This window comes from Pleurodeles waltl, chromosome 1_1, assembly GCF_031143425.1.
Source record: "Pleurodeles waltl isolate 20211129_DDA chromosome 1_1, aPleWal1.hap1.20221129, whole genome shotgun sequence".
NCBI classification, from domain to species: Eukaryota; Metazoa; Chordata; class Amphibia; order Caudata; family Salamandridae; genus Pleurodeles; species Pleurodeles waltl.
The window spans coordinates 373,628,722-373,772,900 of record NC_090436.1 but is presented as its reverse complement, the minus strand read 5'-3'; positions in this window follow the sequence as shown (position 1 = coordinate 373,772,900).

Below are 144,179 nucleotides of genomic sequence, written 5' to 3'. Positions count from 1 at the left end.
ATTAAATGTAATCAAAATATACATACTTTTATTCATCGGTCTTGTGCATGTAACAGCCGCACACCCTCAGAAGAGTACCATTTCTGCTCCTACATTCAGGCATGGGTCCTATAAAAGCCACACTGACTACGTTCTGTTAGACATTAGAACCCTTAGGACTTTCTATTGGCAAATTGCTGACACTTGTCACCCTCATGTACTCTGGGGATTATGATCAGCAACTTAAAGTGACCAATAACTGTAGGAACGTTAAATGGGAGGCTTTTAAATGTTCCACTGCTATCACAGATGCACTGTATCAGCCTTTATTGCACATATGGAGGCTATGCTTATAAACTGGAATGATAACGAGAAGATCATTATAGAACATACCAAATTTTTAATACACTGAGGAATTTTTTTGCATCAAGGTCCATCAATGCTTGGCAGAAAGATCTGCAACAGGTGGTGGTTTAACGATAGTTGCAGGAAGGTCAAACGCAATCTACTATAGCCATCAAAACAGGGAACCGCAGAGAGATCAGGGCAACTAGAGCTGCATACAGGTGGGAACTAAAAGAGGAAAAAAGAGCCCTAAATGGCAAGCTGTGGGCAGATCTATTTGCAGGTGCTCAGACTAATCACCACTAAAGTTTCTGGTGACCTGTTAGTAGCTGCAGTGGGAACCCACAATCTCTGACTGGGTCCTCACTACTCCAGTGTGAAAAGACAGTCTACTTTAGCGATCTCTATTCTTGCCCCGCTGACACTGACCACTCTTTAGAAAGGGCTGTTCTTGCTAATTTTGAGGATGAGGTCCATGTTTTCACTTGCAGTGACCACATTAGCAGTTAACACACACAAACAAGGGAAGGCCCCAGGTTTGGAAAAAATCCCAGGTGACTTATATAAATCCAACACTGGGTCCAGTATATTAACACTATTATGAGTACAATTGCTGCCGGTGCACCAATACCTGAAATGTGGAAGGGGGCAGAGATTGTGCCTATATTCAAAAAGGGACTCCCTAGCAATCCCTCCAACTACTCTCCGATCAGCCTTGTTGATAATATCCAGAAGGTTTTTTGTAAGCAAATTCTGGATCAGTTAATAGAGTGGATTGATGAGAACTATGTCATTTCAAATCTCCAAGCAGAATTTAGACCCTTAACAAGCTTGATTGATGAAGTATTCAGATTTATGCAGATTAGATGGAAAACTGTGGATCTCAGGGGCGGAGATGTATTTGTGGCTTTGAGATCGGGGTTGGTGGTGAGCTCCGCTCCGATGGTGGAACTAACAGAGTTTTTGCGGAGCGTGGAGTTTAACCAAATACTCTGCTATCCCCGGCAGCCAAGTGGAGCTCATCACATGAACACTGCAGCTCAGTTATGGGCCACACAGCGCAAACGTAGACAGTCTGCGCTTGTGCTGTGTGGCCCATGTCTGGGCTATAGTGTGCACTTGGCCCAATGACGGTGGCATGGAGCTGCTGCCGGTGCTAACTCTGGATCTAAGCCTCCCTCTGCCAGCAGTCTGGGAGCAGGGGACAGAGGTAGGCAGAGAGACAGGCCACTGGCAACAAGGACCCTGGGAGGACCTAAGTAAGTCCTCATTTTTTTTTCTCTTGTGCACACTGGTGCATAAGAGGCCTGAAACTGCAGCTTTTGCTGACTGCAGCACTGGCATGAATATGTCCGATGTCGGAAGCGCTAAGCAGGGTCAGGCCTGGCTCACTAGGCCCAACTCTGCTCAGTGCTTCCAAGATTGGGCGCATTCAGGCGAGTGTGCCATTAGGGCAAGTGGCACTCTGCCGCTCATGGAACTCAGTGGAATTCCACAGAGTTCTGAACCAACTCTGCAGAATTCCACAGAGTAGAACTCCATGAGCTCTACCCACTCCTGCTTGGGATCTGGTCTTTACAGGTAAGCTGTGGGGTTCTCTCCAGAGTTTAGGGGTCCAGAGTGAAATGTCTAGTATCATATTATGCCTACATGAAGGGAACTATGCCAGGGTCCTCTATGGCACCAAGGCCAAACTAACGGACCTAGTAAATGTTAGCAAGGGGGTCCAAAAGGGTTGCTTCCTGGAACCCACACGTTTTGTCCTGTACATTAATAAATGCATAGATTATTTAACTATTTGTGAAAATGACTTCCCTTCATCAGCTGGAAAAATAATCCCTGGTCTGTTTTATGCAGATGAGACCCTCTTATTAGCCAAAACTAGGGTTGGTCTCCAAAATTGTGTGAATAGCTTTTGTGTATTTTGCAAAGATTTTGGCTTGGAAGTAAATGTTGCTAAAACCAAGCTGATGGTAAACACCAAAAAGAGGAGGCTGAATGGAGTGGTTACACTGAACAATGAGACACTGGAAAGGGTTTCTGATATTGAATATCTAGGTGTCAGATTAGGGGCCACTGGATCATGGCTCCCTCATATTACCATAAATTCTCACGCCACAAGCCATAGATCATGGACCATAATTAGAATGACAAAAAAGGCACAGTGGTGCCAAGATAATTCTGAGGTAGAAATATATAAAATGCAGGTGCGGAGAGTGGCCCTTTCTGGGGCAGAACTTTGGGGTCAGTGTAATCTGTAGACTTTGGTTATAAAGGAGAACAATTTCTTCAGAGCCATTTTTGGGGTGGGGATGGGGACTCCCCTGTTGCCCCTAACATTAGATCTTGGGATCCATCCTGTTGCAGAACTTGTAGCTTTAAAACCTCTGCTTTATTGGGTCTGTATTTGGACCACTAGCGAACTTCAAAGTTATAGGTCTGGCCTTAGCAATGCATGCAGCTTGAGCTAGCAGCTCAGAGGACTGATTGGCTAAAGAACTTAAGAAAATCATAGATCGGGTTATAATTGGGTTTATAATTGGAAGAGTTCTGGGAAGATCCTGTCTCCATCCTGATCAAAGTAGCTTTAATGGTCAGAGATAATGGGAGAAGGCATGCTCCGAAATCGAGCAGGCGAGCTGTAGAAGAACCCTGACTAGATGCTTTCTAATGCACAAATCAGAACACAAAGCTGAGGAGCTCCTTGATTACATTCACCCAGTATGAGCTCACACTCTGTTCCTCCAGTTTAGGTATGGGACCCTCCCTATTGCTGCTTTCATCAAACACTGGGCTTCCTCTGTAGATGGTTCTAAAAGCTCTAAATTCTGTATTACTGCCTCAAATATGCCATATACAGGCTTAGGTGAATTGCCCCTCTATGCAGGAGCTTCACAATCATAGTCTAAGTTAATACTTTAAGGATCAGAAAGAGCAAATCCGCCTCAGTGGTGGTGCTGGCAGTCTATAAATTTATTTTTGAGGCTGGACCGTTAGTCTAAAAGAGATACTGAAATTACAATGAACCAGGCATACAGGCTCATAGCAATAGTGTTGAATTCCCTCATTTTAGCATTTGTGAATGTTAACAAATGTATCTATTTTGTTAATTTCATTTTTAACTATTTATGTGATATTCTTTGAGTTTTTTTCTAAATTATTTTATTGATGAACTGATGAGGCATTATTTTTATCTGTTGTGTGACAATGAAATAATTTGTTTATATTTGTCAATAAACTTGAAACTTGAAATCAAAATATATTTGTACTTTGTACCTATTCCCCATTGTTCCATTCTTCATTCCTTCTTCAACATTCAGGTTTCGTCGGAAAATTATTCTGCAATTTTTACACAGGTTTAGAGTCTTTTCTAAACCAGCAATATGTGAAACTGTTTTCTCTAGTGATTCAAGTTTCTTTACCACTGACTGACATAGTGCTAAGTTTAAACCTTCATGTTTCATTTTCTCTTTCCTGCTAAGACTCACAATCTCTTGTTTTGCCAAATTAAGCATTTCTAAGTTAAGTTGAACACAGTCATCCAATGTTAGCATGAGGCACACCATCTGTTTCTGAGTATTCATAACATCTTGCATAATAGATGATGGTGAGTCATTGTGTGGGAACAAAGACATAACCATGAAAGAAGCAAGAGCTTTCTTTGCTTCTTCACTAATAATTTCTATTCTCATGTCTTTTAACATATTGCCGTACTCCACATCTGCAGCCTGTCTCATATTTTGTCAACTCAGTGTATTAAAAATGTAACCACATGTTAACATTTCTAATACTTCCTAATTACCTTTTAGTTCCCTCATGAAGCATTTTCTTAAAAACTGGTTTACATTTGATGGGAGTCAACTGTAGAAGGTCACCAAAAACATGTTAACCACCAAACAGAACATTATGGCCAGTTTTATGGATCTCTTCTATCCTCAAATGAATGAAAGCTAGCATTAGGTTTGATACCTTGCTAAACTCATAAATAAGTGTTCATTTTTTTGAGAACTCTGGCCACTTCATGATACGAATCTCAAGATAACTTCAAATACTCCAGTTTGTTGTCATTTTCTGCAACAAAAGTGGTCTGTGCAATATAATTCCTTTAATATTGTGGGAAGCTAGTCCAGTAGGAACAATCACAACACATGAAAGATCAAAAGTAGTGTTCCTGTGAACAAATACAGCCAACACTTTAATTATAAAACTTTTATTGTACCTGCCTGACCACTAACATAGAGTAGTGTAGGCTTGAATGTTGTACATGAACATTCAGGCTTGTCCTGAGGGAGACCATGCTCTACAGTTTTTCTCATTTATTCAAAGAAATCTAGCTGTTCCTCATTGAGTTGAGAGATCAAACCTTCTAGATCAATGGTTTCACTCTTCACGTGGCCCATAACATTTTTCACCTAATTCATAGCAATGGATGCCTCATTTTCAATGATAGGCTGACCAAGGGTATCCTGATTATTAGGCCCTGAGCTCTGACTATCTTGTGAATTCTCCCTTGCAATATCTATAGCAATTGCTTCCGCTTGCTAAATTTCATCACTTAACATTTTAGAATATATGGGAAAAACGTAATTTTGAATACTATCCTTGCATTGAAAGCATATTCATAAAAGTAATACTCACCTAGTGTTGGAAAATGGGTTATTGGTAAGGGCAGGTAGGTACCTACACCTAGCAACAAGCCACCAACCTCTACTTAGGTACAGTTAGGTCTCAGTAAATTAATCCCAGCTCAACCATTGGTAGCTTGGCAACGAGCGTCAAGGCTTAACTTAGGAGACAGTGTGTAAAGCATTCAAATATCACAAAACAGTAATTAAATAAAACACAGGAAACAGTTTACAAATCCAAAACCAATTTATAAAAATAGTTTATATTTTTATCTTTAAAATGACACAAAAACGAATAAAATCGGATAAAGGGAACAGGAGATATGAATTTTTAAAGAATTATTGTTTTTCTAGCGCTTAGAAACAAAAAGCGCCAATCGGGTCATCTGGTTGCACCACGACCAGGGCAAAGTCAAAGTTTCAGGCCGACCGCGATGGAGCCCTGCTCGGCTACAAGTCGCGGGAGGCCTCGGTTAAAAAGTTACCTTCTGACTTAGTCTTTATTTTGAAGATTTTCTTCAGCGGGACGAACCTGCCAGTCTAATCCGACCTCCTGGAGCCCTTGTCCGGATACGCGATGCTGGATTCCTCGGTGGAGATTTTTACCTTCGGACTTAGTTGTTTTTTCGAGGTGAAAATCCTTCGACCGGGGTAAACCTGGATCTTGATCCGAAGTCCGTGGAGCCCTTCTCGGATACGATGGCTGGGAGGTCCTGGTCAACTTTTTACCTTCGGACTTAGTGTTTTTTTTCTGAGATTTTTCTTTACCGGGACGAACCACCAAGTCAGGCCTGGTCGCGGTTGAGGCAAGCCGGCTAGAATTTCCACGGCGGGTCGGTCCCTCTCTGGAGCTTTTTTACAAAAATTCTCAAATCTTCTCCAAACTTCTGGGGCTTCACCCAGATGTTCTTTTAAGGTTCTTTTGGGGTCCACAGCTCACCCCAAGGGTCCAGAAGTTCTGAGATGGTCCTTGGGGGGTGCGGACTTCAACTCCCAGAATGCACCTGGCACAAACTCCTTTTTGGCCACTGGACAGTGGTCAGCTGGTCACTTTTCAGGAGTTGGTGCAGGGGGACTCTGGATAGCAATTTTTCACCTGTAGCAAACAGGGAGTCCCTCCTTGAACCAGTTGAAGCCAGGCAAAGTCCTTCTTGTGGTGAAGCCCAAGTGTGCAGCTGGAGCAGTCCTTCTGAGTGCAGGTTCCAGGTGCAGGCCAGGGGTCTAGCAGGGCAGTCCTTCTTCTCCTTTAGTTCTTTTCTTCTTGAAATCTGGCGGGGATCTGAGGTGTGGGGGCAGGTCTGCCAGTTTTATCCTTGCTCCTGGGTGAAAAGCAGGGGGGTCCTGGTTCTCCAATCAGGTACAGGGTCGTCCCCCTGTAATGACTACTTCCTGGGAAGTGTGGCAAAAATCCATCCCAAAAGGCAACATTCTCTAAAAATCCAACATGGCTGAATCTGATTTTTGGAGGTTACATCTGGCTGAGCCCACCCACTGGTGTGGCTAAAAATCATAAACACACCCCTCTCCTGCCCTCTCCTAATCTAATCAAGGGGGCACCTAGTTGTCTGGGGTTGCAGGATGTGGGGGTGTTGCTGGTTGCTCCAAATGTCCTTCTCTGCCTTTGAAGACCAGTTTGGCAGCCCTCCCCCTTCCTGCCTCACCATCTGCTGAGGGGAGATTCTCTCCCACAAGCACATTCCTTTGTGTGAAGCCAGGCCACTTCACACCTCATCAAGGCAGCTTGACTAAGCTGCTGCAGGCTGGCCAATCAGAGCACAGCAGCAAAAACAATGCAGGGCTGAAATTGGCAACTTTTTAGGTAAAGTCTAAAACTCTTCACCTGAACAAGTTATATTAAATCCAACAACTGGAAGTTGTGGGATTTATTACAACAATTAATTTGATACCAAATTCTTGGTATGCAACATTTAAGGAGACTTTAAAATTTAAAATAAAGTCTCCCCATTCTAGCCTATGAAGGCCATTTACTTCAATGAGGGAAAAACGAATTTGGCTGTTTTGACCTCACCAGGGTTTATAAATCTATTTTTTTAAAGTCCCTGCTTATAGTTACATGGCACCCAGCCCTAGGGGCACATAGGGCACACCTTAGGGGTGACTTATATGCAAAAATAAGGTAGTTTAAGACTTTGGAACTACTTTTAATTTGCATATAACTTTAATTTAAAAGCAGCAAGCAAGGGAGGCCTGCCTTTAAAATGACACTGGGCACCTCAGCAGTGCACCTATGGGTGCACTACCTATGCTGTGGTCCCTAAACCTACATGCCCTACCATATACTAGGGACTTATAGGTAGGTTAACTTAGCCAATTATAATTAGCCTAATTTGCATATTGATTTTACACAGAGCACAGGCCCTGGGACTGGTTAGCAGTACCCAGGGCACCATCAGAGTCAGGAAAACACCAGCATAAAGTGGAAAATGGGGCAAAAAGTTAGGGGGCCTCTGCAATCAGCCCTGTTTTCTCACACCTAGCAGTTCAGTTTCTGAATGCCAAGGTTTAAACAGTTGAAATAGAGCCAGGTAAAATAATTCTCTTTTCTTACCTGTTTTACAACTCAGTTTACAATGATTAATGAGACATGGTTTTGATTGTCCCACTAACCATCCATTTCAGCCAGTCACCTCAAATTGTCCTTGTTCAAAATTTTCATCTGTGTTACTTCTGTATGTATAGTACTGCAGTACTTCATACAAAGGACCTCTAGATGGACACCCTGATTAGGGTAATGAGTGTCCGTCATATTTGTTTAAAATTGCTTAGTACTTGCTGGATCAAACTGAACCAAATACTCAATTTCAGCAATTGATTTCAACACACGTTTTGCCTGATCTAGACCTACCCAAATTATTGATTTGGACTTTCTGTATAAGCTACAAGAATTGAGCTTCATGAGAGCCAGTTTCTCTGTGTGAGAACATCTTTAAGCTGAGACTGTAAATCTTTTTATTTAAAGACTTCTGTTCTGCTAACCCTTCCCAAACAGGCTTCATTTTTGTCTTGTTTAGCTTTATTTTATATATATATATATATATATATATATATATATATAGTGACGCTAAGCTACAGCAATAGAATTGTCTACTAAAAAATGAATATCCATGTTGGCATTCCACATGGGCAGGATTAGTGAATTTCAATGATTATTTTTGAAGCCTTGCTTCTTTTTAGGTTACATGTATTCTTGGGTGATTTCCCAGTAACAGTGTATCTGATTGCAGACATAAAACTGTTCACTCTTCCTTTGACGATTGTGGGCCTAGGGAATCCAAAACAACACTTAGGTCCTGATTTAGAGTTTGATGGATGGGTTACTTCATCACAACAATGACAGATATCCTGTCCACCGAAATATAAATCTCATTAAATCCTATGGACAATATTTGCCACATTTACGTGACTGAATTCAGAAGATGGTTGGCTGAGAGTTCTGTTTTGAGACTCTCCTGGAATGTCACAAGTTACACATTGCTCTATGAATGAGAACACTGACTCATCAGTATCTTGACCAAACTTAGATGCATCTTTCAACCACAATAACACATGTATATGTGGTGCAACTCTTTCTTGGTATTCTTTTCTCTAGAAAAATTCCACAACTTCTCCCAGTGGTGGGGTCTTTTTGTTACAGATAAAATAAAGTATGCTTCAAATCTTTCCCTAAAGTATCTACAAACATTTACGGTATCAATGGAGCACAATTCACTAGGAGTTTTGAAAATATCCCTGAAATGTTTGCATTAGCTTACCTGAGAAAGTAATGCAGGTCATCCCAGGCATACTCTGCACAGCTTAGTGTGACAAACCAGGTAGGTGCACCTAGAATACATAACATACACTTCAGCTCAATGTGGTGACTAAACCAATATTCATTTGTACTATGTTAGCAAAAACATATTTAGGAAGTTACTCTCTATGACCTCATCTTCTTTACCATGTACCTTTTCTACAAAATTCCTAGAGGTGATGTTATTAAACTGTGTCCCTGTTCATATAACATGCCCCACAGCATACAATAAGGACTACCAATCACTTTCAAACAACAGGTGTAAATATGTGTAATGTTTTGTCGAAAGTGAAGCTCTTCAGAATATAATCTACTTGATTTATAGCAATACTCCCAGTACTCTCCTTTCGTGTTGTATGAGTTAGCGCAGCGGCCAGCTGTGAGAGTTTATGCTATATACTCGTTTACCCAAACCCTGTGACAGACTTACAGGATTATTAAGAGCCGTTCTTACCCCACCTCATCATGGCTGAAGGGCTAGCCTTTAGCGAGGAAGAGCTCCAGGCCATCCTTGCAGCACCCTCACTTTTAGGAGATTCTTCTCTCTCCAAGACAATAGCCCTTTTAGGGGACTGGGACGCACTGATTGAACTTAAAAGGACACAAGTAAAAACAATATTACATGGTGATGTCCTAACAGAGTATCTGAGAAAAAACGCAGCACCCAACGGACTGATCGTTACCACTGAGCCACGTATCTTCCTGGAAGACAAAGAATTTAGGAAAGATTGGTCACTGATAGCCTGGAAGTGCACACGAGATTGGTTGATCTTAATCATCAAAACTGCCTCCAGGCTGTCAGATACCCTGATGATTCAAATTAAAGCGGCTGAAAGCAACTTAAAAAATGGACTCACAACCGCTGCATTTAAAAAGAAGCTAGAGGAAACAAACAAAACAATCAGTGAATTTAAAGATTACTTAACGCAACGCAAAATTGCTAAATTCCAGAAAGACCTGGATAGGTTTTCTCTAGAAAGAGTACATCCGTACTCAAAGGAAGACTTTGCAGCCCAACCGTCTTTACCCTCTGACACATCTTCCGGGGGCTACTCCAGCTCCGATTCTGACAATAGCCGTACACAACCCTCACGTCCAAGGCGCAGCAGGAGGGGGAACTCGCGGAACAATTGGCCTACCCCATATACAGGCCCTCCGCCCCCAATGCTCAACATGCCACCCTGGACCTGGCCCTCCCCCTATGGGCCACCTAATAAATTCCAAGCTCCACTGTACCCCCAACCACTGACGACTTGGACCTACCCAAATGTTCCTTTTTTTGGGAGAGGGCCCGGACGTGGAAGGGGAAGGAAAAAGGGAGTAAGTTGGAACCTAAAGGAGGGACCAACAGACGACGAGACCCCCAGCACAAGCAGAACATAAGTAGGGGGTCAACCACTGTCGTAAACTTGAGCACAAAAATATTGAATGAAAGTGAGCTTCAAGCTTTAGAGAAAGGCTTGGGCTTCGTCCCCACTCCCAAACTTGACATTTTCAAATTAAGGATTGAACTGGCCAAGTTCTTTCGCAAGATCAGGCTAAGAACTTTCTTTCTCCAGAACCCCGAACCCAACGCTGAACAAGAAAAGAATACAGGGCTGCGTCCAAAATCTAAGTTCACTCCAACCTCCCACCTAATGCCACCCGAAGTCCTGGCCTTCGAAAAATCAGTAAGCAGGAAAATCGATGATCTACAGAAGAAACAAAGGGAGATCTACCATAATATCTGCACCCATGAACTTACAGCCCTCAACAATTTAAGTAATGACCCCTCCATCACTATTAAACCTGCTGACAAAGGCGGGGCAATAGTGATAATGCCTACGGCTATGTACAATGCAGAATGCCTACGTCTATTAGACAACAACCATCACTATAGTAGACTGTCGAAGGATCCCACACAAGACGTCAAGGAAGAAATCACCTTTCTGGTTGACAAGGGTATCAACAATGGCTGGATTACCAAGCATGAGGCTGCCTTCCTCATCCAATCTGACCCAAAAACATCATACTTCTATATTCTACCTAAAATCCACAAGAATAAACACCCGCCCCCAGGAAGACCAATTGTCTCCGGGATTGGCTCCATTCTAGAACCATTGTCTCAATTCTGCGACTGGTTCCTTCAACCATTTGTTAAACAGATTCCCACATATCTTAAAGACACCACAGATGTGCTTGCGTTATTAAGCACTCTTGAATTTGACAATGAAAAGGAACAACTAATGACCCTGGATGTGGAGTCACTGTATACCAACATCCCACAGGAGGCAACTCTAGCAGTAATCAGTGATTTACTGAATAAAAGTGCCTGGAACTACATTACCCCACCAGAATTTATCCTGGATCTAGCCCATCTGGCCCTCACCAGAAATTTCTTTGAGTTCGACAAGAATTTCTTCCTACAGATCCAGGGTACTTCTATGGGGAGCACTTTCGCACCCAGTCTGGCATGCCTTTATGTGGACCATTTCGAAAAAGAAATGGTACTCACAGAAGATAACCCTTATGTCAATAACATCAAACTATGGAGAAGATATATTGATGATATCTTGATTATCTGGAAAGGCACAAAGGAAGAAGCAACTCCCTTTGTTACATGGTTAAATACCCTAAACCCTTTCCTCAGATTTACAGCTACCCTGGGAGACCCGGCAGTCTCCTTTCTTGACCTTTTAATAACCGAAAGGAATGATTCCCTCGTAACAGAGGTTTACTATAAACCTACCGATCGAAACACCCTCCTCCAGTTCCAGAGCTTCCACCCACGTTCTCTCAGGGAGAACCTCCCAGTGGGCCAGTTTCTCCGCCTCCGGCGGAACTGTACCGAAATAATGGACTACAAAAAACATGCACAGCAGCTCACGAACAAACTTCGAGCAAGAGGGTACCCAGATCACCTGCTTAGAAGAGCCGAGAAACGTGCCCACGTTAGTCCTAGGGATACGCTACTCCAACCCACCACCAGAACCAACAAGGGAGACACACTGATCTGTGTGACCACTTTTAACCCAGCATCCAATATGATCAAAAAAATAATAAACGAGGACTGGAAAATCCTTACCTCGGGGGTGCTCCCCTTTCAGGTACCTATGAACGCCTACAGAAAGGCTAAAAGTATCCGGGATATCATCATACATACCCGCCCGCGGGCGTTCCCCGCCGGGAACATCCAAAAGACCCTGTGGGGTCTCCCTCCCCCCAAAGGACACTTCCCATGTGGTAACTGTAGTGTATGTCCCTTCACCAAAAAAACCCTTACAGTAGACTTGGGCCTACAAACACCATGGGAATTAAGACAACTAACAAACTGTAATAGCAAAAATGTCATCTATATGATCACATGCCCCTGTGGTCTAAAATACATTGGGATGACAACAAGAACAGTGGGTACACACATCTGCGAACACAGGAGCACCATTCGCTGCAAAAGAGAAAGAGAAAAGAGAAAAAGAGATGCCACGAGACTCACAGAACACTATGTCACCAGCAATCACCATCCCGACCACATACAATGGGTGGTACTGGACCAACTAAAATCTACAGCGACCAATCCCAAACAGAAACTCTTATTATACGAACAGAGATGGATATGGAGGCTGCGGACTGACACCATGGGTCTCAATGACAATATCCAGTGGTCAGCCTTAGTTTAATGACTATCATAAGTATATCCTTACTGAGATATACCATGCATAATTTCTGATCTTTATCCAGTGGATTACCATCCCGCCCAATGACAGTATCCAAACGACCTTCTTAAGTCTTTAATTCCGGGACTCCTTGCTATGACAACCACCTTTTTCCACTGAGCATTTCATTGTCCCTGGTTCAATCGAACTACCCCTCTCAACAACAACCTATTGTCATCTCATCCCCCCTTTTTTCCTCCTTTCCTCCCTTTCACCTTCCTTTCCTTCTTCCTTTTCTCTACCTATCTGTTTTCTTTCTCCTCTTTTCAGTCGTCATCGTGTGTCTACCTTTGCACATGTTCTCTGTCTCCTCCTTCCCCTCCCATTTGTGTCTCCCCCTGGTTTGTTTTTCCCCCCGTTCTTCTTTAGCCCCTTCCCTCACTCCCCAGCCAGCCTCCCACCCCTTCTTCCCTCCCCTCCTTCCACCACAAACACCCCCCCCTCCCTTTCTCTCCCCCCCTTTGCACAACCCTTCTTTCCTTTCTCTCCGGTTATTCTCCAGTTTTTCTTTTTTTATCGCATAACACGCGGAGCGCTCAACATTGGGACTCTATCTCCCAGAGTCCCCCGGTCATGCTTGGCGTGCCGCACTGCGCGATGCGTCAACACTAGACGCCCGACCACGCCCTCTTCCCAAGATGCGGTCGGAGCCTCTACCCTGCACCTCCTCGCACGCGTCCCTCTGTTTGGACACGGCCCCCTCGATCCGCGGGACTCTCCTTCCCAGGAGTCCCGCGGCCCAACATTGCGTGACGCGCCTACCATGACGCGTCTCCTCCAGGCGCACGGCCGCACCCTCCTCTGAGGATGCGGTCGGAGCGCCAGATTGTTTCACCATTCAGACGGACGGCGTCCCCCGATCCCAGCCACACCGGTACCTGGTTTTGCTCAATCAATATCTTGATTGCACTCCGACGCCTGCCTTACACTGATTGGCCCTGACCTCCATCATCACCATAAATACCGGGCCAGCCCTCCTCTCGATACCAGAGCGGTCTGGCACCGGCATATAGGTACTCTCCACGGTAATCCCTTTGGAGTGGTAAGTTGTTTTTGTTTTTTCATGGCGCTTTGGATTTTTCCTTGATCCTGCCCTAGAGACAATCTCTCTGGCCAACAGCTCTCATCTCCACCTCCCCTTCTTTTACTTGACTTATATCTTCTCATCCACCACCATTCTCTCTACCCAGACCTGTTTCCTCTCTTGTCCTTTCTCTTTTCTTTTTTCTTTTTTTCTTTTTCTTCTTTTCTTTTCCTTTTTTCTTTCTCATCTGCCTATTTTTTTGCAGTTCTCTGGTTCTTCCCCCCCCCCCACCCCCCTGTTTTCCTCTCTCCCCCCCTCCCTTCTTCCTTGGTCTTCTTCCTTTTTCTTCCCCCCTTTAATTCTTCATCTCCTCAGAGTGTGACTACAAGGGAATACCCCTCCCCCGGCGCTACCCAGACCAGAGGCTAGTCACCCCCTACCCCGGGGTAAGTCATTAGTGCATGTGTGTGTGAGTGTCTTGTCACCTTTTCCCATATATTCTCACCTTTTGTTTGCTGTGTTGTGTGTAGTGGTGTGCCACTTCTCACCCTTATTAATTTGTGGTTTTATGTATCAGCCATTACAGTCCTACCACACCATGAACCATCTGTTCAGGTAGGCTCTTTTTGATTCAATTTGAGCACCTCACTTATTGTTAGTGCTCCGGGATCCTAGACCCCGACGAATGCCCCTGACCTACCAGCACTTTGAGAGGGCAGAAACATGTTGGTCATACGTATTCCTTTTTAGACTCTAAGAGACATTATTCTCCAGTGAGCCTCCTCCCCTGTTCTTAATCTTACCAACATGCACCCCCTTTAAAACTTTACTAGCAGCGATCGGTGACATGTATGGTAATTTTATCTCCACCTCATCTGGATCCCTGTAATTTATCCAGCCAGTTTAATTTCAGCACTCCCTCTGGTTCTTTTAACCAAGAGGTTGAGTCCGCCCAAGTAGTACCTTCTTACTTGGGTGGGGCTATGTGGTCAAATGATGAAGCAAGACACTATTATGTGTGTGAGACCACCTAGTCCATAAGGGAACTTCCCCCCTCTTTTTTCCCCCCCAGGACAATACAGTTCTTCCTCTTTGAAACACTCTTCATTCATGCCTTCTCCGTCTCATATTTTCAAAGCGGCCGAACTGATACCGCTTACTGAGGGAACACTGATCCAGCTCAACCCTCAACCCCCACTACCCCACACCCTTAGTGGTTATGCTGGCACCTCCTCTCCAGTGACGTTGTGTGGGGGTCCTGTGGGAATGTAAATGCAGTATTATTGTTTTTTTTTATTTTTATTTTTTAAATTTTTATTTATGCTTTTATACAAACAAAGAAAAACAGTACAGTAAAGCTATGTATTTGTTGATTAGTACAATTCAAACATCATATTGCATCATTTCAGTAGGCTTTTTCTCTTTATAAAGTACCTCAGGACAGAGTTTTGCTGCTCGGTATACTGGTCCCTGGTAGGCATGAACTACACCTGTAACTGTTAACGAGTTTTGGTTATGCATCAGTAGTTTCACCCTCAGTTTCTCCTTTTTCTTTCCCTATCAGGTACTGTTTGTATATTTCCCAGAATTTCGCTGGTTTGTTCGAGGGAGGGAGTAACTCACTGTAAGTGTGTGTTTGCGTATTGCAATAAGTCATGTCCCTATGCCATTCATCCATCTTAGGGATCGGTCCCCGATCCCACCGCATCGCAATTCTGCGTTTGGCCAGTAACAGACCTATCGCCACCAATTTGCTAATAGATTTTGGTAAATGAGTGTCCCAACCCACTAGCGCCAAGAGTGGCTCAGCGTCTATTTGTGTATTAGTTATGGCTGACAGTTCGTCAAATATTGCTCTCCAAAAAATTTGTATATGTCCACACCCCCATGCCATATGTAAGAAATCGGCTCGTTCCACCCCACATCTGGGGCGGTTCGAGTTTTCACGTAAGCCATATCTGTGTAAACGGTCCGGGGTGTAGTAGATTCTGTTGAGGAATTTGAAGTGGATTAGACGATGCCTGCCATTTAGAGAAATAGAACGTGTCCTTGCACAACAGTAATGCCATTGCGTGTCTGTAATCTGTACACCCAGATCTCTTTGCCATTCCACGCGGGCCCCTGAGAGCTCCTGGGCTCTTGCTTTCTGTATTGATGCATACAGACGGGATACCAGGCGTTTTGCACAACTTCCCTGTAGAATCATAGTGAGCGATGTGACCTCGGGGGTTCTTGCAGATCATTACCCAGTAGCTGTGTTAGTGCGTGTTTTATCCTGTGGTATTGAAACTGGTGCAGGAGAGTTGTCTCCTCAGCTCCATCTCTTATTTTGTCCCAACTTTTCAGATTGTTGTTTTCAAAAAGGTCTCCTAATGTGTTGATTCTTAGTTCACCAAGGGAGCATATCAGTTTACTGTCACGCCATAATGGGAACCAGGCACAGCAAGATACCGGAATAAGTGGGGAGTACAGCATAGCCAGCTTCTGTTTGTCCATAATCTCATGCCATGCTCGTGCCACCGAGTCCAGGGACCCCAGTTTTTTATATTGTCTACAAGGGGCCTGGTACAGCCTTCCCTGCAGTGGAGCTGGTGACGCCAACTCTCCCTCTATCCTAAGAAATGGGACTTCCTCCGGGCCATGGAGCCAAGCGTGTGCCGCTGCAGCTCGAGCCGCCATGCTATAGACCTCCAAATCTGGCGCACCCAGGCCACCGAGCTCATATGGCAAAGTCAGCACACGCCACTTCACTCGGGGTTGCCTGCCTGCCCAGGCCAGCTTTATGAGTAGTGATCTCAATGTGGCAAAATATTTCTTGGGCAGCACCATAGGGGTATTCTGAAATTGGAAAAGGAAGCGTGGTAAAACCACCATTTTCATCAAAGCAATTCTACCTAGTAGGGACAGTGGGAGTCGCATCCATCTCTCCACATCCGTTGCTAATTTAGTTATCACTGCATCGTAGTTATCCATCACAATAATGTTAGGATCAGTGTGCACTTTAATGCCTAGAAATCTAACTGACCCAGTCTCCCATTTAAGCGGGAAGCCCACTTCAGTCTGCATTGTGGATGACATCAGTGGGAACATCAAGGATTTACCCCAATTAAATTTAAGACCAGATAGTGTCCCGTATCGTACTATTTCTTGAAGCATTGGACCTGCATTATGTTTTGGATCTCTAATATACAGTAAAGTGTCATCTGCGTATGCTGAGATCACTACATTGTAGTGTTTGAAGTCTAGGCCCGATGTCTATGGCCCTCCCTCAGTGCGCAAGCCAGTGGCTCTGCCACCAGAGCATACAGTAGGGGGGAAAGCAGGCATCCCTGTCTAGTGCCTCTGGTGATGTTTAGTGTGTCCGTCACCGTGTCGTTGATCCGAACCCTGGCCCAGGGATCTCTATATAATGTGGCTATCAGATGCAGAAAAGTGTCTCTAACACCAAAATGTCTTAGAGCTGCCCACAGGAAATCCCACTCCACTGAATCAAACGCTTTTTCCACATCTAAAAAGACTGCCACTGCCTGCATATCGGGGTTTATGTTTTGTATCGTGCCAAATAATGTGCGTAGGTTCATGGTTAGATTGCGGCCAGGGACGAATCCTGCCTGTTTGGTTTTTACCAGTAGGGGCAAAACTTTAGCTAGTCGTTCCGCTAAGATTTTGGCGTATATTTTGACGTCTACATTCAGTAACGATAGTGGCCTATAGGAGGAGCATTGATCTGTAGGCTTCCCTGGTTTAAGTAGTGTAACTATCATGGCTTCCCTCATTGAGGAAGGCATGTAACCCTCCGCTATCATCTCCTCAAATACCTCCCTCAGATGTGGAACTATTAGTGATTTATATGCTTTGTAGAAATATACGGTCAGGCCTTCAGGACCCGGGACCTTACCCTCCGCCATGCTACCCAGTGCACTCGCTATCTCAGCCAGAGTGATCGGTGCCCCCAGAGCCTCTCTGTCGCTCTCAGATAGTTTCGGTATCGCTAAGCGGGCAAGATATTCTTGTATGGTGTCCGGATCAGAGTCTCCCCTAGAGGTGTAAAGTGTTTGGTAGTATTCACGAAATCTCACAGCAATGTCCTCAGGATTGTTGAGCATTCTACCGTCTGTTGCTATCATATTATTGATTAGGTTAGTGCTGCGACAGGGACGGATCAAGTTTGCCAGGACTTTGCCAGGTCCATCCCCTTCGCTGTATGTCCGGGCAACGGCATACTTCCCCATATGACGAATTTCCGATAGAGCAGTCTCCTGATACTCCTGTACTTTGGCTCGAATATGACCTAGTGTGCTTGCATCAGCAGCTTTACAATGTTTCTGTTCTAATTGGGCTAGTTCCCCTTCGAGAAATTTTAGTCGTCCGCATATTGATCGGAGTACGCCCGCATGTTTGGACATGGTGATTCCTCTAATGTATAGGTTAAATGCCTCCCATATTGTACCCACTCTGGCAACTGTCCCTTTATTTAGATGGAAGTACTCTTTGATTGCATTGGCTAATTCCTCCCTAAACGCAGCGTCTGTTAGCAAATATGGTGGAAATCACCAGGTGAATGGCATAACTCTGTGTGATATGGTACTGGAAACTAGCTAGAAATCTATGCGAGTGTGCAAGTCGTGCGCTGATGAGTAATGAGTATAACCTCCTTTTTCTGGGTGCCTCTCTCTCCATACGTCTACCAGCCCCGAGACCATCATTATGTCAAGTATTGCACGAGCCGCAGCAGCTGGGCCCCTGGCTCTACCCCCGACCTGTCCAGTGCTGGAGACAATATGAAATTAAAATCTCCACACCAAAGCTGTGGGACGTCTCTCCATTTCTTTACCTGTGCCGCTAGATCTCTGTAAAACAGTGGGTCGTCGTAGTTCGGCCCATATATTCCTATTAATATAAAAGTGAGAGCCCTACCCTTGCACTTTGCCACCACATATCGTCCTCCGGGGTCAACCTCTACGCCCTCGAACTCGACCGCTGATGCCGGGGATGCCCACAATAAAACAACCCTAGAGTGAGTTGTGTAACCTGCAGCCAAAACCTGCCCTTTCATTCTGCGAGGGTTGAGCATGGGACAATTTGGGGCCAAATGTGTCTCCTGTAGTACTGCAATATCGACCTTATGTCTGAGCAAGTATGCCACCACACCTCAGGTTTTGCGTGCGTCATTGAGACCTCTTACATTCCAGGTGACCAACCTAAGTTTGTGGTGATCGTTTTGTGTGTCAGTGGTCGTACACACCAGGGCCATCTATTTTTATGGGTTGATTTTCTAAGGTTGATTGTGTATTGTACTCATCTGCGTATTGTCTGCTTTGTCTTCTCCTACATTTCCACCACACTGTTACTGCAACTTCCTCCCTCCCCCCACCCCTTCCCACAATAGGCTAAACCCCAACCTGCCCACCTGTTAATAACTCTTGAAATTCTCCCACAATCTACCCCACTTAAAACTAACCCCAACATTTCCGTAAGTGGAACACACATGAAGGTGGATGTAACTTCGCCTTTACAGTAGTTATGTTATGTTGTCTTGGCTACCAATGTACCTTTTTTGAAAGACCATCCTTATATCTCTGTGCACGTCGTACCCAGTGTGAAATACATGTATAGTTACTTCTAGGTCCACAAAGCCTAAATAATATTCGCATATCATTGATTTATGACTACGACATGCATGACCCTCTCATTCTGGTGCATCGAGCAGTTTTCCACAGAGAGAGCTGTCACAACCGTCAACTGGACCCTGATTAATCATTTGTCGGCTAGGCACTAGGAGCGTTTCTTTTGTCTGCCAGCTTACGATTCACAAATTGTTCCAGTTTTTTGTGGTCAGTAAAGAATATTGGCGGTCATTCTGACTCTGGCGGGCGGCGGTTGTCGCCCGCCAGGCGGGAACCGCCATTTGGCCGCTACGCGGTCAAAAGACCGCTGCCGGCATTTCAACCTTCCCGCCGGCCCAGCGGGAAGGAGGCCTGCAACACAGGAGCCGGCTCCGAATGGAGCCGGCGGTGTTGCGGGCGTGCGACGGGTGCAGTTGCACCCGTCGCGCTTTTCACTGTCTGCTAAGCAGACAGTGAAAAGCTTCATGGGGCCCTGTTAGGGGGCCCCTGAACTGCCCATGCCAGTGGCATGGGCAGTGCAGGGGCCCCCAAGGGCCCCAGGACACCCGTTCCCGCCAGCCTCTTCCTGGCGGTGAAAACCGCCAGAAACAGGCTGGGGGAAAGGGGGTCAGAATCCCCAGGGCAGTGCTGCTTGCAGCGCTGCCCTGGCGGATTCGCCCAGCCGGGCGTAAAACGGCGGGAAACCGCCGGCCCCGGTTTTCTGACCGCGGCTATACCGCCGCGGTCAGAATGGGCTTGGAAGCACCGCCAGCCTGTTGGCGGTGCTTCCGTCATTCGCGGCCCTGGCGGTCAAAAACCGCCAGGGTCAGAATGACCCCCATTGTGTTACCATCTACATCTACTCTTAATTTGGCAGGGTATAACATTCTATAGTCTAGTTGCAGAGGTCTTAACTTTTTCTTTCCTGGCAGAAATTGTTTCCTCGCTTCCTGTACCTGCAGTGTAAAATCGGGATACAATTAGAGAGCCATTCCTTCGTACTGCAATGTTTTTAACTCACATGCCCGTTTCAAAGAAGCATCACGGTCCCTGTAATTCAACAGTCTCGCTATAACCGGGCGAGAAGGAGCCCCCGGAGGAGGCCGGGCCGACAGCAACCTGTGTGCACGCTCCACAATGAAGAACGATGAGAAGGTGTCCTGACCCAGCAGCTGTATCAGCAGGTTCTCAACAAATTTCTCCATATTCGTGATAGACGTAGACTCTGCCAGTCCCATGATGCGCAGGATGTTTCTCCGAGAACGAGACTCCAAGTCGTCCATTTTATGGTTAAGGATATCCAGTTCCGTGTTCACTTTTAGTTGCCCAGATGCCAGCGCAGTTTGTCCGTCCTCCGCTGCCGATACGCGCATTTCCATCTGATCCAAATGTTCTGTATGCTTATCTAGTCTTTCTGACATTCTGTCGACGCGATATTACAGAGAGTCAATTTTGCCGTCTATTTGGGTTAGACTTTGCTGCATAGCAGATAAGATATGGCGCAGTTCATGTTCATCTTGAGTTGGGTTCTCAGGAGGTCCCTCCAATCTAGCTTCCGCTGCTTCCCCAGCCTAGTGCATGATTTTACGTTTCTCGAAGTGCAATTTTGGCTGGGCTTTGTCATGTTTCCCCATATTGACAGGAGCAAATGACCTTACTGCGTGGTCTGCCCTTCGTCGCTGCGATTTTGTTTCGTGCCAACGGTACCCTGCTCCCCTACCACTGAGGGCCCCACAGGGTGTTAGCGCCTCCGATCTGTTGTTTGGTTCCAACTACGCTCAACTGGGGCACCGCAGTTCTCTCTAGGCCCGACAGTGGCAGCACCTATAGTAGTAGTTTTTCTTTCATCAAGTGTGCGCGCTCAATGCGACCCATCAGTTTCCTCCATGGTATCACTCCCTGTCCAACCGCTGCCCCACAAGTCTAGTGTAGACCCGTCCGATCTCATCAAACACGGCAGTGGTAGGCCTCCACCTCCCGGGCCATTTCATTTAGGCTCACCTCCAATCTCCGGCCGGATTCACTGCGCTCTCGATCCCAAAGGGGAGCACAGCCGTGCGCCATTCGAGCCGCCCGAGGGCTCCCGCAACCACACAGAGCGCTCTCGCCTCCACTTCGAGTGCATCCGCTTGCACCACGGCGCGTCCCGGGCTTTCTCCTGTTTTGCGCCACGAGCCGGCGTCAGCGTCGCCTTACCTCACCCAGGCCTCGGCTGTATGGCCCCGTCCCACGCTATCCGACCCTTCTCACACGGCACCCACACCGGGCACAGTCGGAGCCCCCGGACATCCAAATTCTTCTTCCCCGACGGTTAGACATCCGGACACAAATGCAAGGGTATGGTCTGTAGGATTTTGAAGGATTTAGTGGTAGCCGACGGAGCTCTGCTAGAGCGTGGCCATCTTTCGGCTTGGCAAGCTCCGTCCCCTGCAGTATTATTGTTTCTGCGCGTGACATCTTGTGCATGGGTATGTTGTCATCTATGGTTGTTATTGCCTTATGAGTTTGGCCTTAGTTTGGGTTGATATTTGGTTGGCTAGGTGATTGTCTCTAGTGTGCATGCAGTGGTGATGGTTCTCCATGCAGGTCTGTGAGTGGTGTCCATGCATTGGTGTTGCAGGCAGGGCTTGGTTGAGGGAGGGGTTGGTTGTGATGGTGGGGTATGTGGGAGGTGGTAGAGTGATAGGGGTGGGGGTAGGGGTGGGAGTTTGTGATGGCATGCAGGTAGGGGGGTGAAAGTAGTAAAGATTTGACTTACCAGAGTCCAGTCCTCCTGCTACTCCTGCTAGGCCCTCAGGATGCATGATTGCCAAGACTTGCTCCTCCCATGTTGTTAGTTGTGGGGGAGGAGGTGGGGGTCCACCGATAGTCCTCTGTACAGCTATCTGGTGTCTTGCAACCACAGAATGCACCTTCCCCCGTAGGTTGTTCCACCTCTTCCTGATGTCACCCCTTGTTCTTGGGTGCTGGTCCACGATTATCCGCCATAGCTCCATCTTCCTTGCAATGGATGTCTGCTGCACCTGTGATCCGAATATCTGTGGCTGTACCAGGATGATTTCCTCCACCATGACCCTTAGCTCCTCCTCAAAGAATCTGGGGTGTCTTTGTGGTGCCATGGGTGTAGTGTGGGTGAGGGTGTGTGGGGTGCTGTGTTGGGGTGTGTGCTGTAAGGTGCGTGGATGGTGTATGGGTGATGGTGTTCTGTGGCTCTGGTTCTGAGGGTGCTCTTGGTGTGGTCTCTCTCTGTTCTGAATTTCTTGGAGTTGTAAAGGGTTGTGTGTAATGTGGGTGTGTTTTTTATAGTGGTGTATGGGTGTGGGTGTCGTGTGTGTATGTGTAGTTTGAATTGTCCAATGTGGTGTTGTTTTGTTAGGTTGTGTGTATTTTGAGGGCAGCGGTATGTACCGCCAACGGTTTACCGCATTTGAATGTCTGCCGCGGTGATTCGTGGGTCATAATGCTGTGGGCGTAGTTCTGTTGACGTATCGGTGTGGGTTTTGGTACAGCCAGTTTATCACTGACCTTTGGGCTGGCGGACTTGTGTGTGTGTCTGTATAGTGTCAGATTTCTATTTGTGGGTCATAATACGGGTAGCGGTATGATGGCAGCAGTCAGCATGGCGGTAAGCGGCACTTACGGCCAATGTGATAATGAGGGCCACAGTGCTTTAAGTCTTTTCTCACACACTTACTGGTTCTCCTCATGCTTGCTCATTTGGCCCAATTCTAAAACCATCATGCCTCTTGTATGTAGAGGATGAACACTGTAATGTTCATATATTTCTTCCGCTTTACCTAAGTCAACATTTTCAAATCAAAGCAGAAGCACCTGAGTTGGAACCTCCTGTTTTATCACAGGTGACATGTCCATCTTTGTAAAATACATTTTGTAGTGTAAGATAACGCAAAGCTTTCTTAAACCTATTGATGCTGACAATTTCCTGCCAATTTTTTTGTCTTTAGTAGGCACTCAATTTAGTACGACCACTAGTGGTTCTACTTCTTCTTGACTTGCACCTATAGTGTCAATGCTCACCTTCATATTCAAAAGCAAATACACAACTTTATCTTTTAGACCTTTCAGTAATTCAGAAGGAGGTAGTTCCTTATTTTTGGTCTCTATTTTAACAATTGCTTGGAAGGGATGCACTGTCTGCATGAGCATTCTCTCAAATATGCTGAGGTTTTCAAGCTGAGGAGGAACTGGAAGAAACTAACAATTCATTGTGAGCACCCTCAGGAGACATTTTAATATCATCAAGTTTGTTAATACAATATTTATAGACAACCTGCCTTATGCACAAGTCAAACCGATCTTCAGCTATCAAGTAAAGAGCCACTTTGGACTACTGTACTAAACGACTCTGCTCTGTTTTTTCAGTTTTTTTCACAAATATCATTGTTTTGGTTTGTGAATCGGAGTGAGTTTGCCTACAACAAACATAGATTTTATGTTGGTCTCCACAACCATCTCATTCTCTTCAGTTGGCCTTTCAGGCCCAAAGTATGTCATCCAAAGATAATTTATAAAAGAACTGACTTCAGAATGATTTGTTAATAACATATCATTTAGTTTTTAAAGCTGAAGAGCTGGAAATTTTACAAAATACAATCTTCTTGCTAGATTATGAATTTTAATGTGGTGCACAAACAACATATGTATGTGGTGGAAAGCACTGTGCCAAATCTGTTGTTATAAGCCAAATAATGTCCTTGAAGGTTTGTCAGTTTCCTAATTCAACAAGGATCAAGGTATTGCAGTAGATTCATTTTTTTTCCACTGCTCCTCTGCTATATTGGTTGAAAAAGAGCCTAGGTTTGTCAGTAGACTCTTGAATTATGTTACACACTTTTCTATACTTCACTCAAAAACTGGTTGTCGAGGGCATTGACATAATACTTCATTGGTTCATTGATTGAAAATCTTTATTGAATTATTAAAACAATACTCATAAAAAAGTTACATCATGAAAAGCAACATAAAAGCTACTGAATTAAAAACGATGAGGCTCAAAAAGTTTGTTATACACCATAGGCAATCACAATGTCCCTGGAGTTAAAAACAGAATTGGATTAAAAAATCATAATTTTGTTCCATTACAGGGCACTTTATAAAAAGGACCCAACAGCAAAAGACACAACAACCTCGGATAACAATTGGAGATAAAGAAAAGCTGGATTTAAGATAGTCCACAGGTACCTGCTCCGTGGGGAGGGGGGGTAAAACCTGCAAAATAAAACCAGATGCTCCAGAGTCTGGAGCGAACTTCTGTCACAGGGACAAATCATTATAAAGCCTGGGTGTGATTGTCCAGGGGGAAATCAGAGTTTGGATCGAATTACACCCAAATGACACTTTGTAAGAAGAGATCTGTCCCACAGGTTTCTGACAAGGGAAAGGTAAGGTTCAGGAACAGCATTCGTTTTCAGAGTCAGGTAGGCTTTTGGAGTTGGTTTTTCCAGAGCCATTTTCTCCCCAGCCTCAGTAACATGCTTTAAAAACAGCTCTTTGGCTTTCACTCTGTCACCTTTAGTTAACAATTAGGGGATATAATATAATTCTGGACGTACCAAAGACAATGTGGTACTTCCAATATAATCAAGTCATGGAATTGTATGACTGTGGACACAATCAAGACAGTCTTGGATCACAACCCTGTTAAAAGCAGTGTGTTTGCTCCTCCAGGCTGCTATCTACAGGAGCAATGGGGCAAGTTTATTAAAATCTTCATCGCAATCAAGGTTCAGCTCTTCAAGCATACAAAAACTGGAGCTGGCAGGACCCAAACCTAACAATCTCCTATAGAAACAGTTATCCTCATGTTGGATACTCAAGCAGTTATGATCCTCCCTAATGGCTGCACCATATGTTAAAACAGGGAAGCACTCCATTCTGTACTCTTGGAGTAGAGTTATGATAGTGCTGTAGACTCCAAGTGTAGTAATGAGATCGCTGGGAGACTGATTTTGATCCCACACCGTGTGGCAACTGTCGGCCTAACCCTCCCAGCTAGCTGCAACACCTCACCAATACCAAAGGTAAGAGTGATTTGTGGCAGCCTATCGCATGACACTCAGACTCTTCAGGGAACTCGGTTGCAGTTGCAGTCTCATACATGCAAAGACAAACAGAAGCATAATCTTCGTTCAATAGGTTTTATTGAAGCAACTGCATTTTATGTAAAAAGGCATGAATTGTGATTATGAGGATAATGAAACACAAGACAATTACAGCAGTGACCAAGAAAGCGAAATACAGGAAGACTCCCACCATATTGTCACAATAGTGTATCTATTATCCCTACCAAGACTACTAAGTTTCTACATCAGATCAAATAGCAGTGGTAGCCCTAATCTGCCCATATAGTCCAGGGAAAGCAGTGGTACCCCTAATCTGCCTATATAGTCCAGGGAAAGAAGCCCAATTCTCATACCTGTGTTAGAGGTAACAAAGAGGTCTGTTATTCTGCTAGCAGTTCTCCAATACAGACAAAGAGGAAGCATGAGGTTTCAGCAGAAACTACAATGACGTTAGCATGAGATGGCAAGCTGGCTAGAATGTCCCTCTGTCTTATTTTCCGGCAGCCTGTTGTTTTATAATAAAGCATGTTGGTGTTCTGAGAATAGCCCAGGCATGATAATGTGTCTTGTCAGTGTAAAGTAGACATTGCACTCTCTGGATCGGCAATACCCGGTAAACTTTTTTGTGTATATCCTCGGAGTGAGCACAAAATGAAATGTCATGTAGAGAAATGAATAACAATTCTGTGTATAAGGGCAACTGATATAAAATAATAAACAATGCCTCTAAAATGAAGCCTTACTAAAATAAGAAGAACAATAAAATGACAAATGACTAGCTGAGAGGGCACAGGCCTCAGACCCACGCTAAAATAAATATGCCTACATAAAAACACCAAATAACCTCACAACTGTGCAGTAGAGGTAGGATAGGTTTGCTACCTACCTTTAAGGAAAATCTAACAAAGGGCTCCGTTCACTTGGTTAAATTGCAGGCAGCAGTTTGCAAGTCAGGGTATCCAACTATTCTGTTGGTGAAAAGTGACACCCAGGTAAGGGAACACACTCTACTTTGCAATAACCTTGTCCTTAACAGTTATAGGTCTGATTTTTGATGACTGCCTCCCTCATGCCATGTAGTGCATTTTGGCTATGTTGGTATCCAGATCTAATCATCCATAAACTTGACAAAGGTACAAGGCCCCTGAGGCTGTTCGGAGTGCAGGCAAGTACAATTGCAATGTCTGTGTATAAAAGGTAAGGGACCAATACAGATTTCACTTTAAGCATATCCTTCCCTTTGGCTATCAATTAACGGTTCAGACCATTAATGTATAAAAAAAAAAATAGAGGCCAAAACATAACCTTGCCTAACCCCCCGGTGGAGACTAAAAGAACTAGTGCATTCCCCTCCCATACCATATCTACCAGAGGCATTAACATCCAGATGTAGGGCCCATAGAAAGTCTATCAATGGCTGGGGCATTCCGCGATCAAAAACAATACTCATTAACTTGAATCTGTTAACCCAAACAAAAAAGTTCTGCTCAGGTCCATGAATGCTAAATGGATGGATGGCACCTTTGTTTGCTGTGACATACTTCCTGGTTATCAGATTGAGGTTCAGACACTGTTCCAAAATTCCCCTACCTTCTCTGAAACCATAGGGAACTGGGCAGAGAATGCTGTTATGCTTGGCCCATTCCCCTATTCTTTATAGGATGATATGACCCACAACTTTACCTACAGAGTCTATTCAAGAAATGTGTCTATAGCAGAAGGAGTCCTGTTTATTATCCTTCTTAAATACCGGTACCATGACCACAGCATTACATGAGTTAGGGATTTTTATTGAAGAGCAGTATTTAAAACATTGGTTAACAGAGAGGCATAAAAAGGGATGATCACTTTGTAGAGATCCATGGTTACCCTGTCAGGCCCAGGGGTCTTGTTGGAGGGACTGGCCAAAATAGCAGAACATACTTCCTCAAGCTCAAACGAGATGGCCAATGGAAACAACCAAGCCTCCTCTGCAGGAATCAACGACCCACCTTACCCTAATGAATAAAACTGTTTGAAATGCGCCACCCATTGTTCAGGTGTAATGTGTGAGTCTAAGCCATCAGACAAGGTTGACGATGGCTGCTTCACATTAACTATCTCCCACAAGCTCTTGGTGTCTCCGAAATTACAGGTAAAAATGAAAAGCTCCCAGATTGCGTCTTTTATTGCTTGCTTCCTGCTCCTAACAGTTTACTTATAGGCTGCTCTTGCTGAGGTAATGCTTTTCTGGTTTCTCAGCCGTGCATTAAAGGCTTCACAGAGCCACCTATTGGCAATCCTGCACCTTTTATTGAACCAGTCAACTGAGTCCCACCGGGTCCTGATAAATTGAGCATAATTGCTCTTGTAGAGTGGTTTAAGGACTGAAAAGCATCTAAGGTAACAGCAGAAGGGGTATTTGAAATGAATAATGAGTACATGATCAAACTCAAATTTGAGCCAACTTAAGAATTGAACAGGGTAGGGATTGGTATACTTTGTCATTTGATCCTTAGGCCCTTGTCTTAAGGAGTCAAGCCGGTTAGACCCAGAGTGGCGGCAGGACGTCTGCTAGATGGTAACGGCATAACAAACTTGCCGGGCTTATGGTCGCTATATGAGAATTCATGGCCCCCCGAAACACATTAATTGTTCCAAGGCCCTGGATAAAAACACGTAGTCAATGGTAGACTCTTTACCCCAGCCAACAAAAGCAGGTCGATGATTAGGGATTCCATCGATGTCCAGGGACAATAGAAATCCAACCCAGTTTAGTGTTAAAGTCACCTTCCAGTATCACAATAAAACATTTGAGCTTAGAGAGGTACCTTGACTCAAGAACAGACACCACCTGAAATAGAGCCTCAATCTGCCCCTGGGTCATAAACTGACTTGTAAAAAGTGACAAGGAAAAAAAAGAACTCACTAGATAAAACAATCCACAGGATCAGAATCCCTCTGTTTTTCGAGGGGACGGGGATAACCTGAAGATGCTTAGAGATGAGGCTTATGGTGGCTAACCCACCTCATGCTCTATGGTCCAGTAAGTCAGTAGCTGGGACAGTAAAACACTTGAAACCATCCCAGGTGATTGACTTCCAGGCTCAAGTTTCTAGGAGCATGACCACATCAAACAGGGTAATACTATTGAGCCACTCAGGATGATCATTAGTACTGGCATATAACGTGGTCAAAGCTGAGACAGCAGTTTCTAAATTATACAGTTTATCCACCATTGGAGCGAAACACTGACAGATTCAAATTTTTCCAAACTGAGGTCCCAGTCAAGAGTTGGAGTGTCACAAATTGCCTGTTGATCTCCAGGAAAGTCGCACTTCCTTAAGTTACATGGCAGAGATCTACCACTAAGGATGTCTGTTAGACTTTTCATCCTTGGCGTGGTCTCCCTTAATTTTGTGCCTCTGTTCCCCAGGTTGTTGATGTGTGCTGGACTCTGATTTTGCTATTTTTGTTACTCTGGGCACTTTACCACTGCTAACCAGTGCTAAAGTGCAAGTGCTCCTTTACAAAATGTGTATGTGATTGGTTTATCCATGATTGGAATATTTGATTTACTAGTAAGTCCCTAGTACAGTGCATTAGAGGTGCCCAGGGCCTGTAAATCAAATGCTACTAGTGGGCCTGCAGCACTGGTTGTGTCACCCACAGAAGTAGCTCTATAATCATGTCTCAGACCTGTCACTACAGTGTCTGTGTGTGTGCAGTTTTAACTGTAAATTCGACTTGGCAAGTGTACCCACTTGCCAGGCCTAAGCCTTCCCTTTTCTTACATGTCAGACACCCCTAAGGTAGGCCCTAGGTAGCCCCAAGGGCAGAATGCAGTGTATGGTTAAGGTAGGACATATAGTAATGTGGTTTATATGTCCTGACAGTGAAATATTGCTAAATTCGTTTTTCACTGTTTCAAGGCCTGTCTCTCTCAGAGGTTAACATGAGGGCTACCTTTAAATCTGATTAAAGTGTAGATTCCCTTTGGGAGCGGATGGACATGTGGAGTTTTGGGGTCTCTGAGCTCACAATTTAAAAATACATCTTTTAGTAAAGTTGATTTTAAGACTGTGCATTTGAAAATGCTACTTTTAGAAAGTGAGCATTTTCTTGCTTATACCATTTCTGTGACTCTGCCTGTTTGTGGATTCCCTGTCTGGGTCAGTTTGACAGTTGGGCTGGTTGCACCTCACACTAGACAGTGACACAAAAGGAGCTGAGGTGTAGTCTGCATTTCCTGATGAGCCATCTGTGCTAGGAGGGAGGGGTCACTTACACCTGAAAGGGCTGTGCCTGTCCTCACTCAATGCCGTCTCCGACCCCCTGGTGAGTGTCTGGGGCCTGGCCTGTGAAAGGCAGGATTTCACATTCAAAAGAGACTTTACTTTGAAGTAGGCCTACTTCAAAGGAGAAATTGGGTATAAGAAGGGCACCCAAAACCACAGACTTTAGAACACTTCTGGAAACAAGAGGAATCTCTGCCTGGAGTAGAGCTGAAGAGCTGAGGAGAAGTGCTGACCTGCCTGTGACTGTGCTTTGTAGAGCTATCCTGCAGTTGCTGCTTCTGCCGGAGTAAGAGGGCAAACACTGGACTTTGTGTGCCTTCCATCTTGTGAAGAAATCTCCAAGTGCTTGATTTAGAGCTTGCCTCCTGTTGTTTGAAGTCTCAGAGACAGCAAAGACTTCTCTCTGCCAGCACCTGGAGTCTCTGGAGAGACTCCTGCTTTGACAAGTGGTGCCCTATCCAGTCCCTGGGCCCTTGAAAGGAAAGCTGGTAGAAATCCAAGGAAATCGACTTCGGACGACTTCGGACCGATGCCGCTGCTGAATCCGGTGACGCCGCCTGCACCCGACGCCGTGATCTTCGCTGTAACACGATGATCTTCGCAGGCCCAACGCCTCTGCAGCCTCGCTGAAGTCCGCCACTTGGTGGAAGTCGCCACACCACGTCGTGACCGTCGCCGCTCGAAGTGCGCGGATTCAACGTTTCGCACAGATGCCGCGATCGCCAACTTCGCAAATCGACTTGTTTTCACTCTTCACCAAAGGTACTGTAATTGGGGGTCTACGCGACTCCGTGTCCGGCGCCGCTGGTGTCGACTTGTTGGGAACGACTCTGTCACGACGCCGTGTTAACAACTCATCGAAGCATTTTGTGTTTCTAAGCGCTAGTTTTGAGTTTAATCTTTAAAAATTCATAACTTGACTTGTGTATGTTGGATTTTTGTCGTTTTGGTCTTGTTTTGTTTGGATAAATATTTCCTATTTTTCTACACTGGTGTTGTGTCATTTTGTAGTGTTTTCATTAAGTTACTGTGTGTGTTGGTACAAATACTTTACACCTAGTACTCTGAAGTTAAGCCTACTGCTCTGCCAAGCTACCAAGGGGGTAAGCAGGGGTTAGCTGAGGGTGATTCTCTTTTACCCTGACTAGAGTGAGGGTCCTTGCTTGAACAGGGGGTAACTTGACTGTCAACCAAAGACCCCATTTCTAACAATGTTTTTTTCTTTTCTCCAAGGGGGCACAATCACTGCCATTTGAGACATCAGATCCACTGTTCGCTACCGGCAGCACATAGTCAGTAAGCAACGTGCTGGGGGAGTGGTTGAGTCCAAAGAACCACAACAGGGTTGAAGGCCTAACTGATTTGATGCAAGAAACTGGGGCCCTTCCCTACATCCATGGATAACTGTCTGTCTGCGAAATTGATTTCCTTGGAGATCACCACCGCCGAACGGGCTAAGAAATAATCCAATGTGGTGCTGTGACATGGATTGTTTGTAGCGTCCTGGTCCCAAGGCAATTTACGTTTTCTCATGCTGTTCACATGTTAAATCCCAGACAGCCACACTAGTTTATTAGAGGTGACACACTAATAGAAAAAGAAAAACAAATCCAAACACAGTCAAGTCAAGGCCCCCTGGAGGAATAGTGCTCACCAGTCATTGTTAAAAGCCAGGGCCAAGAGAGATGGCCTGGCCCGAGCTCCTCCGGTTGATGATGGATGAAAACAGGCCCGATCTTCACCTGAGCACATGCCCGGGCATGCTCCATGAGTATCCTGCGCTGCAGTTTTGAAACAGGCTTCTTGAAGTGTCTGACTGGAGCACAGTGCTCTCCCTGCCTCCTCACTCCACTGAGAGCACTCTGGGGCTTGTCGTTTGCTCTGACTCCTGCTGGCGTCCCGTGCTGCAGGAGAGAAACAGGCTTTTTAAAGCGCTTGATCAGTGCACAGTGCTATTCCCACCCACCTCACTCCACTAAGGGCACTCTGGGGCTTGTAGTCCTCAACTCTTGTTGGCATACCACGCTGTGGGAGGAAAAACGGTTTCTTGAACCGCCTGACTAGCTCACAGTGCTCTTTCCACCTCCTCACTCCACTGAGTGGAAACTGCGACTTATAGTCTGCCCCACTAACTCCTGTTGGCATCCCGCGCCGAGGGAGGAAAACGGGCTTCTTGTAACGCCTGACCATTGCTCTGTGCTCTCCCCACCTCCTCACTCCACTGAGGACACTCGGGGTTTGCAGTCTGCTCCAGACTCCTGTTGTTGTCCCACACTGCGGGGGAAAAATGGGCTTCTTGAAGCGCCAGACTAGCACACAGTGCTCTCCTGCCTGCTCACTTCACAGAGAGCACTCTGGGGCTTGTAGTCTGCCCCTCACTCGACTCCTGTTGGCATCCCGCAATGTGGTAGAGAAATGGGTATCTTGAAGCACCAGACAGGTGCACAGTGCTCTCCGCCCTACCCCACCATTCATCTGCAACCTGCAAGGTTGAACACGACTTGCAAAGTGTGGATTGAGCTTGTTTGTATCCAAGGAGATTCTGGCTTGAATAACAGCTCCCTGCCCCATACCAACCAATTGGTTATTTCTTCCTCTACATTTCTATGCACTAGTTTTGTTTTTCAATTCGAGTACTTTAATTCATTTTATATGCACAAGAATATATGTCAATTGCAAACACTAAATAACTTTCTTGAAAATAACATGCAAAAGTTTGTTTTACTAACTTGAACCTTTTGACACTTTCTTAAGTGAATGAAGTAGTTTATATAAACATATCATTCTCTTCAAATTGAGAACATTTTTTTTCTTGAATACAAATGCCTTGTCTGCTAGACACTCAACAAACGCTTCCTGATTTTGCAATGCAAATCTGCCTTTCACTGTATTCATGCTTTTCATAATATTACGTAAGTACTTCTGAAAAGGATATTTTAATTTATTCTTCTTAAATATGTCTGGTAATTCCATTACTTTTCTGGCATTATGTTCTTTTTTTTTTAATCGGGATTTCTTCTTACATTTCAACAGGTCTTTATTACTAGTTATACTTGCAGAAGAAAGTTTACATGATGTTAACTTGATGTTAATATTTTTTTAAATAAAAGACTAAGGGGCATATTTATACTCTCTTTGTGCCAAATTTCCGTAATTTTTTTTTTACACAAATTTGCCGCAAACCTAACTCCATATTTATATTTTGACGTTAGACATGTCTAATGTAAAAATATAGGAGTTTGCACCATTTTTTTGAATGAATGGACCTACCTTGCATCAATGAGACTCAAGGTAGGCGTCCCCATCTAAAATATGATGCTATCGCCACAGCCCCATATTTATCCGCCACACTAAAATGATGGACGGGTGGGAGGAGGGGCTAAATAATGGCGCAAAGCTTGTTTTGCACCATTATTTAATGCCTAGGTCAGACCAGGCCTTAGGGGACCTGTGGACTCATTTCCATGGTTAAACACCATGGAATAGGTCCGCAGGTGCCCTCATCAAGCCCCAGCAACACCCCAACCAACACCAGAGAAAAACTAGAGGATGGGGGACCCCATCCCAGGTAAGTAGGTAACTGGTAAGTATTTTTTATTTATTTTTTAAAGTTCCATCGGGGGCCCTAACTTGGGACCCCGTGCATGGCACAGGGTGCAATGGCCATGCCCAGGGGACACTTGTCCCCTGTGCTGGCCATTGGGGTGGTGGGCATGACCCCTGTCTTTCCTAAGATAGGAGTCATGTTTTTAGTGGTTTGCATGCCAGGAAATGGCACTAGTCTGGTTTGAGGCATTGTTTTTGCCTCTAACCAGGCTAGCATCATTTGCTGATGCACAACTCCCTCCTTCCCTACCACAACCCCCACCCGGCTAGCATCTTTTTTATGACTCTAGCCCAAGTTTAGCGCTGGCTTCTTGTACCATTCCTTTAATATGGTGCCCAGCTGGTGCTGTGGAATGGCACTGTAATTTTGCCGCAAAACTGCATTTGCACAGTTTTTTGGCAAAAAGTATAAATCTGGGCCTGAGTGCTCTTACTTCGCTAAAAAAAAAATTTGCAAATTTTGTCTTCCTTTGACTGTGTTCTATGTTTGGAAAATTAATTGTAGTAGCTTTGTTTTTTCTTCTTTTTTCTCTGCCTTTTTTTGGCATCTTGAATTGAGTGCAAGCTCAACAGAGAAAATAAAAGACACATTGGTGGTCATTATGACATCAGCGACAAAAACCACCTACTGCCACGGTGACGACTGCCAAAATACCACCACTGCGGCTATCATCCGTCCGCCATATTATGAACACTGCCAGACTTCTGCCACAAGAAGGGCGGAAATCCGGCAGTGTTCATAGTGGTGGAGAGTGGTAAGGTGGTGCTGCTACCATCAGAACTGCCACACCAGTAGAACGCCACCAGCCGTATTATGACAATTCATACGGGTTGGCGGAGTTCTGTTGGCGGGGCGCTGCTACCACCTGGTGGTAGCAGCGCCCCTTCCCTGCCGGAAGACCTCCTTGCTAAAGGTAAGTCAGGCTTCCAAAAGAGGAAGGGGTAGGAGGGTGGGGGGTGTTGTGTGTGTGTCTGAGCGTGTGCATGAATGTGTGAGTGAGTGTGTGAATGCATCTGTGTGTGTTGTGCTGTTTGCTTTGTTGTATGCATTTGAGTGAATGAGTGTAAGAATGGTGAAGTGAGTGAGTGTCTGCATGTCAATGTGATCGTTGTAAGAATGTGTGTGAGCATGTCTGGGTGTATGCATGTATGATTGCGAGTGTGTGTATGAATGCGTGTATGCCAGTGTGAGTTATTGGGTGTATGCGTGGTGTGTGTCTGCGGGTGTGTGTGTGTATGGGGGTCGGGTGTGTGTGTGTGTGAGGATCGGAGGGGGTGGGGGGGTGTGTGTGAGGATCGGAGGGGATGGGCAGTGTGAGAATCAGAGGGGGTTGGGGTGTGTCTCTGAGGATCGGAGGGGGTGGGGGGTATCTGTGAGGATCGAAGGAGGTGGGGTGTGTGTGTGTGTGAGGATCGGAGGGGGTAGGGGTGTTTGAATGGAGGGGGCTGGTGGGGTGTCAGGTGATTGTTGGGGGTTGGAGGAGCCGCCTACCAGTCACAGGGAAAGAAGTCCCTGTCACCGGTAGGGCCTACCGCCATGGTTTTAATGGCGTTGCTAACGCCACGGAAACCATGGTGGTAGGCAGGCTCATAATGCGGCCGGCGGTACTATGCCGGCCGCCGGGCTGGAGATACACATCTCCGGCCCAGCGGCTCATACCACCATGGTGGTATGAGTGGAGAAGTGGCGGGTTGGCTGCAACCAACTCACCAATCTCATAATGTACCGTCAACCTGTTGGAGGTCATACCGCCACATTAACATTCACCGCCGGGATCATAATGACCCCCAAAATACTTTTTCCTGCTTCTAGGAGGCAGGCTCTCTATGTAGTGTACAAAAAGGAAGTGCACTGTGCAGAGAGTTCAAGCAACCCCGCCTTGGTATACAGAGGGAAAAACTTGTCCACCTAATGCTATTACTTTTATGGCAGCTTGGTCGAGCAGTTAGGCCAATCTTGGAGAAGTGCTACACATTTGTTGTACTCACAGTATCATTAAATGTGGATACACACTCAAAAAAATAACTCAAGACCAATTTACAAAAATACTTCAGGTTTTTACACAATTTTTAAGATCTTGATCATTAAATTTGGGTAAGTCGTTTTTAAGTCGTGATTTTTATTAATTTAGCAAAAATAGTCTTGTGCATAGTTAAGCCCCATAGGAATCAATGGGAGAAAATTTTAAAAATGCATATAAAATCAGTCAATGCGGTTTCCAATATCTCTTTTCACTTTTAGGTCGAGGCCGTTGAGCTATCCTGTGTACCAGCCAGGGAAGTCCGGGCAGCTCCTGGTTTTGGTGGGAGCAGCTGCTGTAAAATCCTTGGAGCTGGTGCAGGACCACTGTGGGCAAGCACTTGGAAAATCACTGCACAGGTGGACTTCAAGGTGAGTTTGGTTGGTCCCCTTGGGGTGTATAGGTCGCAAGTAGTGAGGGACCCTTAAAGCACAGCTGGTTCTCTGGTGCAGGGCCCAGAGAGGCCAGGTGCAGAGCAGATAGGTGAGCCAAGAGCTGAGTGCAAAGGTGCCCTTTGAACCAGGAGGCAGGTCAATTTGAGGGTGGATTGCAGGTCAGCAGGGCCACTCTGGGGGGTGGTTCTGATGTGTCCTAAGGTCCCTTGACTGGAGCCTACTTCTGGTTCTCAGAGAGTCTGCAGTGAACTTTTTTTTGGGTATCCAAAATTGAGGGTCCAGTACCCTAAGCTCTTGCACGGTTCAGCCACTGGAGGTCACAGTGCAACCAAACTTGCATGCTTTCAGGACCTGCCCTCTGGGTCTGTCAGGTGAAATTTTGTCCAGCTGCTGTTTCATGTTCCTTGGTCAGTGGCTGGTCAGTGAACTGGACATCACTGGTCTTTTGCTTCTTTGTTGCAGGGAGTGATGCCTTTACTGTGGAGGGAGATGTTTGGTAATTTTCAGAAGAGTGGAGGTCCTCTGGGATTTTGTAGAGTCTGTCTGATGTCTATGCAGCCCCTCAGTGGTGGTTGCGAGTCCTGGGTGCAACCGGCAGGGTTTGATGCCGTTATCTTTGTGCAACAGGATTGCAGTTCTCGAGCCTTGGGTCTTCTGTGTTGCTGGCCTTCCTGTGTCATTGGAATCTGATCTGTAGGTCTTGAGGTCCCCACTAAATACTGCATTTAGTGGGCGTTAAGGGGAACCCCTAGTAATGACCAATGTGTCATCTACCTTAAGGTAGCTTCACCCACTATGTGACCACGTCCTGTGGGAAGATGTCACTTCCCTATCCCTGATAGACTATTTTCCTACCATGCAATCTTGAGGACAATGAAATGGAGGTCACCTCGCATGCAACAACTTAGGGGTGGTGCAGGCTGTGGGTGGTCACTCCTCCTGTCCTTTGTGCATTTTCCCACCGTTGCTCTCGACAAAAGTTGGGGTTTGCAAGTGGCGGCCATCTGCTTCTAGCAGTATGGCTGGGGGTTGAGTTTCAAGTCAGCAAGCTCTTGGAAGCTCGCTGGCAGGGCAGTGCACATTCCTGGGGGCGGAGGTGTAACACTTCTGCCCAGGAAGGTCTTTGTTTGCAGAACCCAGAGAGCAAACGCTCTCAACCCAGGGTTCTAAAATCCTGTCTGGTGGTAGCAGGCCAGTTGTGACCACCTAGCAGCCATGAAAGTGTTAACTAGCTAATTACATTTAGCAATAAAGCCAATAGTGGTACCAGTTTGGATTGATTGTTCTGAGTTGTTTGATACCAAACAACCCAGGGTTCAGAGTGGCCATCATGTAGCTGTGAAACTTGTACTGGCCAGTGTCCAGCACATGCATTTGAAATGGCTGCCCTCTTCACTTACTATGTCCCAGGTTTGGCAAGGCTCATGCACATATGCCCACACATGCAGTATGGTGCACCCTGCCTTAGGGCTGGAAGGCCTGCCAGAGGGGTGGCTTACCTATATTGCAAGCAGTGTGTTTGAACGGGTCACACAGGATGTGTGCCTTGTCAGTTTTGCATTTTAGGAATACACCAGGACACTCGGCGTGCAATGGCAGTGCTGGGTGCACTTGGACGCATGGACCTTGAAGAGGGCACAATCAGTGCTGCTGCCCTCAGGGGCATACCTAAGTACCATTTACTGGGGACATATAGAGGTAGCTAAAGGTGTTGCCAATTGTGCCAATGCATCACAACAGTTTTGGGAAAGAGATCTGGCCCAGGGAAGCTTGTTAGCAATTGCTGTAGGCACTAACAACTTTGAAACCACATCAAATACCAGGGTGGGGAGGGTCTAACCATGTCAAAAGAGGCACTTTCTCACACTACCCTCCTCCCTTAATGAAAGAGAATGAGAATAAACTTTCCCTAGCGAGTCTTCATCATCTAAGTGGAAGAATGTGGAAAGGCCATCTGCATTGGCATAGGCAGTCCAAGTCCACTTGAAAGTCCATTCCCTGGAGGGATATAGACCACCTAAGCAGTTATGAATTTTCACCTTTCATTTGTTGCAACCATCTGAGTAGCTTGTGGTCTGTTTGAACTATGAAGTGAGAGTCAAACAGGTATGGCCTCAGCTTCTTCAAGGTCCAGACCAAATCAAAGGATTCAGTCTCTATGGCACTCCATTTTTGTTCCTTAGGGAGTCTTCCTCTGCTTACAAAAAACCCCACCTACCTCGAGTTCTGAGGCATCTGTTTGGATGATAAACTGCCTGGAGTAGGCTGGAGCTTATAGGACTAGAGCAGAGCACATAGCTTTTTTCAGAGTGTCAAAGGCCCTTCGACAACTCACTGTCCATTTCACCTTTTTTGCCATTTTCCTTGTGGTCAACTCTGTGACAGGGGGGCAATATGGTGCCATAATACTTCAAAAATCTCCTATAATACCCAGTAAAGCCAAGGAATACCCTGACCTGAGTCTGGGAATTTCCCAAGCTAGAATGGTCTGGATCTTGGGTTGGACTTGGCCTCCACCTACTAGGTGGCCCAAGTGCACACCTTTACTGTGCCATATCTGGCACTTACTAGACTTGATAGTGAGGCTTGCCTTTTGCAGGGCCTCAAGGAGCTTTCCTAGATGGATCAGGTGATCCTGCCAGGTAGAGCTGTAGACAGCTATGTTCTCCAAACAAGCAGCACTTAACGATTCCAGCCCAGCAAAGACTTGGTTCACCAAACTTTGAAAGGTGACAGGGGCGTTATCCAAAAGGCATAACAGTGAACTGATAATGCTCACTTCGAGTGGAGAATACAGGCCTCTCTTTTGCTTCTGGGGTCAGGCCAGTCTGCCAGTACCCAGATGTCAAATGAAAAGTACTCACATATTTGGCTGCCCTTAATTTGTCTATGAGCTCACTAGCTCTTGGAATTGGGCGTGCATCTGTCTTAGTTACTGAGTTGAGGCCCTTGTAACCCACACAGAGCCTCATTTACTTTTTCTCTCCTTTGGAGTGAGGTCTGGGGACTAAAACTATCCGGCTAGCTGAGGGGCTCTCTGAGGGTTCAATGACATCCAAATCCAACATTTTTTGCTTCTGTCTGGATGCTCTCCCTGACATGGTCTGACTGTCTATAAATTTTCTTTTTAATAGGCAAGCAGTTACCAGTGTCCACATCATGGGTACACCAATCAGTCTTATCAGGGGTCAGTGAGAATAACTTAGCATACTGGTTGAGGACTTGCCTGCAATCAGCCTGCTGTTGCTGTGTGAGGGTGTCTGATAAGACCGCTCCATCCACAGAGTCTTCTTGTGGGTTGCTGGACAGTAGATCAGGGAGAGGTTCACCCTCTTCTTCCTATCCCTCACCTGTAATCATGAGCATGATCACATGAGCTCTGTCATAGTAGGGCTTTAGGCGGTTGACATGAATTATTATCTTGGGGATTTTATAAGTGCCTAGGTCAAATAGATAAGGGACCTCCCCTTTCTTTTCAATTATTTAATAAGGCCCAGACCACTTATCTTGGAGAGCCCGGGGAACCACAGGCTTCAGTACCCAAACATTTTACCCCAGTTGGGATTCAACCATGGCAGCTTTTAGGTCATACCAGTGCTTTTGCAGCTCCTAGCTGGCCTGAAGGGTTTGGGTTGCTTTTTCCATGAACTCTGCCTTCCTTGAACATAGGTTAAGTACTTAGTCCACTATGTCTTGCTTGCGTTTTTTGAGAGGCTTCTCCCAGCTTTCCCTTACAAGACACAGTGGACCCCTAGCAGGATCCCCAAACAAAAGCTCAAATGGAGAGAATCCTACTCCTTTTTGAGGCACTTTCCTGTAGGCAAAAAGCAAACATGGAAATAAGACTTCCTATCTTCTACTGAGTTTTCTAGAGAGTCCTTCAATCATGCCTTTTAGGATCTGGTTAAATCTTTCAATCAACCTATTTGTCTGTGGATGTTATGGGTTAGTGAACTTATAAGTTACACCACATTCCTTCCACATGTGTTTTAGGTATGCAGACATGAAGTTAGAACCTCTGTCTGATACTACCTCCTTAGGGAATCCAACTCTGGTAAATATACAAAGGAGGGATTTTGCTACTGCTAGAGTAGTGATAGCCCTAAGGGGTATGACTTCAGTAGATCTAATGGCATGATCCACTACCACTAGGGTATATTTAATTCCTGATGCTGCCTGAGGGTCACGGGGGCCAACATTATCAACCCCTACCCTTTTAAAGGGCATCCCAACTACATGTAGTGGGATTAAGGGGCCTTTATGTGACCAACTGCTTTGCGACTGGCTTGGCAAGTGACACAGAACTGGCAAAAGTCCCTCACCTTCTGGGAAAATCTGGGCCAGTAAAAATGATTTGCTAGCCTGCTCCAAGTTTTATTTTGGCCCAGATGCCCAGTGTTAGACTTGGCAGCCTTAGGGTGGTCAGCCACAACTTTTTGCCTGCCTCCCTCCACTTTTTGACCCTTTTTTTTGCTTCTTTTAGGACTGTGCACACTTTACCACTGCAAAGCAGCGCTAAAGTGCATATGCTCTCTCCCTTAAAACATGGTGACATTGCCTCATACCCAATTGGCATATTGAATTTACTTGTACGTTCCTAGTAAAATGCACTACATGTGCCCAGGGCCTGTAAATTAAATGCTACTAGTGGGCCTGCAGCACTGGTTGTGCACCCACATGAGTAGGCCCCAAACAATGTCTCAGGCCTGCCATTGCAAGGCCTGTGGATGCAGTTTCACTGCTACTTAGACTTGGCATTTAAAAGTACTTGCCAAGCTCTGAACTCCCTTTTTCTACATACAAATCACTTCTAAGGTATGTCCTAGGTGACCCATAGGGCAGGGTGCTGTGTAGGTAAAAGGCAGGGCATATATCTGTGTGTTTTATATGTCCTGGTAGTGGAAAACTCTTAAATGTGTTTTCCACTGCTGTGAAGCCTGCTCCTTTCAGAGGCTAACATTAAGGCTACCCTCGTATTCTGTTTGAGTGGTAAATTCTGATTAGAAAGGGGTAAACAGGTCATATTTCGTATGGCCAGAATGGTAATACTAAAGCCTGCTGATTGGTGAGGTTGGATTTGATATTACTATTTTAGAAATGCTACTTTTAGAAAGTGAGCATTTTTCTGCACTTAAATCTTTCTGTGTCTTACAGCCTGTCTCCAATCCATGTTTGGGCTGGGCTGGTTGACAGCTCCCTTGTGCATTTCACCCAGACAACCACAATCACAAGATGCTCAGTCACATCTGCACACATCTGCATACTGAATGGGTCTTCCTGGGTTGGAAAAGTAGAGGGCCTGACACTTACATTTCAAAGGATAGTGACCTGCCCTCACATAATGGACTGCCAAACCGCCTACTGGGACCCTGGCAGACAGGGTTGCACTGAAAGGGGACCTTGTGGACTTCAAAACCACTCTTTGAAGTTGCCCCCACTTAAAAGGCACTTTTGGGTTTGTAAACTGGGTCCCTGACCCTAGCAACTTGTACACTTCTTGGGACAGACACCCTGCACCAGAACCTGAAACCTGCCAAGAGAAGCTGCCTGGCTGCCCAAAGGACTCACCTGGACTGCTTTGCTGTAGAGAACTGCTGCCTTGCTGTTGCCCTGCTGCCTTGCTGGCCTCTGGCTCTGCTGAAAAGTGCTCTCCAAGGGCTTCGATTGACCTTGCCTTCTGTTTCCTGAAGTCTAAGGGCCAAAAAGACTAAGGGGGTCATTCTGACCTTGGCGGTCCATGACCGCCATGGCGGAGTACAGCGGAAGCACCGCCAATAGGCTGGCGGTGCTTCCTGGGCGATTCTGACCACGGCGGTAAAGCCGCGGTCGGAAAAGGGGAGCCGGCGGTTTCCCGACGGTTTCCCGCTGGCCCAGGGAACTGCCATGGCGGCCCTGCTTGCAGCACCGCCATGGGGATTCCGACCCCCTTCCCGCCAGCCTGTTTCTGGCGGTGTCCACCGCCAGAACCAGGATGGCGGGAACGGGTGCTGTGGGGCCCCTGGGGGCCCTTGCACTGCCCACGCCACTGGCATGGGCAGTGCAGGGGCCCCCTAACAGGGCCCCACAAAGATTTTCACTGTCTGCTGTGCAGACAGTGAAAATCGCGATGGGTGCCACTGCACCCGTCGCACCACTTCAACTCCGCCGGCTCCATTCCGAGCCGGCTTCATTGTTGAAGGGGCTGTCCCGCTGGGCCGGCCGGCGGTCTTCTGGCGGTCGCCCGCCGGCCCAGCGGGAAAGCCGGAATGGCCGCCGCGGTCTTTTGACCGCGGAGCGGTCTTTCGGCGGGAACCGCTTGGCGGGCGCCGACCGCCGCCGTCAGAATGACCGCCTTAATCTCTGCAAAGAAAATCATTGTGCAGTGAAAATCGACGCACAGCCTGCCGGAATCGAAGCACAGTCTGTCCAGACAATTGTTGCTTTTAAGAACTAAAGACTCTTCTTATAATTACAAAAGTTATATTTCAACTTGTGATTATCAAATCTTGATCCTTTTGACCTTAATTTAATCAGATAAATATCTTATATTTTCTAAACCTGTGTGTTGTCTTTTTGTGGTATTCTCACTGTTTTATTGCATGATTTATTGGACAAATACTTTACACATTGCCTTCTAGGTTAAGCCTGACTGCTCAGTGCCAAGCTACCAGAGGGTGGGCACAGGATAATTTGGATTGTGTGTGACTTACTCTGACTCAGATTGTGATCCCTATTTGGACAAAGGTGTATACCTCTGCCAACTAGAGACCCCATTTTTAATACCCAGTTAGGGGAATGTCATGGGCTAGAGAGAGGAGAAACTCTCTGTACTGCTGAGGTACTACCACCCTTCTGGTGCACCAAGCTTGAGGTCTCTGGCCTCAGTGAACAGGGGTCCATCCTCCCAATAAACCCTGTGGGCACCACAGACACTACTCTTTTCTTCCTGTGCAGCTTGCTGCCTCAAGCCCTCAAGAGTGGAACAGGTTCTTTGTCCCTGGCACAGATCCTCCCTGGAGGGTTCCTTGGACCTAAGAGCTCTGGGTGGTAAGGCCCAAGCTCAGTTCCCTCTGGGAATAACAAGTCCTCTTCTTGAGAAGAGGGGTTCTGACTTGAGATCGGTATAGAATATGTCTCCCCTGTCTTCTTAACTTTTGTCTTGGAATGTTGGTTCACTATTTCAGGATCCAACACTTCTTTTCCTCTCTAAAGTTTGATCTGTGCCCTAGTCTTAACACAGGCCCATTCTGGGATTCCAAGCATGGCTGCATGAGTTGTCAGTTCTACTTCTGCACAGGAGGGATGCTGCAGGTCACTTCCAGACAATCTACTGGGATGGATGAGGACACATCCACTTCTTTCTGTCAAACTACTCTCCCCAGTCAAATGCTATCATAGGCATGGAATGGAACGCTGTCTGTCTCATTGTTAGCACTGGCAACAGGATAAGACTTCCCTAGCAGGAACTGAATTGAGTCGACCAAGTGCTGGGTCACCATGGTGACACTAGCTCCTGTGTCCCTCAGGGCTTCAGCTTTTTCCCTATTCATCAAAGGGTGCTGCACACATTTTTGCACACTGCTAGGCCAGGCAGCACAGGATAATTCTACCCCACACTCTGTGCCTAGTGTTGCCTCTATGGGTTCACTGACATAGTCAAGCCACAAATGTGATCCCATCTGGAGATTAGCAAATGCATTTGCTACAGGTTGGCTAGAGGCATTTTTTCTTGTTTTTACAGCTAGGGTCTCCAGTTTGGTGCCCTCTATTCATGCAATCATAGCACCAAACCTTGTTGGGATTAAAGTTATTTCCTTTGTACAGACTCCTAGGCTGTGAGGAGTCTCTGGGGCCACCCTCCTGTGTAGGTTTTTGGGGGCCTTGAGATGACTCTTTATTTTTCGTTTCCTGGGGCTTTTTGGCCTCTTTCTTTTGGTTTTCCCGACCAGTAGTTGTTTTGGTCACCCTTATCTTGACCCAATGGTCTGCCTTCTTCCCCAAGGCTAGAGGAGAAAGTGAACCTAGGTCTACCAGGTATTGATGTAGCGTCTCATTGTTACAATTACTTAGCAGATGCTCTTGCATGAACAGGTTATACAGCCCATCATAATCTTGTACCTTGTTACTAGCTACCCAGCCACCCATCATTTTTACTGATTAGTCCACAAACTCTATCCAAGTTTGGTGCTGGGTTTTCTACACCTCCCTGAACTTTCTGTGCTGCTCTTCAGTTGTAAATCCAAAGCCCTTAATCAGGGTACCCTTCATAACGTCATAGGATTTAGAATCTGCCTCATTCACTGTCAGGAGCCTAGATCTGCATTTTCCTTAGAATAACTCCCACGGTATGCCCGAATGTTTCTTTTTAAATTTCCCACCCAATACACACTCGTTCAGCTCTTTCAAAGCAGAAAAACATTTTACTATATCACCCCCTTCTGAGAAGGTAGGGACAACTCCTCTTAGGTGTTGGAGATTGAAAGATTTATTTCTCAATACTTGTATGCTGCCACTAGAGATGGGTCCTAGACCCAACTCTTTTGTCTTTGTTTCAGTTTCCAAAAGGTGAGCCTTCAGGTACAGTATTTTGGTCAACCTGGCCAAAGCCATGTCTTCTTCTGTGAGTGCATTAGTGCTAGGAGAAGAGAAGCTACCCTCATACTCATTGTCCACAGCATTTTTCTCATCACCAGATGTTTCACCATTTATATCTTCTGTGGACTGGGCTTCCTCACACCGGGCCACCAGAAAGCTAAGACGGTCTAATTTGGCATGTTTTCCAGTAGAGATTTAGTGCAGCGTGCAGAGTTTCCTTAATTGAGCATAGATATACACCATGTAAGGGGCCAGGTCGAGCTCATGTCTCTGGTTCTCTGAGTCTGTTTTATGTTTTACACGTTTCATGCTACTAAGGTTGGGAACTTTTTAGAAATGTTAAACCCCTTTTGGATAAGGCCAAGTAAAGTAAGGACTTTTAACTCTAACTCTTGTTATAGGGACCTAACCAGGGCACTTAGTTTAACATTTTGCAAACTTTGTAGCCAATTGAATGAAATACAAATAGGCTAAAGACAATTTGGAGAGTTATTCATACCTCCACTTTTTAACCTATCTGAGCTCAGAAACTCATCAAAATCATCCAAAACTTACTATACACAGCTCAAAGTAGCAAAGCAAGTGAATGCACCTACATTGCATAACACACACTTTAATTATTAACACCTTTATACTCGGTAAACGTTGGTTCCATAAAGGTTTACTGAGTAACATATTCCTCTTGACACACCTTTCCTAACAATGAGCAGGGCATTTCACTGCAGCAACAGCAATCTCTTCACTGAAACCCCAGATAAGCATAAAGGATGTATATATTAGGGTTTAGGAAAACACTTGTTCTCGTGTTAACACACTCCAGATCGTTTGTTTTATAGTTTGTGAAACGCTGCCTCTTTTACATACAACTGTATATGGGGTGAATACTTCATTGTTTTACACTACATGCATTCCCTGCTGATATCTCTCTACATTCTAATATTTACTTTTAAGAAGAAATACTGAGAAACCTACACCTGATACACACCTTTTCACTCAGTAAACATAGTACAGAATAGGTTTATACAAAGTAGGGTACCTACTGACACTTCTCAACAATGTAAAGAAAGTAAAGGGCCAGTGTTCAATATTTCACAGAAAAAGTAGATGTGCTACATTTTTAAAACTTTTTCATCACTAATATTCTTACTATTTGTAGGAAGATGGCCTGTGGGTGGTGAGCACCTGTGGTGTTATCACCCTATACCAGGTCCAGGTATCCCATATTAGTGAGGTGAAGTCAGTGTCTAGGAAGCTAGGCTTTCTAGAGGTAGCTGTGGATGAGCAGTCAATGCTTATACAGGAGACGTGCAAAGCTCATGCAATACCACTTATGTCACACAGCATTTGCACACATGAAAGAACCACAGTGTTACAAAAATAAAGGTACTTTATTTTAGTGACACAAACACTAAAATACTATATAAGCAATACCCTAGTAGCAGGTGAGTAAACACACTATTATATGGTATGGGAAGGGTCTGAGCTCTCCAGAGATACCTGGCTGTGTCTGTGTATGGAAGGACTAACCTCTCCACTAACACATCTTCACAGAGTGATAACCATGCCTAGTAGAATGTGCAGATGGACTAGCCTCACCGCTGACACCCCTCTACTGGATGATGGATATGCATAGTACAGAGTGGAGGACCTGGCGTTTCCACTCAGACTGCTCTCTCAGATGACAGATGTGCATAGTAGGGTGTTGGGGGGGGGGGGGCTGGCCTTCTGTGGAGACCTCTCTCTTGGACACCAGAAGTGTATAGTATGCTTTGAGGAGGGAATGGCCTCTCAGATGAGACCCCTCTCTTGGATGATGGATGTGCATAGTAGGGTGTGGAGAGTGACTAGCCTCTCCACTGACACCTTTCTCTTGACTGATGCATATGCTTAGTAGGTTGTACGGAGGGACCAATATCTCCACCAATACCCATCTACAGTGTGATAAGCATGCATATTAGTGTGTAAGGACAGACTTGCCTCCACGCCATGACAGCTCTCTGGGATGACGGATGTGTGTAGTAGGGCGTATGGAGGGACTGACCTCCCTGCTGACATCTTTCCCCAGGGTGTTGGGTATACATCGTAAAGTGCGCGGAGGGCCTAACCTCTCAACCAGTACCCCTCCACAGGGTGATAACCATGCATAGTAGGGTTTGGAGAGAGACTAGCTTTTCCACTGAGACCTCTCTCTTGGATATTGGCTGTGCGTAGTAGGGTGTAGGAAGGGTCTGGCCTCTCCACTGAGACCTCTGTCTCTGATGACAGGTGTTCCTAGTAGAGTGTCTAGAGAGTCCCCTCTCTTGAATGACTGGTGTTCATAGTGGAGTGTAGCGAGTGACTCGCCTGAACGCTGAGAGGTGACAAAGTGCATAGTGTGGTTTGTGGAGGGACAGGCCTCTCTGCTGACAGCTTTCCCTAGGGCACTAAGAATATGTAGTAGGAAGTGGGGCAGGGCTATCCTCTCTACTAATACCCCTGATAAGCATACATAGTAATGTGTAGGAAGGAACTAGCCTCTCTTCTGCGACCTCTCTCTTCAATGATGAGCGTGCATTGTAGGGTTGTGAGAGGCATTGGCCTCTCCCCTGACATATTTGTCTGAGATGATGGTGCACGTAGGATAGTGTGTAGAGAGACTAGACTGTGTGCTGAGACCTCTCTCTGGGATGATGGATGTGCATAGTAGGCTGTGGGTAGAGAATGTCCTGTCTACTGACAACTACCCCCTATGCATTGGGTGTATATAGAAGGCTATGGCTCAGACCTCCTCCCAAGGTGATGGCCATGGAAACTAAGCTCTGATAAACAACTACCATGTCCAGTAAGACTGCTTTCCACAGTTATACATCTCGATACCAGTGTATTCAGACATCGACTACTCCTTTCTGCTTTTCACAATCCCACACGAGTTCCACAAGGTTGAAACATTTTTTTTAAAGTTTCAACATTTTATTCAACACAGTACTTATGCCCTACAGGTCTTTTCAATAACTAGGGTAAACAATAAAACCAATATACATTTACTTTTATTATAGTAGTTATGCTTTAGAGACCTCCTGTCCAAATGTAGGGGGACAGGATGCCTTTCTTCTGCCCTGTTATATACCTTTTTACTTCATTTCCACAACACTTTCAATTTCTCACAGTAAATAGTAATGGTGGACATTTCATTTCCAAACTTCCACCAGCCAGCCAATCAGAGCGCTCGCTCCCATTGGACTCACGGGAGCTTATTGTTCCCATGGGAGTACAGAAGGCTAAGGGGAAAAACAACATTCTTGACCAATCACAGAGCCACATTTTTGAATAAGTGCTCCCTCAAGAGTTTTGCAAGCCTCCCGCGGACCCAAACGTCTAGATATACAATTAGTTTGGACCCTTATTTTCTCAAAAACTGTAAAAAAGATTTACACCAAATCATAAAACTCACACTCCGTGGACTAAGATGCTAGCTTCCTGCCAAATTTGTTAGTAATTCTGCTCAGCAGTTTTTACTGTAGTCCTCCCTAAAGAAGTCTACAGAAAATGCATGGGTTGTTTGTGTTTTGGGACCCCCCCCCCTCTTTTTTATTGGCCCCTGCTTGACAAATAACCTTGAAATTTTCCATGCACAAACTTTCATTTTCAGTCAATTAATTTGCTTTATCTTCAAAATTTCATATTTTACTTCAGTTGTAGTAGTTGTATCCATTTTATTTCGCTTGTATTGTACGTCATGTCACATCAGTATGATTAGATGACAGCACATTCGTTCTGCCCTAAACAGGATTAAGGCATGGGTGGGAACGAATGTGCAGAAGAAACACATTTGTCCACCCGAAAATGTCTCCATCTTTCACCTGGAAATGAAATACTACCGCATTGATTGTACTGCCGTTCCTCCAATCTCGGTATATGGTCGCATGTTCAAATCATGAAAAATATAATACTACATCTATTGCGTGTAGAAATGAATATGCTTTGTTTCAGTACATTCTTTCAAGAAACCAAGATAAAAGATTAAGGAAATGTCAGGGATTATTCTCGTGAATGATGTGTTTATTTGGTATCATCCGCAACACACGAAACAAGTAGAAAAATAAAAAAAGTAAACTCCCCATTTTACGTAGCCTTGTATTTATAGCTGTGACATCGCATAAGAGCACATAATTGAAGTTACAGAACCGACAGCAGATGTTACATTAAAAGTGAAAAGCAAATAATTAAAAGATTAAATGCTGGCTATGTGTGATCGTCGCTGATAAAATCAATCAGAGGCAGCTGCTGATGAGACAGCTTCTTGGAAGACAGACGTCTAAAAATACCTAGACACAGTCGTTAATGTCGGCGGCACCAGCCTGGTATTTACTGTCTAAAAAGGACATGTTGACATATAGTAAGTTCAAGCAGGGACAGCAACATACATATCGTGCCTGGTCAGTCTTTACACGTCAGCATGGCGGATTAACTGGCTGTCCTTGTTAGTTAGTGATTGTTTCATGATACTAAGAGCAGGGACAGAACGTGCCGCTTGAATGCAAGGCAACGCAGGCACCCAAAACTAAGCAACACTGCTCGGTGGGACAGCATTACATTGTACGGTATGTAAGGTGTTACCTTCCAGAATACAAATATGCAAATAGCAGTGGGGAGAAAGGACTAGATTGATGGAACAATTTAAAGCATAATATGCTTTGCTTTTTGCAGTTTATTTTTTCCCTAAAATCGAGTCTGTGCTTTTCAGCATGCATACAAGTGTCATCTTTTTTACTGACCTGGGTCTGTTCTTTAATCATCACTTTGCTAGGAGCAACACTAATTTACGAAAACTGCATTATATATGTGGGCCCTGAACAAACATGGAGACGGTGTTCAGACGACTAGTGGTAGAGACCTCTGTTGTAAATAGTCTGTTGTACTAGTTGGCCTGAAAACACAGATTCTTCCAGTACTAATCAATCCAGTACTCTCTGGTGCAGTGGACTCTTGGAGTGTAACACTCACGTGGATCTGCATGCATTCCATACTGAACTGAAGTTTAGTCTGTACCTGCACTGCAAAATGCAGAGAACAACGATTCATTCTCAGGAGGAATTATTGACAAAATATTCTGGAGACTTAAGCTGGCCTATTAGTTAGTGAGACAGTGTCTAGGAAGCCAGGGCTCTCTAGTGGTAGCTGTGGTGAGCAGCAAAGACTCATCTAGGAATCTAGGAAGAGTGTAAAGCACTTGCGATACCACAGTAGTCGCACAGTAACTCATTACACGTGAAAAGAATCAGACAGTGTTGCAAAAATAAAGGCACTTTATTACAGAAACACTAAAATAGATTACTTATAGGCTGGAGGTGAGACCACACTATATATACATAGTAAGTATTCAGCATGGAAAAACAACAAGCATTGGCAGGAAATAGCAAAAAACACTTACACCCTATGGGGGGCTAAACAATATACTAAAATAGTGGAATGCAAAGTTAGGTCCCCCACCCAAGGATGTGAAATAGAAGGGAGCTGGGAGAACTCAGTACTCCAAGAGATGAGTAATTAGGTGACTCCCAGCAACCAGGAGAGCAGAGGTAAGTTACCTGGTCTTCCCAAAGACTAAAAAGGGGACTTGGAAAAGGAAGATTGCATGACCAGTACAGTGGAACTCAACTGTGGATTCTGGATGAAGAGGACCTGCAACAGAAGGGGACAGAGTCCAGTCCATGCAGGAGTGTCCAGGTGGGGCAGGAGCCACTACCCACCCTTCTGTGGATGAAGATTAGGGTCAATGAGGGAAGATGTGGAGCCCAGGAGCTGCAGAGAGGTACTTGGAGTCATGTAGATGATGTCCCACGTCACTCTCCGGGTCGCAGATGATCAGTGGTCAGGAGGACCACCAATGACCCTTGGCAAATACAAATCTGGGAAGAAGAGGGCCAGCAAGGTCCAGGGGACTCAACCCTTGGAGGGAAGTCTGGCTGATCCTCAGCAGTCAGAAGAGCCAAAAGAAGCAGTTGCAGCCCCCACAGGCAACCCACTGGCAGCAGGCACAGTAAGGTGCAGTGAGGCACAGTCAGCACACCTGGAGAGGAGTCCCACGTCACTGGATCAGCAGAGAAGATACTGTCCTTGCAAGGATGAACTGCTGGAGGCCGGGGCTACTTGAACCCTGAAGATCCTTTGGAGCAGGAGTCAAGGAGAGGCAAAGGAGTCCATCTCCCAAGTTGGACAGAGGGCACCAAGAGGACCAATCAGAACCACCACCTGTGTTGGGGGATCCACACAGTTCCTGTGGAGAGCAGATCCCAGCAGCAGTGTGTCGTTGTCTCAGGTACCTGCGGATGCAGGGGAGTGACTCCTTCCCTCCAAGGGAGATTCCTTTTTGCTTCTTTGGTGCAGCTGAAGTCTTGCTGATCCCAGAGGATGCACAGCCGTGGAAATGTTGCAATTAATGGAAGGAGCCAAAGAATCAACGTTGCAAGATGAGATCATCCCAGGAGTTGCAGGCTGGTTTGGTTCCTGTGAAGTCCAGCAGTGGTTACAGTGGCCAGGACCAGAAGAGGTCCATGCAGAGGAGTCCTGGTGGAGTCTTGCATGACCAATCTGCGGACCCACCCACAATAGAGTCCCTAAATAGCCCTAACAGGGGGCTTGGTCACTCTGCAAAGTGATCACCTATCAGAGGGGGTCACTGACGTTAGACACCTGTCCTGACTAACAAAATACTCCCAGGGGCCACTGCACATCTTGTTTCCAAGATGGCAGAATCAAATGGCAACTAGAGGAGCTCTGGGCACCACCCCTGGAGTGGCATCGGACAAGGGAGTGGTCACCACCCTCAGAGGGACCCTCATTTACAGACACCCTGACCCCTGACAGCAGTTTAGCAACTCTATCACCGACGTCATCAGCATGCACGTTCTCACATCCACAGACTACATACTCCTTGGGTACTTAAACTTCCACCTCGAGAACACCAATGATAACAACTCCACCACCCTGCTCGACAACCTCTCCAACCTCGGCCTCAAACAGCTCATCACAACACCCACCCACTCTGCAGGACACACACTCGACCCAATTTTCTCCTCCAGCAAACACGTCTCCTTCAGCCACACCACCGAACTCCACTGGACAGACCACTGCTGCACCCACTTCTTCTTCGAGAATCCCACAAAACACCATCACCCGCAATGGATCTCACACCACAGATAGAACAAGGTCAACGAAGAAAAACTAATCACTAACCTTTCCCAGAACCCACCCAGCGACACTACCGACACTGACACAGCTGCCCGCAACTTCAGGGAATCGATCGACGACTGTGCCAACACTCTCGCTCCAATCAAAAATTCTTCCAACAGACGCACTGACAGAAAGGCCTTCTGGTTCACCGCCGACTTCCAAGAATTTAAGCAAACATGCCGAAGACTCGAAAAGAAGTGGCACCAAGATCATACTCTGGACAACCACACAGCCTTCAAAAACACCATCCGCAGACCCCACCAACTCATCCGAACCGCCAAGAGAACCACCTTTAAAGAACCCATCAACAACAACGGATACATCCACTAGGAGCTCTTCAACATCGTGAAGGAACTCTCCAACCCCAGCTCCAATGCCAGCGACATCCCACCTTCACAAGACCTCTGCAATTCCCTAGCCATCTACTTCCACCGCAAGATTGCAGACATCCATGACAGCTTCAGCACTCAGACCCCCCGTCAACCACAACACCACAGACTCACCACCAACCAGCCTCCTGCTCTCCTGGACCCACATCAATGACAATGACACCATCGAAATCATGAACACCATCCACTCCGGCTCACCATCCGACCCCTGCCCTAACCACATCCTCAACAAAGCCAGCTCTGTCATTGCACCCCAACTCCGGAAGATCATCAACAGTTCCTTTGAATCTGCCACCTTCTTAGAGAGCTGCAAACATGCTGGGATCAACGCCCTCCTCAAGAAACCTAAGGCGGACCCAAAGGACCCCAAGACCTTCTGGCCCATCTTCCTGCTCCCCTTCCTGGCAAAAGTCATAGAGAACATTGTCAACAAACAACTGACCTGTTTCCTCGAGGAGAACAGTACTCTGGACCCTTCCCAATCCAGATTCCGCAGCAACCACAGCACCGAAACTGCCCTCATCGCTGCCACCGACGACATCAGAACCATACTGGACTATGGTGAAACTGCGGCCCACATCCTCCTGGACCTCTCAGCGGCGTTCAACACAGTCTGCCACCACCCCCTATGCACACGCCTCAGCAATGCAGGAGTCGGTGACAGAGCCCTGGACTGGATCACCTCCTTTCTCACCGCAGAACTCAGAGAGTCCGCCTCCCTCCATTCTGCTCTGAAGCCACCAAAATCATCTGCGGCGTACCCCAGGGTTCGTCCCTTAGCCCGACCCTAACATCGCCCGATCTCACAACCTCAACATCGTCTCATACACCGATGACACCCAGTTGATCCTCTCCCTCACCAAGGACACCACAAAGACCAACCTCCATGAAGAAATGAAGGCCATCGCCGAATCGATGAAGAACAGCTGCCTTAAACTGAATTCTGACAAGACTGAGGTCCTCATCTTCAGCTCCACCCCCTCGGCATGGTACGACTCCTGGTGGACTGCCACACTGGGAACCGCTCCGACAGCCACCAACCACGCACACAACCTGGGATTCATCCTGAACTCCGCACTATCTATGACCCAGTAAGTCAACGTCATCTCCTCCTCTTGCTTCAACACCCTCCGCATGCTCCGAAAGATCTACAAATGGATCCCCACAGAAACCAGAAGAACAGTTACCCAAGCCCTCGTAAGCAGCAAACTTGACTACGGCAATGCCCTCTAGGCAGGAACCACGGACAAACTCTGGAAAAGGCTGCAACGCATCCCAAACGCCTCCGCACGCCACATCATGGACATCCCCTACCACTGCCATATCACAGGCCACCTGAGATGCCTGCATTGGCTCCCCATCAACAAGAGAATCACCTTCAAACTCCTCCCCCATACTCACAAGGCACTGCACAACACCAGACCAGAATACCTCAACAGATGGCTCTCCTTCCACACCCGACCTGACAGCTCTGCTCTGCCGACCTCGCCCTCGCCACCGTCCCACGCATCTGTAGAACAAACACTAGCGGCAGATCATTCTCGTACCTCGCTGCCAAGACATGGAACACTCTTCCCACCCACCTGCGTCACATCAAGGACCTCCTTACCTTCAGGAGACTTCTCAAGACTTGGCTTTTCAAGCAGTAGCAGCCCCCCCTCTCCCTCCTCGGTGCCTTGAGATCCTCATGGGTGAGTAGTGCACTTTACAAATTCCCTGATTAATTGATTGATTTCCTTTGTGTGATTTCACACCAGAGCAGGGACCGGGGTTCCCTGGACTGGTGCAAACCAGATTAAACAAGAAGGGCACCAAATGTGCCCTTTAAAGCAAGCCGGTGGTGTGGGGAGGTTACCCCTCCCCAGCCTTGTAACACCTTTTTCCAAAGGAGAGGGTGTTACCCCCCCTTTCCCACAGGAAATCCTTTGTTCTGCCTTCCCCTGCTTGAGCTGGTCAAGCAGCAGGAGGGCAGAAACCTGTCTGAGGTGTTGTAGCAACGTGGGATGCCCACAAACCCTGGAAGATTGGTAGGAACAATATTGTGGGGTCCTGTAAGGAGCCCCCAGAGCACATGGAATCATGCCACCAATAATGACATGAGTATTGGGGTATGATCCCTACATGTTTGATACTGAACATGTATAGGTTCAGAGTTACCATTATGTAGCTGGACCACATAGTGACCTGTAGCCAGTAATGGGTAAAATGGCTTCCCCGTACGAGGTCCAGTGCATTGGAGTTTTTGCATGAGCATAGGTGCTCTCACACACAGGAACCTGCACCCTGCCTTCTGGGCTAGGAGGGGCCTACCACAGTAGTGACTTACAGGGACCTGGTACAGTGACCAGCAGTGAAAGGGTGCATGGACCTTTTCACACAGGTTGCAATGGCAGGCCTGCAGACACAGTTTTCATAGGCTCCCATAGGTGGCATAATACATGCTGCAGCCCATGGGGGAACCCTGGTGTACCAGTGCCCTGGATACCTAAGTATCACATACTAGAAACTTACAGGGGTACACCAATATTCCAATTGTGGGGTGTAAAGGATACCAAAGAACCAAATTTAGAGGAGAGAGCACAATCACTTGGATCCTGGTTATCAGGAACCCAGTAAAAATCAGTCTAAACACACTGATAGGCAAAACATGGGGGTAACCATGCCCAAAAGAGTGACTTTCCTACATTTACCACTATTCACTGGGCCTTTTTACCTGATTAAATTGTGACAGACCTGACCTGCTGAAATAAACAGATAAACATGAAAAAAAAATGAAATATCAGTCTACCCAAGCAACCTCAGAAGCATTATGTCACCTCAACAAAATGCCTCACCTAGACATCACATCAAATTGGCCCTTCTAAACTGTAAGTCTGGGGATTGTAATGAACGCCCATCTGCCTTCGTCCAAGACTATGACTTTGGGACCTTGTTCTGCTCATCCTTATACCACAAACTAAACATTGGATAAAAACAAATCCACAATAGAGGACAAAGCAACTGGTAAGGGGATTGTCTTTATCAAAAAAGAGGCCCTCAATATAAATATTTAATTCAATACGTTCATTCTCATTCATCTGCCTCCCTATGGAGATTAAAAACACAGCATCTAAACCACTGAGCATCAGGTTCGGACTTGCCTTTTATTCCATGTGTTTTTTTCCCAGTGGGCTGGAGCCATCTGGGGCTGATTTGAAAGCCCAGAGCAGCTGCTAGTGCCTTTGTCACGTTCCCCAACTCGTTAGGGTTAATTAAGGCAAGCACAGGTTGGCTTCAGAAGAGAGAGATAAAGGCAGAGTGAGGTGGAGAGAAAGATCAAAGAGAAGGAGAGAGAGAATGGAGCGAAGGAAAGAGAGAGAGAGAAAGAGAGCAAGGAAAGGAAGATAGCATGGCTAGTTTGAACATTTTGTCAGGGCCTCTGTTGGTTCCCCAGTAGGCCCTTCTGGGGCTGAACATCCAACGCACCCACTTGGCAGCACAAAACTGTTTTATTGATTGAATGTGTCCTTGAGTATATCACAGATAAACTCTCCTATTTTGCAGTACCTCCGTTAAAGGCACTAAACTTTGCTGAGTAGGTGCAATATTTGATGCAACCGCTTGACACAGTTGTTTGTTTTCTAAAAACTAACTCTTCAAGTACGGAGTTTTTTTCAGAAAACAACATAGCAATAATCTGGATTGGCCCCTGATATGCAGGGAGTATTACAACTGTGTGTAGAGGGCATTGTGCTTTTTTCGTTCCCAGGACCACTGTTTAAGAGTGAGGAAAATGGTTCATGCTTCCATTACCAAGTGATGGGTGAACCACCAGGTCAAAGGTTCACAGTGGTGGAGCCAGCTGAGATGCCACAGATATAAACCCACCACTTCCCCTAACTCTAGAAATAGCAAGGGAACCACTACGTTGGATGGGCCCCAGTATCACCAATCTATGGTGGAGCTCCAATTTTGGAAATCCCTAATTGACCCCATATGTCTCATATTTGACATGTTTGTGACTTGAGGGGTTATACTTTAGTTGCTTGTGATGGGACAGCGTGTCCCATCACAAGCAACTTAAAATATTTTCTCTACAGGCTCCCCTTGAAGGATATCAGCTGCATCATCCATCACTGAGCTGTGTGGATGCTTTGTTAGTTTCCTGCATCATACATTTTGATTAAAGATAGCCACATTGGAGGTGCAACCGCATTCCCATAATCTAGAGTAAACCCATACTCATGTACCAAATCACTGTGTTACACCTAAATAGTATCCTGCAGACCTCTGAACTTGCACCTCAAAAGGATACCAACCTTGTGCATTGCTGCATATATTGTGCCCCCCCTCCAGAGTGACAACAGTCTGTAAGGAGGAGGAGGAGCTAGAATAGGTTTTGATCTCGAAGGTCACAAGTATGCGGCCATTGCAGAATGGAGAAATGGTCATCAAAGGTCATCCAAACATGCAGTACGTCTCCTGTAGTGTTTGTACAAGAGCCTTCACATATACATCCCAAGCAGAGCTAAAGGGGAAAATGTGAAACCAGAAGAGCTGTCTACAAGTGTTGAGCTACCATGGTTGTCATCTTTGATGCACTACGAACCTGGCCCATTGAGGCATCCATGGTATGATGCTCCACCCCAGTAAAATGCTAACCCTGCATAATTGTGGTAATTCTTGACAACGTGTGGGCATCCAAGCATGTGCCTACCCCTGGCAAAGTGCTGACCGTGGCATAATGGTAGTACATCCTGATATATTGTGGGCAACTATGGAATTATGGTGTCTAATTTGCAGTAATGCTAGTGTTGGAGTGTGTCTTTTAAAATTAATAATAACATGAAAGGCTTGCAATATATTGTGTAATGAAGCTGCATAGAAGATGTTCTAACGTAGAAAAAAATGCACACGTTTGAAATGTGCTCACGGGGAGAGATCACCAATGTATACGAAGACTAATGAACTTATTAATGATGAGTCAATTATGTACTAATGTTATGAATTTGTATCAGCATATTATAATTAGAATCATATATTAGGGGTTTGTTAGCTAAATTGCTAGGCCTTAGTTAGCGAGGGTCTGGGCCTAGCTGCCTGGTCTCATATTAAACTGTGTTTTTCCTAACGTGCACTGTGCTGTCTTCCTGAAGGACACGACGCTGTACTTTTCCAGAAGCTTGATGTGTGTGTAGCCGTAGTAAATTCTTTCTCATGGGACCCGACTTGCTCAAGGAGACATTCTTGCTGAATGCAACAGTGTAATTCGTGCCAGGTGCAAGGCTGCCTGGACTAGGAGAAAACAATGGGACTACTGACTGGAGCGTAAAGTGTAACTTTCTTACCTGACATTCCAACAGATGAAGACGTCAATTACAGGAGCCACTCAACTACATGAGAACTGTGTTTTGTGGAAAATTCTAGTAAGGTGCGTGGAGAATTATTGGACAGGGATAATGATGCACCAAATATGATCCAATAGGGAATTAAGTGCTAGTTCGACAGTTTTGATATAACCACATAACCCGAGGAGAAATCAGCCATTCTTCACCATTCCTTGCCATTCCACCGAGCCATTTATTTTTAGCCATACTTTGCCATTATTCCTTTGAGACTTTGTTGTTTATTCTTCTGATACTTTAACCATCCTCAGCCCATTCCTTACCTGATACTTACTTCTCCTCCATATGAGGGAAGAGCCTTATTCTTTAGCTATGCCATACTGAGACTTTGCCCTGTCCTATCTTTGCTGATGGTGAATCGACTGAAGTCCTGAGGACGAAGACTAACGCTGTTTGCTGATTCGTTGATGGGGTAACTATCTGATGAAAATTGTAATTGTCTGTTTGCCTTTCCTTTCTAGGTACCAACTGCTCTTTTGATAGAAACCATATTTACATGTTTTCCAAATTTGTGTTTGTTAAATTGTTTTGCATGAAGCCCAACATTCTAATGCTAATTCGAGGTTACTTAAGGTGTTCACCAATATCTTACGCAAATAGACAAATGACTGAGTCCTTGCTTTGTTGAATCTTGCACTCTGAGACTTTGCTAAGCTGCTTCTTATTAATGATGTGTTAATTCTTCATGAATATTCTCTATGCATTGATTAATTGTGTTTTAATGATAATCTGAAGAGTTCCTAATGAGACTGATTGCTACTGAGTTTAACGGAGATGATTATTATATTGTAATCAATAGGGAATAAATATCCTAACACTCAACTAGATTTGTGTGGTTATTCATGGCCAACAGGTCATGGTGTTTTCATTTAATTGATTCTTATTAAATGTTATTGATTATCTAGTTGATTAGTTACCAAGAATATTGATTGGGTTATTGATATATTGATTTTGTGATGCCAGAAAGATACCTCGTACTGTGAAGTCTCTGAACGTGGTCAAGAGGTTCATCGGCCTAGGCATGTCTCCTTGTAAGTTTACTTATCAAGGCTCTGACGCGCTATCACTAGTCTATTGAGAATAATGTTCATCCATGACATATTCTGAGCATCAATGGCACAGTGGTGCTCACCCATGGCATAATGGTAAGGCAATTGCACGTAATGTTGCACAATTATGCCAAAAGTTAATGTAATTACACAAAAGAAAATTACTCAAATTTCACACACCACTAATAGTTAGACTGACACGATAGGGGTAATTCATGCATTATTGGCCCATTGATGGTTCTAGCAGCACATTGGTAGTAATTCACAGCATTTTGTCGGCATCCAGGACACCCACACCAGTTATAATGCTTGCAGTTATTCCTGACATATTGTGGGCAACTATGGTATTTTGATGCAAAAACAAATCTAAATAAATCTGAATACAATGAAGTTCAAGCAGGCTCAGAAATGAGAGGAATCAGTGCAAGGGGACATATGTAATATTTACAATGTGAGACAACCCTCTCTCAAAACTATAGAATAGATACATCTTTGTCAATGCCTGAGTAGTTGAAAGATGGTTGGGAATGGTGAAACCTTTAACATTTGTAGATTCTTGTAAATGCTTGCTTTCCCTCTAATATGTAGCGTGGCTTTTACATTTTGTATTGAAAGGAGGGTACAGTGAATGCAAAACCTGATTGCATGTAAAACGGCTACTGATCTGCCTTATGCACAAAGCAATTAAATTGGTTGACTTGTTAAAAGACATCTGTGTCTTGAAAGATCGACTTGCGTAAAATATCACTCTATTTTAGGCAGTTTTCAGAACTGTGTAAAACCTGGCAGTCCACTTTGTTAACTCTGATTCCTCTCTCAGACAAAACGTTCGATTTTAAAAAGTGGATTTGACCCATAGTGCATTTTACTAAATTATAATAAAATGGTTACAAAAACAAATCAGATCTCCGTAGACTAGCAAACGATGTTTGTAAAGAAGACAGCCATGGGATGCTCAACGCCGCTTAAAAGGACTGACAGTCGGCTAAAATTGCTCTATTGAGTACGGTCTTTGTTTTGGACCAGACAGAAATCCACAAACGTAGGCGTTATAACTGAATATCATCCTCCAGGTAGCTTTGCCCAAGCTCTTCATGATAGATGCAGTTGGAACAGCTACAAGGAACTGCCAACAATCATCAAATAAACCTATTTCCCTCAACTTCTAAATGAGAGAATAGTTAGAGTGAAGCACTCTGGTACCTGCCAGAGCTGTACCTGGACCAAGATCAGGCCCGCCTGCGCCCATCAGAGCCTGGAAGAGGCTGAACTGGACTATCCTGCCAGGTGGTTCTTTTAGGTATATTTGCCCCTTGCAATTGGTAAAAAAAGAAAGCTTCAACCGCATCTTTTGAGGGTAAGGACAGATCTTGCCTTTGATTGGTTGTGAATTTCTGTCAACTACATTTTTAACAAAAATCTGGCCAGTCATGTTATTTCACTGCTTTCTTTTGAAATGGTTTTAGAGGTAATTTAAAACGTTCTTATTTCTTATTGATCATGGGGACGCTTGTGCTGCAAAAGCCTGCCATTTTTAAAAGTGCTTCAAGCACTTTGTGGTGTTTGTGGAAGCTTTTCCTTATACACCTCTGGCCCCAGAAAGCCTGGGACTTGACATACTGACCCTCGTAGGCCCAAAGCCACAACAAGTCCACACAGGTGAACTCTGCACAGCAGGATGGAAGCTAGAGCCTTATAGTGCTTCAAGCAGTTTGAGGTGGTTTCCTCTCTTCCTCTTCTGCTCCTAGGAAGCCTGGGAGGTGAGGGAATGCCCCTTTTCAGCCCACATACAGAAACACAAGCACACAAAAGCACACAAAAGCACACAGGTGAGTTTACAAGTAAATGATGCTAATCACAACCAAATGCTGTTAGGGCCTAACCAACTGCCGTTCACCGCTGTATTGTGTGTGCTCTAAGAGAAACAAAACCCTCAAAATATTGCAGCGAATGACAGTAGTAAGTTAATTTATCGTTGGGATTAGTCGGATCACAATGTCAAAATAGAAACCAGAGCTTGTATCTAATCTGTTGCCATAAAGAATTTGTCACAGGAAAAGTAAAATGTGTCAAACTATCATTGTGTGCAGAAAGAAAAGTCGGGTGATTGCTGATCCAATGTGTAGTGGTAAATACTCACAAAGCTAAGTACTCCATCAGAACAGCAAATGAACGTTTTTAGATGAGTTATGTTCTTGGAACTATTGTGTCGATCATCGCACCTTAATTTATATGCAATCACTCATATTCCTTTAACTCTCTTTGAAAACTTTAACTCTAGTTACCCGTGTGGCCTCACTACACCTGTCATGCGGTAAAACATGATAATTTGTACTGAAGATAAAGAGTGATAATAATTGTAGACTTTACCTGCAATTAGCACTGCAGCTCGAAAGGAACAAAATGTTCTTGTAAGAAAAGGGAGAAAAAAATCACCTGATACCTTTAATACTTTTACTGTACCATACTTTTCACTGTGATAAGGTAGGGATATGGAATTTTGCCAAGTGTTTTCAATCTAAGTTATAGAATTCACACAATGCTCCTACTAACACACCCACTCAGTGCACTAGCTGTAATCTTAGGATCATGAAGTAATATGCAATTAAAAACACTTACATTTCTCCATCTGTACATATTTTATGTAAATAGTATGGGGACAATGTATCATTCTCCACACCGACTGCAAGCAAAAGAAAAGACAGGACGAATAATCAGGATTCTTTTTTTGCATTAGTTTTGAGTGTTTTGCGTGTTTCTGAGAAAAGTCTGGTCCTATTTTTGGGTCAACGAAGGTCTTGATTGGAGCATCAAAAACTCTCTAATCTGTGTTTCATATTTACAGCTAAAGTCTCTCCATAGGCAGTTTCTGTCACCTCGTATGATTATAACACCCCACCCCCGGCCCAACAGGGCTTATGTAATGCTCTCCACAAAAATGATTTGTTGTATGTCATCTACTTATCAGTAAGTGCCTGTAAGAGATTATTAAGTATTTATTTGGTATATATTATGTATAAAACAAATAAAATTAACTAATTTCTAGTTAATCTCTGTACAGTAGCAATGTTATATATCGAATGAACAAGAATGTATAGTAATCGACAGGCACATTTTATAGAATGAATTGATTAAATTAATTATATTTCTCATTAAAAGTGCGAAACTGCATTTTCATGAGATTTAAGAAGCTGTTTGTAGTTCATCAAAGTTGGGAAATTAATGTTTGACGATTTCTCTTTCCATCAAAATTCACTAAAATGATTTGCGTAGCAGTTGTACCATGCTTCGGGAAATCTTCTTGTCATTAGTGGATCACAAAACAGTGATTCACAGCCGCATGTAAGGCTTCTTATTGCAAAATACTTCAGCACATATTTATCAAGCCTTTGTGTTGTCCTTGCACCTCGCAAGGCATCGGAAGGACACCTCAAAGGCTTCAGTAATATAACCTTGCGACCTTTGTGAAGAAATGTGCTTGCATTCCGCTGCATTACAGTTCAGTTTCGAAGCTTTCCATGGGTGGACCATGGGTGTTTCCATTGATCCATCCATGGATTTTGGCTCATTGCCAAATTTCCAAAGACTTGTACACCTAGGAATGCGTCAACATGTTATGCCTTCCCAACTGAGGCATAACAAGGAGAATTATATGTATTTCCTCTCTTTATTTTCTCTTTCCATGTGTCCTGCATTGGTCCTTCCTGCACAAAACAATCCTGCCTGTAATGCAGGCACACTTGCATTATGGTGCAATGCTGTCTGCATCGGTGCTAGGCAGCACTCAGTGCGCCAGCACAAGAAGATAGTCTCCATATCTTTGTAAATATGGAGCTTTTCGCTCTCTACTTTCATGCAAAGCAGCTCAGCAACTTTGATTGCTAACCTGCATTGTATGAAAGTTTAGTAAATGTGCCTCTTCATTTCAGTGTTAGGATTAAGCATGCCTGAAACATGGAGCTCCTCTTGTCCATGAGGGTTGCTTCATAGTATGATTGGAGATAATAAGTCAGGTCACATGGTGTGAGTAGACAAGATGAGAAAAATCGTTACTTAATTTCACCACAGCAGGAACTTGAACATGGCAGCCTCACCCCACCATTGAGGCTCCCCCAGCCTTTTTCCTTGCTCCTAGCCTCTATGATCCACTTTCCACAACATATTGTTTTCCACAATCCTTGTCATGATTAATAATCAGCTACTCACCTCCAGTACAGCACACAAACTGCATCAAACAGGGTACTGATGACACACTGAAGATCAATGATAAAGGACCCCCCTCATCTTCTGCTTCACCATTATCTTTCAACAGCCTTCAACGCTTTCAATTAATGTCACCTCTTCATACAGATTTGCATCAATTCATTAGTCCCTAGATGTTTTCCTCCTTTCTCACCAACAAACAATAATAGAATGACATGGGGTGACCTTCATTGATTGGCTCGCACTCGCCACTGTATAAGGAATGCTCAAATTTTAATTCACGTTCATGATCAACATTCACATGGATGCATTGGATGCTCTGCTGGCTCAATAAGACATCCCCTACAACAATAAACACACACACTGTTGGTCTTTTGTCCATAACTATCCGCAGCATAAGATCAAGCTCACCAAACTTTTGGCCAGGTAATACTAGAAACTCCAGTGAGGTCAGGTAGTCAGTATGGCCAATAGAAAGTACATGCATCATTTCCCAAATCCATTGATAAACCACTCATTGTTTAATTGATATAGTGCCAAGCAGCATGCAATGGATATATATGCTGCACCCATTAATCCAGAAAGGAAGAAAGCAAGCCCTAAGAAAAATTATGTAATGAGCATGGGCAATCATGCCACTCGCTTATCGGAAGGGAGAGGCAACAATGTAAAAAGGAGAATTTTACATGTGATTTTATTTATTTAACTACCCAAGCATTTTTTCACATACTAATGGGTCACGTTCTAACTGGAGGGCATAGCTTTGTGGGTACATTTAAAAAGGGTAAATGGTCAGTGTGCAAATTGATGTTTTGTGCTGATTTTCTGGTAAGAGAAACAGATGACTTGCTAGTGCAGCCGTATTTGTCTATTACCCCAGCAGCTTTAAGTCTTTACTAATTACCCTCTTGATGATTTTTTTAGAAAGCATGACTTGTCAATACATCAGTCTGGTTATAAAAGGGATCCTTCCTGTACTTTTGCATTTTCTTCAGCTGTCGCATTCCCTCCTCCATGATTCAGAGTAGAGAGTCACCTCCCAGACCACTGGATTAGGCAATGTGAAAGGACCTTGTCTGACCTTTGGTCCCCTAACATGAATTATTGCTGGGGCATCTACGGTGTGCGGTGTATTTCAAACTTAACTTAAATTAACTATGATAAATTCCAGACCAAATCGAAGGCTGGCTCATCAAAATGCAATTTGATGGTGTGACTCCCCTTTTACCACTGCCAGGTCACTGGGCTTCTAGGATAATCTGTTGCTTTCAAACAATATGTAAAGAAGACACGTCAGGCAGCTTGGTAACATCTGACATCTTCTCAAACCTTTGATCCCAACTTGTACCTTAAGCTCCATGGTGCAAGTACCTTATGTCAGGAACCTTGACATGAGCAGTGTCCTACTTATTGCCATCCCTAACTCTACTTTCAGGTCATCCTGAAGGATGATCTGCATGCAAAAAGATCTCTTCAATGAAGAGGTCAAATGTAACCACTATACCCTCAACCTCAAGGATTTTTATTGATTCCCTCTATCAAATAAAATTCAATGAATTGGTAGGATGTACAAGATTAATCACACGAAAAATATGGCCTATGTATTGGAAAACTTTCCCTCTCTGACTGCATCTGCATAAGTGGCATCATGACATTACAAAATTGTGCATCCCGATAGTGATGAAGGGGAAAACAAGAAAACATGGCTTTTCTTTTTCACCCTCATACTCTGAAGATGTGCCCTCCTTCTCTACACCCTCCTTTTTCAAAGACTGACTCTTACACATTTGATTTTCAGGGATGGTTGCCTTCCATTGTTAACACAATGGTATAAAAACACTTCAAATAAAATAAAATATCATGGAATTGTTCATGTCATAGAGTCATGGAGCAAAAAACTGATTAAACCCAGATCTGTGACTGGGGTGAATGTTTGATTTGGTCTACATTCCGTCCATCAACTGTTCTTTTTGCATTTGTTGCCCCACGTGGAAAGGGTTTGCCCAGACGTGGGTCCCATGCTCACTTTGCCACCAGATTCAAGTTAGCCTGGCTGAAGAGGGGTGATACCCTGAAACTCGTCCCAGGATGCTTGTTTCAGGTCCAGGGAGGCTCTGGCCTGGCAGTTCGGGCTGGGCTGTTCCCATGGGGAACAGGGTCAAGACTGATTTGCATATGGCTGGGTCCAAACTGGAATGGCATGGTGAGCAAAAAAACTGATGGATTGAACCCAGATCTGTGACTGGGGGTGAATGTTTGATTTGGTCTGCATTCCGACCATCAACTGTTCTTTTTGCATTTGTTGCCCCAAGTGGGAAGGGTATGCCCAGACGTGGGTCCTGTGCTCACTATACCACCAGATTCAAGCCAGCCTGGCTGAAGAGGGGTGATACCCTGAAACCGGACCCAGGATGTTTGTTTCTGGTCCAGGGAGGCTCTGGCCTGGCAGTTCGGGCTGGACTGTTCCCATGGGGAACAGGGTCAAGACTGATTTGCATATGGCTGGGTCCAAACTGGAATGGCATGGTGAGCAAAAGAACATATGGATTAAACCCAGATCTGTGACTGGGGGTGAATGTTTGATTTGGTCTACATTCCATCCACCAAATGTTCTTTTTGCATTTGTTGCCCCAAGTGGGAAGGGTATGCCCAGACGTGGGTCCCGTGCTCAGTATGCCACCAGATTCAAGCTAGCCTTGCTGAAGAGGGGTGATACCCTGAAACCAGTTGCAGGATGCTTGTTTCTGGTCCAGGGAGGCCCTGGCTTGGCAGTTCGGGCTGGACTGTTCCCATGGGGAACAGGGTCAAGACTGATTTGCATATGGCTGGGTCCAAACTGGAATGGCATGGTGAGCAAAAAAAACTGATGGAATAAACCCAGATCTGTGACTGGGGGTGAATGTTTGATTTGGTCTACATTCCGTTCATCAACTGTTCTTTTTACATGTCATGTCACCCGAATTGCCACCTTCACCAGTAGTTTAGCAGCAAAGCGTGGTGGTGGCAGCATAACATGTAGTGATCAGTAGTATCAAACAGGCCCTCTTTATCCTGTGTCACTGGAGACTCACTCTAGTTTTCAAGTTCCACAGTTGTGTCCTTAACTCACACCTGCCCTACATCAGATAGATGTGGACGAGCATGCACTTGTGGACGAGCATGCACTATGCAAAGTGTATGTGTGCTCGCAAGAAGTACAATACCCAAGAGGTGAAGTGTGGTACATTGGCCCATCTCTCTCCTTCCACATCTTGGACAGATGTTGGAATCCTTGGTGAACTGTCATATAACCAGGCATGTACAACAATAATATTCTTTATCCCACCCAGTCAGGCTTCCATGCTGGTTTCATCATGGTTCTAGCCCTGCTCTAAGTCACTGAATACATCAGAGGAAATCTCGACATTGGCTGGAAAGCATTGGTTATTCTGTTAGATTGCACCGCTGCATTAAATACTGTGTTGCATAAGATTCTTGTACAAGGGTTGCAGGCTGGAATCATGGGCCGTGCCCTGGAATGGCTTTGCTCCTATTTAGCTGATAGGAAGAAAGTGATATTTTTTTAGCAACTTTCACCTCCCAGTTTAGAGACATAGGTTGTGGTGTTTCCCAGGGATCGCCATTAAGCCTAACTCTTTTTAATATATAAATGGCTCCTCTTGTCTCAAAGTTGGAGTATGAACATCGTCTCAGATGCTGATGATACACAATCTATCCTAGCTTTTCATCAACGTAATGATACAGTGGTTGGTGACTTCTAGGGTTGCCTTACTTCCATTGTCCAATGGATGTGTAACATTGCTTACAACTCAACTCTAATAAATCAGAAATGTTGATACTTGGCACCTCCTCACCACTTGATGTGATGAGACTGTGGTCTTCTGAAATAGGGCATGCACACACTCCCTTGACAGTGGTCAAGAATCTGGGGGTTCTTCTGAAGGACACAGCTTCATCCTTTAAACCCTATGTTCAGGCCACTGCTGCCACCTGTTTCGGGCTCTTAATATCATTAAGCAATGTTTTGAAGTATCTTCCTTTAGACACACATAAAGGGATTGTACAATGCGCTAATCACCTCCAGGGTGGATTACACTATGCACTCTGCAGAATTTGCTGTCTTGGCTTCAGGGAGTACAGAATGCTGCAGCTAGGCTCATTTTTAACATTTCAAAAAGGCACTTTAATAAATAAGGTCTGAAACAATTGCACTGGTTACCAATGAAATCCAGGATACAATTCAAAACTCTTAGAATCACATGGAGAGCATTCCATCAGAAGGGTCCCAGCTACCTTCAAGATAAGCTAATAAAATCCATACCTGCAAGGGCACTTCGCTCTTCTAAGCACAATTTATTATGCATTCCTAAATTCTGAAAAGCTAGATCTGTTGACATATTCTTCTTCCATCTGGTCCCAATCTCTGGAATGCCCTCCCACCTCCCCTTCACTCCATTCCTAGCAAATGGTTGTTTAATGCACAATTGAAGACAGTTCTGTTTGGTGAGTTGTAAATGTGTGCTACTTGACTTACATAAGCACCAGGAAGCTTCTTATGAAGCAACAGTTGCACACTTATAAATATCTTTTCATTCATTCAGTACACACATGGTAAATGTGTGTATGCTGGCAGTGTGTGTTTTTAAACTAAGACACTCTAGTACAATTAAGAAAGGCTGCAGTACTGCAGTCTGAGGCCCTCATTATAACCCTGGCAGTTGGTGATAAAGGGGCAGAAATACCGCCAACAGGCTGGCTGTAAATACCGCCAAAGTATGACCATGGCGGAAAGAGCTCAGACAGACAGACACTTTAACACACCGACCGCCAGGGTGGAATCAACAGGCACCACGGTGGTAACCGCCTACAGCCAGGCGGAAGACAATGCTCCGCCCACTGTATTAAGACAGTTCAATCCACCACCTTTTCCAGGGCGGTACCAACGACATCAAAAGCCTGGCAGAAACAGAGCTCAGAAGTTAAAGGACTCACCTGTGGAGACTCAGGGAAGAACCATGTCGCCATGGAGCCCGAGCTGCATGTCTTCCCCATGATCTTCTATGTGCTGCTCCACTACGAACACCAATGACGGCGGAGACAACAACGGTGAGTACAGCCGCCTAGCACACAGGGGAGGGGGAGAGGAAAAAGAGAGTGACACACACATGCAAAACCCCCACCCCAACACCATACACACAAGCAGATGCAGCAACTTAACATATTTACCCGGTACCCCTCAGGAATAATGCAAGGACAACTACAATAGATTAAAAAGAATGTAATAAGATAAAATAGTAGCAATACGTGCATCCAAATCAAAAAGTATATACATATCTACAAATGTAGGGACACTGCCCAGTCCTCAATGTTCGTGGGCCACAGGGCCACATTACAAAGTCCAAGGCCCCACTTGACTCCTGCAACAACACGGAGAGAACACTGCAGGGGCATCAGGTCAAAAATAGGCAGGCACCTCAGGGGGATAGGGAACGGGGGGGCACCTCAGCCAGGAGATGGTACAATGCCACTGGTCCTGGAGGGGGCAACATGCCCTATGCTTGGTCCTGGGGAGTGCAAGACCACAGTCTCTCAAGTGGGTGACTTGCCCACATTCTCTGGAGGGGGCAACATGCCCTGTGCTTGGTCCTGGGGATTGCAAGGCCACAGTCTCTGGAGTGGGTGTCTTTTCCACTGGTTCTGGAGGGGGCATCATGCCCAGTGGGCTTCATCCTGGGGAGGATGGGGTGAGTGGATGGCATCTCCACTGGTTCTAGAGGGGTCATCGTGCCCAGTGAGCTTCATCCTGGGGAGGATGGGGTGAGTGGATGGCATCTCCACTGGTTCTGGAGGGGGCATCGTTTCCAGTGAGCTTCAACCTGGGGAGGATGGGGTGAGTGGATGTCATCTCCACTGGTTCTGGAGGGGTCATCATGCCCAGTGAGCTTCATCCTTGGGAGGATGGGGTGAGTGGATGGCATCTCCACTGGTTCTGGAGGGGGCATCATGCCTTGTGATCTTCATCCTGGGGAGGATGGGGTGAGTGAATGGCATCTCCACTGATTCTGGAGGGGCATTGTGCCCTGTGCCCTGTGATGCAGATCTTGGGGAGTGCAAGGTCACAGACTCTCAGGAGGGTGTCATACCCACTGGATTTGCAGGGGGCAGGCTGCACAACAGCCCATGGACGCAGGTCTATAGAATGTCTGCTGGCGGTGACGGCTGTTCAGTGGTGGAAGTGGTGCTGGTGGAGGGAGGCTCCAGCCCATCCCCTGCAGCCTTGGACGGCTGCCCACTGGTGCTGCTGCTGGTGGTGGGGGGAGAATCCAGCCCATCCCCTGCATCCTCGGATGGCTGCCCACTGGTGCTGCTGGTGGTGGTGGGGGGAAGCTCCAGCCCATCCCCTGCAGCCTCGGACAGCTGCCCACTGGTGCTGGTGGCAGAGCTGGTGGTGGTGGTGAGGGGAGGCTCCAGCCTATCCCCTGCAGCCTCGAACGACTGGCCACTGGTGCTGCTGCTGCTGGTGGTGGCGGGGGTAAGCTCCAGCCCATCCTCTACAGCCTCGGACGGCTACACCACCATGGTTGGTGGTGGGGTCTCCGACTGAGTCCCAGGACCAGGCCCCTTGTCCTTACTGCCTGCTGGTGCAGGCCCCTTGCCTTTCCTACCAGCAGCTGGGGATAGCTCCTTGCCCCTTTTGGCAGCAGCTGGGGATGGCTACTTGCCCTTCCTTCCTGCAGCTGGGGCTGGCTCCTTTCCCTTCCTTCCTGCAGCACTTGGAGCCGGCTCCTTACCCTTCCTTCCTGCAGCACTTGGGGCTGACTCCTTGCCCTTCCTTCCTGCAGCACTTGGGGCTGGCTCCTTACCCTTCCTTCCTGCAGCACTTGGGGCTGGCTCCTTGCCCTTCCTTGCAGCACTTGGGGCAGGCACCCTTTCCATCTGGCTGGCTGGTGGCCGGGATCCTTTCCCACCTGGAGTTGCTGGGGACACTACTATGCCCATGGACTGGGTGGGTGAGGTGCTTGCCTGGGTTTTGAACACCCTGGCCTGAGGTGGAGGACGGGGGGAGGGGTAGGGAAGATGTCAATGGTGGAGAGGAAAAGCTCCTTAGGGACATTGGAGTAGGAAGAGGGAGATGGTTTGGGTGTGGAGGAAGAGGGAGTGGTTGTAGGAGGTGTCAGTCTGCTGTGTTTGGGTGCAGGTGCATGGGCTGGATGTTGTTGTGCGGTGAATGGCTTTTGGGTATCTGAGTGCTTGCGTTAGTATACTTTGGGAGGAGGGAGCACAGACACAGTGGGAGAGGACACAGAGGACGTGTGCATGGATGTGGGGGTGGGGACTGCCAGTGAGGTGTGTGTTCTGATAGGTATGCTGGTGATGGGGGTAGTGGATGAGGATGTAGTGCATGCATGTGTGAGTGTAGACGCAACTGGAAAGGAGGTGGCGGAGGAGGAGGAGGGGACCACACTGGAGGCAGTGGTTGTTGGTATGTCTGCATCTGGATGGGGTTTGTGTGAGTGCCTGTGGGATGAAGTGTGGTGCTTGTGTTTGCCATGCCCATTCTTGTGTGTTGTCTCGTGTGCATGCTTGTCTGCCTGTGTGCTTGGGATAGGTTGGGGTTGTGAGGAATGGGATTAGGTAGAGCAAGTTGGAGGGGGGAGGGTAGAAACAGGGACAATGGCTGCCATCAGAGAGGAGGCCAGAGCTTAGATTGATCTCTGTTGGGCCGCCAAGCCAGTGTGAATGCCCTCCAGAAATGTATTGGACTGTTGCATTTGGGCTGCCAGCACCTGGATGGCATTCACAATGGTTGACTGTCCAACAGAGATGGATCACAAGAGGTCAAGAGCTTCCTCACTCAGGGCGGCAGGGCTAAATGGGACAGGGACTGAGGTGCCTGGGGCGAAGGAGATGCCCACCCTCCTGGGTGAGCAGGCACGGGAAACTCACTAAGGGGCTGCTGGGAGGGCAGTGCTGGTACCTGTCCCGCGGGTGGGTCGTGGCTGTACCTGTAGCTGGGGTGGGCACAGAGGTGTCCGCCACCACCAGGGAGCTTCCATCGGAGGAGGTATCTGTGTCCGAACTGTCCCCTCCAGTCTCTGCCATGGTGCTCCCCTCGCCCTCCATCCCACTGGTGCCCTCACCGTCGGTGGACTCGGCCTCCTGGGTCCTGTGGGATGCAGCTCCTTCAGTCACCGGTGCCTCTGCTTCTCTGCCAGATGATGCTAATGCACATAAGGACAGGATGACAAAACAAAAAGGGGGCTGAGAGACAAAGGATACACCTGGTCAATGTTGGTACCAACACCACCGTTGGCGTACACAACACTCACACACAGGGAACAGCCATACGCACTAGGCAATGCACTACCTGTTACAATGCTAGTCACCAGGCCTTGGGTAGGGACACATAGTGCCAACTGCAGCATACCTGAGACCCACACACCCCTGCCCAGCAGTGGATGCCTACTAGCTAGGTTGGAGGAATTTCACATCAGAACCCTGCCCAACATGGGACCTACTCTGCAATGTCAAGCCTGGCCTAGGGGTTCCCACAGGCCCACATCCCCCACTCGGATACCACCCCACCAGGCGTAAGTAGTAATGAAAGGCACTGTACTCACCCCCTTGTTGCTGCTGTGATGCCCCCAAGCGCCCATCCAGCTCCGGATAGGCCACCGTCAGTATGCGGGCCATCAGGGAGGTCAGGGTTTGACGGGTACTCCTTCCTTGTTGGGAGGCCATCCCCAGCTGGGCCTCCGCTGTCTTCCATGCCCAGGGTCTCAGGTCCTCCCACCGTTTCCGACAGTGGGTGCTTCGCCTGCCGTAGACCCCCAGGGTCCGCGCGTCCTTGGCGATGGCACGCCATATACCCTTCTTTTGATGGACGCTGACCTGCAGAGAAATACACACAGGGAAAGGTATTAGTCAGACCGTCCTGCCTGTTACACTCATGGCCTACCATGCCCCTTCCAATTAGCACAGACATGGCCCATCATACATGCTGCATGCTGCCGAGGGCCCACCCACCAACTCCCCCCCTTCATGAGGCCTTCACACACAGCACTCCATGCATTCATGCCCCATGCATCGTAATCACAGTGTACTCACCTGTTGCTGTGGAGGCCCATACAGCAGTCGATACTGGGGTAGGACCCCATCCACTAATCACTCTCACTCCGCTCAGGTGAAGGCAGGGGCCCATTCCCCAGTCATACGGGCCATGGTAGGTTCCAGACACAGGTCACAGCAGCACATGCAGTATAGGTCATCTCCTGTTGAAGGTCAAGTGAGTGAACAGACCTTCAGTGAACAGATAGAAAATGGAGGTCACGTCTGCTGCGGTGCGAGCCGTCACCGCCGGCGTACATCACGATTGGCCACTGTACCCCATAGGGCCCAATGATAACCAATGAGGAGTTGCATGGTGGTTCCCGACCGCCTCCCGCAACGGCACACAACGTCAGCGGAATTACCTCATTTCCACCTGTCCCTCCATACTGGACAGGCGGACACCATTTCAGGAGGAGTGGGGGCAGGCCATGGGTCCTAACTGCGTCACAGTTCACAATTTCACATTCTGGACATATGCCACCAAAATATTGTAACAATCACAATATGCATTGAACTGTAATGGTTACAATGTACAGATAATGACCAGCTGCTCACTCTTTTATCCCATAGATTGCAACCGCTGTGTATGAAAAGGAGATTGAGACATCCCCTTGTGTACAGACCCCTGGTGGACTTGGCAATAATGGAGGACAGGCACATTATCCTCACCTATAGACTTGACAGGGCCACAATCCCTGAGCTCTGTGCCCAATTGGAAACTTACCTTACATCTGCAATCCGTCACCCCACTGTGATCCCCCCTCTTGTGCAAGTGCTATCAGTGCTCCATTTTTTGACAACAGGTTCTTTTCAAGTGACAGTAGGCTTGGCAGCAGGAATGTCACAGCCAATGTTCTCAACAGTGCTGACCAGAGTGTTGTCTGCCCTGATTAAACACATGTGCAGCTACATTGTTTTCCCCCAGGTGGAGGATTTGGCCACAGTGAAGGCTGACTTCTTTGCAATGGGACACATCCCCAACATCATTGGTGCGATTGATGGGGCACATATTGCATTTGTCCCCCCCCCCCCCCCCCACCCCCTGGCAAAATGAAAAGGTCTTCAGAAATCGTAAAAGTTATCACTCAATGAATGTGCAGATGGTGTGTTTTGGGGATCAGTACATCTCCCATGTCAATGCTAAGTATTCAGGCTCGGTGCATGATGCTTTTATCCTGAGGAATAGCAGCATCCCAAATGTGATGACCCAACTCCAGAGGCACACGGTGTGGCTAATCGGTGAGCCCTGGTTCCCACCCAGTGGATATTGGTGTATGGGTATGGTGTGGGCCATTTGGCATAGTGTGTGGCTAACAGTTGTCCCTCGATATTTGCAGTTGACTCTTGTTACTCCAACCTATCATGGCTACTGACCCCTGTGAGGAATTCCAGGACAAGGGCAGAGGAATGTTACAATGAGGCACATGGGCGAACAAGAAGGATTATTGAATGTATCTTCAGCCTCCTGAAGGCCAGGTTTTGGTGCCTCCATCTAACAGGTGGATCTCTGTGCTATTCCCCCAAGAAGGTCTGCCAGATCATCATGGCATGCTGTATGTTGCACAACCTTGCGACGCCATGTGCCTTTTCTGCAGGAGGAGGAGGCCTGAGATGGCGGTGTGGCAGCAGTGGACCCTGTGGACAGTGAAGATGAGGAGGCAGAGGATGAGGATGAGGACAACAGAAGTGCAGTCATTCGTCAATACTTCCAATGACACACAGGTAAGATAGTGTTATTACACATTTCATTGACAGTTTGATGTGTGACATTGTCACTGTCAGGCTGTGAATTTCTACTTCTATGCTCACTCACTGTACCCATTGGCATCTCTTTTTGCAGATGTTGGTGCCTCACTATTGCTCCTGGTGTGTTCACTGCAGCCAACTACAGGTCTTTCCTATATAAACATTTCCGTGCAGTTGAATTGCAATTTTTTAACCTTGTTAAACGAATACATTTTGAAATCATTTGACATACTCCATACTTGCATTTTTTCAAAGTGTGGTTATTGCAGTGCTCTGAAGAAAAGGGGGAAGTGCAATGGGCTGGGGTGATGATAGAGGAAAGTCCAGGTTAGAGTCCAGTCTATTTGTAGCACAGGTGCATTGTCCAAGGGGGAATACGAAGGGGAGGAATGGCAGTTCAAGGTGGACAGGATGACTGTGTGGGACACAAGGGTGACAATCACAAGAGTCTTATTTCCTGGCGGGGGTCTTGGCAGTAGTCTCTGGCTTCTGCCTGGTTTGCAGGAAACGTTTGCAGGGTGGTTCTCCTTCTGCAGGCGGAGTAGTGCTGGTGGCCTGTTTGTCCTATGGCGAGGCCTCCTGTCCACTAGCGGCAGCAGAGGTGGAGGGCTGTTCAGTAGTCTGGCTAGTGTCAGGGGCCCACTGGTGTGCCACTGCCTCCCTCATACTGTTGGCCATGTCTGCCAGCACCCCTGCAATGGAGACCAGGGTGGTGTTAATGGACTTCAAGTCCTCCTGATCCCCAGGTACTGTCCCTCCTGCAGACACATGTTCTCCTGCATCTTGTCCAGGATCTGGCCCAGCATATCCTGGGAATGTTGGTATGCTCCCAGGATCATGGTGAGTGCCTCCTGGGGAGTCAGTTCCCTGGGCCTGTCCTCCCCCAGCACACAGCAGTCCTCCCAGCTTCCCTGTTGTACTGTGCCTCTGTCCCCTGAACCGTGTGCCCACTGCCACTGACCCCAGATCCCTGATTGTCCTGGGTTTGTGGTGTGCCCTGGGGTCCCTGAAGTGGTGGAAACACTGCTGATTGATGTGTCCTGGGGACAAAGGTATGGGCCCGCTGGGTGGGTGCAGTGGTGCTGTTTCCTGAGGAGGGAGGCTTTGTGGTGGTGTGAGACTATGCCTGGGTAACAGACTGTTGGGATCGGGTGTGGTTGTGGTGCCATGGGTGTAGTGTGAGTGGTGTGGGTGAGGATGTGTAGGGTGATGTGCTGGGGTGTGTGATGTAAGGTGCATGGGTGATGTATAAGTGATGGTGGTATGTGGCTCTGGTTGTGTGAGTGCTCTTACTGTCTCTCTGCAGGCAGTTATAGGTATTCGTAAAGTGTTGTGGGTAGTGTGCGTGTGTGTTTTATAGTGGTGTGGGTGTGGTGTTTGTATGGGTGTCAGGTGTGTGTGGTTTGAATTGTCCAATGTGATGTTGTTTTGTTTGTGTGTATGTATTTTGAGCGTCATTGAATGTCCGCTGTGGTGATTCGTGGGTCATAATGTTGTGGGCGTAGTTCTGTTGGCATAACGGTGTGGGTTTTGATACCGCCAGTTTGTCACTGACCTTTGGGCTGGCGGATTCGTGTGTGTGGCTGAATAGTGACGGATTGGTGTATGTGTGTCATAATGTGGTTAGGGGATATCCGCGGCGGCAGTATGTTGGCGGCAGTCAGCATGGTGGTAATTGAGATTTACCACTAATGTCATAATGAGGGCCTGAATGTGCTTGCTGCATGTAGTTATGCTTGTGGTGGCATAATACATGAAGATAACAGTGCTTTGCAGTGTGTGTGTTGTGAATGTACACTGAGTACAGGAGTGCCTGTACTGGTACAGTACATGGAAAAGCCTGGATCTGATTTCGAGAATTAACACGCTCTGGTACAATACAGAAAGGCTGCAGTGCTGCAGTCTGATTGTGTTTGCTGCATGTAGTTATGCTTGTTGTGGCAAAATCTATGGAGATAACAGTGCAGACAGTATGTGTGCTGTGGATGTACAATGAGGGCAAGTGTGTCTGTACTTGTACAATACATGGAGAACCCTGGGTTTGATTTCGGGAAGCCCAGGCCTGCCTCATGAAAAGATGAGGGATATAGGAACCCCCAGACAAACCTGTTTATTGCTGCTTTACTAGAAGCTGGGAGGGACATGCACTGGAGGATGCGAGATACAGGCTCTCGCTGTGCATTTCAAGGTGTTTTTGATTCAGTGATTGAACAGAAACAAGGGGCCTGGACACATCTCAGGAAGAGAGAGATGTGGCTGATGAGGAAATCGTAAAGAGTAGAGCTGGGAGCCTGGGATTAACCTTTTGATGTACATATCACTGTGGCTGACATCATGATGTGAACTCTGGTCACTCCTGTGTATCTTGTTGTGAGTTAATCAACATCGGAATCCTGCCTGTTGTGACAGATGTCCTTGAGGAGGAAGAAAAAGAGGAAAGATGTCCACTTCAAAGAAGTAGAACCCCCAACATAATCTTCAAAGACTCAGACACCACATTATATTTTGCATCTGGAAAAAGATAAAAAGTAGGGGAGTATGAGACCCTAAAACTTTGTCATCTGCTGAGCAGTCAGATGGGCTCTGTGAGGAGGGGAGATTCTGCAAAACATCTGCTTGTGACCAGGACTGGGGGCCCAGGTCTCCTAGTCACCCTGCTGGGTAAGGGAACATTTCCCAGGGAAACCAACACCACCTTCCCTGGAGTCTAGAGCACCAGTGCTTGCCTGATCACCAAGACTAGTGTGTCCTTTGATGAGAGGAGAGTACTGGAAGGAGCAAGATCCAGGGGGAGCCCTATTATGAGGACTCTCTGTGTAGGGCATGAGAAATCTGCTCTTGCACCAATCAGGCCGTAGCCCATGTGCTGGATTGTTTCTGTGATTCCTGTGTGCCAGAAGGGGCTGTTGTGGAGTGAGCCAAGGAGTAAAGGTTGCATAGAGGGCACCAGGTCTTCACGACCTCATGGTGTGTAATCCCATGTGCCAGAGAAGGTGCCACCGTGAACATCAATGCCAGGTCAGCGCGATCGGACCTGTGAGTGCTGTGTTAGCCCCCCTGTATGACACAAGGGCCAGCCAGAGATGCTGAGGCCAAGGGTTCAGGCCTTGGCCCAGGACAAAAAACCTGCTGCTGTGACTATGGTGGGTCCAGCCTGCATTCTGTGAACTGCACCGAAGGAGGCTCGAGAACCAAAGGACATTGCTGTAGCCCCGTCGGAGCAAGGAGATCAATCCACATGCCTACAAAGGGAAGTATGACTTACTGTGCGATCACCAGAGCAGGGACAGCCCTGATCGCTAGAACCTGCTGGTCACATGGTTTGGAGGACAGAGCACTGGTCATCAGTTAATAGGGAATAACATCAAACCTGTTGCACTATAGTTAGTAGGAGAGGGAGTGGTCTGACAACTACAAGATTTTCAACCTCAAGGTGTTACTGCTTTTGAATGTTGCTTACATTTGCATGTGTAGTTAGAATGAAAATACTACTTTTTATATAAGAACAAGCAGTTTACTGGACATTGATGTATTGTTTGTGCTGCTTGCACGCTGAGTTATGAGTAGTGCTCACTGATCTGTATCTGTGCGCCCCACCATGGAGCCTTGACTGCTTGTTCGAGGCTACCTAAATGAGATTCAGCTGCAGAAGAGGTGCTTGGCCCAGTTGAACAGGATCCACAATAGCTCCGGATCCATGACATCAGAAGTAAAAGGACTCAGTCACCATGGTTGGGCCAAGTAAATCCTGCTTTCCCCGTGGCCCTCTGATAGAGGTTCTGACAATTAGCGTTGGGATGCCTAACGTTCAGGGGCCAGGAGATACAGAGGTGGCATTGTCCTTTTCTTATTTGCATCAGTGCTTCAATAAGTCAATTTTTTTCTGTGCAACAAAGGTGACTTGCATAGGCATTGGAGAACACAGGTTTGGGAACTGACCTCAACATCATGTCCATAGATCAGTTGAAGGATTTATGTAGGGACAAAGGGTGGAGAATTCCCAGGAGTAGGGACAAAGAGGTCCTTGCTAATTTCATTAGAGACCAGTTTGAGATACTGGGTAGAAGAGAGGAGATGTAGCTAACTATAGGGAGGGAATCGTGTTAGCAACTGAGGAAGAGAGCACTGTGGATTCAGACTGTAGGATCCCCTTAGCTCAGATGTATCTCAGACACAAGCCAAGTATGTCCTCTATAGCACTTTCAAACGTTTCACTAAGGCACTCACTGTCTTTAGTTTCTAGAATACCTCAGGTGCTTACACCTCCTCGAATTTCTAGGGTACCACTGTCATCATTTTGAGGAATATATCCCTTGGGGGGGTTCATTCTAGCACAGACCCTGGGCTTGCAGATGGCACCTCAGAAACCTAAGATTAAGGGAGATGAGAAAGTCAGAGAGTTTGAGAGGGAGTGGCTAAGACTAGCTCACCATGAACAAGAGGCTAGGAGGTGGGAATAAAAGCAGGAGGAATGGGCCCAGGAGGAGGCATTACAACAGAAAAAGGAGAAACAGAGAGAAAACTAGGAACAACTCAGAGAGTAGGAGAACAAACAGAAGGAAAAGGAAAAAGAGCTGGAAAGGGAAAGGATAGCCCTTGAACAACAGAAACATAGGATGGCAGCAATGACACCTCCATCTGGGATCACTGACTCTACTTCCAGTTCAGGCAAGGTTGTGGCCAAAGATGTTTCTAAACAACATTGTGCCCCCTGTAATTGAAATCACTCAGAACAACATGTTGTTTTACATCATGGACAGGGTCAGCCTAGGTCAATCATGCAGTTGGGTTTGATGCTACAAGAAATGGCTGCATGCTCTGGCAGCACATTAACACCAAGAAGTTATTTGCCACATTTAATTTGGCACACAAACAACAGATAATGGCTAGGAAAGAAGCAATGTATGTCATACTGAACATCAAATAGTTAGAAAAGCTGCCTTTTACTGTGTCAGAAATTCCATCAGCAGTGTGGTTAATACATGGAGTTATTATTCTGCCTATTTCAACATTCCAGTTTACTTCATGTTTCAGTAGGCAGAGTTGAGCTGTTGGGAGACAGTGACATCTACGAGGTGTGGGTGCTACCCTTTTCATACAAATGTTTCAATGGTGTAAAAGGAGGTCTTTATTAGCGGCTGAGAATGCGAGACCTCTGTGAGCCACTTGATGATTTGTAAACAGCCGTCCTTGCATGGAGCTTGTAATGCTTCATTTGCAAACTTAGCTTGTTATCTGAGGGGTATTCCCATCCCTTTGATTTGTCCAGTGGTCCAGGTGCTCTTGAATGGGAGCTATGTGATACTGAGTGATAAAGGCATTCTGTGGTATGATGGTCAGCATCACCTACATGATTTCAGGCTCTCAGATTGTGACTTGTTGCGGAAATGTGTTTCCCCCCCCACACAAGAGATAACAGTAGCATACAAATGGCCTCATGTTGCTACTTCTAATGTAAATTGTGATAAACTGAGTAGACTGAAGGCTCTTTTGTTTTTAAAAAACATGGTTCCTACAACTGCCTGTGAGACCTATGATCTTCAAGTAGTAACATTATCCGCAGAGATACAGTCCCTATTAAATACCAACTTTCCAAAACATTTTGATGAATTGATTTGTTGTATTTCTAATGCGTCCAACACTGCTGGGATTGTGCACTTTTTTTAAAGAATGTTGGTTCCGATGTTGTTAACACCTTTCAAACAGTTTTTGGAGTTATACCTTCAGCCATTCACTCACATTTGCAAGTGTTTTTGGGGGATTCCCAATAACCGTGGCATTATTGGTGGTATTCTGCTGTTGCTGTTTTTCATTCACAATGGCTGCCACATCGCAACAACTAGGAATGATGGAGCTTCCACCAGCCCAACTGTGTTGTGAATGCATGATGCAGTACTTTGGAACACCACTCCTGGAAGAACTGGAGTTGATCTGGTCACTGTCATTCAGGCCAGTCCTTAATTGTGTGAAGCCAGTCTTGATGCTTTTGGTGCCCATTTGAACATGCGCTGGAAGTATGCCTTGCTCTGTAGCATATACCTTCTTTGGATGTGAGTTTGATGGTGTTCTCAAAGAAGACTCATTGTCAGACGTGCCTATTGAGAATGCGGTTGCTGCAGGATTGCTTCTTATGAGTCGCTCTTCGTGAACCTAGTGGCTCCTCATGGTCTAACATCTGGCACTGCATGGGATGGTGCCTCCTAGGCCAGATCTATGTCTGAGGCATCAGAACATGTGGGCCCTCTTTCCATTCTTACTGAAGAGCTGGTTAATTTATTGTCTGCCAAAGTGGAATCTTTCCTGGATTCCATCACTATTGAGGATATTCATGATTTTCTCCGGAAGCATGATTATTGTAGATTTTGACATCTGGCCTTAATTTGAGTATCTTTTGTTGAAATTATAAATTTACCATTTTTATTTGCCCTGTCTTCAGCTTGTCCTGCTTATCAACCTGGGCATTTTTTCCTTTCCTTATTTACATGTTAGCCTGCTTTTAAATCAGTTCAAGAGTAGTGATTTTATTATAGGTTTGTTAGGCTTGTCCCCACACTCTTGTACCGACAACGGGGAGGGTGTTGTGGGTCCATTTCAGAGTGTTGCTTGGGGACTCCTATTTTAGTTTTGGCCCTGAGGCCTGTGCTATTTCACTTAGTTAATTTTTCAGGTATTCCTTTATTATTTTAGCATGGCTTCCTTTTAGAGGTGATGTTTTATTATATTTTATCAGTTGCTTTTCACGCAGGGTTGTTATTAGTTCTTTCTGCACAACATTTTCATCTTGTGCTCTGCTCAAGGCTGTATACGATAATCTACCAAGTATTGCATGTCCAACAGTATGTAGACCATATTATACAGAAAAGCCAGTTCTTAGAAAACAACACGTTTTATTATACAAATGCCATGCTGGCACAAATTAGGTTAGAGGGGACATTCCAGCCAGCCATCTTACGCTGTAACATGTTGTTGAAGCTCTGCTGAACCTGGACTCGTCGCTCCAGCCACTTCGGAGAACTGCCAGCAGACAACAAGCAAACAACCCCTGCTTATTATTTCAGGTATGGGGCCGGAACTTTCTTCCAGAGACTAGTACGGGCAGACTAGGGCTAACACTGCTTTGCTCTTGGGTAGAAGGTAGGGATTTAGATTCACTTGGGTGGCAGACTGCTGTTTGTTATTTGTTTCACACTTTTGGTCACAATAATAGTTGTATTGTGTTTCATTTTCCTAATAATCACAGCTCATGCTTCAATACATAGAATGCAGTTATTTCAATAAAATATATTGAAACCTGTCCTGCATTCCTCTGCCTGTCCTGCCTGTATAGGAGCTAATGAGGGAAAGAGTTAAGATCTGTTCTACCATGACTTCCCTGAGTTGTCAGAGTGTCATGCTTCAGGCTGCCACAAATCCCCTTTACTTTTTAGGTTTGGGTGAGGTGCTGCTTGCTAGCCAAAAGGGTTAGGCTAACATCTGCCAGATGGTGTGGGTTTGACTCCGTCCCTCACACGCGGTGGTGCTGCTGCCAAAAATCCAGCAGTCTCCTCTCTATGGTGGGATTCCTACAACAGTGTCTAGTGAGGAAAAAGGAGCAAACATGATTTACTTTGGTATTTTATTTATTTCAGTGTAGATTTTAGATAATTCTTTCCACGCATTTGCACAATGTTTAATGTGGGCATGACCATCAGCATAATAGCCTCATTGGTGCATTGGACATAATGTATAAGTGGTGACCGGGATATGTTCCACTCACTTTCAAGGATCCTGTCTTTTTGTTTCATGTGGTAGAGATCCATAGTGTACCATTGGTTTTCCATTCTGTGTACAGGACAGATTGTTTAAAGGCCCTACGCACTTTAATTTCCAGATGGGCATTGATTTCTGTAGGAGACAGGAAACCATCCCTTAATGGCTTTGTGAATTAGAGTAAATGTGCCAAAACTGATTTATTTCCATTATAGCAATCCTGCTCTGTCCCCACGTACACTTAGTCCAAAGTTACTTGAAAGTTATTCAGAAGAAATTATCTGATGAGGAGAGGAGCTGATGTTCCTTGCTTGCAGCTTAGGGATCATTCTAAAGAAGAGGTCAAGACTGTGACTCCTGGAGTGGATTGGTTTCCTTGGTCTTTGTAGTGAGGCTTCTCCCATAGAAAGAGATAACCATATCTAATGTCAGATCACCCAGCATTGGGTAACCTGGATCTTGTATTCTCCCTGAAAGATATTGGGATGATGACTAAAGACTACCCCTCCCCTAAACCCTTCAACTTGTATTTTTATAATATGCCGTAAATGGCAAGGCAGATGTCCTCAATTTCAGGCATTAATGTGCTGGTGAACTGACACTTGGTGACTGGTAGCAGGTGAGGAAATATGTCTGAAATAAATATATAATTGTTGATGGATAATTTATAGTATACCTTGTGTGAAGGAGTGCTCCAACAAGAGTTTGCTTCAGGATGGGAAGCTAGAGATAAAGTCACTGGTTATTTGAATTTGCAAGAGATGCTGTAGACTGCTACAGTAGGCATCAGAGTTGTTTTGATGTACCTGATGATGTCAATGGTTCTCAGAGTTTGTGTATATTGTATATTTTGTGCATTTTAATTACATCCAGAATGTAGATTTGTTCTTGGATTTATACACACACTGACTTGATGCTATTGCACTTGAAATGAATTTCCTATGACATTGAGAAGTGTGTATTCCTGGCTTTTGGTAACTATGCTTCAATTTAGGCCTAAACACCAGTTTGTTTTCTAAATGGCTATCTCCTTCTTCATGTTCGCTGCTCATTATTACTACAGTACACAGTTAAGCATAGTCCTGTTTGTTTATTTCCACTGACATTGTTCTTGCTGTTCGCAATGACACCTTTCCTGACTATTCACAGTAAAGTTTATTTTCCAAGATCCTTTCACTAGCTCACTGTACCCTATTAATGCTTAATAGTTTGCTGTTGTTCATTTAACTAGTTTGTTCTGCCATCACCAGATTACATCACTATTCATGTACTGGGAAGGCACTAAATCAATGTGGTGTCTCATATTATTTTGCTCTTATTTACTAAGAATATAATATGTTTTGCACACACCAATTCTGCAGAATTAATGTTAGTCTAGGAGAAGATTTCCTATGTGCACTTTTGATTTTGGGGTGAGCCAGAAGACTTTCCGATGCTACTTGGGATGCTGTCTGTTTCCTCTCTTGACTTTGCTGCTCACTTGGGACTTAATTTTTTCCTAATTTACACATTATTCTGTATTGTCCTATTCTAAGAGCCAACATGGCATTACATTTATGCTTTTTAATTCCTGATTTCTGCATCTTATTTTTGGAATATTTATTCAGTCATGGCTCACAGGCGGGGAAGGGAAGGGGGAGGACAAACAAAATAAAAAAAATAAAAACTTACCTTTCTCGCCGCCTCTGCCGTGACACTCAGCTCCTTGGTCCTCACAGCAGGTACAGGCTCCAAGCCTGCCTTGCGGCCAATCCCAATGTTGCCTTCATGCTCCTGCCAGCATGAAAGCAGCTTTAGGATTAGCCAGAACGCCCTGGCTTGGCGCTCCAAGGCAGAGTGGGAACCTCTGCCTGCTGTGTCCAACCTGGAAACACAGTGCCAGGTTGAAGACAGCCCAGTGTGCATGCATGTTTGGCTGGCCAGAAAAGACTGGCCAAACACACATGTACACTGAGGGGAGTGTTCTGCACTTCCCCTCTCTCCCTGTCACACCCCACGGCCCGCCCCATGGCCCCACCCCCTTTTACAATAAAACGATAATAAACATAGGGCCATATTTATACTTTTTGACGCAAAGCTGCGCGGGCGCAGTTTTGCGTCAAAAATTTGACCGCCGGCTAACGCCATTTCGATGCGCCGTGCGGGCGTCAAATTTATACTTTGACGCATGGCGGCGCAACCAACAGGTGGGAGTCATTTTCTTTTACGCACATCGCGGCGTCAAGTCGTAAAGGAAAACGGCGTTAACGCGACGTAAATGACTGTGGGTCTATTTACGACAGCGCAACCCGGAAAGCGCCGTTTTTTTTGACGCAATAGCGTCAAAAATACCCGCAAACACTGCCCTTTCAGCAGAGGAGAGCCAAAATGGATCCCAGATGCCACTACAGACCCCAGGAAGATGACAGCAGACCAGGAACCAGCCAGGATGATCCATACAGGAACCAGGACATATATAGAAAAAGAAGAAAGTGTCGCTTCAGTGCAGAGGAGCAGGAAATCCTGGATAAAGAGGTGACGGAACACCAGCACCAACTGTTCATCACCTCTAAGTTGCCAATCAGCAGGAGAGAGGCCATATGGCAACAAATTGTTGACAAGATCAACAGTGTGGCTGAAGTACGCAGAACAGTCACCGAGTGTAAGAAACGCTGGCATGACTGCAAACGTAGGACAAAGGAAAAAATGGCCAGGAACAGGAAGGCAGCACTGCAGACTGGAGGGGGGAGTCCAGCACACCAGGAGGCCATGGACCACATGGAGGAGATGGTCGCAGCCGTCATCCCTGAGGAGATCGTCACAGGGATTCAAGGACAGGACAGCGCAGACTACCACGAGACAATGCACATGCAGGGTAAGTCGCATGGGGAATTATAATGCAATAATGTGGACTGTAAGCAGGGGGGAAATACCACTACACATTGCATGTAAGTCAGCATATACATGGAGTGGCATGGGTAAAGGGGCACGGCAGGGGGGCATGCCCTGCACAGACAGAAGCTGGGGCACGACATTACACAAGATATAGATATACACGGAGGGTCAAGTAGGACAAAAAGATGGCTATTCCCTAATTGTTACAAAGCAACACCTAGAGGCGACTAGGCAGACAAGTCTAATAACTCTATATCATACATGTGACACACAGGTGGGCCATAGGCCTATAACAATGCCCATATGAAGGACAGCAGATACCAATGCCAAACAAGATCACTAAGTAAATTCATCAAAAGGCTTGCATGTTACGGAAAAATTGTCACAACACAGACACACTAATTGTACCCTGTTTCATTGCAGAGGAACATGGATCTCCTGCTGATATGCCTGTCCCTGATTTCCTTGATGACATGGATGACGAGCCCATAAACACTCCCCAGTAGACCATCCAAAAGGTCCTTGAAACCCTCCAAACCCCACCTTCAGTCACAAGGAGGAGCACAGAACAAGCAGCCATCACAGAAGAAGCACCCACCACCCCAATTGCAAGACCTGCCAGCTCCTACACAGCTGAGGACTCTGACAACACTGGCACCAGCTTTGAAAGTACTGTAGTAGGAGTACAGCGGGAGCTGGCCAAGGAGGTGCGAGTGGGGATGCAAAATATGGCAGCCAGCCTTGAGGGGGTGCGCTCGTGCATGATGTCATCTGCAGATCAGGCAGCAGCTATGGCAGCCCTAACATCCATACTGCATGGACTACAAGAAACTATAAAGGAATTCACCACTGCAGTAAGGGAGTTGTCACAACACCTCGCACCCCAAACTTTCCACTGCATGCACGAATGCAATCATGACTCCCTCAGGGCCGACCTGGCTGCCTACCATCGTGATGTAGCTGCTATTCTCAAAAACCAGCAGGCCCTCCTTGCTGCAGTACTGCCCTTATGACCTACACAGGGAGCATCCACCGGGATGTCTGACTCCACGTCTTCTAACACTGAGGTGTGTGTTGCCCCTTCACAACCAACAACAACAAGGACAAAGCAGGCAACACACACATCAGAAGAAGAAGACATGGAACAGATCACATTCACACGGAAGAGTACCCGGAAGCACTAGTCCCTGCACCATGGCCTACTTTGACCAAGGTCCTACGTTTTGTCAATTGCCAGTCTCACTACAACTATACTCAATGACTGTTCTGCTAACCACTGTATGACTTGTCAGCATTGCCAGTGAATGTCTCTCTCCTACTAATCGGCAAATCCTGTCCCTCTGCACTGTCTGTAACATCACCCCAGCATGTCAGGAGCATCATCCACACCCCTTCTGTAGGATCACCATGTAAGAATGCACCAGAACGGACTCAGCAAACATGGACAATGTACATTTTGCACTACAGCACCTATCAATAAATAGCACTTGCACACCTAATATGTCTCTGTGTTATTTGACACATCAACTGTGCAGTAGATAACTCTAAAGTGCCTGTGTGACAACCATGTAGCTTGTCAATACAACTGTCCTGACATCATGTAGTCTGATACATCTGTGCAGTGGCCAGGATTGCATCATAGCCTGACCATCCTGAGGAGAAAAACTGATGAAGGGACAAACCACAAACAATCATGGTGTGTTGGACAGAATAATGCTCCATCTATAGCAATCCAAGTCAACTAATGGTGGCTGATAAATGTAGGCACCATGCAATACTAAAACATGAAATTATGCAGTATAATCTAAGCAAACACAACTAAACACAGCATCAATCACCCTTTCTGAGTATACTTCCATGAAGGGAAGTCATGCTGAATTTTTGCACACATGATCTATGTCAGCAATGAAGACAACAAGACAAGAGTGTTAACAACACCTCATCTACAAAGATGTCCCTGAACATCACACTGCAGTCCGACCTACTAAATTACCCACAATACCAAGTCTGGAAGCACACTTTGTGATGTAGAATACATACTCATCAACACAAATCCTTGGTGATCCATGTAAACTACTAATGGTGGTTCTATCAAATGGTGGATACTTACCAAGTTAGCACAGGGGTAGCTGTCATTTTAAACCTCTATTTTCTTCGGTGTGTAGCATAGGACCCAAATGTCATAGAAAAAAAATCACCTACACTGATGTCAAGGCTATGATCAAGTAGCAGTTAACACATAATGCAAAGGGTTAACTATATATTTATTCATATGTATTCACACCAGAGGCAACTAAGGGAAAAGTCATACCTACACTAATCTAACCTGACTACTCCTAACCCACAACTGTCCCTAACTAACCTAATCTAAACTTACTCTACACATATAACGAATCGATCTAAACATCAACCCCCCACCCACCATTATGAGACAGGACACATGCAGGACAACACATACTAACCTACACACATACTATACTATCCTAAACAATCATATATTTTTTTGTATTTTTTTTTTTATAATTATTTTTTATTTTTATTTTTTTAATCTAAACAGACAGGAATCCCAACATTTACCCCCACCCACCCACTCAAATATCAAAAATATAAAGAATAAGGACCCCCCACCCTCCTCCCTAACACTAACTCAGCTAACAACCTATACTAACCTAACACTAATCCCCAAAACCCACCTATCATGATAAAAAGGAAAGAGGAGAGAGGGGAGGGATCAATTCAAATTAATCAAATAAGTCCTAGAGGTTGGCCCTCTGTAGGGTCCGCCTGATGGACCTAACACGCTTCTTAATGTAAGCCACATCCTGGCTCAGCTTGTCCACCTTACGAATGAACTTGTCAATTTTTCTGTCTAAAGCCTGGAATGCCGCAGGGTCAATAGGAGGGGCGGCTGCTGCTGTCTGTGTGCTGGCAGAGGTGCTCGGTGTGGGAGTTGTTGGTAGCCCACTGTCCTGCAGCTCTGAAATTGCTGGGTCCAGGTCGTGCTGCAGAGGCAGGGACAACTGTCCCCACCGTTGCTGGGTCCACTTGGGGAGAACTGGTGGATGTGGTGGCTGTAGTGGGCAACGTTGGGCCACCCTGTGGTGAGGCCCACCATGCTCCGGAGGCCCGATCCGCCTGGTATTTCCGGGCCATCCGTTGGAACCCCGACTGCACCTGCAGGATGTGCCGGTATCTCATTGCCCGCCTTTCAAAATCATGCCTCTGTGCGGCACTCATGTTTGCAGCTGTGAAGAGAAAGGGCAACTATTTACCATAGGAAATGTATTGGGTGGGATAGCACAATGGGTCAATTGGACATTACTTTTACTGTAGTTGTAACAGCTAATTTCACCACATAGATCATTGAAAGTCTCAGAGGAAGTACATGGGAAGCCTGCATACAAAAGGGCATCTCACACCTAAAATACCCATGTCTCTACATGATTGGTGACATCAGCCTAAACTTCTCATCCAAAGAATTGGTAATGCAGCTGACATTATGGCTGCACCTCCTCCGCCTACTGCCTTCACTACATATGTCAGTCTATGTGATAACAATCACAACCCTCAATATCTGGCATTTGTAATTGTTTTTGCTAGTATAGAAGTCATGTGCCATAACCGAGTGTGTACACTAGGTTCAAAACAAAGTAGCAAATGGTCACAAGTATGTGTAACATACTGGTTGCTACAGTCCTAGGTACCCTATTCCCAAACACATGGCAGTCTTTGAGGGTGGGGTGGGAAGAATAACCAACAATCCCATATACAATGCACACCCAGGAGTGTATAGAAAGGTCAACAAGATTTTGCCTCCACACACACAACACCAGTGAAGGCCTAGCAACAAATTGGAGTCAGCTAAACCTTGTCCTATCCAAGGTCCACACATGTCAAAATGTACTGACTTAGGCCAACATCACATACTACCAGTGAGGCATATTTTACGACACACACAGAGGAGCAAGAACACCCATGATCATGAGTAGAATGTACACCTAGGCCATTGCACTCTAGTCCCACACACTTCTAGTTCAACTTGTGGAAGTACATGCCCCCGGAAGATCCAACCTACAGTGTACTCAGTCCATCATTAACTAGGGAAGCAGCATATTTCAGACAATCCTTTTGCAGAAGCTATCTGGGAGAATGTCAGTCTGAAATGCAGACTCAGTCCGAGACAAGTCCCAGAGCAACTTTTACATTAACCAGTGTATTCCACATGACTCACCCCATTCCCCATAGCGGGCCCTACTGGAATGGCCTACAGACCCAAATTCTGAGAAATGGATAAGCATAGGTCTACTCAAACTGAAGTGATATTTGAAATCCCACTAATGAAACAATACTAATGAATGGGCAGCGCATCAAAACTTGAATTCTGTTGAACACACAGTAGTCCATCATGCATCACCAGCAAACATTAAAAATAGCACACATGCAACACTCACTGTAGGTGTCGGGGTCCGCAAAATGAGCCACCTCTCCCACAGTGTACGGTGCAGGTCCACCTGTAAAGCATGGAAGGAAGAATATACTCAGAATCCATGCACTGACAAACAATTGCAATTACAAAGACAATGTGAGAATATGACATGCGTAATGAAACACTTTCACACATGCTCATACTGCATGGAATAATTCTTGAGCAACATTTACATTGGATGAGTCTCCTGCTACAGATACACACCCTACTACACACATGCAGTGGCCTGGACAGTCGTGTGGTGTCAAAGATGCACCTCCATTAGTATGCCCCAACAATATAGGGGTGCATTCATCTCTTCATGTGCATTTAAGAGAGACATCCAAAAGCTGGTTACTTGAGGACTGCATGACCTCTCAAACTCAAACAGCCTATGTAGTCATTTTCTCCACACACCAACCAGACACACATGTGACATATGTGTGGACAACATAGCTAACTTCAATTGACGTGAAGGCAGCACTCATTTATACCATCATATTGGGTTTACAAATGTCAGTCTAGCTATGGCGTCTACATATGTAGGTATGATGTTTCAACATCCATTTTTCACTGGCTATTGTGACCTGTAGAGTTCTAATTGAGTCATTAACGTGTTGCTTGTCTGACACAAAGGCAGCACTACATTACATACTGCTACAGGCAACCGGTATGTGTAGAAAACATGAGCTACCTGACTGCTAGCATTTGTCTTCCTTCACATTGTGCACCAATTACCCAGTAGGTTTCCCTAGCATTACACACAGTCAGCTACTTATCTGGCAGATTGGGTAACAATCATCACATGTCGCCACACAGCTTTAAATTGTGCACATGTAATTGATGTGTACTCACCAACATGGCCACCAATCCTGATTCCCAGGTGGTCCAGCAGATCTTGCTCCCTGGATATCAGATCAGCCCAGCCGTGCTTAAGTTGATGTTCATTCCTCAGGCTACCATAGACACGGACCAAGTGATGGCGCACCTTCCCCCACCGGTCTTTACGGGCCTCCGTGTGATACCCCTGTATCACACTACCCCCAGCCTCCAGCATGAGTGGGAGGAAATGGCAAACAAGCCATATAAATCCCCCCAATTCCTCCTCACCCATCCTGGCAAGCCGTGGCCTACCAGACATGTCAACACTGACAAAGTGGAAAAAGTTGGAGAAAAAGGAAAAGGGGGAAATGGGGAAAGGTAGAGTAGTGAAAAACAAAGAAAACTTAAGAAGAAGAGCCCAACTAACCCCTAAATTACACTACCCACAACAGACTCCCACAGACAATAAAAGAAACACTGGACTTGACAAAATAATACAACACAGACTCAGACAGTATTCAACAACAAGACAATGATGACAAAAGCACAATTGAGAAGGTATACTGGACACAAAAGCACTAAAACACAGGACAACACTTTCCACACAGCCACACAGTCTAGAATAATCTGAGACTGCAAAGTGAAAGTGAAAGTACACCCACAGTACAGATTCTGTAAACAGGATATCCTATTACATCACTTCCTGCATAAAATGGCCGCCGTTTTTTTCCCGCTATGCGTCATTTTTTCACGCATACAGATTGTGCGTCATATTTTTTGACGCATAGGAGTGCCCCTAATGCAGAGTCAAAAAAAATTTAATCATTGGTCCCTTATATTTGTTTGAGGCTTATTTTACAGTTCTAGAGTTGAAAATTAAGCCGCTGGCAAATATGATATCTAAATATGAAAATTAATTTTGACTCTGCATTATCTGTACTCCTGTGCGTCAAAAATTATGACGCACAAGCTGTATGCGTGGAAATATGACGCATTATAGAAAAAAATGGTGGCCATGTGATGCTGGATAGTAATATATTTATTTTTATTTTATTTTTTTGACTCAGCATTATCTGCACTCCTGTACGTCAAAAATTATGACGCACAAGCTGTATGCGTGGAAATATGCCGCATTATGGAAAAAAATGGAGGACATGTATTGCTGGATAGTATATCTATTTTTCATTTTTTTTTTTTACTCAGCATTATGTGCACTCCTATGCGTAAAAAATTATGACGCACAAGCTGTATGCGTGGAAATATGACGCATTATGACAATTATGTCTTTAATTTGTCAAATTGTGAAAAGAATTTTGTCATGACCAAACGGTGCTAAGTGATACACATTTGGGGTTAGCTATGGCAAATGTCCCTTATAGGATGTATCGAAGGTATTCACAGTGCAATAGTAATGATTGCTCAGAATGGTTATTACTCATAATTGTACACATATGTGGGTAATTGCTGATGGCTAATTTCAAAATATGAATGGGATACCAGGATGTATTCCTTAGCAAAAATCTAAATTATAATTATATATAGGTAGTGCAATTGTCGCCTACACTTTTTAAGGGGGTAACCATGTCCTAATTACGAGTTTATGTATCTTAAATGTGTTTTACTTTTGACATGTAGGCCACACATGCGCCTTATGCATGTGTGAGCTTCACATGTGCATATATAATGTCTATTTGGGCGGCGGTAGAGATGGACTTAGGCCCCCAGCAGCCTAGGGTTTGCTCTTCCAGACTTGCAAATTTATCCAAGGGTTTCCCAAATTCAGTAATGCTAAACCTGCAGCAGCAGGCTCATGGAAGCAAATAGGGTATGATTCACTGTTTGCCATTCTGTAATCCCATTTGCCCATTTGACGTTTGCCCTATTGATTCTTTGGAGAAATCTGACATACCATTTTGCATTGATATTTTTAGCTAAATCTCAACGTTCCTCATGTCTTGATGACAAATAGGTTGTTGATGTATGTGGCCCTTTATGCATTACCTGGTTTAGTGGCATGTTTCATTCTTCCTGCTAGATTACAACTGGGACACTACTGTGATCGGCTGCTTGCAAATATTTTGTTGATTGGATGGTACATGTTTATGTGTGTGGTCCCATATTGATCCAATATCAACTGTCAGGGTGTATGTTGTCACTGTAACTTCCAGGTCTCCTCATGAGTTAGTGGCAGCTAATCTTGTCTCTATTGGGTATTGTTTGTAGCAAAAATTGAGAGAAGCCATTGAGGACATGGTCACCTACACATGGATGGTCCCACCCTGTCACTGAACACGTGTAATGTGACTTTCGAATGGGCAACCTTGGTGTGCTGAGTGAGAGAATGTCTCAGGTGTCTGGATCTGGAATGTGTCATTGCAACATTTCTACTCCAGTTGGCCTCTGTGGATGGTAATGTATCATGAAACATCATAGCCTCTGTGCAGAAGTAAATGGCTGGTATTCAACACACGACTCATCTTTATCATTTGAAAAAGTGTTACTCAGCATTTGAACAGTCAGGGTCCTCATATGTGTTACCTTTTCATGGACATTATCTGAGGTTGCTGGCTTTCATGGAGGCCATTTACACCATCATACACTATGGTCCTGGTCCACTGTCACACTTTGTAGTTTAGGCATTAATGAGGGCCAGACAACGGAAGGGCCAAGATTTGGCTATTCAAGGGCACTGTCACAAATCGGATGCAAATGACAGTCAGATGATGCACTACTATGTATTTGAGTATACATTGATGAGGCTAATGACAAATTAGTGTCTGAGGTACAAAAGGTTTTGGACAGCACGTGTGGTCCATAGGTAGACCCCAGGTATCTGTAGAGTGACCCACAGACAGGTGCCAGTCAGGCTGACAGGATGCTGGGTCAATCAGGAGCAAGTTCTTTCAGTAATTACATGATCACGTGTTCTGACTAGGACTGGTCAGAGGGAGCATTAGACAGTTGAGATGTCACACTGTGTATGTCCTGTGTTGTTTTGAAGGTGACACATGAACCCTAATAAAGTTTTCAACGGCAACATTTGTGTCAAAGCTTAATGATGTAATAGCTCAAATTCAAACATGTATGCAGTAGGAGGCATCTGCAGGGACGGGGCATGTACATTTGGGTGGTGTGCATGGAGGGGATCACAGGTGTGGCCTCCATCTGTGTCTCACTAGTCCTGTCAGATGGAATTTGCTGATAAATAGCCTACAGTACCTTTCACAGAAGAATCAATCTACAGGTGATACCAGGCCTTATAAACTCCAAGGCAGTGTATTATATGAGCTGAGTTCCATGCAGTGAGATGGTAGTATGACAATGGTAGGCATAGTAAAGGGTGTGGCACACTGGATAACTCTTGTGAGTGTGTGTGTGTAGATGAGGGAATCTCAGTGTACACAAATCGGCATTCCAGGGACCTCTTCAGACAGGTGGGGTGTGAGCAGCTGCAAGTGTGTGTAATGTTTTAAGAAAAGGGCTGACATGTAGATGGGATGTGATGTGCTGGATGCTTGTCATAGGTGTAGCACTTGTGCTGTGTATGTTCTGCTTATGTGTAACTCTAGTGACAGATAGTCATTGCAATGATAGTAAGTAGTTGGAATTACTGTTGGCAAGAGTCTAGTACTACATTCCTGTTCCTGAAGCATTAGCATGTGAACTGCCTGATGTATGAGGCCTGTTTTCCCCTAGTTGAGTGATGGTGTTTTAGTTGTGTGCCATCTGCTGCGATGATCCATGTTTCCTACATGTATGTGAGTCATATGTGTGGTCCTCAGCTATTGCCCTTCAAAGGTGAACTGTACAGGATGTCTGTCATTTACATGGTGTGTGTATTTGACCATTGTATGGTGGTCATTACATTTGTGGTGTATTTTTTTGTGTCATGATTGTTATATCATTATTGCTCAATGAGACGACATTCTTCTTCAGATATTTCAAGCTAAAGGTGGGCAGAAATGAATAGGCCAAACCATGATGTGGTGTTTGTTATCAGTGTTTATTTACAATAGTGCATTAAGTGGTGATGGTGATAATTATGAAAATAAATTATTTACAATGTGTTGGCGCCTACGCACTCCAGCAGCCGTGTTTGGTTGTTCCCCCTCCTGTTGCAGGCCAGCATCCTCCTCTTCGTCGTCTTCAGGCATGTATGGGTCTGGTTCGAGGAGGGGAATGTTCCTTTTTACACAAATGTTGTGCAATTTGCACATGTGAGTATGATCCTACAGACCATCTCGGGGGAATATAGTAGGCTACTGCCAGTGATGTCAAGGCAGCGGAACCTTGACTTTAGGATCCCAAAGGTGCGCTCGACAATGCTGCGTGTCCTCTTATGGGCGTCGTTGTATGCCCGCTCTGCAGCAGTAGTTGGGTTCCCAAATGGTGTCATTAGCCATGGCTGGATGCCATACCCCTGATCAGCTGAAAGAAAAACACAGAATGGGATCATGTAGATGTAGCTGGCACTATTGAATAGACCTTTCATGGCAGTAGTTGTCTTGTGTTGTCTGTGACTCTTTTGTGTACTAATGTGACATCCTATACTTGTAGGCTATACCATCTGCATTGTGTTGTTTCCTTGGCTGAGCAAATGTTTGTCTGCTAACCATTTGTCAGCAGTATGTTTTGGGATTTGCAGTAGTGTGTGCCCTCCCTAGCATTGTGACTTGTGATGCAGGTGTCCGTGTGTCTTCACTGAGGGTGAGATGATAGTTCCATGCACATTTAAATTTGGAAGTGTTGTTAACACGTTCATATCAAAGTACCCTGTACATCCCATACCTTGAAACTTATGCAATGTATTAATGTAAATGTCATTGTGACACTTACAATTTGCAAGGTGACATTTAGGCAACCACACTCATTAATGTCTTCACATTAGGCTGTACAGTAAATTCCAATGTGTGACAGGTTCAATGGTGAGTTAAGAAACATGGCTAGTGATGTCAGGACCTCAGTGTGTTCCTGTCTAGATGTTGCTGTTGTGGTGTATGTGTTGTGTGTCCTAGAGGGTTGCTGTGCAGTGTGTATATAAGTAGGTTTCTGTACTTACCAACAAGTAGTCCATTGCCATACCGTCCATCCTGGAAGTGTTGGTTGATGGTGCTGTGACGGAAGATGAATGAGTCATGTACACTCCCAGGATATTTAGCCACGATGTTGCTGATCAATCGACTATGGCCTGCACGTTGATTGAATGTGTGTGCTTCCTGTTGCGGTAGAGGTGTTCTGTTGCAGCAGGTGGCACAAGGTGTACTTGTGTGCAGTCGATTGCACCAAGGACGTGTGGGAAGCCACTGATGGCGTAGAACCCCTGTTTTGTTTCCTGCTGCTTCTGCAGTGTGTTAGGGAAGCAGATGTGGAGGGGTGTCAGTCGAATGATGGCATCCAGTACTTTTGGGAGAAATGCGGAGAATGATGGTTGTGATATTCCGCCAACCAGGGCACCAGTTGTTTGAAACAAGCCACTTGCCAGCAGGTGAAGTACGGCAAGCAGCTTTGTTTCTGTTGGGATAGTGCGGGGTGTCACTAAAGTGGGGGCCAACTGCGGTTCAATGTTTCGCAGCAGCTGCTGAATAGCCTGCCAGTTCAACCTGTACCGCTGGATGATGTCCTGTTCCCTGAGGCCATGCAGGGTTGTTATTGGGCGAAATATCCTCTCCTGCCTTCTGCGCTGCCTTTGGGGTCCCTGCTGGTGTTGTTGTAGCTGCTGTTGTTGCTGCTGGGCTCTGCGTCTACGTGCACGCTGGATAAAGATCACCTCCATGTCTACCTGTTGCTGCTCTGCTGCTCTGCTGTTTGTTCTGTGTATTCTGATTAAATACAGGTGTGTTTGCCCCATTTTAACGCCTACCCTGACCCAGGCGTTAAATTTTGACTCAAATCTGGCTTTGCGTCATTTTTTTGCTCCGCCTCCCGGCCGAGAGTCATTTTTGCCCGGAAGCATAAATACGACGCACGGCCGTTTGCGTCGTTTTTTGGATGGGAGCGCCTACCCTGCATTTCATTAACGCAGGGCAGGTTGCTGAAGCCAAGAAATGACGCACACAGTGGATTTTTGTCGTCCGCGGGCTCGGGCGTCAGTGTTTAAATATGGGGCAATGTTTGCCCTGATTGTGTGTCAAATTTTTTCACAAACGGAGTATAAATATGCCCCATAGTTTATTATTGTTTTATGGTCAAAGGTTTGCAGCTGCTGCTTCTGGCGGGGAACGACGATCCTCTGCCATAGTGGGGGAGCCGCCGCTGTATTTATAATAAGTATATTCCTGATCTAGAGATCAAACACCGAGTGAGCCCTTACTTAATTTTTCACATGTTGTGGGGTACGACATCTTTTGCACACATTGCCTCTAGAAATGAAGGTTTAACATTGTCTCCGATTCATGAACCCATGGGCGAGTTGGTACATTTTGGAGTGTTTAAATTCAGGGGTTCCCTCTGGCCCCGATGATTGAAGGTCTTTATTTACTTTACACTGTTCCTTAAGCACAACGTTCCTCGTTGTCACCCAGTCTTGGTCACAAAAAAAAAAAAATTAGGATAATGCTTTTTGAACTGAGCTCTGACAGGTGCATATTTCGCCAACCATTAAAACGTCTGATTGCTAGTGCTTAAAACATAGGTCTGACCATGCTCTGTCCGGCACAATGCTAAACTTTGACATTTTCCGAAAGAGATACTGATTTTGGCATACTGCTACTCTATTTAGATTTAATTCAGTTTATTTTGATAAAAAGTACACCTGTGTAGAAATTATATATATTACACGTCTCAGTTGTATTTATTTTCTCATTTCTTATTACTAACAAAAAGATCCTTGTTGTTAAAATTTTGATTCCACTGTAAACATAAAAAAGAAAAAAGAAACCAATTTAAAAATAGTATTGTCGTTTTATCTATACCACAGGACTAATATTGAGGTACGAGCGCAGTGCATGTTGTAAGGCCACTTTTCTTTAAGCTAATAATGTTGGGGATTCTAAGAACTTTAGAATATTGCAGTATAAGCCAATATTATTTTAAAGATTACTGAAAATCAAAACAGGCTTGCAAACTGAATTTCTGGTGAATGAAAGAATTACTATAAAGATCACGCTGTAAAGTAAATATGTTCTTCTTTCAGATGTACTCGCCATGCTCTGAGCTCTTTAAAACCTCTATAAATACCCGTTACAGAATGTTATTCACTTCAAAGGCATGAAGCCATTGGTGCTTTGGAAGCTATTTCTGCAATTTGTTCCCAAAAGTGATTTAAGTTCCCCAATAAGTGATGTATACAAATGGCACACAGCACAAAACCACATGCACGCAGTGTATGAATTGCCACATTCTTGGCTGCCTAGACCGCTCTGATTTTTCCCAGCATTAAATTAAATGAATCAAGACTTCTCTTCACCGGCACAGCTTGGAGTAAAAGGCCAAGGAAAGTGTTAGAGAGAGCTGTTAATTCAAAGTTAGAAAAACTACTAGACTTTGGAGGGTAGGGGAGATTTATCCAGACTTTGTGTTGTAACAACTTGTAAAAACATGTTCATTATGGCACGAGTTAGTTAAACCATGTAATGAACTAATGTGTGATTTGCATATCAGAAGACCCAGCAAAACACCATACATTCAGTGACTGAATTTATGGTGTTTTGCTGGGTCTTCTGATATGCATGAAGTAAAACCTATGTTTTTTTTAGGCCTATAGGGTTGGTCCTCACAAGTTAGCACCCATACTAACTCGAGTACTTAGGACACGCAAACAAAGGGCAGCATTCACCACCTTAACCCTAATTCCTTTTTCAATATTTAATGTGTGATTTATCTAATGATTGCTAACAAAATGGGTAACATTTGTAAACGGCCACCATATTCCATTTTGTTTTCTACATAAGGCTAACTTTAGCTAAACTTTCCAGTTGCTTTTCATTGCTCATTGCTTACTCAAAGGAGAGTGTGTTTAATAGTTTATAGATGTATGAATAGCTTCTCCTAGTGTAGTTTTGTGTTATGTCTTACAAGGTCAGATTTATTAAGTCATTGTTAAAGTTTGACTGTCCTATTGTTTAGAAAATGTCACTAACGTGTGGTTTCTTCCTTGAGGATGGAAGTAGATGAAACAATGTTAGACGTTTCCTCCTGAATCTGAGATTCTGACAAGTTGGAACAATGGAGCCACAGATGAGACGGAAGAGAAGAAGAAATTGATATGATTGTGTTTAGATAATGATATCGTCAATTAATTTTAGTTAACTAATAGTAGTTTTATTGGCTGAATGTGCAACACCCCATGTCCTGACCAATCGTGAGCTTATTCTTTGAGAGAGATGGAGAGAGAGAGCTATTGGCAGACTTTATGAGATTTTCCAGTGATATTTTCAGAGTTAGATTAATGGGGAGTTTTGTAGTCACATAGGCTTGGGGGATCTATAGATCGTTCCTACTGATTGTGTCCTCTTGCTGAAGTGATCTTCTTGTTGTCATCCTATGCGTAATGTATAAATTGCGAATTGTTATATGTGTCTTTTGTTTTACAGGTACCAGCTGCAACTCATGAATTAATTGCTGCACAATTATGATATTAATTTTTATTATAAGCTGAGTTAGTATATTTTTCTAAATTTGTGTTTCTAAAACCTTTACATGAAGCCCAAACATGTTAATGCTAATTAGTGGTTAGTGAGGGTGTTCATCATTAAATGCTCATATTGACATTCTTTGATCTATTGCTTAAATGTATATTATTTTGCTGTCACAGATTTTGGTGCTATTAAGTTGTGTTATAACACTTGAATTAATTTGTTTACTTGCTTTAATTAAACTCAGAGATATAAGGCGTTTTAACCAGCCATTTGTGATTCTTTATATGTATCATTTGTGTTTGAGAATTACTTTCGTAACTTTAGCATTGTTAATATAGCGAAATGAATTTATAAACCTTCTTAATAAACTGGTGTGGTCATTGTAGTGTAATTAGATTATTGATTTATTGTTTATTGATGCTTATTATGACATGCACTATTGACATCCCCTCTAATCAATGTTGTGTCGATTCTTCGGCCTAAGCCGCTAGATCCACTATTTAATCTGAGGTAATAGCTCGGATTTCACCGCGCTGCAGCAGTTTTGGGTAGCAGAGTTAAGGTTACGTCAATATTACATGATGGCATGGTGATTTCATCATTTTGTGAAAGAATTTTCTTGAAATTGTTTTACTAATTTTTTTTTCTGAAATGTTTTACGGATCTGAGAAAATGAGTTGCCAGTTGCCTTAAGTGACTTTCCCCATTCCTCAGAGATGCTCTAGGTTGAAGGGAATATTCTTAGCGGTGTCTGATTAAAGCGAGTGAGGTGAGACTATTTTGCACTTGCATAGCTTGAGCTAATTTGCAGATGATTCAGATATTCATGAGTTTAGAAGTGGGCGAACTCCAATAGGTATGAGAGTAGGAAAGCGGCGTTCTTCATTTGAATATGGCGCTTAATGCAGGAAAAGTTTTCCATGTGGTTGTTAATGACGGGCCTAATCAGAGAGGTCTAAGACTCCAGAGTATATAAACAAGTGTAGTGAGACACTTGGTACAAGTGTAGTGGGACACTTGGTATATGTTGTAATTTGTCTATTTAGTAGACCGATCCGGCGTGGTTTGCTAAGTCAAGTTTGTGAGATAATTTGCATGACTGAAATTTACTGAGATTTGGTGAGTACTAAGTGCACAAGGAAAATAATCTGATGATCAGTTGAGAAGTGAAATTTGCAGGTTGAATTTTGCTCGCAAACGTGTGGAATTGTGAAAAAGAGTAACTAGATGAGAAAGCTGAAGGTGAAATTTGGAAGGTTCCTGAAGCGATTGTGTTACCCTACCTGTAGTAAATAGAAAAATGTGTTTTCTTATTTTTGTTTGGTTTAAGCTTTTGCTCACAAATTAATATTGCATTGGTTTGGTGTGTTAGTTGTGTGAAAGCCAAACCGAAAGACTTTGTCAGCATCTCAGCGGTCGCGCTGAGAGAGGGTGTGTGTATTAGAGTGACGTGAGTTGTGCCGTGCTGGGATAGGTTGGTTAGTGAGAAGAGTCACGCATGGATTTGTCCATCAGTCCGATATTTGTGCAGTGCGATTGGAAGGCGAGAGCGTCAAAGACGATTGTGGGACTGTAATCACTCTTTCTGATATTTTTTTTTTTATTCTGAACAGATTTCGTTGTTTTGTCCTGTTTTGTTTGAGATAGATTTTGGAAATTGTTTATCTGATGAAATTGTTTTTGAATAAATTTTGTTGGAAATGAAGTTTTTCAAAGCTTTAAGAAATGCCTTTAGAGGTGATGAGTATATTCCGGCAAGAGAGGGAGAAATTTGTCAGTCAGAAAATACTCTGGCATACATCGTGATTGAGGAGAGGGGTTCAGGAGCGTGCCTCTGGTTGAAACACTGGGTTATGATCACAAAGAAAGAAGGCTGTTTGGCTTTTCCAGAAAATGATACATTTAATTTGAAGATTTTGGGAAATCTGAGGCAGAAAATGTATAGTTATAAACCTCCTCCGAGACCAGCACAGTCTGAAGCTTTAGCGATTTGGGAGCTAGTAGCTAAATAGCAACAAGCATTGAAATTCGAGAAAAGAATGAGGAGTGTAGAAAAGACACTAACAGAAGCTAGATGGGACGAGGAGCAGAAAGAGTGGAGATTAGCTACCCTACAGGGAATTAGATTATTTCTTGCAAGAACAAAAGATGATGAGGATGAGTCAAAAGCTGAGAAGAAAAAGAAGAAGAGTCTTTAGTAGATAAAGGATGAAAAATAAAAGATATGAAAAGAGTTATGTTTAATGATGATGATGAATTGGGTGAGGATAAATTAGTTTCTGAGATTTTGCGAACACATCCACCACCATATACAGCTCAAGGAGGTCAGGCAATTAGCGGGAGTGGAACGAGTGGAAGTGGGATTGGTAATATGAGTCCTACTGCACCGTCCACATTGGGGGTATCATAGGATATCTTAAACAGCGAACAAATTCAGATATAGAGTAGTTTAGATGATTCATTGAACACTGGACAGCAGTTGGAGATAAACATACCTGAGACTTACCCAGAGACTCAGATTGTAAGGATGACAATTAATATAGTGTTGTATCCAGGTCAACAAAGGCTGAATACAATTCAGAAAGAGTCTGTTCAAATACAGATTCCTCAAATGCAGAGCATGAGAACAATGCAGACACAGAAAACTGAATCTTTTGCTAGTCCAGATGCAATTTCAGTACCCATTAGGATGGGTCCGCTTATGCCACTATATGTCCAGAGTAATAAATAATAGTGGAGTTAGTTCTTTGGTTCAGTTTCAGGATGGAGTTTTGGAACAATCGACTCCAAGGCAAGAACAAAGCCTGAATGAGACTAATTCTTTAATAGATTTGTCTTCTGTTGAGAATTCAGGGATCTGATCCTATAGTAATCAAGGGGAAAGACTAATGTCTTCCCAGCAAGGTGTGAGTGCAACACGACAGCAAAGTTCGAGAGCAGAGTCAAATGAGATTTCATTAAAGGGTCTACCTACACAAGAAATAACCAAGTGGTTAGAAGACTTAGGCCCTCATTACAACCCTGGCGGTCGGTGTTAAAGTGGCGGTAATACCGCCAACAGGCCGGCGGTAAAAAAAATTGAATCACGACCATGGCGGAAACCGCCAACACAGACAGCCACTTCAACACTCCGACCACCACGGCGGTAGCAACAAACCCCGCCGGCGGCAACTGCCAACAGACAGGCGAAATACAATGTACCGCCCACAATATTACAAGGCACCAATCCGCCAGCTTTTCCGGGGCAGTACCAATGCCATCAAAAGCACGGCGGAAACAGTACTCTGAAGGGAAACAACTCACCTCTTGACACCCAAGGAAGAACTAGGACGCCATGGAGCCCGAATTGCAGATCCTACCCATGTTGCTGTATCTATTCATACACCACGAAGTGGAAAGAAGGCGGCGGCGGCGATGATGACAGTGAGTACTGCACCTAGCACACAGGGGAGCGGAGGAGGGAAAAGAGAGTGACACACACACGCGACACACAACTCCCACACCCACATCAACACACACATATCCATTTACATCACAGATACACCCGTCACCCCCTGGAAGAAAGCAAGGACCAAACGAAATGAGTTTAACTAGTTAAACTAGTGTAATATTCGAACAATCAGATAGACCAAGAGAACAGCAAATAATCAGTATACACAAATATTCACAGCAAGTACACAAGTCCGTACACGGTCCCATGAAATGTCCGTGGACCAGTGGTCCCAAAAAGCATGGGCGAAGCCCACACATGACACCTGCCTCAAAACGGAGAGAACACTGCAGGGGCATCAGGTAAAAAAAAAACCAGGCACCTCAGGGGGAAGCGGAGGGGGGGCACCTCAGCCGGATGATGGTACGACACCACTGTTCCTCACAGGGGCTCCATGCCCACTGCTTGGTCCTGGGGAGTGCAAAGCCACAGTCGCTCAAGTCTCTCAAGTGGGTGCACTACCCACTGCTTTGTCCTGGGGAGTGCAAAGCCACAGTCTCTCAAGTGGATGCCTTTCTCCACTGGTTCTGGAGGGGGCTTTGTGCCCAGAGTGCTTTATCCTGCCAAGGACTGGGTTAGTGGATGTATCTCTTCACTGGTTCTGGAGGGGGCTTTGTGCCCAGAGTGCTTCATCCTGCCAAGGACTGGGTTAGTGGATGCCTTTCTCCACTGGTTCTGGAGGGGGCTTTGTACCCAGAGTGCTTCATCCTGCAAAGGACTGAGTTAGTGGATGCCTTTCCCACTGGTTCTGGAGGGGGCTTTGTGCCCAGTGATGCTGCACTTGGGGTGTGGCAGTTGACTTCATCTCACCTGGTTGTCTCAGCCACGTGATGTACCTGGAACAGGTAGCATGATACTCCATGGAGGCAAATCCACACTCCATCCTGCGGCGACTTAGGCTGCCAATTGCTGGTTTGTGTCAGTGCTGGAGGTGGTGTCTCAAGTGGCGTGTCAAGGGTCCAGGACATCACCTGCAGACTCTGACAGCTGCACACTGGGGATGGGGCTGACGTCCGACAGAGTGGCATCGGCTGTGCATGTGGCGGTGCTGATGGTGGTGCAGGTGGCGGTGTCTGCGGCGGAGATGCTGCCAGTGCTGGCTGTGGTGCAAGTGACTGTTGTGGTGGATGGAGACACCTTACCGTCTCCGGCAGAGTCGGTTGGCTGATCCTTGGGGAGGATGCTGCAGATTGACGTTGTGCCTGCGGTGGTGCAGGTGGCGGTGTAGGTGGCGGGGCAGGTGGCGGTGCAGGTGGCGGTGCAGGTGGTGGTACAGGTGGCGGTCGGAGCTGCGGTGGTGACTGTGGTGCATGTGGCTGCCATCCCTGATGATATGGTGGTCACCATCCCCTCACCAGGAGACATCGTGCACAGAGGTGATGTGCCCTTTGGCTTGTGGCCCTTCCCCATCTTGACAGTCTCTGCAGGGACCTTGGCACTGTTCACTCGGTGTTTGGGCGAGGCCTTGCTGGGTGGGAGGTGTGAGTGTCCCCTGCTGGAAGCCGGACCATTTTTGACCTTTGCAGGTGGTAGAATAGGGTGGTCCTTCTTTTCTGTCGGTGGCACACTGACAGCTCTGATGGGTGCACCCTTTGACCGAACTGGAGTAGCAGGGACCACAGCGGATGCAGATTTGGTGGCTGAGGTGCTGGGCTGGGATCTAGACATCCTGGCCCTAGGGGAAGGATGGGGGGGAGGTGTAGGGAAGAGGTTAATGTTTGCTAGGAAAAGTTTCTTTGACACACTGGGACGGGAAGATGGAGGGTGTGTGGAAGTGGAGGAAGAGGTAGTGGTTGTAGGAGGTGTACGTCTGCTGAGTTTGGGTGAGGTGCATGGGTTGGAGGCTGTTGTGAGGTGGATGGCTGTTGAGTGGGTGTGTGCCTGCGTTTGTGTACTTTGGGAGGAGGGATTATAGACACACTGGGAGAGGACAAAGGGGACGTGTGAATGGTAGTGGGGGTGGTGATTGCATGTGAGCGGTGTGTAGTGATGGACGTGCTGGTGATGGAGGCAGTGGCTGATGATGTAGTGCATGCAGGTGTGAGTGGAGCCGAGACTGGGAGGGAGGTGGAGGACGTGGAGGAGGGGGACACAGTGGAGGAAGTGATATTGGTATGTGTGCATGGATATGGTGCTTGTGTGAGAGCCTGTGGGATGTGTGATGCTTATTTTTTCCTGAGCCACTTTTGTGTGTTGTTGTGTGTGCATGCTGGTCTGATGGTGTGCTTGGGATAGGCTGAGGTAGAGGGGATTGGGTCTGGGTAGTGGAAGTTGGTGGGGGGAGGTGTGGACACAGGGCCACACCAGAATGAATGCCCTCCAGGTATGCATTTGTTTGTTGCAAATGCCTCTCGACACCCTGGATGGCATTCAGAATGGTTGACTGCCCAATAGTGAGGGATCTCAGGAGGTCAATAGCCTCCTCACTGAGGGCAGCAGCTGACTGGGGCAGGGTCTTAGGTGCCTGGGGCGAAGGAGATACCCACCCTCCTGGGTGAGCAGGCACAGGAAACACGCTGAGAGGCTGCTGGGAGGGCGGTGCTGGTAGGTGGGGTGGCGGCTGTACTTGTTGTTGGGGTGGGCACAGAGGTGTCTCCCACCACCAGGGAGCTTCCATCAGAGGAGGAGTCGCTGTCGCTGGTATCCTCTCCTGTCCCCGTCGTGGAGCTCCCCTCGCCCTCCGTCCCACTGGTACCTTCACCCTCCGTAGAGTCACCCTCCAGGGCCATGTGGGATGCAGCTCCCTTAATCAACAGTGCCTCTACTCCTCTGCCAGATGATGCTGATGCACACAAGGACAGGGTGACAAAACAAGAAGGGGGGGAAAGACAGAGAACACACATGGTCAATGCCAGCAACACCACTACTGTTGGTGGACACAACACACAGGGAGCAGCCCTATGCACTAGGCCATGCACTAGCAGTTAGTAGGAAATTCACCTGGCCATGGGGTACTATGCCTAACACCATTTGCTGGACATCTGGAACCCACAGGAGCATGCCCAGTTGTAGATGCCCACTAAAAATATTGGGGTTGGAGTGCCTTAGAGCCTGCCCAACAAGGGACCTACCCTACTAAGTTCGCCCTGGCCTAGGGGAACCCACAGCCCACATCCCCCACCCAGACACTTCGTAAAGCGCAAAGAGTCAGCTTAATGACACTGTACTCACCCCCTTGTGGCTGCTGTGATGGCCTCAAGCGCCCATCCAACTCCGGATATGCCACCACCAGGATCCGGAACATCAGGGGGGGTCATGGTGCGACGGGCACCTCTTCCACGTTTGGAGGCCAGCCCCAGCTGGGCCTCCACCGTCTTCTAGCTCCAGCGGCGCAGGTCCTCCCATCTCTTGCGGCAGTGGGTGCTCCGTCTATGATAGACCCCCAGGGTCCACACTTCCTTGGCGATGGCACGCCAAATACCCTTCTTCTGGTGGGCGCTGATCTAGAGGAAAGGTACAGGAGGAAAGGGAATTACTCACCTGTCCGGTCCGTCATACTCATTGCCCACCAGTTCCCACCCATGCCCTGATGCACATACACTCACCATCCTCACATGCAGGGCTCAGCCCCCCTCCCACATGTATCTTCCATCCACACCACTCAAAACAGGCATTTCCCACGCAGCATGCTCACAGTGTCCTCACCTGTTTGTCTGGAGGACCGTAGAGTAGCGTGTACTGGGGGTGGACCCCATCCACCAATTTGTCCAACCCCTCTGCAGTGAAGGCAGGGGCCCTTTCCCCAGACACTCGAGCCATTGTCGCTTCCAGACTCAGGTCACAGCAGCACTTGCAGTGTAGGTCCTCCTCTCCTGTTGAAGGTCAGGTATCAAGTGAGTGAACAGATAGAAAACGGCGGTCACACCTGCGGCGGTGCGTACCGTCACCACCGGCGTACATCGTCATTGGCTCCTGGAACCCATAGGGCACAATGATAACCAATGCTGATTTGTGCGGCGGTCTTCGACCGCCTATCCGAATGCTGCACAACGCCAGCACAGTTACCTCATTTCCCCATGTCCCTCCTCACAGGTCAGGCAGCCGCCATTTCAGGGGGGGCACATGGCATGGCACCTAACTGCCTCACAGCACAATTTGGCAGATATACGGACAAACTACGCCACACGCAGATTTACTCACATTATTGCAAACACACTTGTGCAACCTATGTGGTACATGACCCTCTGCTCACCATTCTCCTCCATAGGGCACATCCGCTGGGGCAGATGATGAGATGGCGTCATCCTCCGGTGTACAGACCCCTGGAGGACCTGTTGACAATGGACGACAGACACATTATTATTACCTACAGACTTGATCGTGCCACAATCCAAGACCTGTGTGCCCAATTGGAGCCAGACCTGATGTCATCTATCTGCCATCCCACAGGAATACCCCCTGTAGTGCAGGTCCTGTCAGTGCTCCATCTCCTGGCAAGTGGCTCCTTTCAAACTACAGTGGCCATGGCATCAGGGATGTCTCAGCCAATGTTTTCTAACGTTTGACCAGTTGCCCTGCTGAAACACATGTGCAGCTACATCGTGTTTCCACAGGTGGAGGATTTGCCCACAGTGAAAGCTGACTTTTATGCCCTGGGACATATCCCCAACATCACTGGTGCCATTGATGGTACACATGTGGCATTTGCCCCCACCGCAGAAATGAACAAGTGTACAGAAATCGAAAAAGCTACCATTCGATGAATGTGCAGATGGTGTGTTTGGCGGACCAGTACATCTCTCATGTGAATGCCAAGTATCCTGGCTCTGTGCATGACACCTACATTTTGAGGAATAGCAGTATCCCTTATGTGATGGGCCAACTCGAGGGGCACCAGGTGTGGCTAATAGGTGAGCCCAAGGTGCCCTCACAGTATGAGTAGGTGTCTGGGTATGGGGTAGTCCCTAAGGGTTAGTGTGTGTCTAACAGTTATCCCTCGACATTTGCAGGTGACTCTGGTTACCCCAACCTCTCACGGCTACTGACCCCAGTGAGGAATGCCAGGACAAGGGCAGAGGACCGCTACAATGAGGCACATGGGTGAACTAGGTGTATTATTGATAGGACATTCGGCCTCCTGAAGGCCAGATTCTGGTGCCTCCATCTAACAGGTGGCTCCTTATACTACTCACTGAAGAAGGTGTGCCAGATAATCGTGGCATGCTGCATGTTGCACAACTTGGCATTGTGATGCCAGGTGCCTTTTCTGCCAGATGATGGGCCTGATGATGGTCTTGTGGCAGCTGTGGAGCCTGTGGACAGTGAGGAAGATGAGGCAGAGGAAGAAGATATTGACAAAAAACGACCATCATCATGCAGTACTTCCAGTGACACACAGGTAAGAGACTGTCACTGCTCCTCACATTTCTGAATACTGTAGGAAATTGTAAAAGTCAGCCTGTTCACCTCTGTCTATGGACACTGACAGTTCACTTTTGCTTTCCATTTTACAGATCTGGGTACCTCATTCTGCCTTCTGCTATATGTACTGCTGCCCAACAACTGTCTAACATTGGTATGAGCAAATGAACATTTACATTGATATTTGTTGGTGATGTTGTAATAATACATTTGTGAAAGAACAGACTGACTCCAGATTGGTTTGTGATTCAAGGGTGTTTATTTAGGGGCTAATGTGTATAGGGGTATTAGGAAGGGGCTGGGGTGATGGTGGAGGAAGGACCATAGTAGAGTCCAGTCTCTTGGTATCACAGGTGTATTGTCCAATGGGGCATAGGAAGGGGAGTAATGGCAGTTCAAGTTGGACAGGGGGACATAGTGGGATAGAAGGGTGACAATCAGGAGGGTCCTATTTCCTGGCCGGGGTCTTGGCAATGTTCTCTGTCTTCTGCCTGGATCGCGGGCACCGTTTGTGGGGTGGTTCTCCTTCTGCAGGGAGTGGGATGCTGGTGGCCTGTTGTTCCTGTGGTGGGGCCTCCTGTCCACTGGCGCCAGCGGAGGTGGACCGCTGTTCCTCGATTTGGCTAGTGCCCTTTGTGGTGCCACTTCCTACCTCGTGGTCTTGCCTATGTCAGCCAGCACCCCTGCAATGGTGACCAGGATGGTGTAGATGTTGGTGAGGTCCTCCCTGATCCCCATGTATTGTCCCTCCTGCAGCCGCTGGGTCTCCTGAAACTTAGACAGTACTGTGCCCATGGTCTCCTGGGAATGGTGGTATGCTCCCATGATGTTTGAAAGTGCCTTGTGGAAGGTCGGTTCCCTGGGCCTGTCCTCCCCCTGTCGCACAGCAGTCCTCTCAGCTTCCCTGTTGTCCTGTGCTTCCGTCCCCTGAACCGTGTGCCCACTGTCACTGACCCCAGGTCCCTGATCATCCTGGGTTAGAGGGTTTGCCTGGGGTCCCTGTAGTAGTGGACACACTGCTGATTGACGTGTCCTGGGGACAGTGGCATGGGCCCGCTGGATGGATGCTGTGGTGGTGTTTCCTGAGGGGGGAGGTCCTGTGGTGGCTTGGGACTGTCCAGAGGTCCCTGATGGGCCAGGTTGGCCATCTTGATCCAGGCATGCAGAGCTGCTGTTGTTACTGTGGGCCTCTTCTGGGGGGGGCAGGATATGGCTGGCACCTCCTGTCCAGTGACGTTGGGCAGGGGTCCTGGTGGGGTGTCAATGCATTGTTATTTTATCTGTGTGTGCCATCTTGTGCAATGGGTGTGTTTCCCACTATTACTGTGCTTGCACTATCGCCTTGGCCCTTGTGTGAGTGATGATTGTGTGCCCTGCGTGAGTCTCGCTATTGGACATGCTTTGGTGATGGGTGTCCATGCATGTCTGTGATGGGTGTCCATGCATTGTTGTTGCATGCAGGGCTTGGTTATGGGAGTGGTGGGGCGTGACGGTGGGGTGTGTGGGAGATGGTGGAGTCATGGGAGTGAGGGTGTGAGTATGTGATGGCATGCAGGTAGGGTGGGGGGATATAATAGTAAAGAGTTGGCTTACCAGAGTCCAGTCCTCCTGCTACTCCTGCGAGGCCCTCAGGATGCATTATTGCCAAGACTTGCTCTTCCCATGTTGTTAGTTGTGGGGGAGGAGGTGGGGGTACACCGCCAGTCCTCTGTACGGCTACCTGGTGTCTGGATACCACGGAACGCACCTTCCCCGTAGGTCGTTCCACCTCTTCCTGATGTCATCCCTTGTTCTAGGATGCTGTCCCACTGCGTTGACCCTGTCGACAATTCTCCGCCATAGCTCCATCTTCCTTGCAATGGACGTCTGCTGCACCTGTCATCCGAATAGCTGTGGCTCCACCTGGATGATTTCCTCCACCATGACCCTGAGCTCCTCCTCAGAAAACCTGGGGTGTCTTTGAGGTGCCATGATGTGGTGTGAGTGATGTGTGAGGTGATGGTTGATGTGATGTGTGGGGTGATGTGTTGGGGTGTGTGGTGTGTTGTGCATGGATGGTGTATGAGTGATGGTGTTGTGTGCTACTGGATGCTGGTGTGGTCTTTGTTTTTCTCTTTCTCTGCTTCAAAAAATTTCGGTGTAAGGGGTTGTGGGTGTGTGTTTTATAGTGGTGTGGGTGTGTGGCTGTGTGGGTGTGGTGTGTGTATGTGTGTCAAGTGTGTGCAGTTTGAATTGTCCAATGTGATATAGTTTTGTAAGTGTATGTGTATGTGTATTTTGAGCACGGCGGTGTATACAGCCAATGGTTTACCGTGGTTGAATGACCGCCACGTTGATTTGTAGGTCGTGATACTGTGGGCGTATTCCTGTTGGCGTAATGGTGTGGGTTTTGCTATTGCCAGTTTATCACTGACCTTTGGTCTGGCGGACTTGTGTGGGTGTCTGCATAGTGGCGGAATTCACAGTGTGGGTCATAATACCCGTTGCGGATTTCCGCCGCGGAAACGGTATGTTGGCGGCCGTCGGCACGGCAGTCAGTGGGATTTACCTCCAGGGTTGTAATGACGGCCTTAATTAGTTCAAAAACTCTAGAAGGGCAAAATAGGGAGGAAGATTCAATAGACAGAGTGGGGTTGTCGATGGAAGGAAATGAGCTTCTTGAAGGAACAATAGATGTGAACAGGCTCGAATCATATACTGAAGTGCAATTGAGATACTTGGTAAGACAATTACAAAGGGAGCAGGAAAGGTACACCAGCAGTTACAAGAAATAGCAGATGAGTATGACATCGATTTCACAAAATTGAAATGCTTGAAGAGAAGTTATAGATTAGATCTTGAAGAAGAGGATTTTGAACATATGAGGTCTGCAGGGATGAAAACACATTTTAGGGAATTACTTCAAAGAGTGCAAGGTTGGAAAGCATTAGACAAATGGTAAAACAGATGGGTCAAGAAAAGAGAAAGGCCAAAGAAAGGAGACGTGGTGCAAACAGGAGAATCGGTGAAAATGTTACAGATGAGGGAATTTTGTTCATGTACCATGGAGTAGAAGTGATATCGTAAGTTTTACAAATGATTATCCAAGGTTGAGAGAGAAGCCAGTAGAATGGTACCAGCAGACAGATAGGTCTGTGAAGCTTGTAAAATGTATGTGGGAAGACCTGAATACTCTCTTTGATGTTGCTCCTGCAGATTTATGGATTGAGTGCAAAAGGAGTGTGGATTGGCCGACAAGTGAGCTGCAAAGAGATTTTAAAACAGGTGCACCATCGCCAGAAGTAAAGAAATATTACTATAAAGTTGTTGAGTTTCTGAAAACAAGTTTCGCCAAAAAATATTGTTTGGCAATGCATAGATGGAACAGCACAGGAAGTGAAACAAATTGATTCATGCATAATATGAAAGGTTGTTGAAGGCGTTTAAACATTTCAGTGGTACAGAAACAATTGAGAAACAGAACATGTATCATTTTGTGTTTAAGTTTGTTGAAGGACTGAGACCAGAAATTAGACAGATGATTAAGAATCATTTGATCTGTTGGCAAGCCAAACCGATTGATGAGGTGTTGCAGTATGCAAAATACTGTAGTGATGACATTGAAATGAAGCAGAAAAAGTTGAAGGAAAAAGCAATGGTGATGCAGATTAAGGCTGCACAGACAGGAATGCAGGGACGTTTTCAGCCGCAGTCGCAGGGAAATGGCATGTTTCACAGTCAAGGCAGAGGTAGAGCTCGAGGTGGACTGATGCTTCCGGTTGTCAATAAAAATGTGGATTTGAATTCAGTGGTGATGCAGGATGAGCAACAAAGAAGAAGAGTGTTACCTTGTTATAATTGCAGGGCAATTGGACATTGGAAGAGACAGTGGGGGTCATTCTAAGTCTGGCGGGCGGCAGAGGCCGCCCGCCAGACTTCCCCCATCCAAAATACCGCTCCGCGGTCGCAAGACCCCTGAGGGTATTTTGGCTTTTGCACTGGGCTGGCGGGCGACCGCCAAAAGGCCGCCCGCCAGCCCAGTGCAAAAACCCTTCCCACTAGGACGCCGGCTCAGAATTGAGCCGGCGGAGTGGGAAGGTGCGACGGGTGCAGTGGCACCCGTCGCGTATTTCAGTGTCTGCAATGCAGACACTGAAATACAAAGTGGGGCCCTCTTACGGGGGCCCCTGCAGTGCCCATGCAAGTGGCATGGGCACTGCAGGGGCCCCCAGGGGCCCCACGACAACCCATACCGCCATCCTGTTCCCGGCGGGAGAACCGCCAGGAACAGGATGGCGGTATGGGCTGTCAGAATCCCCCATGGCGGCGCAGCAAGCTGCGCCGCCATGGGGGATTCCCAGGGCAGCGGAAAACCGGCAGGAGACCGCCGGTTTTCCTCTTCTGACCGCGGCTGAACCGCCGCGGTCAGAATGCCCTGCGGGGCACCGCCAGCCTGTTGGCGGTGCTCCCGCCGACCCTGGCCCCGGCGGTAAGGAACCGCCGGGGTCAGAATCACCCCCAGTGTCTGTTGTTAAATCAAGGTGGTGTTGTGCAACATGCAAATGGTGTCAATTCTTATCAGAGCATGAAAGGACCTAGAGTGAGAGGTCAAAATCAGAATTTCCAGAATAAAGTAAACACCATGCAAGGTTTTCAACCTTTGTAGCTGATGCAGCAGATGTAAAATGTACAACCACAGGTATAACAAGTACAAATGTCACAGGTACAACAATAGCAGGCACAGGTGTAGATGCAGATGGTGCCTGCACAACAAATTCACAAACCGAGACAGGTTTAAGTGATACAGGGTCCTATGGATCAACAATAGGTGATGCTTTCGCAGGTGGTCACAAACCAGAAATCAAATAAAAGTGAAAAAACTGTTGCTCATTTTCCTTTACACAGTGAGGATGAAATAAACAATGAATGGCCATTGGATAGTTCAGATGAGGAGGAGTATGTGATGGCAGCATCATTAGAAGTGGATCAAAAAGGTCCTTATGTGAAGGGTGAAGTACATGGTCATGAAGTTTGTTTTCTGATTGATACAGGAGCTACAGGTTCAACAGTGAGATCTGTAGAGGTTCCAGATATACCTTTATCAGAGAGAACAGTTCAGATTGTAGGAGTTGCGAACAAACATGTCACCAATGCTCTTGCAGAACCAGTTTTTGTTAAAATTGGTAATTTTAAAGGTTTGCACATATTTGTTGTTTGCGATTCCAGGCCAGTGTCATTACTGGGAAGAGATCTGTTGTGGAAAATAAATTGTTCGATTTCCTGTTCAATTAAAGGAATTGAGATTGAGACAAACAGTGATGAGGAAGATTTAATGATCACTGCTCAAAATGAAAAAGTGTCCAGAGAGTTTCCTCTGATTAATTTTGATGAAACAGAAGATGAGGATAGTTTGGTTGATTTGATTACCTTCTTTTCAATTTTTAAAATAAAAGACCTTAATTTGCAGGAAAGGGTTAAGTCGAAAGTTTGGGACCTTTCAGGGAAAGATGTTGGCCTGATCAAGGGAGTTGAAGGAGTCAGAGTGGCAGTGAAAGAGAATGTGGTATTTCCACAAACTGCACAATACCCAATGACAAATGTGGCAATCAAAGGTATAAGACCTTTAATAGAGCAGTTTTTGGAACAAGGAGTTCTGAAAGAAGTGATGAGTAGCCCGTGTAATTCACCAATAACGGGATTGAAAAAGCTAAGTAGGAAGATTCGCCTTGTCCAGGATTTAAGAAAAATAAATGATATTGTGGTTAAATGTTGTCCAGTTGTGCCAAACCCAGCTGTGATTATGTTCCAGATTCTGTGTTATGCTGAATGGTTTACTGTGAATGCTTTATGCCAAGCATTTTTCTCCGTGCCTCTTCATGAGGACAATAGATATCTCTTTTGTTTTAAATTCCTGATTAGAGTCTATTGTTGGTGTTGAATTCCTCAGGGGTTTTCAGAGTCACCATCGATTTTCAATAAGATTTTGAAAAAGAACCTGGAGTCATTGGTAATGCCTTACCAATCGACATTAGTGCAGTAGATAGATGATCTATTGATTGCATCAAAGACAAAGGAAGGAAGGGTGCTAAGAGGATACCATTGCATTGCTGAATTTTTTTGGAGATGATGGACGCAAGGTGTCTCCTACGAAACTGCAGTATTGTCGAAAAGAGGTGAAATATTTGGGACATTTGATTGAGAAAGGATCCAGGAGAATTTCAAGAGAAAGAGTAGCGACAATTGTGAAAATGAAAATACCAAGTACTCAGAAAGAAATGAGGATGGTTCTGGGAATGGTAGGATATTGTCGTCAGTGGATTCCAAATTTCTCACTTTATACTTTGGAGACTACTACTACATCACTAACAAAAGATAAGTTTAGAATAGATGTCAAATACTTACATGCAAAAAAAGAGCTTTCTTCTAATGTTTTCTATCGCCTATTGCTTGAGTATGTTGAGGTGATAGACGCAAAAGATTGTAATGTTTGTATGCAAATTCCGATTTCGGTGGAAGAAGGAACTACTTATCATAGTCTACCTGTGACTTATGCTATAAGTTGCAGTCTTTTACTAACGCGTTTCTATAACCAAGAGTATATACAATATTTATTTTCTAATTTTGACGTTGTGTTTTTGGTTGTGCCTGTCATTGGTTATTTCAATACAATAGCCAAGGATAATAACATAGTCATTATGAGAGATTTCTTTGAGCCTACTTTAACTTTTGGTACTGCTTTTGCTCATAGAAACAATCTAACCTGTTTACTAACACCTGTAGAGAAGACATTTTTAGATACACCAGAAGATAGGAGAAGAGAAATAAAGGATGAGATGAATAAGGGAATGATTAGTCCTAAACCTGGAATTGATTATGTTTATAGTGACATTACTAAACAAGGAAAATTAACACTGGATGCTGAGCATGTGGGAAAGCTTTGTATAAATAGGCCACAGAGTAGTAGTGATAGAGTGTTCGTGGGTACGAGTGAATGTAGACATGTGTGTATGTTGGGCAGTAAATGGGATTTTATGTTGAATGGACAAGTCCCACCAGTGCCTGGTGTTTACTATATTTGTGGAAGAAATGCTTATTACCATCTTCCTAGAGGATGTATGGTACATGTTATTTGGGAGTAGTCTTTCCGAAAATATATCAGCTGGAAGACTTGAGTAAATTTCCTAAATTGACAAAAATTCAAATGAGATGCAAGACAAAATCATTTTTAGAGCTATAATTCCCTCAGTGGTAGTAGTTCTAAATTCAATTAAGATACAGAAGTTGTCTACAATAGTGGATAACATGTTGACAAGTTATTCTGAAGCTATCATTCTTCTAGATACTGAATTAGCTGCTATAAGAGCTAGGCTCTTCAGAACCGCCTTGTGTTAGACATTCTTTTGGTGAAAGAGGGCGGAGTTTGCAAATTACTTGGTTTGAGTCATTGTTGCACGTATATACCAGATAATTCCAAAGAAGTTAGAGGTTTGATTAATAATGTAACAAATAACAAAGAAGATCTAAAAGAACTAACTGAAACTACTATCTGGGAGAAAGCTGGCAAGGGAATTGTAACTCTGGGAAATTGGTTTGGCAACTTGGGAAAAGGAAATATATTAAAAATAGTCAAATGGTTTTCAATAATTGTGTTTTGTCTAATTGGAATTTGGGGATCATATAAATTATTTAAATGGGTGAAAAGGAAAAGGTTTGGAAAGAACCAAAAGAGATTTGGGCCCTCATTCCGACCCTGGCAGTCCAAGACCGCCAGGGCCACGGGCAACGGAAGCACCGCCAACAGGCTGGCTGTGCTTCATTGCCCATTCTGACCGCGGCGGTAAAGCCGCGGTCAGAAAAGGGGATCCGGCGGTTTCCCGCCGGATTTCCCCTGGCTGGGCTGAACCTCCATGGCGGCGCTGCAAGCAGCGCCGCCATGGGGATTCCGACCCCCTTCCCGCCAGCCTGTTTCTGGTGGTTTTTACCGCCAGGAACAGGATGGTGGGAACGGGTGTCATGGGGCCCCTGCACTGCCCATGCCACTGGCATGGGCATTGCAGGGGCCCCCTAACAGGGCCCCAGCATGATTTTCACTGTCTGCATAGCAGACAGTGAAAATCGCGACGGGTGCTACTGCACCCGTCGCACACCTGCAACACCGCCGGCTCCATTTGGAGCCGGCTTCTGTGTTGCAGGCCCTTTCCCGCTGGGCCGGCGGGCGCTCCCTTGGCGGGCACCCGCCAGCCCAGCGGGAAAGTCAGAATGGCCCCCGCGGTCTTTTGACCGCGGGGCGGCCATTTGGCGGTTCCCGCCAGGCGGGCGACGACTGCCGCCCGCCCGGGTCAGAATGACCCTCTTGATGTTCAAAAGAATACATTTTATGGGAAAAGTAAACGAAGAAAGAAAATTCATGGAAAGACAAGAGAGACAAGATTTTGAATTTTGAAAATAAAATAAATAACATTTATTTGAGATTTGTTTGATGACATAATTAGTCATCAGAGGAGGGATTTCAGGAGCAGAGATTTTACTGATACAATTTATGATTAATAATGTATTGATCTTAATGAACTAATGTGTGATATATCTAATGATTGCTAACAAAAGGGGTGACTTTTGTAAATGGCCACCATAATCAATTTCGTTTTCTACTTAAGGCTAACTTTAGCTAAACTTTCCAGTTGCTTTTCATTGCTCAATGCTTACTCAAAGGAGAGTCTGTTTAATAGTTTATAGACGTGCGAATAGCTTCTCCTAGTGGAGTTTTGTGTTATGTCTTACAAGGTCAGATTTGTTAGGTCATTGTTAAAGTTTGATTGTTTAGAAAATGTCACTAACGTGTGGTTTCTTCCTCAAGGATGGAAGTAAATGAAACAATGTTAGACGTTTCCTTCTGAATCTGAGATTCTGACGATTTGGAACAATGGAACCACAGACGAGATGGAAAAGAAGAAGAAATTGTTATAATTGTGTTTAGATGATGATGTTGTCAATTAATTTTAGTTATATAATAGTAGTTATTGGCTGAATGTGCAACACCCCATGTCCTGACCAATCGTGAGCTTTGTAAAGATTAATATAACATTCTGTCACTTATTCTTTGAGAGAGACGGAGAGAGAGAGCTATTGGCAGACTTTATGAATTTTTCCAGTGAGAGTTAGATTAATGGGGAGTTTTGTAGTCATGTAGGTTTGGGGGATCTATAGATCATTCCTATTGACGGTGTCCCCTTGCTGAAGTGATGTTCTTGTTATTATCCTATGGGTAATGTATAAATTGCAAATTGTTATATGTGTCTTTTGTTTTCAAGGTACCAGCTGCAGCTCATGCATTTATTGCTGCACGATTATGACATTAATTTTTACTATAACCCGAGTTAGTATATTTTTCTAAATTCGTGTTTCTAAAACTTTTACATGAAGCCCAAACATGTTAATGTTAATTAGTGGCTAGTGAGGGTGTTTATCATTAAATGCTCATGATTCATATTGACATTCTTTGATCTATTGCTTAAGTGTATATTATTTCGCTGCCGCAAATTTTGGTACTATTAAGTTGTGTGGTAACACTTGAATTAATTTGTTTACTTGCTTTAATTAAACTCAGATAGGCATTCTAACCAGCCATTTATGATTCTTTATATGTATCATTTATGTTTGAGAATTATTTTCGGGACTTTAGCATTGGTAATACAGGGAAATAAATGTATAAGCCTTCCTAATAAACTGGTGTGGTCATTGTAGTGTAATTAATTATTATTATTATGACATGCACTATTGACATCCTCTCTAATCAATGTTGTGTTGATACATCGGCTTAAGGTGCAAGATCCACTATTTAATCTGAGGTAATAGCCAGGATTTCACCGCGCTGCAGCACGGGCATGGGTGAGGAAGCCGACACCCCTCCATCCTGACAGATAAAAATAGTATTTGGCATTGTTGTGAAATACAGTGCATACAGCACCAGTCTTTTTCACCATACTCCTTGTTTGAGGGATGTGTGTTATTTGTGTTTATATGAACAGTTATTTCTATAGTATAGACAGTCCTGGGTCACTAAGATATAAATGCAAGATCAATCAATCAATTATTTGTAAAGCGCGCTACTCACCCGTTAGGGTCTCAAGGCGCTGATGGGGGAGAGGAATTGTTACTGCTCGAATGGCCAGGTCTTGAGGTGTTTCCTGAAGGTCAGGAGGTCCTGGGTCTGACGAAGGTGGACAGGGAGGGACATAGGTGGACGGGGAGGTTATTCAGCAGGAAGGAAGAGGACTCCTTACTAGTTTCCAGATGATATTTAATCAAGAAATGGATCATGAAATGGATGTCACCATCTAATATATTTGTCTTGGTTGTGTCAGACTTCCATAGGCATTTCATTTCTAACATTGTAAAGTGTCAAACTTTGTTCCAATGCAATAATGGTCTCTCAGTGAACCTAGTTTTATGTACAAGAGTCAGCCAGGCAGCAGTGCTAGTGCAGGTGTTTCAATAAAAATAATTATTAGTGTTAGAAATGGGGTCTTTGGTTGACAGTCAGGTTACCCCCTGTTCAAGCAAGGACCATCACTCTAGTCAGGGTAAAAGAGAATCACCCTCAGCTAACCCCTTCTTACCCCCTTGGTAGCTTGGCAGAGCAGTAGGCTTAACTTCAGAGCACTAGGTGTAAAGTATTTGTACCAACACACACAGTAACTTCATGTAAACACTACAAAATGACAACACCGGTTTAGAAAAATAGGAAATATTTATCTAAACAAAACAAGACCAAAACGACAAAAATCCTACATACACAAGTCAAGTTATGAATTTTTAAAGATTAAACTCAAAAATAGGGCTTAGAAACAAAAATGCTTCGATGAGATGTTAACATGGCATCGTGACGGAGTCGTTCCCAACAAGCCGACACCAGCGGCGCCGGACACGGAGTCGTGTAGACCCCCAAGTACAGTACCTTTGGTGAAGAGTGAAAACAAGCCGATGCGCGAAGTCGGGAATCACGGCGTCTGTGCGAAACGTTGAATCCGTGCACTTCGAGAGGCGTCGGTTACGACGTGGTGCGGCGACTTCCACGGAGTCGCGGACTTCAGCGGGGCTGCTGCGGCGTCGGGCCTGCGAAGAGCGTCGCGTTCCAGCGAAGGTCACGGCGTCAAGTGCAGGCGGCGAACCCAGATTCAGCAGCGGTGTCGGTCCGAAGTCGTCCGAAGTCGATTTCCTTGGATTCCACCAGCTTTCCTTTCAAGGGCCCAGGGACTGGATAGGGCACCACTTGTCGGGGCAGGAGTCTCTCCAGAGACTCCAGGTGCTGGCAGAGAGAAGTCTTTGCTGTCCCTGAGACTTCAAACAACAGGAGGCAAGCTCTAAATCAAGCCCTTGGAGATTTCTTCACAAGATGGAAGGCACACAAAGTCCAGTCTTTGCCCTCTTACTCTGACAGAAGCAGCACTGCAGGAAAGCTCCACAAAGGACAGTCACAGGCAGGGCAGCACTTCTTCCTCAGCTATCAGCTCTTCTCCAGGCAGAGGTTCCTCTTGGTTCCAGAAGTGTTTCTAAAGTCTGTAGATTTGGGTGCCCTTCTTATACCCATTTTAGTCTTTGAAGTCACCTTTCTTCAAAGGGGACTCACACCTACTTGTGAAATCCTGCCTTGCCCAGGCAAGGCATCAGATACACAGCAGGGGGTTGGAGCCGGCATTGTCAGAGGCAGGCACAGTCCTTTCAGATGAGAGTGACCACTCCACCCCTCCCTCCTAGCAGAGATGGCTAATCAGGAAATGCAGGTTACACCCCAGCCCCCTTTGTGTCACTGTCTAGTGCGAGGGGAAAAACAACCCAACTGTCAAACTGACCCAGACAGGGAATCCACAACCAAGGCAGAGTCACAGAATGGTTTAAGCAAGAAAATGCTCACTTTCTAAAAGTGGCATTTTCAAACGCACAATCTTAAAATCAACTTTACTAAAAGATGTATTTTTTAATTGTGAGTTCAGGGACCCCAAACTCCACATGTCCATCTACTCTCTAGGGGAATCTACACTTTAATCATATTTAAAGGTAGCCCCCATATTATCCTATGAGAGAGACAGGCCTTGCAACAGTGAAAAAATGAAATTGGCAGTATTTCACTGTCAGGACATATAAAGCACATTACTATATGTCCTACCTTATCCATACACTGCACCCTGCCCTTGGGGCTACCTAGGGCCTACCTTAGGGGTGCCTTACATGTAAGAAAAGGGAAGGTTTAGGCCTGGCAAGTGGGTACACTTGCCAAGTCGAATTTACAGTGTAAAAATACACTTACAGACACTGCAGCGGCAGGTCTGAGACATGATTACAGGGTTACTTGTGTGGGTGGCACAACCAGTGCTGCAGGCCCACTAGTAACATTTGATTTACAGGCCCTAGGCACCTCTAGTGCACTTTACTAGGGACTTAACAGTAAAACAAATACGCCAATCATGGATAAACCAATTACATACAATTTACAAAGAGAGCATATGCACTTTAGCACTGGTTAGCAGTGGTAAAGTGCTCAGAGTTCAAAAGCCAACAGCAACAGGTCAGAAAAAAATAGGAGGCAGGAGGCAAAAAGATTGGGGATGACCCTGCATAAGTAAAAAAGTCCAACAATTAGGTATCCATGTATTCTGAGTAATGGATTTGCATAGAAAACATAATAATGTAGAAAAATAACGCACGCATTTGAAAATGTGATCACGATGAGTGCCCACCAATGTTCACAAAGTGTACTTATTATTGGTATTAATATGAAATGTTGGGCAGATGTTTGACTAATGTAGTAATATGTCATATTAGGGGTTATGCATTATGTATTAGCTTTATTAATAGTAGGCCTTAACTTAGTGAGGGTCTTGGCCTAGTTGCCAGGCCTCATGTAAAGCTGTATTTCTTAACATTTAATAAATGGCTGTCCTACTGAGTTAAATTGTGATTTTCCACTGTATTGTGTAAATGTGCTCGTAGCTGAGAATCTTTTCTAATGAGAACTGACTGCTAGAAGATGCTGTTCTTGCTAAATGTAACAATATGTGTGTAATGTGTATAAGACTGACTTTCTCAGGAGGAGAACAATGGAGACACTGACTGGAGTAGAAGCTGCAACAATATTGTTATCTGACGAGCCGGATGATGAGGCAATTGCAGGAGAAAACCAATCAGTGACATGTGAACGGAGTAGTGGTAGAATTCATAGATTTGGAGTTTTAGTTTTATTGGACAAAGTGTGAACATGCGATCCCTTGACCAATAGGGATCTGTGAAGTAGTTTTAGTGAATTTAACTTAAAGGGACTACACCAATAAACGGTACGCCATTATTTATATTCTTCTTGAGGGTTTACCTCTATTATTTTGAGTTGCTTAAAGACTTTGCGTTTTCTGAACTTTGATGCTAAATCTCGATGCCTTACTCACTGAACTGCTGTCCTGATGACGAAGACTATCTTAGCTTGCCGATCCAACTGAGGAGAGGTATTATTGTACCCATGGGTGTGTTATGCCTATTTGCTTTTTCTTTCTAGGTACAAACCGCACTGTTTTGATAGAGCCGTAGTTAGATGTTTTCCAAATTTGTGTTACAAAATTGTTCTGCATGAAGCCCAACATGCTGATGCTATTCTGATGTTAGATAAGGATTCTCACTAATGAAAGTCTACTAATAGGGAAGAACACTTGATGAATTTCTCTGCTGAATCTAAATGTATGTGATATCATTTGCACAATTTTTCTTGTTATTAATTTGCACCGTAACCTTAGAATGTGTAATAGTTCAAGCTTTGATTAGATTGTGGTTCTTCCATTGCTTTGGCCAGCCACTGTTGTTTCTGTATGCGTATCATTTGATTTTGAGATTAATTTACATGGCATTAGCATTGTTAATATAGGGAAATAAATATTCTAACTTTTACTAAAAGGCCTGGTTATTCATGACTGAAAAGTCATGGTGTCTAACCCCAATTGATTATTAATGTCAATGATTATTGTGGATTATTAATATTGATTATTGATTATTGATCTGCATGTACTGGAGTTCAGTTGGGATCATCTTAATTGTGAGTCCAAAGGTTGATTGTCCTATTTGCGTCCCTTTGTAAGTTTACTTAATAAGGTCAGACATGCTAACAGCAGGTAGGTGATTAGGAAGCTTATTGGGCAAGATGACACATGAATAACAACATTCTCAAGGGTCCCAACATGGTTAAAAATGGATCTACAGTTAGGTGGGGTTTGGAATATATGATAGAATATCTTTCTAGAAAGCAGTGGTTTGCTGCCTGCCCACAGTGTATGCATCAGATCACCATGAGATGACATGTAGTTTGGGTCTCCTAATATTCCTTCCTAGATTAGTCAGGGTCCCATACCATCCGTAAAAGAGTGTGCACCCATTCTATTTTTATGCAAGATGATAATTTACCACCCCACCCTAAAATAAATTTCTACGTCTGCTCTGATAATTTATCCCCAGGCCTCACTCTTAGCCACTTGTGTGGGCCATTTTATTGGTCTCTTCCATTATTTTCAAAGTTTTACCTAGCTTGTGTGCACATTATACCCTACTCCTTGTGAAGTATCCAATGATTGCTGTCTTTCCATAAACAATTTCACTGCTTTAAGAATTTTAGACTGAGCTTGTAGGCTGGCCTGCTGGCAGTGTAGCTCCTCCTGTAAGCACCATGAAAACCCTTGAGGTGTACTTGTGTTCTAAATGAAACAAGTAACTTACCATTCCTAGAGTCTGCAGGCCCCACTTGTGAAACTCACCTTCTATAAACTGGAGAGAAATCACAATAGACTTCTATTTGTGTATGAGTTTTATATAAACTTGCCCATTGTAACAACTGGGAACGTGTTGGAGTCACAGCGGCCACATGCTAAAAAGTGTCTTGGGTTGGCCAAGTTGTATTGGTAATCATAGCAAGCAGCTTCATGATGTGTGAAAAACTGTTATTGCATGAAATCCAACCCTTCTGTTCTTTATTTGTAACTTCCTCCAAAGGAGATTAATGACCAAGCTAGTTAACAGTCCCTCATATCCAAAAGATAATCAGAATGGTACTCACATCAATTGTCTTTTTTCAAATCACATTGAGATCCTAAATTCAGGCAAAATACTTGGAGCTTAGAGTAGCTATGATGTGTAAATCATTCATTTCTTTGTCTTTACATTTATGACACCTAACCGTTGATTTGGAGTTCAGGTAAGTCAGCTCATCCTGAGACCAGTGTTGCCAAAAGACTGTAAAATAATGGTTCCTTTTTAACATAGCTAGATATACTAATTTGTGCAAGCCATCTGTTGATACTTAGGACAATGTGTTTCCTTACACTCCAGGCAAGTTCTGCTTCTATATATTCCCAGGTTTTTCTAATTTTGTTCCTTTGACGTCAAGCAATAGTCAGCATCATTGCGAAATCCTTTTTACTGTGACTTCACACTACTTGACTTAGAACTCGAGTATTGTGAGGTGAAGGCAGGCATCAGTTTTAATCTCTGTTAACCACCTAGCTTATTGATACTGCTTACACTGAGATAACTGGTTGTCAGTAGTGTCCATAAAATCCTTCCAAGCTTTCACGTTCCTCATTTTTATAATGATGAAATGTTCGGAAGCTAATGAGATACGTATCCTATCTTTTAAAGTGAGAAGAGAGCCTAGTGAATTTTATGGAGAATTCTATAACACGTTATGGCAAGCATTTCCTTCACACTAGAATCTGGGTGCAGACTGTAAAAACTTTCAGCCTCACTGATGAACAACTTGGAATCTGAATTCTTGTATGTGAAACCACTCCAAAGCTCCCATTCTATCATAATTGTGTGGGAATAAGAAATCATCATATACCCAAAGACAACTATTAGAAATTATGAGATGGTCTTCAAAACACGCTTGCAACTGCAAATGCTTAGGCATATGCCCTTATAGCCACAGTTAGAGACAAATACCCAGGCTCAACCATCAATACCTTTAATGAATACATAGATTCTCAAATGCTCAAGGCCAACAATTATTTTGTCAGACATTGCTTACAATTGTAATGCATACCCTTAAATAAAAGGTTTTAGCCTCCGATGATTGTGTATAGTCTTACCTAACCAGAAACATATTTATAAGTATAGTAACTGCCTTACATCCTTCACTCAAATATTGTCTAGCCTAAGGGGGCAATTCTTTCCTCACATTAGGAGATGCTACAACTCTGAGCTTCCTGAAACACCACCAACTGTGGCGAACTAATGCTTGACAACTCTTTGCCTCAGTCCAGGAAGGGAGAGCTTTAGCTGATAGTCAAAATCAGGAAGTGTGCTAACCTACCCACTTTGCGCAACAATGTGACTTTCCAACACAACAGCTTTATCTCAGAAAATCACAATTGTTAGACTTTTGACATGATTGGGACCGAATGGAAAGATAGAGAAGAGAATAGCTTTGGGTCACAGCTGCTGCTTGTGGCTTGGGGGCAGCTATCCAATACTTCATGTTCATCTAGGTGGATTGTCAGGACCAGTTTAAGTCATAGGCTTTCAACCCCAAATCTCTTAGAAGCCTGCATCACCAAATACCTGTCTAAATAGCTGGTAGTGGCGTTCAAGACTACAGATATATAGTGAAAACAAGGGCAAGGAAAACAGGGCCGTGACACACTGTAACAAACTCTGCAAATAATATAAAAATGGCATAACATCATTGATGCTAGGTGATTATTTATTGAAAAATGCATATACGTTCAGTGACCCACAACAGTGAGCATAGTGCTCTTGAAAGGACAGCAGGCTACTCTTCATTGAGGTTTCAAGATGCAATAATATTACTTTTCTCAAAGGGGATCTGAAGTGGGATCAAGGGAAAAGAAAACAACAGATAAACAATTCCTAAGGAATGAGACCTAAAGGATCACAAACAAAATAATAAAGGTAAAAATGCCATCGGACTGTGGAGGGAGAGAAGGGGCTTTGGGGACTGTGTGAATTGAGAAATAGACTACCAAACAGAAAGTTGCCAGTCAAAATCTATACAATGCTATTTCTCGTATTTACTGTCCTGAGGGTTGTACTGGGAAGCAAAAGCAGCCCTGCCAAAAATGTTCGAACCAGCCTAATAACTAATATTAACTGTTGAAATCAATGTCCTGGCTTCGGGAAATGGATGTTAGGTCAGTTTTTATTGATATTTAGGACTTTCTGTCTGTCAATGGTGGCTGCGTGTTATCAAGGATCCCATCCTATGTGAGGGTTGGAGTATACTTCAGGGTTCCTGGCTGATGACGTTAGAATAAGAGTGTTTAAGTGTCATGAAAGTGAGATGAAGCTGCCAGTATTTCCAGAATAGACCTTTCTGTCTAAAATTAGTTCAGCATTAGTGAAGGAATTGCAATCCAGTATCAGATCTCTACAGTGAAGTTTGAGTCCACACAGAGAAGATAGAAGAAACCAAAGAAAGATACAGTTTTAAATTTAGTAAAGGATTTTTGAGGCCACACAATCTCAAATTGCAAAATCACAGTTTTGACAGCTGAAAATTTCAAAGTTGTAGTGCACAAAAGTACTGAGCTGAGAATATCTTTCTGACTCAGGGACAACTTAAGGATTTGGGGGTCCCTGGGCCAAGCATATTTTAGGGTCCCTGTGTCAAGCATATTTTGGGGGCCTCTGTACAAAACAGTTTTGAAATTATGATCCAATTTCTGCTCTTTCATGTCTTCTTTGGCCAGGTCACTGATAGTGCACAGGCGTCCAAAAGTTAGATATATTTGCATCTCATATTCAAGGATAGTGGTGTGTGTTTTCAATATTGTAACACAGCAGTTGCTCACTAATATTACTGAAAATAATCTCTGTGACAGCCTCCCATTCCTAATATGTGAGGTCCTGTTTTGATCTAAAAGAAACTTTTTTATGGATGTTGCATGAAACATAAACACACTTTTGCCTGCCAAATGTTTGTGGCAGGCACTCACACATCACCCACATGAAAAATAAAACAAAGGAAGACAGTGTGTAAAACCATCCCTTTAAGAATTGTTCAAGGTCCTTAGGGCAAGACTCTGCAGAACTGAGCTGGCTCTGTTGGGGGGGAGGAGCCTGAAAGGCTGGGGTTCGGGGCCAAGGTCTACTTTGCCCATGCCTTAACATGTCTCTGTTCTTACTCACAAAGCACTCTTTGGGATTCATTGTGGTTCGAAGTGTGTAGAGGTGTGAAAGAGGTAGCTCCTCATCCTACTGAATATTTCTGGAATGTATGGATGGTTTTCAATCACAATTGTAGTCACAAACTATTAATCAGATACAGACCTGTCAAAGCAAGCAATATGGATTTGCAAAGTGGACTCCATCTGTAATGGGCAGCTTTGAATATGATAGCTCCAGGCATCAGGAGGAGCATGTTCTCTCTGATATCCCTGGAGCACACCCCATTTCTTTTTTTTGTTGCAAATTGTGCCCCCACTCAAAGCAAGTATTGGCAAAGTCTAAACAGGTCTTGTTTTTTTTTTTTTTTTTTACTTAGTTAGATACTAGGGCTTAGAAACTAACCTTTTCCAGAGACTTCCAACACAAATCCTGTTCTGAGGTGCAGTGGGGTACCGTAGTTTTTTTTTTTAGAAGACCTTGGAGTCAGACATATGTCCTTTCTGTAACCAGGCTCTAGTACTTTACACAAGTTCTCAAGGTGCAACAGATGTCTACCACTGCTTCTTCAATTTTAGGATACCAAAGAATTTTAAATAGAGTGGATGCTCTTGAGTGTCTTTTGTCGAAAGTGAAAAGAAACAGTGGTAAAAAGTTGACTGTGCTATCTTGCAGACGTCTATGGAGTTTTGCTCGTAACATCTTAATGTCATGCTAAAGCTGAGCGGTAATGATGATAATAATTATCAATGATCAGTTATCAAGAAGTCAACATAACATTTGCAGCTGATACCAGGCACTTGTTTGTAGAAATGAACAACCTTCCACATCTGCAACAGAACGTGTTCAAAACACTTTTAGGCTGAAATATTCCTGGGCAGGGCAAGCAGAAGAATAAGAAGGAAATCCATCAAATCATCAGCTGGGATCTACGACTGACAACAAAGCAATCCAATAGTGAGCAAGGGGCTGACACAAACCCATATGATATGCTACAATATTGGAAACAATAGGTCAGCTACATACAGTGAAAACTCTCTATAGTGAGACCAATAAAAATGATATTTTGAATATAAATGTTAAGTTGAAGGTCTGCTGGTATGCTCAGGCCCTCATTCCTGCATTTACAGACATGGAGTAGAATGTTGCACGTCTTAGCAAATGGTGGTGGGTTCGAAAAACAATCACAGAAAATGGCAACTGCAAATAGCCCAAAATTTAACTTTGTAAGATGCTAGCAGGCAAGGAAGTTAAGGTAGGGCATGGAAATTCCAAATAAGCGAAAGATCAATTGGGGAGGTAGGAGAAACAATTGTGCATTTGTTGAGGATACCATAAGTGATAAAAGTGAAGTGATCAAAGATAGCAAATGGTACTGAAAGGTCAAGAGTATAAGGGAAAAACAGAGGTGATTACAGTGGACTGGGGTAATAAACTTTTTATATGTGCCTTGAAACTTAATTAGAGTAGATTACATAGATTTTAAGTAGTGAGAAATCAAATGCAACCATCATCATCTGAACACATCTGAAATAATAATTTAAAAAAGCAGAGGATGCTCCTGCTTATTGCAAATAGTATAATCCCCTGCATCACAGATGCCTTTTCCAGAGTAAAATCATCTCAAAAGAGCTCAAGGAGAGACTTCTATTCTGCATAACAGGACACACAGGCAACCAAAACCAGACCTGGTCAAAAGGGTTCAAACCAGGCCTCTCTTCCTTTCTAATTGTTTCTGTCTCTTTCTTTTCAAATTTCCCTCTCGCTGTCTGTCTCTCTCTCTCTTTTTTTCTTTTTGCCTGGGGAGCTGGAGACATATGCAGTGGCAGCCAACCTTTAAAATGCCCCCCGGGGAAATGTTCAATGAATGAGGGCCAATCTAGCCATTCTGTAGAACAGAAATACAGTTCAGATAGTGGTTTTATGGACACAGAACTTATGAGTGAAGCAAGGAAATTGCATTTTTCTTTCTTCTGCCTCATTATTTAGCTCCTTGGGTGCTCAGGACATAACAGGTGCCGAGGACATAACTGTTACATCCTACACCCGGCCCTTTGGGGAAGCTCAAGCGCTCCCCCCGAGGGCCTCCCATCCACCTCTCATGGGCTGGGATGGAAGGGGAATTGCTTCCCCTTCCACACCTGCCCCCATCTACTGACATCAGTGCACGATCACGTGCTGACATCATTAGAGGCTGCCGGATGTGCTGGAAGTCATTTGCTTCCAGTGAATCCAGGAGGAAAGAGGTAAGATTTTCCTCTGGCTTGGGGGGGGGGGAGATTCTTCTAAAAGAGGCATCCCTTGATGTCTCTTTCAGCATTCCTGCTGCCCGATCACACCACCGCTCCACAAGAGTCAAGGGCCGCTCCCCAAGGGGGTCAATATTATTTACACCTTTGGGGGCAGATCAGCATATTTTTTTCTGCAGAAACCACTTAGCACCGGGGCAGATCGGCATGTTATTTATAGGCCCATCTGCCCCCAAGAGGGGGCAGAATCCACTAAGGCACCAGGGATCTTTATAGTTGTTTTTTTGTGTGGGGGTGGCCCCTTTGGCAATGGTCCCCCCCCAAAGGGGGCACACAACTGTTGTCCTTTCTACCCCCCATCGGGGGCAGATCAGCCAATTTTTGTTTAGGCCAAAACCACTTAGCGCCGGGGATCTTGTGTGTGTGTTTTGTGTGGGGGTTGGCCCCTTGGGCAAGGGTTGCTCCCCAAGGGGGAGCAATATTATTTACGTAATTTCTGCCCCCCTTGGGGGTAGATCAGCCTATTATTTTTAGGTCTGTCTGCCCCCAAGGGGGGCAGAAGCCACTAAGGCACCAGGGATTTTTTTTTGTTTTGTTTGTTTTTGTGAGTGGGGTGGCCCCGTGGGCAAGGGTCACCCCCCAAAGGGGGCACACATCTGTTGGCCATTTCTGCCCCCCGGGGGCAGATCAGCTTATTTTTATTAGGCCCAAAAACCACTTAGCGCTGGAGAACTTATGTGTTTGTGTTTTGTATGGCGGGTGGCCACTTGGGCACGGGTCACTCCCCAAGGGGGGGCAATATTATTTATGCCATCTCTGCACCCCTTAGGGGCACATCGGCCTATTATTTCTAGGCCCATATGCCCCAAGGGGGGCAGAAACCACTTAGCGCCAGGGATCTTGTGTGTTTGTGTTTTGTGTTGGGTAGGTGGCCCCTTGGGAAAGGGTCGCTCCCCAAGGGGGGGGTCAATATTATTTACGCCATTTTTTTCATAGTTTTTTTAGGCCCATCTGCCCCCAAGGGGGGCAGAAACCATTAGACACCAATGAAAATTTCTAAATGTTTGGTGGCGGGGTGTTTGTCAACTGACGCAGTATTTGCATTTGTGATTATAACAGTTTATTTCTCCTTTTGGTTCTAGTTCAAAGCTTTTGCTGTGGCTCCTCGTGGTTTTGGCAGTGTTTGACCTGCAGTTTGCATAGTTGCATGTTTTAGGTAAGAAAAAACAATTTACTCCTAAAGAGTATTGTTGCCATGCATGAATGACATGTTTGTAGGTGGTGTACTAAATGCAGGATTGTGTGTGAAATTGTCCTTAGATTTGTGCACAATGATATCTGTGTTGTCTTCTGTCTAATTTTCTTTTTTTTTTCCTTTTTAGTGGGATATCATTGGTGATTGCTGTGCCTGTGCAGAGTAGTTGATGGTGAGTCTAGCTTTTTCAGGCAAGTGAGTGGTATAGTTTTTGAGTACATAACTCTTTGTGATAAAGTCACAGTTTGTTTATTACTTATTTTGGACAGTGCTGCTTGTTGTTGCATTCGTCAATTTACTTTTCTTAAAAAGGATCATGGCCAGCTGCAGGGTGACCGCTCAGGAGGTTGTTGGTATGCTTTTTGAGCCGTGTTCTGATCACAAATATGAGACTGACTTTGCATCTGAGGCAGAGGAGGAAGAGAGAGATTCTGGCAGTGAATTGTCTGTCCGAGAGGAATCTTCTGATGAGGAAGCCAGTTTTAGTGCAGATGAACGTCCTGTTTTAGAGGAGGACACTGATGCATTTGCTTCTTCTTCCGATGCTGCATTTTGTTTACAATGCTTTAGACTTGCCACAAGATCACCCTGATTATGACTGTCTTTTTAAGAATAGGCCAATCCTTGATCACTTTGTAGATCGTTTTTCAAAGGTCTATGTTCCAGGGAAAGATATCTGTGGACGAGTCTTTGGTCATGTTCAAGGGTTGTTGGTTTTTAAGCTACATTCCTAGCAAGAGGGCACGGTACGGAATTAAATTAAATATGCTGTCTGAAAGTAGTACAGGATATGTTTATAATTTTCGGGTCCACACTGGTACGGATTCCAGTATTGACCCCCCTGTTTGTGCGCCCACTTTTGGAGTTAGTGAGAAAATTGTGTGGGAATTTGGTAGACGACTGTTTAACAAAGGTCACCAATTGTATGTAGATAACTTCGACGCTGGAGTGCAGTTGTTCAAGGAATTGTTCAGAGTGGACATTGTTGCTTGTGGCACAATCCGCTCTAACCAGAAAGGCTATCCAAGGGAGCTTGTCTGTAAAAAACTTGAGAGGGGACAGTGCAGTGCCTTGTGGAATGATGAGCTGCTAGCTCTGAAATTTGCAGACAGGAGGGATGTCTACATGCTAACTGCCATCCATGATGAGAGTACTTCACCTGTGGCTGTTTGGGGTCAGGTTGCTGAGGTGTGCAACCTGTGGCACTTCAGACTACAATAAGCACATGGGCGGTGTTGATAGAGCAGATCAGAGGTTGCAACCTTACACTGCTGTCCGTGAGTCTTACGTTTGGTATAAAACGTGGGCCATACATTTGTTTAAATTAGCAACTTTTAATGCTTTTATTGTGTTCAAGGATTGTTCCCCTGAGTCAAGGCTGAAATTCGTTAAATTTCAGAAGTCAGTGATAGAGAGGCTTGTTGTGGTAGAAGATGCAAGAGTTCCTAGAGTAGCAGTGGTGGAGGATATGGCTAGATTGAAAGATCGCCACTTTCCTGATCAGATTCCTCCCACTCCCAAAAAAGACTTTCCCACTAAGAAATGTCTGTGCCCAAAAAGGTATCCGGAGGGAGACTTGTATGTACTGCCCCTATTGTCCTTCAAAGCCTGGGCTGTGTGTGGCCGGCTGTTTCAGGAGTTACTCCACCCAAAAGAATTTTTGGGAACTACCATGAGCGTAAACTGCCTGTTTTATATTTTCAGATGTTCACTTTCATGGTTGGAATTCCTGTCAGGTATTCAGTTAGAGCTTTTGTGTTTGTAGTTTTGTACATATTTATAATTAGTGGTTTCTTTGCTGTTTAAAGGAAAAAAGTGATGACGGTGTGCGTGGAGTGGCACTTGGCTGGCGGTGTAAATAGTGACTTGCTGTAGGCCACTTGTTGGAAAATGGGTTATTGGTAAAGGCAGGTAGGTACCTACACTTAGCAATAGGCCACTAACCTCCACTTAGGTCCAGTTAGGTCTCAGTAAATTAAACCCAGCTCAACCCTTGGTAGCTTGGCAACGAGCGTCAAGGCTTAACTTAGGAGACAGAGTGTAAAGCATTCAAATATCACAAAACAGTAATTAAATAAAACACAGGAAACAGTTTAAAAATCCAAAACCAATTTATGAATATAGATTATATTTTTATCTTTAAAATGACACCAAAACGAATACAATCGGATAAGGGGAACCGGAGATATTATTTTTTTAAGAATTTTTTTTTTTTTAGCGCCTAGAAACAAAAAGCGCCAATCGGGTCATCTGGTTGCACCTCGACCGGGACAAAGTCAAAGTTTAAGGCCGACCGCGATGGAGCCGTGCTCGGCTACAGGCCGCGGGAGGCCTCGGTTAAAAGTTTACCTTCACACTTAGGGGGTCATTCCGACCCCGGCGGTCCTTGCGGGAGCACCGCCAACAGGCTGGCGGTGTCCCGCAGGGCATTCTGACCGCGGCGGTTTGGCCGCGGTCAGAACAGGAAAACCGGCGATCTCCCGCCGGTTTTCTGATGCCTTCAGGAATCCTCCATGGTGGCGCAGCTTGCTGCGCCGCCATGGGGATTCCGACACCCCATACCGCCATCCTGTTCCTGGCGGTTCGCCCGCCAGGAACAGGATGGCGGTATGGGGTGTTGTGGGGCCCCTGGGGGCCCCTGCAGTGCCCATGCCAATGGCATTGGCACTGCAGGGGCCCCCGTAAGAGGGCCCCACAAAGAATTTCAGTGTCTGCTCAGCAGACACTGAAATTCGCGACGGGTGCAACTGCACCCGTCGCACCTTCCCACTCCGCCGGCTCCATTCGGAGCCGGCTTCATCGTGGGAAGGGGTTTCCCACTGGGCTGGCGGGCGGCCTTCTGTCGGTCGCCCACCAGCCCAGCGGGAAAGCCAGAATGGCCTCTGCGGTCTTTCGACCGCGGAGCGGCCATATGGCGGTTCCCTCCAGGCGGGCGGCTCCCGCCGCCCGCCGGGGTCTGAATGACCCCCTTAGTCTTTTTTTTTCGAAGATTTTCTTCAGCGGGACGAACCTGCCAGTCCAGTCCGACCTCCTGGAGCCCTTCTCCGGATACGCGATGCTGGAATCCTCATGGAGATTTTTACCTTCGGACTTAGTCGTTTTTTCGAGGTGAAAATCCTTCGACCGGGGTAAACCTGGATCTTGATCCGACGTCCATGGAGCCCTCCTCGGATACGCTGGCTGGGAGGTCCCGGTCAACTTTTTACCTTCGGACTTAGTCTCTTTTTTGGAGATTTTCTTTACCGGGACGAACCAGCAAATCAGACCGGGTCACGGTTGAGGCAAGCTGGCTAGAGTTGCCGCGGCGGGTCTGTCCCTCTATGGAGCTTTTTTACAAAAGTTGTCCAAACTTCTCCAAACTTCTGGGGCTTCTCCCAGATGTCCTTTTAAGGTTCTTTTGAGGTCCACAGCTCACCCCAAGGGTCCAGAAGTTCTGAGATGGTCCTTGGGGGGGGCGGACTACAACTCCCAGAATGCACCTGGCGCAAACTCCTTTTTGGCCACTGGACAGTAGTCAGCTGGTCGCTTTCTTCAGGAGTTGGTGCAGGGGACTCTGGTTAGCAATTTTTCACCTGTAGCAAACAGGGAGTCCCTCCTTGAACCAGTTGAAGCCAGGCAAAGTCCTCCTTGTGGTGAAGCCCAAGTGTGCAGCTGGTGCAGGTTCCAGGTGCAGGCCAGGGGTCCAGCAGGGCAGTCCTTCTTCTGTTGTTCTTCCTTGTTGGATGTGGTAGGGAACTGAGGTGTGGGTGCAGGTCTGCCAGTTTTATCCTTGCTCCTGGGTGAAAAGCAGGGGGGTCCTGGTTCTCCAATCAGGTGCAGGGTCCTTCCCCCTGTGATGGCCACTTACTGGGAAGTGTGGCAAAAATCAATCCCAGGAGGCAACATTCTCTAAAAATCCATCATGCCTGAATCTGATTTTTGGAGGTTACATCTGGCTGAGCCCACCCACTGGTGCTTGTTAAAAATCATAAACACACCCCTCTCCTGCCCTCTCCTAATCTAATCAAGGGGGCACCTAGTTGTCTGGGGTTGCAGGATGTGGGGGTGTTGCTGGTTGCTCCAAATGTCCTTCTCTGCCTTTGAAGACCAGTTTGGCAGCCCTCCCCCTTCCTGCCTCACCATCTGCTGAGGGGAGATTCCTTCCCACAGGCACATTCCTTTGTGTGAAGCCAGGCCACTTCACACCTCATCAAGGCAGCTTGGCCAAGCTGCTAGAGGCTGGCCAATCAGAGCACAGCAGCAAAAACAATGCAGGGCTGAAATTGGCAACTTTTCAGGTAAAGTTTAAAACTCTTTACCTGAACAAGTTATATTAAATCCAACAACTGGAAGTTGTAGGATTTATTACAACAATTAATTTGATACCAAATTCTTGGTATGCATCATTTAAGGAGACTTTAAAAATTAAAATAAAGTTTCCCCATTCTAGCCTATGAAGGCCATTTACTACAATGAGGGAAAACGAATTTGGCTGTCTTTACCTCACCAGGGCTTATAAAACTGGTTTTATAAAGTCCCTGCTTATAGTTACATGGCACCCAGCCCTATGGGCACATAGGGCACACCTTAGGGTGACTTATATGTAAAAATAAGGTAGTTTAAGACTTTGGAACTACTTTTAATTCCAAAGTCGAATTTGCATATAACTTTAATTTAAAAGCAGCCAGCAAGGCAGGCCTGCCTTTAAAATGACACTGGGCACCTCAGCAGTGCACCTATGGGTGCACTACCCCCTATGCTGTGGTCCCTAAACCTACATGCCCTACCATATATTAGGGACTTATAGGTAGGTTAACTTAGCCAATTATAATTAGCCTGATTTGCATATCCATTTTACCCAGAGCACAGGCCCTGGGACTGGTTAGCAGTACCCAGGGCACCATCAGAGTCAGGAAAACACCAGCAAAAAGTGGAAAATGGGGGCAAAAAGTTAGGGGGCCTCTGCAATCAGCCCTGTTTTCTCACACCACTGCAACACATTGCTTACCAAACTCCAGTCTACTGTCCATGAATGTTTAGGATTGCTAGGTTTTCCTAGGTGCCGGCTGAGCTAGAATCCAAAATCCACAGATAGGCACTTTTAAAAAAACAGGTCAGTTTTCCTTGGGAAAACGTGATGTGTCCACGTTGTGTTTTGGGGCATTTCCTGTCACGGACACTAGGCCTACCTACACAATTGAGGTACCATTTTTATTGGGAGATGTGGGGGAGTGCTAGATAGAAGGAAGTTTGTGGCTCCCCTCAGATTCCAGAATTTTGCATCACCGAAATGTGAAGAAAACATGTTTTTTGCCAAATTTTGAGGCTTGCAAAGGATTCTGGGTAATAGAACCTGGTGAGAGCCCCCACCAGTCACCCCATCCTGGATTCCCCTAGGTTTCTAGTTTTTTAAAAAAATTGCAGGCTTGGTAGGTTTCCCTAGGTGCCAGCTGAGCTAGAAGCCAAAATCTGTAGCTTGGCATTTTGCAAAAAACAGGTCAGTTTTCTTTGGGAAAATGTGATTTGTCACGTTGTGTTTTGGGGCATTTCCTGTTGCGGGCACTAGGCCCACCCACACAAGCGAGGTACCATTTTTATCGGGAGACTTGGGGGAATGCTGGGTGGAAGGAAATTTGTGACTCCTCTCAGATTTGACAATTTCTATCACCAAAATGTGCCGAAAAAGGTTTTTTTGACCAAATTCTGAGGTTTGCAAAGAATTCTGGGTAACAGAACCTGGTGAGAAACCCAAAAGTCACCCCATCCTGGATTTCTCTAGGTGTCTAGTTTCGAAAAATGCACAGGTTTGGTAGATTTCCCTAGGTGCCAGCTGAGCTAAAGGCTAAAATCCACAGCTAGGCACTTTCCACAAAACTCGTCATATTTCAATGTAAAAATGTGATGTGTCCATGTTGCGTTTCCTGTTGAGGGCATTAGGCCTACCCACGCAAGTGAGGTACCATTTTTATCAAGAGACTTGGGGTAACACAGAATAGAAGAACAAGTGTTTATTCCCCTTGTCTTTCTCTAAATTTTTTCCTTCCAAATGTAAGACAGTGTGTGAAAAAAGACGACTATTTGAGAAATTCCCTGAAATTCACATGCTAGTATGGGGACCCCGGAATTCAGAGATATGCAAATAACTACTGCTTCTGAACACCTTATCTTGTGCCCATTATGGAAATGTAAATGATTCCTTCATACCTATTTTTCACTCTTTATATTTCACCAAATTAATTGCTTTATACCCTGAATATAATGAAAACCCAGGGCAAGGTGCAGCTCCTTCATTGGCCCTGGGTATCTAGGGTTCTGGATGAACCTACAAGCCCTATAAATCCCCACAACCAGAGTAGTCCAGCAGATGTAATGGTATATCACTTTTGAAAATCTGAAATTGTAGGGAAAAGTTACAGAGTAAAACGTGGACAGAAATGGCTCTTTTTTCCCCTCAATTTAAATTTCTTTTTTTATTTCAGCTATTTTTTTCTGTAGGAAAACCTTGTAAAATCTACACAAATGACCTCTTGTTAAATTCAGAACTTTGTCTACTTTTCAGAAATGTTTAGCTGTCCGGGATCCAGCATTGGTTTCACACCCATTTCTGTCACTACCAGGAAGGAGGCTAAAAGCACAAATAAATTGTAAAAATGGGGTATGTCCTAGTAAAATGTCAAAATTGTGTTGATAAATGTGGTTTTCTGATTTGAGTTTGCCTGTTCCTGAAAGCTAGGAATGTGGTGATTGTAGCACAGCAAACCCTTTGTTGATGTCATTTTCAGTGAAAAAAACACATGCTTTCTGCTGCAGCACTTTTTTTCTGTTTTTTGCAAAAAATTAAATTTTCGCTGTATTTTGGCTAATTTCTTGGTCTCCTCCAGGGAAACCCACAAACTCTGGATACCTCTAGAATCCCTAGGATGTTGTAACAAAAGGACACAAGTTTGGCATTGGTAGCTTATGTGGACAAAAATTTATGAGGGCCTAAGCGCAAACTGCCCCAAATAGCCCAAAAAAAGCATGGCACTTGAGGGGGAAAGGGCCTGGCAGCGTAGGGGTTTATAGTAACGTATAGTAAGTAGATTTTTTAAAATCACTATTATTTGAAAATATGTGGATAAAACAAAAATACTGGATGGTACCATGCAGATTAAAAGCAAAAAGAACCTTTGGTAAAAAACACAAACAGTTGTCCAAGAACAATTTTGTGTGATTGGCGTGCAAGACTTCATGAAATTAATTACACGCTTTTGCTATGCCCCTTTCCTCTTCCAGATTTATTTCTTCTTACTGAATGCAGCACAAAACATAAAATCAAACACTGGCACAAGAGAAAATGTCCTGCAAAGGAACTAATAACAGTGCCTTCATGGAAATGCATCTGATAAAAATAATAAAACATCCCCGCCAAATTGAAGTCATGCTAATAAAAAGGAATACATAAAATGAACTAGGTAAAGGAACACAGGCTGCAGGCCTGAAGCTAAAATAAGTGTGCCCAAGCAGAATGCTAAAATAAACCCACGACATGCCTGATCTTGGTATGTTAGTAGATTGGGCTTTGCATCAAAATCTATGTGTACTTATGCTGATATGCCTAATTTAGACCAACATAACTCACCTTTGCCGCAAAGTGGCACGAAGCAGTGCCATTTGTTCTGAGAAAATGGAACCTTTCCAAGTAAAAATACCTTTTATGTGGCCTATCTTTTCGAGGTATCTTTTCGAGGTCTTACCTCAAGAAATACGGTGTTTTTCTAACTTTACTTTTGATTTTTAGTACAAGATTACAATGATACATCTGTAATAGACACAGCATTTAAGTAAACTTTGCGGTGATGGTGCATATATGCAAAAACTTCACAAGGCAGGTTTGTTGGTGCAGGAGGCTGGCCTGGTTTGTAGTGAGCACCAAGGGGTACTTACACTCTGCACCAGGTCCAGGTATCCCTTATTATTGTAGAAGAGGTGTCTAGCAGCTTAGGCTGATAGAAAAGGGTAGCTTAGCAGAGCAGCTTAGGCTGAACTAGGAGACGTGTAAAGCTCCTACTATACCACTGGTGTCATATGCACAATATCATAAGAAAACACAATACACAGATATACTAAAAATAAAGGTACTTTATTTTTATGACAATATGCCAAAAGTATCTCAGTGAGTACCCTCAGTATGAGGATAGCAAATATACACAAGATATATGTACACAATACCAAAATTATGCAGTAATAGCAATAGAAAGCAATGCAAGCAATGTACAGTCACAATAGATTGCAATGAGAGCACATAGGTATAGGGGCAACACAAACCATATACTCCAAAAGTGGAATGCGAATAACGTATGACCCCCAAACCTATGTGAGCTTGCAGAGGGTCGCTGGGACTGTAAGAAAATAGTGAGGGTTCGAAAAATAGCCCACCCCAAGACCCTGAAAAGTAGGTGTAAAGTGCACCTAAGTTCCCCAGAGAGCACAGAAGTCGTGATAGGGGAATTCTGCAAGGAAGACCAACACCAGCAATGCAACAACGATGGATTTCCAGACGAGAGTACCTGTGGAACAAGGGGACCAAGTCCAAGAGTCACGATCAAGTCGGGAGTGGGCAGATGCCCAGGAAATGCCAGCTGTGGATGCAAAGAAGCTGCCACCGGATGGTAGAAGCTGTGGATTCTGCAAGAACGAAGAGGACTAGGAACTTCCCCTTTGGAGAATGGATGTCCCACGTCGTGAAGAAGCTTGTAGAGGTGTTCCCACGCAGAAATACCGCAAACAAGCCTTGCTAGCTGCAAGGGTTGCGGTTAGGGTTTTTGGATGCTGCTGTGGCCCAGGAGGGACCAGGATGTCGCCAATTGCGTGGGGAGACAGAGGGGGCATCCAGCAAAGACAAGGAGCCCTCTCAGAAGCAGGCAGTACCCACAGAAGTGCCAGAACAGGCACTACAAAGAGGAGTGAACCGGAGCTCACCCGAAGTCACAAAAGAAGATCCCACGACGCCAGAGGACAACTCAGGAGGTTGTGCACTGCAGGTTAGAGTGTCGGGGACCCAGGCTTGGCTGTGCACAAAGGAAATCCTGGAAGAGTGCACAGGAGCCGGAGCAGCTGCAAATAACGCGGTACCAGCAATGCAGTCTAGCGTGGGGAGGCAAGGACTTACCTCCACCAAACTTGGACTGAAGAGTCACTGGACTGTGGGAGTCACTTGGACAGAGTTGCTGAGTTCCAGGGACCATGCTCGTCGTGCTAAGAGGGGACCCAGAGGACCGGTGATGCAGTCTTTTGTTGCCTGCGGTTGCAGGGGGAAGATTCCGTCGACCCACGGGAGATTTCTTCGGAGCTTCTACTGCAGAGAGGAGGCAGACTACCCCCACAGCATGCACCACCAGGAAAACAGTCGAGAAGGCGGCAGGATCAGCGATACAAGGTTGCAGTAGTCGTCTTTGCTACTTTGTTGCGGTTTTGCAGAAGTCCTGAGCAGTCAGCGGTCGATTCTGTGGCAGAAGGTGAAGAGAGAGATGCAGAGGAACTCTGATGAGCTCTTGCATTCGTTATCTAAAAAATTCGCCAAAGCAGAGACCCTAAATAGCCAGAAAAGGAGGTTTGGCTACTTAGGAGAGAGGATAGGCTAGCAACACCTGAAGGAGCCTATCAGAAGGAGTCTCTGACGTCACCTGCTGGCACTGGCCACTCAGAGCAGTCCAGTGTGCCAGCAGCACCTTTGTTTCCAAGATGGCAGAGGTCTGGAGCACACTGGAGGAGCTCTGGGCACCTCCCAGGGGAGGTGCAGATCAGGGGAGTGGTCACTCCCCTTTTCTTTGTCCAGTTTCGCGCCAGAGCAGGGCTGGGGGATCCCTGAACCGGTGTAGACTGGCTTATGCAGAGATGGGCACCATCTGTGCCCATCAAAGCATTTCCGGAGGCTGGGGGAGGCTGCTCCTCCCCAGCCCTGACACCTTTTTCCAAAGGGAGAGGGTGTAACACCCTCTCTCTGAGGAAGTCCTTTGTTCTGCCTTCCTGGGCCAAGCCTGGCTGGACCCCAGGAGGGCAGAAACCTGTCTGAGGGGTTGGCAGCAGCTGCAGTGAAACCCCAGGAAATGCAGTTTGCCATTACCCGGGTTCTGTGCTAGAGACCCGGGGGATCATGGAATTGTCTCCCAAATGCCAGAATGGCATTGGGGTGACAATTCCATGATCTTAGACATGTTACATGGCCATGTTCGGAGTTACCATTGCGACGCTATACATAGGTAGTGACCTATGTATAGTGCACACGTGTAATGGTGTCCCGCACTCACAAAGTCCAGGGAATTTGCCCTGAACAATGTGGGGGCACCTTGGCTAGTGCCAGGGTGCCCACACACTAAGTAACTTAGCACCCAACCTTTACCAGGTAAAGGTTAGACATGTAGGTGACTTATAAATTACTTAAGTGCAGTGGTAAATGGCTGTGAAATAACGTGGACATTATTTCACTCAGGCTGCAGTGGCAGGCCTGTGTAAGAATTGTCAGAGCTCCCTATGGGTGGCAAAAGAAATGCTGCAGCCCATAGGGATCTCCTGGAACCCCAATACCCTGGGTACCTCAGTACCATATACTAGGGAATTATAAGGGTGTTCCAGTATGCCAATGTGAATTGGTGAAATTGGTCACTAGCCTGTTAGCGACAATTTGTAAAGCAGAGAGAGCATAACCACTGGGGTTCTGGTTAGCAGAGCCTCAGTGAGACAGTTAGGCATCACACAGGGAACACATACATATAGGCAACAAACTTATGAGCACTGGGGTCCTGGCTAGCAGGGTCCCAGTGACACATAACAAACATACTGAAAACATAGTGTTTTCACTATGAGCACTGGGCCCTGGCTAGCAGGATCCCAGTAAGACAGTGAAAACACCCTGACATATACTATCAAACAGGCCAAAAGTGGGGGTAACAAGGCCCGAAAGAGGCTACTTTCAGTTGGTGTGAAGATTACTTTCCTTATCCTTATGCACAGGAAGGGCAGATGCCTCTTTCATAGTTATCCAACCAGCTAGAGCTCAGTTGCATACTCAGTAGCGCAAAACATGGGCAGTGAACACTGTGAGCTTTTCACTTTGTTTTCATTGTTTTCACTTAGTAAAGGGTTGTGCAGTGGAAGTGGGTTGGCTACATGGTGGTTCCTGTGTTCAGTCCATGTCAGAAGATGTCTGCTGCTGTATAAGTGAAGCTCGAAGTGGGTCCCAAATATCCCTGGGTCTTGACGTTGGGAGCTGTAGAGAGGCATACACCTCGGATTTTTCATTGCTCATTATCAGATCACCCAGCCAATCATTTGTTTTTTGGTGCGCTTGCCACACTTCACTTCATGGCGATTCAACGTAAATCCAGCATTGACTCCTGCAATTGTTATGAATTGGCTTGACTTAGCCCAGCTAGGCCATCAGAATATGTCATTCTAAGCTACACCCACTCATTTTTTAAATGTGGTTGAATATGTCTTTCCAATATGTATCGGTACACAGGACCACTCCAGGTGAAACATGTCTGCGTTGTCTGCCTGGCACCATTGGCAGTGATGTAACCTTTCTGGGTCTATCTAAAACTGTTTATCTGAGGTAAAAAAGACAGACATAAAAGTGTAAACTATAATAATTTGTGCCTGGAGTTTATGGGCACTAATTTTGTTTGCATGCAACAACATTTCAAAGTATCATCTGAGATTTTGTTCCCCAAGTCTGCTGCTAAGCCCTCCCAGATCTCCCTGTCGCAAATTTGAGATCATGGAATATAGTCTAGAGCGCCGTTTGGTTGCATCACAGGAACTAGTTATCAATGACAGTGGCTGGAACTCGGGAGGTTCAGCAGGGAACCCCGGGACTCTCTCCCAGGGAGTGTGCCTCAACCTGAAGTAAGTAAAAGTATCTTGTGGCGTTGTTTCGCATTTCCTCTTAAATTGGGCCAGAGTCAGGAATTCACCAACTGTGGATAAATGCCCCATTTCTGCCAGGCCCAACTTGTGCAATGTCTCCTTTATTCTGCCTTTTCCCCGAAGAGGCAATATTAAGTATAGGATTCTACGAGCAGGATGATATTGTGTTACTGTATTAACAGCTGCAAAGGCCTCTTGTTTACTATCGTCCTCATTGCATGAGGACATACTCATCATTAGTGGCTAAATCCGACCGTCGACTGTGAGGCAACCCTATTCCCGAAGCAGTTTTTTGGGGAATGAGCCCGTGGTTGTCTAAGGGGGTCATTCTGACCTTGGCGGTCCATGACCGCCATGGCGGAGTGCGGCGGAAACACCGCCAACAGGCTGGCGGTGCTTCCTTGGCGATTCTGACCGCGGCGGTAAAGCCGCGGTCGGAAATGGGGAGCCGGCGGTTTCCCGCCAGTTTCCCGCTGGCCCAGGGAACCCGCCATGGCGGCGCTGCTTGCAGCACCGCCATGGGGATTCCAACCCCCTTACCGCCAGCCTGTTTCTGGCGGTGTCCACCACCGGAACCAGGATGGTGGGAACGGGTGCCACTGGCATGGGCAGTGCAGGGGCCCCCCTAACAGGGCCCCACAAAGATTTTCACTGTCTGCTTAGCAGACAGTGAAAATCGCGACGGGTGCCACTGCACCCGTCGCACCCCTTCAACTCCGCCGGCTCCATTCCGAGCCGGCATCATTGTTGAAGGGGCTTTCCCGCCGGGCCAGCCGGCGGTCATCCGGCGGTCGCCCGCCGGCCCAGCGTGAAAGCCGGAATGACCGCCGCGGTCTTTTGACCACGGTGCGGTCTTTCGAAGGGCACCGCTTGGCGGGCGGCGACCGCCAACCGCCGCGGTCAGAATGACCGCCTAAGCCTTTCTTCGTTCCTCTGCCGTTTTTTATTCTCAGCCTTTGTATTATATTCCAGGCATCATCACCCCAGCAGGCAGCTATCTGTGAGACAGCTGTGTCTGGCAGAAGCAACCTAACACCTCTCTTTCCTCGAGGAACGACCTAAAACAGGCACTTCAAACACCCCCAGTCCAAAGAGTAGAGGCTCTCAGCTGGGATTCACCTTCATATTATCATACCCGCATATCCTAACTTGAGAAAACGTATTGCGGCTCCTCTTTGAAGCAGACGTTCTGGGGAAACAGGCATAAATGTTTATCACCTCCTGACAAAATATTTTCACTTAGTTTTGCTGTCATGAAATCAAATTGGGGACCCTGCCTTCATCGGCCTTTTCGCACATGCTGTTTTACTACTGTCACAAAATAATCAAAGCTTTTACCCATAGTGTCCCCGTTTTTACTTATTCCTTGTAATTTTTGGGTCCAAAAAGGACATAACTATATTAATGTATCATTTCTAATTGTTTGCCTTAAGAGATAGATATTTACCTCTACAGTAAGGTATTTCGGTAAGACAAGCAAGGAAGACTACCACAGAAAATACTTTTTTTGTTTGTCTCACAGATAGGCAACTTAGGTAGTACTTAGGACGCTAGTTTTTTCACTTGTCTTATTTAGCATTATTTTATTTAGATTCCAGATTAGTTCGGGCATAAAGTATAAAGATATATATTTTTAGATTATTATAACGTCAACCTTTACGTCTGAGAGGCTTGGAAATAGGGAAACACAGAGGAATTACAAGTAGCTATTGCGGGGCAAAGTGAAATGTGAGCGATTCTTCCAAAAGGCAGAGGGCACTGCGAGGTACGCGGGCTGCATGAAGTGAACTTACTATGAAGACAGTGTAGGCTGGACAGTCGGTCTCAGCTGATTTGAAGAAGAGAATAGGGCCATTAATAAGCGCCGTTCATTTCTTTTATACTGATCGGACTCAGGGTGCACCATTTAGCCAGAGAGGACATGAAGCAGGTGAACAGTTTTCTAACATGTCTCCCATCTCCAGATGGGCAGAGAAGACGCGGGACAAGTTGTATGAAAGTAAAAAGTGGATTCTGGGTAGATCATTCGGTTCCGCCTAGACTATGGTATTAAGGATTCTGTTTTCGCCTTCTCTCGGTGAGTATGTGTTTGTTTAAAAAATAAGATAATAAGAAAAAGGTACTTTCTCTGATTCATCTAATGGCTATTCTGAATTTAAGCTGTGCTTATTGGCAAATGTTTGGTCCAATAGAAAGAGGAGTTTTGAAACAGGTCACATGTTCCTAAAGGATATATAGGCTCTTGTTTTTCTTTAAATCTGTTTTTGCTCTTTTTATGCATCAGATTACTAAATACAGATATATCAGTGACATCGTATAGAACAGCAGTAGCAAATGGCATAGATACATTGTTTATAATCAGTCTATTATGTTCGTAAACAGGCAGGGCAAAATCTAAATTTTACACATATTAAGTAGGCTTTCAGGCAGTCATATACAAACGTGCACATGAAATGAGGGCACCCGTTAAATAATTGCTACAATACAGCGCAAAGTCAGATATAAACAGTTGAAAGGCCTGTTTAGGCGTAACTGAAATATTAAACAAAATTTACAGGGACATTAATCTTGGCATCCCAACTCTATCTTCCCTCCTATAACAATACTCTGAGCCGTGTATCTTGTGCCTTTCCACTGATTTATATACAGATAATAGCCACTGACAAGGCTACCCCGCAATGTTAATGTCAAAATACAATTGGAGACTGTGGTTCAGCAGTGGGCGTGACCAGGAGCGGCATGTCAGACATTACATGTATTGTGTCACCCACTCCGTCATTATTTGGTGGGTGGGAAACACTAGGCATGTCAGTCTGCAGGTTAGCTATGATGGTGTCTCAAATGGTGGCTATTGGGTTTTTACGAAGTCCTACTGCGTCTTCCCTGTGTAAAGTTACACTTTCTGCCTGCGCCCAGTTAGTGAGTAATTGCATCCAGGATGATGTGAGGTGCGGTGAATCAGGTGACTTCCATCTGCGTATGATCAGCCTTTTTGCTAATAGGAGTCCCAGATCCATAAATCGGGATGTAACCTTGTGTTTCTTGCTTCTACGATATAGCCATAGTATACATACTTCTCATGTATTGGAAAAGGCCTTACTTGTACAATGTAGTAGGTGGCTCCGCACTCCTCCCCAGTAGTTCTGCATTCGTGAGCCATGTCAAAACATATGTATTATATCAGCATTTACTAGTCGGCAGCAGGGGCAGTCCACATCTTTGCGGTGGAAATATGTGTATACATTGGCAGGAGTGATGTAGGCTCTGTGGGTGATATTTAATTGAATGAGGTGGAAACAGGCATTGCAAGGTATATGGACAGGACTCTACATTATGGCGGACCATTCCTTGTCCATGCAAGGTCGGCCGAGATCCCCTTCCTATTGCTCACGGAGGGTTTTAAGTGTTGGTGCTGTGTGAGTTCGCAGGGATCTAGCCAGCCAGCGTATCAGATGTCTACCTTGGCCTAGGACGAAGAGGTCTTGTATGGTGAGGTAGATATGAGGTTCGCAGGTCATCTCACCTCATTTGTATCTCAGCATCTCAAGATGGGACGCATATAGGAGATATTGCCCGGGGGGGGAGGGGAGCCACTTTCATCTGTTAGGAGCACTCTTTCCTTGTAGAGATCTTCCACCGATTGAAATCCCACCTTGGTCCAAGCAACTAATTCCACAGCAGTGGTGAAGTGCTGTCCATGTGGTGTGCCTAGGAGTGCTAAAGCTGATGCATATGGTGCGATCTGTCTCGTAAGATATAGGCTACGCCTAAAGCAGTGATAAACTAGCAACAGTAGTGTACGTTTGGGTAGCGGTGGCATGGCACATTGGTGAAACAGTTGGAGTATACCGGTCTGGTTCCAGGCCAGGAGTAGTTTGGCGGTATCATTTAGGTGCAAAACGGCAAGCCATTTCACCACCCATTGTAGCTGGGACGCTAAATAATATTGCTCCAGTTTGGGGACTGCCAAGCCCCCGTTGTCTGTGGGTTGGTGAAGACTATTGAGTGCCATCCGATATCTAGAAGTGTTCCATATGAAATTCCTGAACACTCCTTCAAGGGAGCGGAAAAAGGAGATGTGAATGTATAAGGGCAGATTCACAAAGTAGTACAGGAAATGGGGGAGTGCAACCATGTTGAGAAGGGCCATTCTACCTGCCACGGATTATGGCAGGGTCTTCCAGAAGGTCA